Here is a 144,179-nt window from a genome sequence, read left to right as displayed (position 1 = left end):
CCTATGAAATACGACTATTACTTTAAGTCACATTTCTTCTTAACCAAAGGCTGCCACTACAGTGGGAAAAAATCCAGCACCTCTGCCAACTGAGTCTTACTACAACCAATGCCTTTCTGACTGTCAAAACTGGGAATTACTACAACTGAAACATCCTGAAGAAACAGCTCTTTATATTGCAGCTATATTAGCAGGTAATTAATCGAAGACAGAGAACCCAGGGCAGGGTGGAAGGGTGTAAGACATGGAGACAGGAGGAGGACTACGTCCATGAAATAGGGGCAAGTAAGCTCCTTCTAGCCAGGCTACTAGGTAACCCAGAGCTTCTGGAAGAGGACGTGTGGCCTCACAATTCATAGGCATGTTCTCAGCTTCTCTTCTGAGTCTTTCCATCACACTTTCCACCACACTTTCCACCCATCTGCTAAGACAGACAGGCAGCACTTGATCTTACAGATATCAGTTTGTTCCAAATGAGGAGGCACATAATCTTAACCCTTCAGTAGGTCTTCAGCTGATATGCCTTGATCTTTGTAATGTTTATTCTGCATTAAGAAAGAAATAAGACAAGAGCAGACCAATTACTCTCATATTATTCGTGTCTATATATAGGCTGAAGTGCAGGTTATGGTCAGAGGCATATTTGAGTCAATAAGCTATTTGCAAAACTTTGGATGGTGAGCTAAGTGGGAGGTTTGGGCTATATAAAGGCATGGTCTGCAAAGATGTTCCTATATTAATAGATAAAGTCAATCACATCACATACCAACTTTTTCTGCTCTTCTAGTAATTCTTTCATATCCAGAAGTTTCTAGTCTATCAAGATGCCCAGTTAAGTTTGATTTAGCATTCTAATTAAGTGGATTAAAATTAAATATTCTTTTATTTGACTGTATCTCCAAATTTATTCTTACTGGGTCTGTGTTTGGTAGGACCATATTTTTCCAAAAAGAAAGGAAAAGAAAAAATGCAGATTTTCAAAACAGACAAAATCTTCTTACAAGTTATTTCACAAAACCAGAAAACAAATCAGTATTTTTAGAGCAATTAGTAATCACGATACAGTGATTGTTGAGCTGTATTGTTGTTTCTCATGGACATGAAGTGACCTTGGTCAATTATATACTTCAGATGTTGCTTGTGAGTCTTCAAAAGCAGTGACATACACACACATTTAGCAGTACTATTTCTATTCAAAATTAGTCTTACTGGATTTCTAAAGAGAGGTGCCACTTTACCTCTATTTATGTAAGAACCCAAAGAGGTATCAAACCTTTTCAATTAAAAATAACAACAAAACCCACTATTTTTGTTATATACTGTAGTGTACTTCTAATAGTACACCCTGTCAGTGAATCCATAGCAAGGTCATTTTATACCAAAAATCTAATCTTAAAAATAATTCTTTGTTCTCATATAAGAAGCTGCTGGGGTATTAATATAAGTCCTTTAGCACATAAAGCATACTAACTATGAGATAAAAGGGTTAATTAAAATTACTTCTTTAAATACATCCAAGGTTAATTTCAATTTTGAGTTTGAATCTATATGCATGCACTTTACAACACATTCATTGTGACATACAAAAATCTTTTTCTCTATTAAATGCATTAGAAAGGTGTATTACATTATGAAACATTGTGCAAGCAGTTGCATAACGAAACAATTATCACTTTAAGAACTAAGTAATTAATTGTGGTTCCTAATTTTAATAGTATTCTGGCTCTTTAACTTTTATAACATATACTTCTTTTATTTATTTACTTAGAAATAAATATTGTGGATATTTAATGCATTAGTAGAACAATTTTTAAATGTTACTATCAATAGTGAAAAACTTTTAAACAAAAGATATAGTAACATATGTCACTAGCTTTAACCAAATAGACACGTTTTTTCAAAAGTCAGTCTTCAAAACCAGGAACTTATAAAGTCCTTGTCTTCGTTTTCATGTTTTTACCATACTGACACAAAAACATTACCTCTGTGACTGAAAGATTACTTTCTGTAATATCGCTGATGTGCAAGGAAGTCAGCAATAGAAGGACCTTTTGCTTTTGAATATCCCAGACTCACAAGGAAAATGGCAGTCCCACTGTCCACTCTAAGGATGGAAATAGCTTATAATTTAGGAATTACAATTAAAATTAAAAAGACTTCTAATTCTGAACAAGTGGGCAGCTTCCTATAGCTCACTAGGATGGCAGAAGTGTTGTAAATATCAATTTATAAACAAAGATATTTCTTTCACAAATAAGAATATAATAGGGGGTATCAGGAAGCCTGACAGATTATCAGGTATATTTTTATTTCTTAAAAAAACCTAATTTTTTGTAATCAGCAAATTGATTGTGTTAAGCGCATACAAAAACTTCACTTGCAAAATCCAATTCTATACACGCTGAGGGATTTGGCCACTGCAGAACCAGGGATTACACAGTCACATGGATATTAGTATCTTTCTTTTTTCACCTGTCTCTCTTATTATTTTTGCATTTGCTTGCTCTATCTTACTGCTGATAAGGCCTAGAACCCAACCTGAAACAACCCACACAAACAGACCTTAGCCTGCACACACTCCATTAAAATTGTGTGGTTCAAGGTAGCACCACCTGTGTGTGTGATACTACAGGACAATTACACTAGCTAGTACTCTCACAAGGAACTGAGTCTCCACATTCCTCTCCAAAGCATTTGACATAATGATACCCAAACCATGTTAGGACATTCTTCTGCTATCATCTGGCAAACAATAATAAAATGGAGTCATGATTGGCAATTTTTTTTTCTCTATTACTGCAAGACAAGATTATTTTATAGGACTAAAACATGTTAATTAAGAATATTAATAATAAATAAGTTTATTTTATTCGGTTAGATTTTCTTGGTCTTGAAACCTTTCTGCAAGATTTGAAATAATTCACAAACTACATCTTTCAAATGTAGCATCCACAGTAAAATCACACTGGATTGCATTAATCAGCCTATACTTAATTTTCTCCACATTTTCTAATTCATACACTTCAGAATTTTATTTTGCAATAATATATTAGGCTAGATTTGCTATCACTATGAAGCCATCTAGATAATAAAGACTAAATCACAATTACCAAATTATAGTAATACAACTTTTTGATTTCAGTATTCTTTCTTTCTGATATGAATCAACAATTTAACATATGTCTTCCAGTTATTATTATCAGTTAACAAAGCTTGCTACAGTACTCTCAAAGCACACAATATTGCTTATCTCCTCATCTAGGTTAAATCAGCCAAAACTCAATAGGATGCAAAAGATAATGCTTGTTCTCCCTACTCTTTCTTTACTCAGCTGGTTCATTCTTCATTAGTCTGAGTCAGTGGAGATAACCTAACACAATTTTTCCAACAGTATTTAAGTTTTCCTGTGCTGCTGAAATAATACCAGTTATTGTTATGTTACGTCTGAAATAATATCTATTATTCCTAATACCTGTTGAAGCATGGCAGACTCTTAAATAGTATTCTACAAAGGAAAGTCCGTCTTATCCACCATGATTCAGGGTGACAAGTACTTTGTTCAGTTTTAAAGAGTAATCAAAGGTGTGGGCTTAAATCCAATTAGTGTACTTCAAAGAAGATAATGTCAAAATGCTTCAAATGGTGATTTTCCTGTATAACACTGAAGTTCTTAACTTCTGTGAGCCTCAGATTTCTGAACTATAAAATGAAAACAAAAGCACCTTGTAAATCACACAGCACACTGATCTCCTGCAGTAAGAGATTATAAGCATAAGCTATTATTAACTAGGCTAATATTCTAAAGAGAAAATAAAATTAGAGGTCTTAGATTTGTGTATTCACATCCTAAGAAGTATCTAGATGTCATACTGATTGTTGCACTACAGATATTGGACAGATACTTTTAATTTAACTTGATTGTAATCACTCAGAATGTTGTTATTTTCATGCCTTCTAATTAGTTATCTTTCTTCTAGCATTCCCTCTTACTGACCTCTGGCCCGCTGAATAACAGAACATTTTCCCAATTGCCACATGACTATTAATTCACAGAAAGTTTCACAAGCTTATGATCTGACCCAAAGCCAACAGAAATCGTAGTTTTGCAGAAATTTTTCCACTGATTTCTGTCCTGGACCAGGCACTGAAGATTTGGCATCTGTCAACATAGATCCCCTGTGCTTGAGAAAAGATTTAAAGTGCACAGTTTAAGTTTTTGGTAAGAAATGTTTCTTGTCTAGAAGAACATGCAGACTGATCAAGGACAAATAATCACCAAAAATCAGGACAATCATTCCAGATCCCAGTTCCTTAAATAAAAAAAAAAAAAGAAAAGAAAAGAAAGAGAAAGAATTTTGGAAAGACGGATTTAAGAAAATCTTTCAAGGAAAAACAGTAGGGATATTTGCAGAGGAAATCACGGGAAAATGGGAAACCATGACTGAAATAAAAGGGACAAAAATGTTTACTGATGAAAATGCAAATGCAAATATGAGGGAAGGAAATAAATGGATCACTAAATCCAAAAGGATAAAGAAGAGCACACAGATGGGAATAATGAAAACCAAAACAGATGCTAATGGAAGGCCAATAACGTAGAGTCCTAGAGATCAGGATAACAAGGTTTAATTTGATATAGCATTCAATGTACAGGCTCAAGAAGTGGGGCTCAACACTCTTTCAACATGCAAAAGAAGATACTTCAGCAACAACATTTACAAAAATGCAGAGAGGAAAGAGAAATAACAGGCAGGATAACATTGTGGTAATCAAGTAAGAGGATGACAAGTGTTTGGGGTAAGTGAGAATGGATCAATCCTGAAGCTACTGAAACAGAAGAACCACAGGAAATACGTGCAGTAATAACCAAAAGTCAAGCTTCAACTTGCTATCATCTTTTGGTTTTCAGGTGAAAGCATAAATTAATTCTAACATTCCTGTTCCATTCCTTGTCTTAACTTTACATTTAGTAAGGAGTACATCTACAATGCATTTCAGAGGAATAAGTGCATCATCATGAGTCACTTTACCGAGCTCAGACACAAATTAGCTAGCTCTCGTATTCTGACAGCAATGTATCTGTAGCAGCAGAAAACTCAGAGTGAATTAACCATCTCAGCATTTAGCCAGTCTCAAGACATTTTGGGCTGTGCTAACATTGCTATGCAATCTAATTTGACTGTGCCTACAAGTGGCAGTCAGCTTAGTGCAGGTCTATGTGCATTTACATGATCATTAGAACATTGAAGATATCTCATCATACAACTTAACAGTAATATGAAAGATATATGTAGAACATTATATAAGTGAAATGTAATATAAGTAAATAAAAACTGCAAATAAGAAGAAAGACAAAAAAGGAAGACAAATGTCAAATAATTATTAGTCAATCATTTCAAAACTCACTGTGAACATAATTTCTAAAGCTGACCACCAAAATGCTGAAAGCAAATAAAAATCTAGATGTATTATTCCTTAGCTCTACATATTTTTATATTGCATTCATGAAAAAGGCTTAAAAGTTTTTCACATCAGAAATTTGACATTTATTTACAGTCTTAGAAAAGGCTACTAAAAATTAATTATTCATAATGTAGTACAGTAGCAACAATAAACATTCAAAAACTTTTTTTAAAAAAGATAATAAATCATACTTCTTACAAACAAAAAGTTATCTTAGAGTTTCAAATGAGAGAAAGAGAGATGTGATTCTACCAGAAATTGTTAGAATATAATAATAAGCCTTAATATATTATGGTAATTTACCTTCACATTATGTTATTGTAGTAGATCCTGGAATTCCAGTAGCTGTCTAAAGAACACACATTGATAATATATGGTTTGTTCCCAGTTAGTTTTCAGAAATACAAACAGTAAATCAAAATTAGCATGCTAAAGGCTGAACCTAGAAGGCAATTAGGTTACTAAACAGAATCAATAAATGCAAAATGAAGCTCTGCATGTATCCCAAATAATGTATGTTTCCCACTTACTACCTTGTATCCAAATTCCTGTTAGGCTGAGCAAAATATTCTAAAATATTTCCTCCTAAAATCAGTTCATATCAATCCAGGAATAAAAATATTTTTAGTTTATGCAGAAACACCTCTTCTGAAGTACATTTTTCAACCAGTATTTTTTCAAAAGCACAGACCATTATGTATTTCAGAGTGTTTTGTCTCCTCTTGCATTACAGTGGCAGCTCAAACAAGCAAAGATTTTAATCTGGCTTATTAACTTTGGAACAGCAGGCAGTTGAGAATTTTAAAACAATTTAGAGAACAAGAAGAACAGAATCTATCTGAAGTATAGTCTAATTTTGGGAGGGGGGGGAACCAACCAAGGTGGTAATCTTCTAAGTGTTTTCTAAGGGATCTCTGGAGATTGTCTAGTCCACCCGCCCTGCTCAGAGCAGGGTCAGCAAGAGGAGGTTGCTCTGTACTGCATCTGCTCAGGTTTTGATTACCTGCATGGATGGAGACTCCACAGCCTCTCTGCGCAGCCTGTTCCAGTGTTTTCAACTCATTTAAAAAAAAAAAAAAAAAAAAAAAAGTGATCATACAAAGGTATTCACTTATCTGAAGCTGAGAAGCAAGTAAAAGAAATATTGTTCTCCCAGTTACTGCTGCCTAAGCCATGTACGGAGCAAATGAGCAGCACCACATGTTGCATGTCACACAGTAACACAGAAACAGCAGCACCGCACTGCTGTGCACCACAGCCAATGTCCCTCACAACGTGAGTGCAGGACCCGATGCAAACGTTTCAAATGCATTTTCACTGCTTCAGTCCCTGTCCTTCTGTTCTCTTATTCTTTATAACATCACTACTTGATCAAATCTAGTAGACATAATACAAGATATGAAATTTCCTAAATTTCATTCATCATTTGGTTCATATGAAACTGATGCAAAGCACTTTTAACATTTCTTAGCCATTTTGCACTCATTTCACACAGCTGAAATTTAGTACAAAAGGCGCTAGGCAGTCAAGAACCATGTCTTTTGTGCTGCTGTCTTCAGCAAAACAGGGATAATATTAAAGGTTATTGAACTAACCGAACAAAATACCACTATTTAGTCTAGCAGAGTATTTCACCCTTCTCCCAGATGAAAATAAAGCCTTTCCAATACCTCTTAGCTCAAAAATATTTACTGTTCTGATGCCACTTTATCTTTTATTCTGAGTACAGCCATTCCTTCTGATAATCTATATAGCACCATCTGCATAAGCAGAGTAAAGAACACTTTTCAATTTCTTCTAGTTCTGAATGGCTCTGATTTAAAAAGACAGAGGTTAAGGATATAAACAGGACAGTGAAGGCAGAGAACTATTCTGGGGAAACAGCAAGGAGAAGCATCCCTAACAAAATAAACAACGCCAAAATTTTTCCACTGGCACTGCTCTTCACTGTATTTTACCTGGGTTTAAGAACCCAGCAAGATGAAATTCTGGAAGGGTGGTTGGCAGCTCTTTTTAAGGCTCAAAATCAGATAAAAATCTAAGGTAAAGTTAAGGTCTGCACAGCACCCATCAGAAGAGATTGACCTGGACCTACCAATCACTGAAAACTAACACAATTTTCTATTTTAAGAAGCAATTATTCAAAGCAATTATTTCCTTAGTCAGTAACTGAAGAATAGGTCACCTGTTACTCTATAGAGTAACTATAGATTTATTCAAATCCAAGGGTTTTATATGAGAAGAATTTTGCATCTCCTCATCAATGACTTCCAATGCTGTTATAAAAATGCTTAGGTAAAGCACAAACTCAGCTGGATTTTTTTTCTTCATACTTTCAACTGTCACAGGCCTCTATTGTGCCAGTATATATACATACCTCTATACATTCATGAGTGATTAACTGATGTCACATTCATGTTCATATTATCATGTGCAGTTTGAAATAAACACAGCTGCATTTATGTCAATGATTTTATATTCAAATATATCTGATTATGCTGAAATAAACACAGCTGCATTTAGTTCAGTGATTGTACATTCAGATAAGGATATTTGTTCAGTGTAATGTAATGTTCCTTCACACTGGCAGGGACATTGCTATTCTTTCTTGTATTTCCCTCTATCATTTTTCCAGATGGAAAATTCTGAACAGAGCCAGAAAAATGGAAACTGGAAAATTTATCTCACAACCTGGTATATATGAAAATCCATCTGCTTATTTGCAAAAATTACTTAAATATCTTTGTATAAAGTATCTTTGTTGTTCATTTTTTTTAATTCCTTCTCTGTCAAAGAGCAAGCTTAGAAAAATCCCACCAAAACCTGAAATTCTGATGGAAATGTAAGTACCAGGAATGTGTAATGCGAAATCTTAAGAACAGATCTGCATCGGGTGTGTTTCTGGACAACTGTTGTTAATGTTAGCACAGAATCTTCAATCAGTCTTCCCAAGAAAATTAGTTTGAATGGAAACAATAACTGTAAGATTTTCCTTCCTATTATCTGATCAAATTACAGTTTTCATGATGTTAATTTTGGCTTGTAACTATAACCTGTAATCTATTTTTAGAAAATAGTAAAAGATTATCATATGTCGTAAAAGTGATTAACCATTTAACCAGATGTACCTATCAGGTGAGATCAAGGTCTAGCCCAGTAACTGCCAGAAATGGATCGCTAGAGAAGAGCATGGGAACAAAGCAATCATCTGAAGATACCTCCCCAGAATAATTCCCCAATTCACAATGTACAGTTTATGAACCTTCTGAGCCAGAGTTGGTGCCAGTGTTTAGTAGCTCTCAACTGATTTTTCTTCCCGGGTCTTGTCAGTTAGTTTTTTTGCTTGAAAGCATGACACATGTAAACTTTTAGTGCCCACAACATCCTGCAGGAAGAAGTTCCACAGCTTAATTAAACAATATGTGAGGAATCATTCTCCTTTATTTTCTTTCAACACATTAACTGCTAGTTTAATTTGATAGCCCTTAGTTTTGTACAAAGAGAAAAGACAGGGAACCACCATTTTGTATTTATTGACATTTTGACTAAGAATCGTGATTTTACAGACCTGTAATATGTTCTTCGTCAGTTGTCTCTTTTCCAGGCTAAGGATTCCTACTTTATTTCATTGTTCTTCATACAGAGGCTGTTGAAAATCTGCTCTGAACTTACAATTATCCAATCTAAGATATTTCTGCTTCTGCATTTCAGTTGCTTATTCCGGTCCCTCTCAGGTCAGTCAAACAGTAAATCAACACGTGTGCTTGTATACTAGCTGAAGAGATGCAAACATGTGGTAAGAGGCAGGAGGGAAAGGCTAGGTCTTGAAGAAGGTAGCATGATAATCAGAAGATAAACTGACTGTGAACATTACAATCAGCACACCAACTACAATTAACATCCTAATTCTTTACTGATGCTATTATACTAATTCTTCTTGCATTGTCATTAGCTCCATAAGTCATTAATATCTATTTCCCACAAGTTAAGATACTTGACTAATGCTGTATTTGTTAGCTGGTATCACATCAACACTAAGCACTCCCCCATTCGTAAAAATGTCTTCCGTACTATATTCTGTTTAGATATTTAAAAGGTTAATATTTAGTTCCATTTGCAATGCTGACCTGGCAAGAAAGAAATTAATTTGGCATTACAGCAGTAACATCAATTTCCCATGTAACTTTAGTAATGCATTTACTGGAAAGAGATTAATATCAATTCCATAAATCATTCACATGCTTTTTCCGGAGTTTGAGACATCTGAGTAATGTCATATATGTTAACTGATATCACTTTGTGCATGCTACATCCATTAATCTATGCCTAGGGTCATCATTAAAAAACAAAAAAAAAAAATTAAAATCAATCTTTTGTTCTTAATTTTTTTGTGACTTCCAACTTGCAGTAGTCCAAAGGTATTCGATACTCTGATAGAATAACACTGCTCTGAACTGGGAACAGACATTTTCAGAAAAAGGAAACATTTGTTAAATTATCCCTACTGGTAGCAATAACCACTTAATATCTTTATGTGAAATATGGCATAAATTACTGTCAACAAATAAGGAAATAAATAAAATAAAGAGTTTCATTAATCAGACACACCTCGATGCCACAAAAGTAGGCTGAAAACAGACATCATTACTGAAATAATACATTGACTTTTATTCATTTTGTTTCTACATCGTGTATGAGCATTCTCATAGAAGTAATTACCTGACTTAGTAATTCTAGCTAAACATAACATATCATAATATAGGAAATTTGGAATAACAACTAGTTTTTGCTCCAAAACACAGTTTCATCTACTACTAGAAGTGTTTATACTGGAAGAAAGTAGCTTTAAACAGCTTTTGCACTTTTTATTTCTATTAATGTGCCATTATTACATTTGCCTGTATTGCTTTATTCCTATTCTATGATATCACAGTAGTGCCACTGAAATCAAAATGAAGAAGGGCATTTCTTCTGTTCACCTAAATGGAAACACACACAGGATCAGCTTGTTTAACAATTTTGGAAGCAAATTACAATTGTATATTAGATGGCCAAAATGCAACTATTTTTTAGGGTGGATTTCAGTTTTTCTTTGAACATAATGCTAACAGTATCGTCTTCTGTATCGTCTTAGTTTCCATTTTTAATCTTTTTACAAACAAAAATGTCCATTTCAGAAAATGTTTTGCAACTCAAATTTACGTAATTTTATTAATCACAAGTAAGATTAACCTCACCTAATTTTAGCTGTCTAAAGTTACATGTCAAGTCTTAGTAACTGGGACATAGGCACCCCCAAAGGGCAATTCATCCTATATTATCTTTGCTTTTGTTCAAAAGATATCTTTCATGGTAAAGCTCAATGGCCTATTTCACGCCTGTAAGTGGTTACAATGAGATCAGCGGAATTACAATCACTTACTGCAATTTTGAGTGTTGTGCGAAGTGTTTTATAAGTATATTATCCTATTTTTGAAATATAGAAAGATATTTAAAACCTTAACAAAAATGATACGAGGGTACTTCTCAGTCACATGAGATCTCTTAACACATTGTAGATCTTAACTTTTTCCAACTGATTAATATCATTTGCAATCCATCAGCACTGAATTTTTTCATCAGGTTTCTAATACAAAATATTTGATAAACCTGCTGTATGAAAAGACAAACTAATGTTTGCTAATCATTTTCACTGCAAAGGTGGTGGTGCATCAGTCAACATAATAATGAGGTTTACAGTAATTGAGATTGAATCTAAAATTTTACAAAACTTTAATTACAACCTTTTGAACATAAATCACAATACACAAATTACCCAATCATAACATTTTTTTCATAAAAAAATAAGAATTCATCCAAAGGATAGAAGATTTAATGACTCTTGGCGGAGTTCCACTTTTTGGTTGAAATGAGAATAAAAGCAGACGGCAGCTTCATTTCTAATTTCAAGAAACACAGTATTTTTTAACATTTAAACAGCATTATATTTGACTAACAAGCCAAAATATGTATTTTCAAAACCTTATAAAAAGCCCCTGTATTTAACAGTATGAATGCTGAGATTTACGAACCTCTGTGAGCCAACACTGTTCCTTCAGTCCTCAAAAATAATTATAAAACAAGCAATTTGAGACACAAGCAGCAGAAACTGTTGAGCTTGGGGTTTTAGGATTTTGTTTCCTGTTCCATATTCCATCACTATAACCATCCTCACAACACATGACAGTGTATCACCTAACTCCAGCTTCTTCCCATATTCCCTATGACATCCTACTAGCAAAGCCAGAAGGGCACCGTGGTTAATCCAGAAGTATGTACAGGCTAGAGTGACCAACCAATACCTCCATGGTGACTGGCAAGCCACATGATACCAAACAAAAAGAACAATATTTGAACTTCCCTTGCATTTTTCTTCAGTGAAGCCACAGCTGGCAGTGTCAACAGAAGTTCTTCATATGCCAGTTCTCTACCTCAAGAGCCTGGGGAGGCAAAAGCTATAACCATTTGGAGCCCACCTTGAAAGCACTCTGTGACAGAGCCGTGAAGGCAACTTGTGACTACACCCAGCAAACAGTCTTTGCACAATGAGAAAACAGGTGTGGATGCCTCTGTGGGCACAGGTATATTCTGAGCTCAGAGGAGCTTTGGTCCTGTCAAAGCACTGTGGGCACTGCAGCGAAGATGATTGCTGAATGGAAGGCATTTCTTACAGACTTCTTGAAGGTATACTTCTGTAGTGGTTGTAGAAATACAACCTGAATGCATGACAGTGTGAGCCATGCTTCATACCCTGCTAGAATAGGTGATGACAGACTCTAGACAGTCCAAGACAAGGTATTTTAAAGAACAAGTCATCCATATTGTCTGATGGCATCCTCTAGACTATCACAAGAATCCAGTATGTTTGAGGTTTCTCCTGTTTTATATGAGACGAGTGTGCAGGGAACCTGAACTCGAACTGCTTCAACACTCAGACATTCTAGTCAATCACCAGTGCTCTCACAGGACAGCATAAACTCAAATCTGTAGATTGCAATCTTTACACAAAAACAAAGAAAAATATCCATCCCCAAGAGCTTCTGATGTTTCATGGTCCATTTCAGAGCTATAGGATAGCTGCAGTTGTGTTTCTAATACAACTCATTGTGTTCTGGCCTATTTAGCCATGCCTTTGGGCTTAGAAGAAAAGTGATGTCACTGTCAGCTGTATTTCTTTTCTCTGAATCCTGGCATAAATGACATTCTTGCAGCCTGCATAAGCAATGGTCAAATCCTTGAAGTTCCCATGCTTTGGGGTTGTTGCCAAAATACATCCTCCCTTTTGCAGAGCCAAAAGATTAGACTGGCACTCTGCACAAAGAGATGAACTGGCACCAGGGCCATAAAAATATTGGTCTTTTTTTAAGGATTGAGACATTTGTTTTATGTTTTCTTTGTCTTTGCAAAATACATGTGAAAGGCTTCATCTGTATGATGTAAAATTAATAAATTAAATAATTGTTACCTCATGCAGAAGCAAAGCTACTGCAGTTATGTAAGTTCCCAGAAAAAAACCTGTTTTCCAGCACTGGAGGTATCATCTCCAAAAGCATCTGGTACAGGAAAAAATGACTAAGCAAATAAAAACAAATCTTAGTGACAACACAGAAGAGGCCACTGACTAAATTGATGCCATCAGAAATAACATGCACTAAGCCAACACAAGACAGTAGGGGCAGGTGGCTAAACTAAACTTTAAAGTCATTTACAACCACACAAAATAAAATGTCTGAAACACCAATTTGCCTTAAGTATAAGACGCCAGATTCCCTGAAGAACATTTTTACATCAAAATGTGGGCCTGACTCAATCAGGAGGGACTTCTTTGTATAGCAAGAGTGAATACATCCTTTTCCCCGAAGCACTATATTCTGCAAAATTCCCAACTTTGCCAGAACAGATAGGATGAGAGGTGAACATTTATACAGCACTGCATTGCTGCTAAACTGAAACTGTGTTCATAATTTAATGCATTAACAAATAATGGGAAAAAGAATTACAACTGACCAAATGTATACACTTCAAATGTGACATTTATTTCCTTTAAATTGGTTCTATGCGTAGATAACTATACTTCCATTTTTCCCTGAAACTAACTCATGTTAGTTATGTTGTGGTATTCAAGAAATCTGAATTTTCATCAGTTTCTTTTATCTTAATGATAAATTAATGTAAAAAGTTTCTTTTGGCTGTATCTATCCTTAAATATTAATAAAGGTAACAAGGATGATTCCCATTAGAACACTAGCCTGAACTATGGGAAACACAAATTCAAATTCCTGACATACTTGCAAGTTGATAATTCTCTCTCTCCTTCACTCCTCTGTCTGTTATTTATAAGGTAAAGGGTTCAACCACCATTCTTCATTTTCAGTAACTGTATTTATTTTACAGCAATGATTGTTTCACTAGTATTAGATTCATTAAGGGTAAGTTAAGTGCAAGCTACAAACTGGTTAGGGACAAACTCTTCTTCTGAAAAGGATCTGGACAGTATAAGGGACCATAAATTTTATAGAAGACAACAGTGCCATGCTATTGTGGCAAAGATTGGACTGTCACACAGCAGAAGTAAATAGATTGCAAGGCATGTCATGTAATAAACTCTGCGTAGTACTGGCACCAGCTTATCTGAGTATCACATTCACTTTGGACCGTTGCCTGTCAAGAAAGGCATGGAACAGCTGGAGAAAGACCAGAGGAAATAAAGAATGATAGAAAATTTGGAAAATGTGACCACTAAGGAACTATTGAAAAAAATAGCAGTTATTTAACCTGAGGAGGGAAAGGCCAAGGAAAGATATGATAGCAGCTTTCCATTAAGTCAAAGAAGAAAGTAATAATCTGCTTTCTGTGCCTATAGGACTGGACAAGAATTAATGCATTTTTGGTAAGAACATTTCTACGTAGAAAGAAAATGTTTCTTATATTGAGCAAATTGCAGTGTTAGAATGGATTGCTGCTTTCTCATTGAAACTCTCCTCACTGAAAGTCTGTGAAAAGGATAGATAAATATCTGTCAGGAATGGCAAAAATAGTGTATTTTGCCTCTCAACAAGAGAGTGGACTAAAAAGAAATCCCAATGCCCATTTCAATTCTATTTTTTATGATTTTTTGAAAGCAAGGCACTTCAAAACAGCAAACTGGACATTGGCTTTCAGACTACATAAAAACACACCTCTCTGCCTCAAACAAATTCATACTTGTGAACACTATTTAATACAATAATGATAGCCATTACAAAAACAAAAGCATATTAAATAGCATTTCTTCTGTGTGTGTTAATATTTTTCCTGCTTTCTACAAGTTTAATACTCTTCCTCTATTCTGAAAGGTATTTACTTCCATTTCTGCAATATAAAATCATAGTAATTGAAAAATAGCTCTAGAAGGGAACCTACAGTTCTATCAACCAGATCTTTCAAGCAAATACAGAATGCAGCCAAAGAGAGGAAAGCCACTTATGGAATCACATTTAACACAACTTCTATTTTGAAAGCAAATCATCAACAAATACTCCATGGGTACCACTGTCCAGCCAGTTTTGCTCCATCCTAACGTAGCTTCATTAAGACCGAGATATTTGCATTGAAAATGTTATATAAATCAATACCAAAAGTTCTACTAAAGCTACATTAGGTATAGGTTTATAATCACTGTACAGTATAACTATTGTGTGTTTATTTTTAAGGATTTAATAAATCCTTACAAAACTTTAACTGTAAAGAACCTTTAATACCTCTTAAGTATGAGGGATTTTAGATTTCAATGACATACTCATGTTTAGTAACAACATCATCATAACAGACAAAGCACAAGTCTTAGAAAAAATCTATACATTATATCCCAATAGCCTATTTCCTTCAGGTATATTGAGGTCTATAAGATAACACTAACTGGAATTATTATAAAATTAATGTGACCTGATTTGGGTAGGAAGGGACCTTTAAAGATCATTTAGTCCACCCCCCCTGCCACGGGCAAGGACATCTTTCCCTAGATCAGGTTGCTCAAAGCCCGGTCCAACTTGGCCTTGAACGCTTCCATTGATGGGGCATCCACAAGTCCTCTGGGCAACCTGTGTCAGTGTCTCACCACCCTCACTGTAAAAAATTTCTTCCTTATATCCAAGCTAAATCTACCCTCTTTCAGTTTAAAACCATTGCTCCTTGTCCTGTCCCTACAAACCTTGGTAAAAAGTCTTTCTCCATCCTTCTTATAAGCCCCCTTATACACTGAAAGGGCGCAGTAAGGTCTCCGCGGAACCTTCTCTTCTCCAGGCTGAACAACCCCAGTTCTCTCAGACTGTCTTTGTAGGAGACGTGTGCCAGCCCTCTGACCTTTTTTGTGGCCCTCCTCTGGACTCCTCTAGCAGGTCCATGTATTTCTTGTAGTGGGGACCCCAGAGCTGGATGCAGTACTCCAAGTGGGATCAGTTTTATAACCTGTTCTTTGAAAAAGGCAATTCCAATAGGCTATTACCATTTTAAGGTGGTACTCAAAGAGCATCAATACACTACTCTATAAATGTTGTATACAACTGTTTGGATAATAAGGAGGGGATAGATTTTAGCATTAATAACAATTTCATAAAATATCCAATAATCAGTTCATTTGCTTTGACCAGTTAAGGTACTCTAAGCAATTACTTGGCTGACATATAACAAAAGATAAAGTGAATTTACATATGAAGTGTACACAATATTATTATCATTCTTGCTAATACATCGTCATCATGAGAAAGTAAATGAAGGTATTAATTTTATTCATATTTGTATTTGGAAATGTCTGAATATGCAAAGCAACATCACAGCCTCATCATGCTACAATGTAAATAAACACAGTATTTCAAATAGCATCTGCCTCTATCACATGCTATTGTCAAAGTATATAAAGTATGAATGTTACCTTTGAACTGAATAAATGTTTTAATTTAAAAATATAATTAATTCTATTGTTCAAAAACTGGAATTAAACCATCATGCAATGATTCATATTACTTCACAAATAATTTGATGGCTGCTACTGATCCTTTTCATTGCAGAGCAGCTTAACACAATAAAGTAAATTTCTCAGCTTGGCCAGTTAATTAATTTTATAAGCCATTTTCTGATACAAAAATTCATAAAACCATAACCATTATGAAATAGCATCTGAATTATTTTTAAAAATATATAACTATTGTCTGAACCTTCAGAGACATACCTTAAAAATAAGATACTCTTTATTATTCACTGCATCATTTACACCTTTTACATAATGTAATCAAAGGATTTAAATAACTCAATTTAATATTTAACCAGGAACTGGCAGCCAGTCTTCTACCCTGAGGGATGTTACTCTTCATAAAAAGCTCATTTTACAAGACACTGTAGCAGTTTTGGCATTACCAGCACCTCTCACATAAACCATGCTGAAAACTGTAGTTTATCCTGCCAAATGCCTTTTGTACATATGGTGTTTAACAGTGCGCTGTAGGTCTGTAAGCCAATAATAGATTTAAGCTAAAAATCTGGAGACACTCATACATGTAACACAAAAATTTAAACGATGCTACATATTCATATATATGTATATTTACCTACACACCCCACATGCATATAAACATACATGATTAAAAATATTCTTTAAATTAATATGCTAACTATAACTCTTGTAAAAATAATTTTGTTTCCAATTCGCAGTAGCTTCCTAAAGTTTAATTCTCCTTCTATTGACATCAGAGGCAGAACTTCCATAAACCTCAGCAGTACAGAATTAGGCCACAAGAAACACAAAGAAATTTATTTAAAGACAGCACATACACGTTTGTAAAATCTTCTAGCTATGCAAGGATGGGCTTAGCACTTCACGAGGTTAACTTGCCCAGTAAACTTCCAAATGAAATCTTAAAATAACGTATTTTAAATACTGTATATAACAATAGAATAAAATCCAGTTATGTATCTACATGTGGGAAGAGATGAACCTGACGAAATGTACATTGTAGGTAATAACAAACTTCACAACCCTTTTTACACTTGCACAGTCTGATTTTATGTCAGACTGAAGTTCATACTCTGACTGAAGTGAGTCAGGGAGTTAAACAGTATTTAATGCAAGTCATCTTTAGAATTAAGACACTTTTTATAAAGATGAGGGACATAGTTAAAAGTGCTAATATATTGACAACCCCATAACATAAAATAATGCTGAAAATGCTTACCACTTTCAAAACAGGCATCAAATATAAGATGTCCTTTTTTAGGCTGTCCACAATAACCAGCTGGAAGAACAGTGTACTTGCTCACATTTCCTGCTATGATATCATCACTTCCTATGGCACTACCTGTTGCAGTAAAAGCAAAAAAACCCATGAGCATAAACCAAAAAACTATTGAAAACAGTACAAGGATATTCCCCATGTTTTTCTACATAACATGAAATTTGCACCATTTAACACATGCACCAGTAAATGAACTCTTTCTTTTCAAAGTTTATATGAGAATTTGGATATAATAACAGCATTATATGTTAAAGCTTCTCTAAGTAACAAACCACACAGCCTGGTTTCTTGCACATGCATGTCCTGTGGCTGAACACTCTCATATGCAACAGTCTGATATTCCACTGGATCCACTTCTTTTGACTGGAGCTCTCTAATACATATATTCTGCATGGATTCCCTAGAATTGAACTCCTTAGCAGCATCTTACTTTATCATAATCCTCAGCAGCATCTTCCTCACTATGGCCATTAATGGGATCTTTTTCCTCTATCCCAGTGCCTGTTTTCATGCATCTTAAATGAACTTAGAACCTTTGAGACTGTTAAGTCCCACTCATATTTGAAATTTGAAAATTATTAGAAGGGAGAGACATACACTCATGGAGGCACGCAATTATCTGAGCCTTGCTTGCTTAGGAAACAAAATTCAGAAAAAGAACTTAAAGAGAAATTTTAAAACATGCGGCATTTATTTCATAATAAAATATATGAGGACATAAATTTTCTACACAATGGCATGATTTTTGTCAAAATGTATCAGTAGGGTATACATTGAAAGCTTTGTCCTTCCAGTAAAATTACACTGTCTAACAAATTGCAGTATGCAAAAAATTTGTTTCCAAATAGAGATGGAAGAACACAGTGATTTTTTTCATTTGAGAAATGTAAAAGAAAGTAAGTTAATATTTATATATTATATTATACATTAATATTATAGTATAGTGAAAGAAATACACAATAATAACTAGCTGTTCATTCTTCTGACTGGCTCAGCATTTTCTTCACTGTTTGGACAACAAATATTTAACAATAGAAAAACTATCTTCTGTGTTACAGAAGACTAGAAGAAATGTGTATGTCTTCAAGTGCAGAAGGCTTGTGATGGAATAATGGGATGATAATATCTTATTTCACCCTGATAAATAGGGCTACTAAGGCTTCTAGAAATAGACTTTTGGTCTGTACTGATTTTTTGACATTTAAATGGGTTATAGGGGATGATGAATGTGACATAAAGCTCAATTTGTTTTATTTTTATATTGAAAACTATTTCACACAAATGTTACAAGCAATTCATATTGGCCCTGAATGATGAAAACAGCTTATTAATTAAAATGACCTTTCCATACATAAATGTATTTCACCTCTTGAGGCAAAACACCTTAGCTGAGGTAACAAATTATATCAACATATTAGTGACACCACAGTTAAAGGGTCTGTCAGGCTTTCTATTATATACCCATATTTTCAGAGGTATATAAATCCCAGATTAAAAAATATGTACATCCAGGTCAACACCCAGCATATAAATCCCCAGTCTTCCAAGGGAAGAAATTTGAAACTTACTCCCTTTGAGAAGTACTACAACAGCACAAGGAGAACTTAGACCTTTTCTTATTTTATCATATCAGAAAAGTTAGATATTAAATAATGCATGCTATTATTTTTTAGCAAAATTATTATTTGCAACCTCAAGGTTCTTTGTTTTAGACTGAATAACTACCCACAGAGAGCAATCTGTGGCATTTAAACTGTTTTCTTTAAATGCAAAATTGCTACTTAGGATATTTTTAGCTAGATGGTTTTTACCAGCATGCTGATACAATTTGCTTAAAGGCTGGTAACACCAGAGGCAAACTTAGACCTGGATGGGGCATCTGTGCATCTGTATGGCCATGATCGTGTCACCTGATACAATTCATCCCTCTGCATCATGCAACCTGTAATTCCGAACAGCAGCCACAGGAAAACCATTTCCTCAGTTTCAGTTCAGTGCCACTTCGATTAAGAGCCCCCATATACCTGTCGCAGTTAGTCAAGTTAATAGTTTCTAATCCAACACCTGGAATCAAGGATACAAACAAAAATTCAGGGAAAACCTGCAGATCTCCACCAAGCATGCATGAGCTGCCAGGGACCAAAGTGAAAGAATGGGAAATAGGGAGTCAGCTGAGCAGAGCAGTAAGCAGACTGAACTCCTCCTGGTAAATGCTCACTTCTAAGTTTCAGCTAAAAGCAATAGGCTTCTTGTAATTCTTAAAAGATAGCTGGGAAACACCACTTAGATAAAGATGAAGAAACTAGAAAAGATTACATTCAAAACACTGCCACCATAAGACAGTGTAGGAAAAGCAGGCAGAAGACAGATCTACATCTCCCTTACCACCTAACTGACAAATGAGAAAATCTGCCAATGGAGTCTTTACATGATGCAGAAGGAAGCTGTCAAGTAACCGGGTCCTAGCAAAAAGTCTCCATCTGCTCCTCCTGGCCTAATGTAGCCCTTCAGGACTGAGAATAAAATCACCAAATAGCCTGTAATTCATAGTCATTTAATAATATTGATCTCTCCTTGCATGTTCTTTATTACACAGTACTTTGAATATTCAGAATGTACTGTTGTTATTTTTTGAGTTATATTATCTTTAGTTAATCTCTAAACACGTAAAACTTCAGTCTTTGAACTTCACATTATTATACAGCACAACAGCATTATGTCCCTTCTGGCATGTTGTCCTTGGGTGACAAAGAAAAGGCCAGACTACTGGCCCAAAAAGGGCCCGCATTGCTGTATTATTAGATTATAAGACATGGCTTCACGCTTGTCTGTTCAGCAGATGCAGCAAGTGTTGCTGAGAATACATTACCATCTTCAGATCGAGAGAACTGTTATACTGTGCTGTAAGTCATCTGGCCAATAAAGAGATACTGTCCTCACAACTGCGGAGCCCTGAGTAGATTTTTCCTGACTGAAGGCAAAGATGTATGACACAACTTTGTAGGGAAGGGAAATAGTACTTCAATCTGAAACAAACTGAAAGGGAAAGAGGAGAATTAACTGAAGTACATGCTGCACATTACACTTAAGGAGACCAGATTCTTCATCGAAAAAGGGTTAGAGAAGACAGGCAAAGGCAAAAGTAACTTAGCAAAGAAATCTTCTCAGACTGTAGGTCTTATTTTGCCAATTATTTTTCTTATAGGTTGTAAGACACATAGCTATTTTAGTCTAATTCTTCATAGCTTAAACTCCTGGAATCTCCAGCAAATCCGTAGGATTTACTTTTACCACAGTATTAAACTTTAAAGGTAATTTTCTATCAGGTATAAAATCTGTAGGTGCCTGAAATCTCTGTAAGTATGTAAGCTTTTAAAATAAAACCTGGACAGAGTCCTGTGGTATTTGCATTCTTCACTATTGTCATCGTGGATATATTTCACATCAAACTAGTGAAAATGAATAGAATCAGTTACAGGGGACTGGGGTTCTTAGGAGGAAGAGTTTGGAAACTTCTAGAGCTTCTTGCTATTCTTCAGTTGAAAGGGTAAAACCACACATTTTTTTCATTTAGGCAAAGATGAAAACAGTATTTGCTACAATAAACATCATGCAAATTTAGGTATATTTTCTTTAAAAACTGCAGTTTCTAGAGGAAGGTACCTCTTCAGTAAGTAATAGTTACTCTTTGAATTGGGTAAACAAGTCCAGCTTCCAGCTGCGACAAACTTCAGAATCCATGGAATTCGCAGCCAGCGGCTACCCTCATGCTACATTAAGTAGGTGAGCACAGCTGCATTAAAGCAGACATAGAAAAATATAGAGTGAATTTGCCTGGAAAACCTGCATCATTCTTATAATCAGACTTACTGCCTAACAAGGATAGCCAATTAGAAATGTAAGGTAACGTGAAAAGATACGATAACTGCAAGTGAACATTGTAGAAGTCTTTCTTTAAATATTACAAATATTTAAAGACATCTCTCATTCTGCTACGAGATCCTTATTTTAGAACAAAATTAGGATACATTTTGCTACTGAAAAACTCTATGGTGTAAAGATCTAATAGCCAGATTCCCATCATCCAGGAGCCAAGAAAAGTTTCCAGGTATCCTAACAAAGAGCTTCATCAGCCTTGAGCAGTATTGTTACTGTAAACCCATACAAAAAAGTGAATCTGAACTCTCAGTGAAGTTTGCAACAAACAAAAATTCATTCAGATGACCAACAGCAACTCCTATTAGCTCCTAAATATAACAAGTCTCCAGATGAACATTGCTGAACTCACGTTTTGGACAAGTAACACTTATGGAGGATATGCCAATAACAGGGTCTTCTCCACAAATCAGAAAACTGCAAACAGTGTAATTTTAGCAAAATTGTTTTTTTATGATAGCATCTGTAGAAATCTGTAGTCTTAATAGCTGACTAGGCTCTCTTGTTTGATTTTTTTTTTTTTAAATAAAAGCTTTTATATCATTGCTCCTAGGCTTCAGCAGCACTGATATTCAGGAAAACTTGTGATTTCTGCTACCAGTTCTGAATGCTCTACAGCCATCCTAAAAATCCTACAGGCAGCAACAGGCAGGAAGTTGGAATTCCAGCTCCACTGGCTTAAAAAATGCTAAGAAAAAGAAGAAAACACAACTGTCATTTTGGTCTTCATAGCCATGTATTCTGCAGCAAGGATTGAGCATGACCCTGAGAAGCTAAACATACTGCAGAGAGTGTTGTCAATCTGCAAGGTACTTAATTCACAGTCACCATGATCTGAAAAGAAATGGAAGAAATTATGTTAACACTACAAATCCCAGGGTTTGGGAGAATACCCAGTGTGGTACCAACCACACCTGCTGCCTCACATTCAGGTACTGTGCCCATACTGTCACCACTACCTATTTCAAAGGTCAAGCAGAACAAGGAAAATGTTCCTGTTCAGCGGTCTCATACAGCTTGGTCTAGTTCTAAAACATAGTAATGTTGTGTTGTTATTTAGAAACCCAGTTTGAGATAAAGCATCTTTAAAGTAATTGTCTCTTCAATTAGTTTCCTCCTACAGTTTGACCAACAGACTGCTTGTCAAGAGTCTGTCTCCAAACTGTACAAGGATGCTCATATTCAAGAAAACATGCAGAATAAAAGACAAGCACTAGTTTAGCAGAGATTATCAGGTAAATTCTGAGCTTTGTGAAGTTTCTGAAAGTAGTCAGGAAAAATAAACTGCAAGCTTTCTGCCACGGACATGAAAAAGCTTGTGGTAGGTTGCATAAATAGGAAGGAAACATTGTAATTTATTGTTTGGGTTTTTTTTACTTTTACTGCACGAATTACTCTTTCTACAGAGGCTACCAGACAACATATCCTTTTAACCTTCCTAATGCAACTAATTTGCTAATGCACCATTAACTTTTTATTTGGAGTTAGAAGGCATAGGTACATCTAAATACCTCACACTTCTTTAGATATACATACCCAAATTGACTTATTCTAGCAGAAGGTATGGTATAGGTGTCTCAGTCAAAGCTGAGAGTGGAAAAAGTCTTGTTCTTATATGCAAATATGTCAAAGCAAAAATGACCACTAAAGATGTCACATGGGGTCCCTATAAAAGGCTTGGTGGTACCACAAAGGCAGTTTGCTTCAATGCTTATACTGAGCAGACAGCAGGCAGTCCAAAGATAAGTAGGAACAAAGAAGTACATAAGGTGCTTAGCCCAAAACAAAGCCATCAACTTACTGGCTGATCAAGTATGAAAAGATGAGAAGAAATGTCCATTGCCTGGTCCATCCAAGAAAACTAGATCCAGATATAAATACAATTATCAATCCAAGATCAATTATAGCTCCTTTCCAAAATCTAGTGAAGAACATTGAACTGAAGACAACATCTGGCCAACAAATACTGCTCTGAACAATGATTCCTCACTCCCAGTGGCTGGCATTGTCTTATGAGTTTACAAGAAAAGAAACTAAGTCATCTTGTATTCATTTTATATGTAGTATTTGTTTCCAACCTTTAACCTAAAAGCATAACTTCAAGCTTTACTTCAAGAATATTTATTTATTATCTCAATGTGGGCTATCTCCAAGGATATACCTTCTTGTCAGAAGCAAACGGCAATGGAAATTTTTGTATCACTTTAGTGAAACCCAAAATGTCCGAGAAGGTATGAACAGTTTTTCCTCATGAAAATAAAAAAAAGCAATTAAAGCTTTGAACTCAGTAAGCAAGAAAAAAATAATATCCATTACTCTTTCTACTGTACTTACAATCTCTAACCTATCCACTAAAACACTCACCAGAAATGAGAAAAAAAAAAAATACTGAAAAACCAGCAATGCCAAATATGTGAAATGAAAACATGTCTATTTAAAAACATTGTAAGAATCAGTGAATTTCATCTGATATACGGATTTATTCTTTAACAAGTATTTGGCATCTTGATAATATCAAAGATATCACGACGCAACAGTTGCTATAGTAGCAATACTTCTTTAAACAAAAACCAGATCAAACAAAATCATAAAACATATAAATTGTAAACAAAAATATGATGCATCACATACATCCCCAACTAGCAGAGAAAAGAGTAAATAATAGCTACCAAGCTCAGCTAGAAGCTCAGCTAGTCCTCAGAGTAGCATCCGCAAAAAGCAGTTGTATCAGCAAGTCCATCCTTCCTGGGAGATAGGAGATGGCTCAGAGAATTAGGTCTGCATATGAATAATAGGAGATCCTGAAACACCAGTTGAAGAGTGCATAGGAATTCAAGTTCTAGGTCAGCAAAAGATTTTTGGGGACGTGTTCTTACCAAGCAAGAGGAAATTCTGTGTCTAGGGATTCTGAGGCAGGAAAAGAGCTGAAGAGTTAAAGCAGATCCCTTGTGTGGTACTACAGAACTTCAATGGGCAAAATTTTCTTTCACAGTGTCCCATGTGTTTTTGAAATCTGTAAGCAACTATTTCCCAAAGACAAGGAGTGCACATGACCTGCAAAACATACCGAGTCAAAACAGGCAGCAATTGCAGGGTTTGGCATTGTGGTTAGTAGAAAATGCCAGGCAAGGGCAAAAGCTCATGACACTACCCAAAAAACTGGAAAAAGAGGTTGGTGGTTGAAGTCATTCACTAGTACTCACTGGTACTATCCTAAAATGCTGTAAATATTTTTCCATACCACCTAATCCTGAAACAAATCAGCTTTTATACACCTGGTTTTGTATTATATGTCGGGGAGGATGGAGAAAGTGGGAAGAAAGGAAGGGAAAGGTTCATGGATATATGCTATGTATAGATCCATATATACATATGTATGCTGGTTATACATCCATGTTTCAACAGCTGCCCCAGGTATGAAGCATTGATTTAACAAAAGCAGGATACCTAGCTTAAACTTTCAGGTATATTAATGAGACACATGTATATACTATGTATCTTCAAAAACCTTTCTTTGACAAGGTTTTTAAATGCAGAATGATTACCTGCAAAAGACTTACTAAAAGCTATTTCTGAACAACCTCAAGAAACAGCACCAGCCAAAGCATATTGATTCAGTTAGTTATAGCTGGTGCAGATCAAACTTTAATTTTCATCTACAATACTTCAGGTTTCATACAGAAGGTACGAAACAGATGGACTTAATCCATACTTACACTGATAAAGCAACAGAGATCTGACCTATAGACTACATTGACCATTTCCCTCCTATGCAGTAAAATCATATTTTATTGCAAAAACTGTTTTCAATATAAGAATATTACTTCCTCCATGGCTTTTTTTTTCTTTATCCGCACTGTATAGTTTAAATAGTTTTTTCTGATTTAAGAGCACAAGACACGTGATGAACCAACTGTCAAATTATGATACCCTAACCAGAAGTGAGCACTAAGCAAATCAGGTGGTCTTTATCCTACAAGAACAGTATAATTAAAATTGGTTTAATGACAGCGTAACTGAAAAAAAGTCATGACAAAATAAATATCTAAGTTAAAAATAACTCATGTTGAGACAAGCTAAATGCAGCTAAAACATCTGACACGTAGCAACCAATGCAATGACCCTGACCCATGACATGTAGCCTTCAGTGACTAATAAAGTTGAAATCTCTGTAAGTTAACAGCTTTTGTGTGTCTCTTTTCTTTAGGACCAACTGATTCTAAGCTGGGAAACTGGAAAGGACTTAATAAGTAATAATTACTCCTGACATAACAGAGAAGTAGGTTTATTTCAGCTTTCTTAAAAGGCCAAGGCTTTATTTATTTTAATTGTCCTAGGTTTCATACTCCTCAGCCCTGACTATCATTTTCAAAATGCTTGCCCACAAAAAGCAACTCCTAAAAGTACTAAGCATGAAGTACTATGGAAGTCTTTCCAGAATACTGGCAAGATCAGGAAATAAACATATAAACAGTGCTTTTTCTGTTTAGGAAAATTACCCCTTTCGTGTCAAATTCCTACCACTTTTAATATCTTCATATGCTTGCTGATTGAACAGGGGGCTTTCCAGACCTGTATTTAAAGAGATGTCTACGCCATATTTTGGAAGGCATGAGCTTATCTGCTGCGATCCCAGAAAGGCCAAAAGAAGCCAGCTATAGCTGTGATGCTGCACCTCAGCTAATAAGCTGTATCATGGACATTATTTTAGCTTCAGCACTGAGGTAATACAGCTGTGCCTTCTAATTTGGATCAAGCTTTTAGCTCATTCTCAGTTATTCTCCAAAAGCAATCAGCCTGGTAAGCCTCAACACAGGCCAGCTGTGGTACTACACCATACCCACTATTCAGAGGTATTTTGTTTTTTCGGTATCTAAAGTGTGACTACTGTAAATTTGTTTACCTGTCCAAAGAAAAAGATGTATTTGATTATCACTAAGTCTAGCATTCAGGAGACTTGAATTCAATTCCTGACTCAACCACTAACATCCCTATGCCAGTAATGAATCCTTATCTGTGGGAAACTAGGCTTTCCATCGAGGGCTCCACAGAGCACAAAATCCTGTGGAGAAACACAGCAGCAGTTTTGCATAGCACCATCTTTCTCTCCAAGACCCTGTACTTCACAAATGATTGGAAGAGAGGTAATTGCACACTGCTATAACTGCTTTGGCTATCGTTATGAGTGTGATAAGTGAAAACTGGGTGACATAAGTTCACTGACAATTTCCATCCTGTGTATTACACACCATAATTCATGCATCCTTCTTTGGGTTGAATTTCTATTTTTCCTTGGCTCTTGAATATGTGTAATTTAAAGATATGGGTTTACCCTTGCTTCCTATTTCCTTTTTTTTAGAGGTAGGCATGTCTTCTGTCAGTCAATTTAAGTCAACGGTAGTTTCAGACACTGTTAATTTCTTCACTTTGGAGTTACAATCTTCTTGACTACTACATATTTAAAATAATTTGGGGATTTTATACTGCTTCTGGAATTTGTTCCCTGAGGTTGCTGAAATCAATTACACTATTAATTACTGCCATAATTATAATTACTCATTGAAACAACTCCTTTAACTTCTTAGTTGAGAACAGCATCTTCCCCCCTACTTTCCAAAACAGTCCATTCCAAAAAGTAATATTTTAAGCCACTGAGAATTTCTTCCACCCAACCATTGCCCACTCACATTGCTGAATTTACTGTCTAGTTAAGAAATACTTTAACATGACCTAGTATTTCATGTCAAATAAGTAGATCATTGCAGTGTTTTATTTCATTCACAGAAGTACTGTATAGCAAAAGATTTAAATATTGTTTCAGAGTTTCTGTTTTCTAACAAAAATGTCAGCAAAGCAAACTCGATCTATTAACTCTCTTGCATTGGCAACGTAACAACAGGAATTTAACTACAGAGAACACAACTAACTAATACACCATATTCAGCAGTTTTTTAACTAAGCAAATATTAAGTTGATAAAATATTTATAGGAATATGAAACGCATACAAAGTATTTCAAATATGCAGAACACAAGCCAAACTTCTACCTACACGGCTTACATACAGAAAGCTCTGAGATCAAATTACTGATTATTTGTACTGCTTAGAAATAAAATAACCAGCAGATTTAGTCGTATTCTGTGTAGTTACAAAACATCTGTTATTCTGCAGTACTACAGACCTGAGGTGTGGGTAAGTAGTACAGAGGCAAGTTTATCTCGCAATCCTATTTTATATGGACAGTTCCCCTGAAATAATGCCGCTGCCTCTGGATTTGTATAGGTTATTTGAGGAATTTTTCATTAATCAAGTGCATCACACTATCTCATCTGCATTATATATGCATGAAAACATGATAGTCACTTGATAGGTGCTACCCAGCTCTAAAGTTTACTGTAATCGCACAGTAATTTTGCTGCTTATTGCAAATGAAAACACATCAGTAGACCTGTAATGAATCCAGCTGGGCTTTCTTTGGAATGGATTCCGGCTGCTCTGCTCTGGTGATTCACGGGAACTGACGTTCCACTTGCTTTTGTGGAGATTGAAATTCAACACATTTTTCAAGGTGGTTATGGAACAATATGTAAAAGCAAAATCTTGCCAGTTTTCACTCATAATTGTGAGATCCGCTGCTAAGTAATAGCTCTATAAATTAGCACATAAATGAAATAGTTAGATAGCTCATTTATTTAATAATAATAATTTAAGACAATTAGTTTCTTCTCCTGCTCCCTTTTCTACACTTGATTTTTGCTGGAATGAATCTACAAAATCAGCCAGTTAACCATACTGAGAGAACAGGGACACATGTATATTAGAAAACATATGTATCAGACTGTATACGTTCTAGTCTCTAACCTTAATACATTACTTATCCTAAAATAGAACCAATCATGAAAACACTTTATTATACATATATATATGTCAAACTCAATGCCAAATATTTACAGAATCAGGGCCCTAGATTTAGTACTACAGTCCACATCTCTGAGTTTGCGTAGCCTGTGACAAAAGGAAATTGAAGTCATTATTATTATTTTGGCAGAGCAGAATTTTCCAAACAATTCGGACATACAAGTAGTAAAATTACTTCCAAAAAACACATTTAAAAATCTAAGGTTAAAAAATATAGCATTTCTTAAATGAGAGGCTAGGTCTCTGTGGCAATGTCAAGAAAATGATGAGTTCTGGGGACAACGTGACAGGGAAGCTGGGATATGGGACACATAGGTAGGTACCCATAACCAACTCCCAATTACTTGTAAATTGGTTTACCTCTATTGTAGATTAATTGCAAACACAGCTTGAGCCTGGAAGAACTTATTATCTCAGGTACAATGCAATCTAAACATGGCAATTCTGTATCAAGGCTCTGCATGCCAACTACTTTTGGGGATTACCCGAGAAATCTGAGCTGGTTTCTACAGAATCACATAGTTCTGGAAAACGGCAGCACAATCAATCCTCCAGCAACAAGAGTGATGTAGTATGATGCATACACCTAGGTGGGTCTGCTGGAGCCAGTCTGCACCCAGCAGCACCACTGCTGAGCAGAGTCAGCACTGCTGGATCTGAGTGATACTAGCAGCAAATATCTGTACCAAACTCCTCTTCATGCCCTGTAGCACCTCATTTATTTAGGGGTTGGTGCTTTCTGTTATCAGGATATCCAAGCTCTTTCTTTAAAAAAAAAAAAAGATGACTATACAGTCATTGCTTTTGTCCCTAAACAGGTGTTGCTGGAGGAAAGGGGAACAGGAGGAAGGAAAACCTGAGTGTAGACAAGCTGTTCACTTCTTCTGTGAAAGATCATAGCTGTTGTTATTAGGTGTCCCATTTGGAAAGCAGGCTTGTGCTGCAGATCTAAGTTTCCCAGTCCTGTTAGTGGCCCCATGTGGAGATCAAGCCAGTTACATTTTAACACAGGAAGCTGACTTTAGAAACTATTTTAATGAGCATTATATCTATAAAGCTCAACTTCAAAAAATAAAAATGCTATGTAGGCCACATAAATGCACTCTGAGGTTGATCTCGTTTTTTGCATGAGACTTCTGCCTACTAAATACAGTGACAGCAACACTAAAGAAACTTGCAGAAACTTGTTTTACAAATTTCAGTATAAAACCTATTAAAATTCTCAATATGTCTCATTTTACTTTTTACAAATTCAAAAACCTCCTCTCACAAGCTCTAATAATTAATAGGCTGCTTTGAACTTCATTGAAAGAAAAAATGTTGGGAGGCTTGAGGTAAGTAACTTTCAAAAGCTTTGATTATTTGTCAAAGAAAAAACTGTTTGAAATATGGCTAGGAAATGGTAAACCATTAAGAAGTGGCAACTGGCATACCCAACACATCCCTGTTTCTTTCTTTTTCTGAAATTATATCTTCTGGCTGCATGAAGCCTTCATTAGTATTTCTCAGGTCTCCTTATATGGCAAATTATGTAATAGAAATATGATCAAAGCTCTAAGTACCAAAAATATATTAGCAGCTCTTCTTCAGTGAATTCTTCTAGTGGGGATTGTTTCCACTAGGTAACTGAAGAATTTGGAAATTAGTTGAACATCAGTCTACTGGCAACAGGGTACAATGATTATTATAATATTTTTCTGTAGTGAGTATAGTTAATTTCTATATAACATTTCAATGAACATTTCAACTTAAGCAGTAAAAAATGAAGTAGTTAATGGTCTTACAGAGTGCTTCAAATTCACTAACAAACCTTTCTCTAATATCCCCTGGACTTAGAACTGCTTAAGCTAAAATGCACCAGTGTCTGTTAAACAAACCACATTTTAGATTTGGTTACAAATACATCCTGCAGCATGTTATAAACAACTGTAAATAGCTCTTATGGTGTGTGTGAACATCTGCAAGTGTGGGCCCAGTACCCTTACAGTTTTCCACTGACTTTTGAAACCTCTTTGTGTTGACAGGAGGAGATAGTGGGCAGATCCCTTTCAGCATGATGACTGCAATGTCTCTTCCCAAACACTGGAATTCAGCTATGTTTACAGGCTAGTAGTGTATATTAGGAAATAAGCTATATTGTTTATATACACTTGAAAATTCAGAAATAATTTAAGAAAGGATAACTGAAGATATTAAATTTGCCTGGAAGACCAGAAGTACCACTGATGTATGGTGTTATTTTAAAGACCAAGATGATAATATTGTTAAAGTAATTAGCTGATTTCTCCAATTTTAAATTTCCTCATGATAAAGCTGGTGAATGAGAAGTTCCAGTTATCAAAAAGGTCTATATTTAAAGACAAATAAATTAGGTTGTCTTATTTAGTTCAGCTTTTTATTTAATAATTAAGGCCACCTAAAAGCAAGCAGTATGTTCCTGATACTAGAATGTGTTCACACCATATGTGATTAAATATTTTTAAAAGAATAACTATTCTTTTTTGAAAGAATAATAAAAAGCTATCTTTCAAAATAGTCCAGATCATCACTATCATATTAAAACAATTAGAAAACACTGCAGAATTTACACAGCTATTCTATTGGGCCCTCCATATGCAGATCTCTTGAAATAATGATCTCAACACTACGTATTTTAGAAATGTTAATTGCTACCCAAAGTTTGAGTTGGTGTTCAGCATTCAAAAGTCGTTTGCAGCTCTCCTCCCTGAAGCCAGGTCAGCCCGGCTGTGAATGCTTTTGAAAATTCTAACCATTCTTAATATGAAATGTGACTTAACATCACTCTGCAAGGTATCTATCATGACATGTAAATAAACATGAAAAACTACACATTCAGCTGGGAAATCTGTTTGTTCCGATAACAAGGATCTTTGGTCTAAAGACATACATTTATATCCTGTCCAGTACTGTGAGTAAATGCCTTTTTTTGCTTTCACTATGATTTCAGTGACGATGACTAAATGAAATATCAGAAATACTAATATCCACAAAATGACTAGCAACTGTGGAATAACACATATTAGAACTGTCAATCCAGGCTAATATTCAGTTGCCTCAGATAGAAAACTATTACAGAACTCAGAGATAACCTGCACCCTTTGATCATTCAGGCCTCTGGAAGCAAGTCTTCTGAAGGTAATATAGATGCCTCAAAGAATAAGAGTAATCTGGGGAGAATGAGATAACTAGTGAAATTTTAGCTGGATCCATGTCTGAAAAGTTAAATACTTTCATCTGGTTCATGGGTCAAAAAATTAGCAAATACAGGCACTCTGTACTCACTTCGACCTACTCCTAAACCTTCCTTAGAGAAGTTAATAAGGTCCTCTTTCCTACAGAATTGGAAAAATAACATTGATCTGTTTTTGAAGAAACTTAACTAAACTGGCCGTCTTGCCAGTCCTGTATCTTCCAAAGGTTTGAGACATCAAGGTCAGCTGAGCGGAACAACTGGAAGTCAAACCAAGAACCTCCTGAAAGTAACTAACTAGTCTTAATCGCTTTCATTCTCCTGTAGACTTCATTTGTGAAGATTTAAGTTGCTTTTAATTTGGATTCCCAGCTTGAGACAGCCTGGAAACCCAAACAGGGAAGCATAGAAACTTATGGTTTATTGCAGAAAGCTGATTTGAGCAGTTCCAAGAAACCAGCTAGGACTAAGAAGCTAATTGCAATGGGAAAATGATTGATTAATCCAGGGTAAAGCGAGTTGATTTGCAGCACTCTAACCAAACATCAGAACACAGAAACTATTTTAATGGATTAGACCAGATGTCTGCCTAGTCCAGAGAGGATAGCACCGGAATATGAACTCCGTAGTAGACAGATGTGAGATAATCTACCTTCCATATTAACTCTCAATCTCATTTGAAACACACAGATTGGCTTAAACCATGATATAGAAAATAATGCTGAGCTTAACAGTATAATAAAAGCTGATGGTAGTCCCTCTTCTGAAGTACTTTGTACAATTCTGTGTGTCCTAATCCCCCTCCCCAATAAAAAAAAAGCTTAGAATTTTGCAAAAACTACTACAGAAACAAAAATCTTCTACATGAAAAAGGAATGGAAATATGAAAAGATTTGTATATATGGAAACAATAAGTATAACTACCAGTGTAAGAAAGATTAACAGATTTACTTTCCTGTAACAGCAGAATAAGGAGATACTCATAAAACTGAGATGAAAAAATCTTACATTATAAAAAGGTATGTTTTCCATAAAGTATAATTAATATACAAAACCTCTTGACACAGTATATTTTCAAAGCTAAGAGTTTAGAGGGGTTGTAAGCATCTTAGACGTATATAATTCAGTATCAGGTGATATTTAGGAAGAAACTTAATTTTTAGTATCACCTTTCTCTAAGTGCACATTATACTTTTTCTGACATCCTTCCCTGACACTGACTCTTGTCAAACACAGGTGACTGAATTAAACCAGTAAAGAATGGTCCATAACAGTAATCTGTGTTGCTATAAAGCATGGATAAGTTACCTTTAATTTCTCAGTAATTGTTTTCTCATTTGAAAATTACAAATAACAATCAATATTTCAAGATGGGAAGATAAAACTTAGTTATTACTTGTGTTTTCTGATCCAGGAATAAAACATGATGTCGCTGTAAAAACAAGACAGCAAGTATAATACAGTCATACTGGCTAAATCAATTTATATGGTTTGAACAACGTTCAGTCCTTCTGTAATGGCTTTATTCTCCTTGCATCCATACATAAATATTTAAATTTGTGCAAAATGCTGGTTCCAAAGCTGGATTCCTGTATCTCCTAAAGACCGGTCCAGATCTGACATAATCACGAAGACATACTAAGCGGTCAGGATGCACCAAGAACAAGAACGTTCCCCAGCTATGTTATGTGCACATCACCAGTGTCAGTGTCACCCGGCACTAAGGGGACAAACAGGTTCTTCTGGGAATCTGCCAAAGATCTCTGAAAGAACCTGTCTGTCCCCTTAGCGTCAGGCGACAATCAGAAACCAAAGTTTAGGGGGGAAAAGGAAAAAAAAACCCAAACCACCCCACCTTTTTTTTCCACGGCCTACTTTCCATGTCCTTTCTTAAAAATGGGCTAAGATCACAAGTTTGCTTCCCAAGCCCTACTGATCTCTGAAAGTTTTGGGTCCTTTTCCTATCTTTGTGGTTCTTTGCTTTTTTAATTCCTCATCTGGTTTCTCAAAAAAAGAAGTACCCACAAATTAAGACTTGCAAAATGGCCAGACAGGCATTGCAAAACTTCAGTGGACACATATCAGGAACGTGCAACAAAACACGATTTCAGCACAAGCTGAAACGCAACATTTATGAGAAAATCACTGATTAGTTAGCTGCAATGGTTAGATGTGGAAAAAGTTCTGGACAAGGTTAAAAATCCAAAGCAAATACTGTCAGCCTGCAGATTTAAATAATATATCAGAGAACACAACAGAAGACTAAGTCTACACGCTAATCTGGAAATAGTAGGAAAGTCACATCATATGTTAAAGAAGGTTACTGACAACAGCACAGGCATAGGCAGATGAAGTAGGTAGGAAAGCTGACAAAGTCAGACAGACACTGGAGATTTGTTTCCTGCTTCACAGCGCAGTCAGAGCTGATCAGCTGTGTCTAGCAGTGTTGCACAACACAGTGGATGGAAACAATCACCTGCCTCATGGACAAGTTTAATGTGCACTGAACTTTACCGTGTGGTTTCAAGGGTTCATAAACAGCACGGCTGAACACAGGCCATTCAAGAACCTTATGGCAAATCCATTTAGATGTAGCCTTTGTAGTATTGTTTCCCAGAGCACAACAGCATTTCACATATTTATCACGTTTTTTGACCTTAAGTGGCACAAAAATCCAAAATCAGTTCTACAGATAATGCATCTTCATTTGAAGCCACTTCTGAAGCTGAAAAGCACATGCACAGCAGCTAACACAGCAGGCTAGGAAAATGAACTTTTGGTCTAGGAACCCAGATAATTTATGTATGATGCTGTGGGATATTACATATTCATAAAAACTGTCATTATCTTTGTTGCATCCTCCAAATGTTAATACCTTCAATTTTCATAACTTATTTGGGGGGCTTTTGTTTTCACGTGGGTTGGAAAAGACCTTAACTGTGTTTTGTTACAATAGGAAAGACCCCTGTACCTAGAGGATCCTTGTCATTCACGAGGAAACACAAAACTTTAGTTTCACCACAAACTTAGCTTCACATACACCGTTAGAGCCATTGTTAATACATCCTGAATAGGAAGAACAACATTTGGCACCTTCCGTAAAGAGACCCTCACAGACTCACGTATGAGATGTAAGGCGTACAGCACGCTGCCCCTCTGCAGCCTCCGCGTATTTTACACCTCCCGGGACAGGTGAAGCAGCACCTGCAGGTCAACCCCCAACCTATCAGCCTTGTGGTGCAGTTTCAATTCCAACCCTGTGTCTTCACATATTATTTTTCCGTTCTAAATAAAGCAGGCCATGGTTTCTCGTGTGAGAGGAACTCCCGTGCACCACCGTTTTGCCTTGCCCTGCTCTTCAGCACCGCCACCTTTGCCCCCTGCGCGGGGAGGACGGTGCACAGTGCAGGCTACCCCACCATCAGCTTCTTCCTCTGCACGGCCGGGGCTCTCCCCCCCGGTTTATCTGCTGGGTGAGCGGGGCTCTCGCCCTCTCACCTTCCTCCCCACAACGGGGCAATCCCCCCTCAGACAGGGCTGGAGTGTCTGGGGGCTCTTCCCCCTCTCCCTGCCTGAAGGGGCACTCCCCACGACCACCTCTCCCCCGGGAAGACGCTCCTCATCGCCCAAGGGAAGGTGCCTTGCCCTCCTCCACGGCTCCCTGGCCAGGGGCCTCTGCCCCGGCCCCTTCTCCACCTCGGTGCCCTCGGCCAGGAGGCGCTTCCCTCCCTCTCCCCCGGGAGAAGGGCTCCGTCACCCGCACTCCGCTGCGAGGCAGGCCCCCTCTACTGCCAGAAGCCCCTGGAGAAGGGGGGCTCTTCCCCCCTCCCCCCGCCCAGGCGACTGCGGCTGGCACTGACCCGTCTCTGCCGTCCTGCTCCTCTCCGCCATATTTGTTGTCATCCCCCCACCCCCCCCACGGAGCGAGACGCTGCCTGGGCGTCGCCATGGCAACACACGTCACCGCCAGGGGAGTCCCGCGCCCCCCCTTCCCGCCCGCAGCCCGCCATGGCGGCGCGGAGCCGGGGGGGCGGCGGGGCCGCCGCGCTGCCGGACGGCGCCCGGGAAAAGCCTTCCCCGCGCCCCGCGGAGCCTGCCCGGGCCCGGGGCGGGGCGGGGGGCGCAGGGCGGCTGCTCCCGCCGTCGCCCAGGCCGGCGGTCGCGCCGGTGGTCGCGGGTGGGGCGGCCGTGCGTGAAGGGAGCCGGCGCTGCGTGAGGGGCGGGAACGGCCGTGCGTGAGGAGAGCCCCGGCGGGCGCCTGCCCCTGGGTGCATCGCGCTGCTGGTGTTTACCGGCCCTGCTCGCCCAGGGAAGGAAGGGCTTGTTATCTTCTCCCTGGTGACTGTCTCCACCTCGGCAATTACAGTCACGGCCCCCGGAGGAGGGGGGCAGCAACCGGGTAGCCGAGCCCCCAGCCGGGCCTCGCTCCCCGCCGGCGGGGCGTCGGGCCCTGTGGCAGTCACCGGGCTCCGAGGAGGAGAGGCTCGTTATGCAGGTGCACGTCCCCCGCCACCCAGAGCAGGGAGCAATTACAGCCTTGCAACCCGGAGGGGAGCGGGGGCAGAGGGGCCTGAGGGCCCGTTTGGGTTAGGGGTCTCTGTCGCCCCAGGGGGGAGGGAGTCCATCCCTCCTGCTCTGGTTTCCAGCCTCATGCACCGAGGTGGAGCACAGGCATTACGGGGAGGCACCCTTTGGGCAGAGATGGCAAATTCATGTGTGTGTGACTGCCCCAAAACTCAGGTGGTGAGTCTGATCATGTGGCAGTTGTGTCAACCTTTTTTTTTTTTTTAACTTCATAAGGCAGCGCAGTGGGGAGCTTCATTATGTGTGTGAGTGTTGCCTGTCTCCTTCTCCCAGACCTAGCAGGTGAACCTGGCCATATGGCAAATACAGTGATGCTTCCTGGGGATGGGAGGGTTTCTGTGTGCGTGTGTTCGCAGGCCCACTGGGTGACACTCACCATGTGGCAAATGCAGCAATGAAGTCCTTGGTGCAAAGGGTCTAATTATGTGTTTCCCAAGAGACCCAGCAGGTTGGGTCTGATCATGCGTGTCTCACCAATGCAAGACTGAGACGGAAGCGTCACTGTGCATCCTCAACACAGACGAACCCCAAGCTCTCAGAAGCGAGGCTAGCCATGGGACAAGCACAGTGTGACAAGCACAAGCATCGAGGCCTAGAATCATGTATATTTGCATACACGGGCAGACGTGGGGTTGGATGCACCCCAAACTGCGTGGCTGTTAAAACTGTAAAACAGGGAGTATGCATGCAATGCTAAGCAATGGAAATGGGCAGGACTGTGGTTATGGCTATGTACACAGCTGTTTGCTTCATTACAGCTAGTAAATTAATGTAACCACTTCCTAGTGGCCAATGACTAGTCAGTGAAACACTCCAAGCTTAAAAATCAAGGCAGGTAAAATTGTATCTTTCTCCGTCCAAAGTTCTGGTTTTTAATCATCACTTTACCTCTTTGTCTTCCTGTTATGTGCCTTTTCTGTTCCAGTTCAACTCGTCTTAACAAGACTCACATGGATAATACCTGCAGGTTCTACCCGCTTAGATTTTTTCTGTAGGGTCAGTTGCTTCCCTTCTCCCTGGCTTTTGCAGCCTTCTTCATTCTTCTTTCAGTTCATAGTTCTCTGGCTATTTTTGCAGCATCTATTTTTGTGGCTTCTCTTCCTTTGCTGTTTCCCTTCTTTTTCAGTGGCACGTAGGCCTCTTTCCTTCATCTACTTCTCTTCACTCTCAGTATCTTACCTTAGTATTATATAAGCTAATTTAATATTTCTTTAGCCATATTGCTGGGCCAGTGACTCGGTGAAATACCTGTCTACAGTGGTGTACCAGGGCGGCCTTGTGATGGGGTTAGAAGACACACCCTTGCACAGAAGAATATTGGAGTTTGGATACTGTTCTTTGCTCAGCAAGGGCCATCTAGATCCAAACTCTGGAAAATATTTTCTAGACATTTCCCTCTGCAGTCTTCACAAACTATAGGTGGTCACTAGCATACTACAAAGGCTGATTTGGCTCGCTGCTGACAGTGAACTACAGTAAGTACACCCCTCCCCCCCGCCACCCCCATCCTCTCCCTTGTACCCTTTCTCCAGGCTAGCAGATCACCCAGGCCCCATGCTCTTCCTTGTTTGTTGCTGGGCAAATGATCCTGGGACATCCCTCTTCAGAATATGCCGCATGCACACTGATCTTTTTCTTCTATCCATTGAGATCTCACAGCTGAGTGTTTATATTAAATGTTGTTGCACATCCATTGAGAAACATCATCAGCACCGATTCAGGCTTAACATAGACAAAAACATTCTCTCCTGGAATCTCCCCATGTATGTGCATTACAGTACCTCCTACCTGTCTGTCTGTCACAAAAAAACCTAACCTGATTGTTCCTTTTCCTCTTTACTTGTCTAGTCTGTTACCAAGTCTGGCTTTCTCTCTCTCTATGAAAAGGTGACCATATCTGTATCAGTAGCTAGGACACTTTTTTGCTTCTGGTCATCCTTTATCCTGCTACAACCCCTTTCTTTTAGGTTCACTGACAGCCATGTCCCATCCCAGCCCTCCTTCAAATAATTTCTCATATTACTTACTTCCTTATTCCTTTATCCAAACTTTCCTTTTTTTTTTTTTTAGGTCTTAGGCAGTTCTGTCCAAGTTTGCAGCTCTAGTCTGGTTTCTTATCATGTCCCCACATCCCCTTATTCCTTTTGTTCTACTTGCTATTCCAGCTTTAGTGTACCCTCATCCATATTTCATTCCTATCTATTAATACTCATATAGCATTTTTCATCTGTAAATTTCTAAGAATTAAGTGCCTGTGGAGAAACCGTCCATATCAGTTCTTCAGATGACCTCTTTATTCACATTTCTCCAAGAGACTCACTTCTATGGTGACCACAAATACTAATCTAAAGGCCTTTTGCATCTAACTGTCATTCTATTAACTCAAATACCTGCAAGAAGGTCTACTGAAATCCAAGACATCTGGGGGAAAGCACTTTTTCCAGTCAAATTAGCTCTTCTGAGTTAACACACTTGAAGAACCTAGAAATGCCACACTCATTTTTTTAGTCTGAGTTTAATGCTATGCTATAGTCACCTCACCAAGCTGAAATGGTGTTAAATATAGATGATATGCAGTCTTTCCAAAAACAGTAAGATAATTTGACAAGAGAGACAGAAAATTCTTTTGAAAATAGATAACTGAATGGTGTAACTTGAAGAATACGAGGTGAAGAATGAGGGAAATAGTATTCAGGAGAAGCAGTTGCTCATTTTTATTTATGCATTTTTAGAGCACCTGAAAATACATTAGGGTGCTCGTTAGTACAAAGGCATCTCTGGTCCCTGCCCTTCCAAAGCTAAGTTTGGACATTACAAAACAACAACAAATAACAGGACACCGTTGCAAAACACTGCTGTACCCTGGTTATCCTCATAATCATTGTTTCAGCCATATTGCATATTTCAGTGTATCCCCCCCTCCTTCAGCATCTTTGCAAGCAAAAGCTGCTTCACTTTTGTGGCTCTTTACAGCTTATTCCCACCCTATCATCTTTTAATATCCTATAGAGAAATGAACGTCTTCCCCCCACACATTTCATTCAGTAATAACTCTCTACTTGTTACATTTCCAAACCAGCACCTTCATGCTTTCCCTCACTGCTGCTTCTCACTCCCACTCACCTAATTTTCCTCCTTCAAATCCCTCCCTAAAAATCTCCTATGCTGTGATGTCTACTGAAGGAATGATAATGAACAGTCAGCTGTGTGCCAAGATTACTGTCTATCATGGTGACTAGTGTCGTCTTACTCTGATCTGTCTCTTGCATCCACTTCTTGTGTTGGACTGTAAGTGACTTGAAGCAGGCCCCCTCTTTTTGCTGTTAGTTATGGGTTCTGGAGTGGACTCTTAAAATCCATTATATAAACAAATAAAAATAAATTGAGGCAATGGAAATAAAAATGTAAATGCTGGCCAAAACCAGGACGACTAGGCAATAATTCAGTTATGATTCATCAGCTTAGGTAAATTTACATAAAAATTAATGTGACTGACAACTCCATTACAAATATTGAGAAAGAAATTATTTTTCTAAATATGGATTTGTGCCATTTTTCTATTTATTTATAATCTATAAGGACTTGAGGAGTATGTTTTACTTTGTTATCTATGCTTGTATTTGAAACATTAGAGATTCCATTTTTTGTTTGTTTATCTTTTGGCTGCAGCCCGCAAGACTGCATGGTGACTAAAGAACATGAGAAAGCATAATACCACAAGAGCAAAGAGTGAAAGGAAAAAATATTTCTGATCTTTTGTTTTTAACATGAGTATAATTCAAAAATGTTGAAGATAGAATGATTTGCATTACCCATTCAATACTTTCGATTCCACTAGAGGTGGCTGCTGTCAATATGTATCTGTCGAAACTCCAAAGATCTTCCAAAAAAATCAATAAAAATCCAATTTTACAATCCTGATATTTTCAGTGTTTAAAAAATTGGCAAAAACCACCCTTTTTTATACATTACAAAAAAGCCAGTGAGATGCATTATTGATTTTTCACGAATCATTTTTAAGTGACTGTTAAGGTTGGATAAGAATGAGAAGATAGAGTATTAACACGAGTTTTGCATGCGTTTCACACAGCACATATATGGTATGGTGTATGGTACAGTTCTTCAAAGCGGGGATTTAAAAATCCAGGTGTAATTGTGTAGAAATTACATCATTACTTTTTTTGTATCACTTGCCCTGTGTAAAATAAAGTAGTGCATGCATTCAAGTGTATGTTCTATCAGTACGTCAGCTTTGACTACGTCAGAGAAAAGGCTGTGACAATGTTTCTACTACAAACAGGCCATCGATGTTGGCTGTGCAAGCAGAGTAGGTACAATCCAAATTAAAAATTAAAGAAAAAGAAGTCTGGTCAGAGTTTTTAGCCAGGATGTTGTGGTCTGGTGGATTCAGACAGAAAATTAAATCTGATAAAAAAAGAGAGCCAAAATGAAAAACCACAGCCTAGACTGAGGTAGCAAAATTGAAGTGAATTTTAAAACATGCATACATAGTGGAGAAATCCTATAATCTGATTATTGTAACCTTGATCCACTCTTTCTCTTCTTCCAGCATTTATTGCTCTCATTAGTTATGTAATATGTAAAAACATTGTAAATTTCTTGTGACAGGACAGTACCTTTAATGTATTCTGAACATGCCTAGTATAACTTTACACATTCTATACAAAAATAATATTACCTCTTGGGTTTTTCTGTATTATTTCTAAGCATAGGAAAAATTAAAATGCAGCAAGTCTGGAAAGGTCAAACTGTGTCTCCCCTCATTCTGTGCATGACTTTAGAAATAATCAAAAAGTTACGCTGAAATAACCAATATGAAACCTGAGACACTGTGATCACAAAACTTGGATCAATTTGTGCCCATGCAGGCGAAGCATCATCTCATTTCACTCCTGAAAATATTTTTTTTTTTAATTTTACATTTTATGGATATTTTGAACTGTTTGTTCCTAACGATTGTCCTCATGGATGTGCATCAATATAGTGTAATTACACAGAGAAGCTGTCAGCCTGAAGGAACCCAACCTGTAAATTACAACCATACCGATTACGGAAGGTGAGCAATTTGTGACTCCAGGATTTTGAACGCTACCTTGCTTTTCCACTCTTCCACAAGCACTTTTGAGCTTGTAAAAGCAGGGGACCTCCAGCATGCAGCACTTTCTCAGACACACTTCTTTCCTCTTTCACTATTCCTCTAAGCAGGGCAGAGCTCCAATGAGGGCTTGGTTGCCAGCACGCACTTAGGCAAGGAAAGAAAGGTCAGCACCTGCCACCTGGGTGCAGAATGGAAAAAGAAACATTACCCAAGGACAGGAGCAAATGCTTACTATTACAAACCTGACATTTTAAAATTATTTTCAGGAAATAAAAGAACCTTCATTTTTAAGTTCCCATCAGAAAGGCATACCCATGTATACAATAAAAGTGCACTTTGTCTGGGAAAGATGAAGGGCTAAGTCAGTTCTCCTGGGATTTAAACATGTGGATCAAGACAGTTTAGGAATTTCAAACCTGAAGTGTAATGCTAAGTGAGAATAACTATTCTGTGCTATTCAGAGGCAGGTAGAAGGGGCGCAAGAATGCTTCTACGCTGGAACCCTGCAATTCCCTGGAAGCTCTCAGTAGTGAAAGCACTTCCAAGTAGTTTCTAATTGTGTACTGCTAAATAAGCTATTACTTTGTGGATGTTTCCAAGGGATCTACATGATCCTGATACAGTCCTGGTGGCGGTGATTACTACACTTATGCTTAGAAATTAAAATATATGCTTGTGTGATGTTTTCATATATTTATTGAAAATTATTTAATATCTAAGTATTAGTTTTTCATTAATATTTCTGTATTATTATGGACATTTTCCAGACTCTGTCCTATATTTATATATACAGACACATTATATGCATTGCATTTTAATATTCTATAAACTCTGCAATTCTCCTCTACCTTTTAATACGTTTTAGCATCTACTCTGTTAAAATTCTTTTAATGTAGATAGTGAACATCTGGAAAGATGAAAGAGGCAGAACCAGAACTTAATTTGGGATGAACTGAACAATTGTTTGCTGTCTTGAAACTGATTATTTGGCCCCCAACTGAAATTTAATTCTTTAGAGGAGAGTTCATAATGGATTTAGGAACCATGTTAAGTTCCATACTTTTTAAATAAATTCATTATTTGTTTTTAGTTACAAATTCTCAAGCTTCCAGTGGCACAGAAAAAGGAGCAGCAAATCACTGAGAGACAATCGCTACATGTAGCAGCTGGGAGAGAGGAGGTAAACTGAAATTGCAGGAATTTACTTTAGACTGCAATAAGCTTATGTTAGCTAACACATGGCAACTAATACACGATAAAATCCCAGTGCAGAAAGGCCATTTTTAGTTTTCACATTTGTTAGCAGATCATGGTAAACAGTTGGCTCACCCTAATACGCACTTGTCTTCCCTAGGATTTTTTTCACATGCTAAGTGGCAAGGAACCATCTTGTTCTCCTATCATATACAAGGCCTACAAGTACTCAGACAGGAATGAAATAGATCTATGCCAATGTAAGCCACGTGGACTAACAATGATTTTTTTTTTTTTTTTTTTTTTTCCTTTTAAAAGAATCCAAGGAATTAATTCAAAGGCTGCAGGTAGATTGCCTTTGGTAGTTAAGTTTGTGTGTGGGCTTGAGTTCAATGCGCTAGATGGCTTGAGACTGTCAGCCATCAAGGTCCTAGTTCACCTTACGCCTCTTGTTTTTGCACTGTACTTGTGCGGGAACACTGTTGGCTTGCCAGTTATTCCGTAAGCCATGCAGTGCCACCAAAAGAAGTCCTTGTAGTGCAAAATATTATCAACACCGGCCTTTACTAATAGTACACTAGGAAAACTCAAGCCCATAGCAGCACTCCAAACAGTTTAGAAAAGCAGTAATAGCAAGTCAGAGCCATTCTCTGTGGAATCCAGAGTATAGAGTAAACCAAAAGATAGGGCCTACCAAGGCCAACCACCTTCCCCCAAGAGTACAGGAAATAGTGTTGTTTTGTGAATCTAGTCCTAAATACTACCTGCTATGGCAAAATAATGTGAACTCAAGTGAAAAAGGCCATTACACCTCTAAGGGCAATGTTGCAACTGATGATGGTTAGCAAGATGATCAGGGATTAGTGCTGCCCATGCAAACTCTGGCCTGACCATCTTGAGATAGGCAGAGATCTGGCTTTAGCATCATTAGAGAATCGTTACAGCAAGGCGACATTCATAATAACATTTAGAAATCACTATTTTATGTGACTGAAGACATAAAACACACAGCATCTTTTTTTTAATTTCTCTGTATGACCAAGTAATATCAAATTCTAGGTATTCCTGAAGACTGTGATTACCAAAGTTGTTTACCTTGTTATAACTAGCAATGCTAAGAAGCAGATAGTCAGTAAGACATAAGCACACCCAATTATTTGTCCCCAACCTTGAATATAGAATCTGAAGAAAAAAATTACATGACCTTTTTAAAGTTTGCATCCATAACATGTTTTCCACATTCTAAAGCTTCACGGACCTTCACAGCATGCAACCTTTCTACACCTCCCTGCAAAAGTTAGTGGTCCTAGAGAAAAAAAAAGCCTTTAAATTAAGAGCTTAAGGAAATGAACAGGTATATATGTATTTGAACACAAACTGCATTTAATGTAATTACTACCTAATCCATCTTGAAATCAAGGACAATTTCAAAATTAAGACATTAATATGAAATTGGAATGACTTGAAGTTTGGATGAAGGAAGTACACAGTAAAAAATGTAGTTACATACCATGTTTATCTTCTAAATGAAGATCTTTGGTGAAGCACAGATGGGCTACTGTATTTCTTAATCCTCTGACCCATAAGGATTGGCAGTGAGACAGTGTTCCCATTAATACATCTCTCACTCCTCCTACTTTTTTACATGGCATCAAAATATTACATTTGGGAACTCATTGACTCACTTAGGATTGCGGCTGCCATACCAGAGAAAGGAAGCTCATTTCCTTTTCATATTTTGAGCACACACAAAAGTGGTGGCAACTTAGGAACCAGCTCTTAGAAATAGCACCTGGAATATAAAAGCTATTAAAATTTTACCTGCCAGAAAGTAATGTTCCATTATACAGGAGAACTGAAGTTCAAGTATACTAAGGGTCTGATTAAGGAGTGGGCACAGCACTGTTTAGCACAGCTAACCTTGACCATTCCTGAAACTGTGCCAAAATTAGAACGCGTGGCAGAGTTGCTCACAAACCAGACGCAGTATATGTAACTTGACCATGTCTGTAGAGGAGGGCTTTCAAGTAAATTCCACCTTTGCTTAAAATTCTGTACTGGAAACTGCAGGATTGGACACCAGAGTGGTAACCCCATCAGCCACCTTAAGTTACACCATCCTGATGGGGTCATACATGCCTAAGCATCACTTGAGAAGCCCACTGTAGAGCGAGGAACTGATTTGGTTTCCCAAGTCTCAAGCTCAGCCATCAGGACCTTCCTCCCATACAGTAAGCAAGAACTTTTAAAGGGAGCAGCTGCAACCAGCCAGTGAACCAGAAAGTGACAGAAATGTTGTTAAAGTGTCCGAGTATAGCAGTGCACTCCTACAGAGATTTACACAATAGGCAGGATTTAAAACAAACACAAGAATAAATGCTATTTAATTAGGACCTTCACAGAAAAACATCTGGTATAATTGGTTAAGGGGAAGTCTTTACTCAAGCAACATTTATTGGGATATAAACAATGTCCAATTGTAAAAGCTAATTAAACAGCAGGGCTAAGGTAACAGAGAGTTTTGCCTGCATGACTAGGATATAAGGTTTATAATCCATGCTGTTATGGGACAACAGCAAGAACAAATAATTGTGTATCCAAAAAGTCAATTATGCCCTTCTTTTAGTAATAACATGCTCCAGAGGTCAGAGAATACTTTTTCTTTAAGTAACATAGCCAGTTTTCTATAAAGATTGAAGCTTGATCAGTGTTTGTTAGGAAACTGAAAGCAGCAAAACCAGCCTGATGGATATTTCACCCTATTTGGTGGCACATTATTAACCCATGACTGTGAAGCTCTAGGCACCCTCGTGCCCTTTGCTTTCACAGAGCACATTCTCTGATTTTGAGCCATCTGGCCTATAGCAGTTTCCAAGGAACCCATACCTTTGACCATATATTATTTCAAAGTGTCCTTTTAAAGAAAGTTCATTTACAAGTAGTAGGGATATTTTTATATATACACATATGTAGTTGAACTAATGGAAATTAAAGGGCAGGTACACACACATCCCTGTAGCTACAAATTCAGTGACAAATGCATCTTTTAGAGCTCCTTCAGACATTTTGCAATGGATGGCAGCCTGGGTTTACCTAACCCCCCTCAGATCGCCTCCAGGTTAATCACAGGAAAGCCTCAAGCTTCTGCAGCATCTCCGGCATTGTCTCTACTTGGCAGCACCATACCTGTGATTACAATCCATTCAAATACAGTTTCTGTAACGAAGAAAATTCTGCTTTATTAACTTTCTTCTTGCTTTTCATCTTTGTACGGGTGGAATGACATACCTCTACAAATTGTAGGGAAAATAAGAGGTTTAGAGGCCAGGCATATACTACCTGTTCAGTGAAGAGAGTGCGGTATTTTCCCTTGAATTTTGCTCTATGCACTGGTATAATGCATGGGGATCGAGAAGGAGCATTTGTCATATAATGTGAACAACTAATGCTAAAGAATCTCCCAAGAAGTCCTCTTTCAAACCAATGATGTTCACGAGAGCTTTACTGTCTTTCATGTGAACACTATTAAGACAACTTTTTTTTTTTTTTTAAATAGTCATCTTGGCCCAGTATAGGCTAAAGTGCATTTGCTGTACTTTCCAACTATGGCCATCAAACAACTTGAATTCTGTGAGAAGGCTGCACACCAAGCAGTGGTACACAAATGCACTGAAATCTTAAGCTAGTTAATAGCCTTTTAAAGTGCACGCAATTTTCTCACAAACCAAGTATCTGCAGCAATCCAAGTGGAGAAACTAACTTTAAAAACTTAACGTTTTTTTAAATTCATAGCCTCTAGCAATATATTATAATGAACAGTAGGTATAAAACTATACTCAAAACCTTAAATGTTTTCACAATAATTTTTACTTTTAATAATTCAATTTACTGCATTTTAGATTCGAAAGTAGCAAGGACAATTTCAAACGAAAACTTCAAAAACAAGAAACAACCAAAGACTTTTTCAGGATGAAAGAACACATCTAAGGAGGATCAAGACCCTACAGTGAGATCAGCTATTAGCTAATTAAATATGTGACTAAAATTCATCATTTTAAATAGCAGCCGTATTGATGGTGAGCAATCTGGTAAGCAAACAAATGATAGTGGATTTTTTTTTCATATCTTCAGAGAGAAACATTTATCTTAATAAGACTCACTATGCCATAATACACGTGGAATAAGTCAATGTCTACTAATTAAAGGACACTGTCAGCCCGATTTTCTAAACAGCTAATTAAAATACGTAGCATCTAATACAGCACTTTTTGCAAAGTATGCTCTGTTTAAAAAATACATCCCTGTAAAAGTTACTTGTTTTTCTATTCCCTTGTGTTTGCTTTTTTAATTGGTTTTTCAACAAAGGAGGATCTGCTGAACTAAGGTTCTATTTCTGTATCAAGTTCCATTAATGCACACCCCTGTACTTACGCAGAAGCCCAATGATTTGTAGGTCTAAAAGGCTATATGAGAAGACAATGGCACTAATCCTAAGGGTTTGCTGTTGTTGCTTTTTCAAGGATGACAAGATTTTCTCTCTCTGTTTTGGGAGGATTTTAGATAATCTAGGTGTTACTTGAAACTGTAAAATTTTCAGAAAGAAATGTGATTTTCATATTGATGAGGAATCTTTAACCTTCCATTTTATAGATTTAGTTTCTCAGAATAAGCAGGCTTCTCTGTTTCTTATTCTGATTCTGCATGTAGCTTTTTCAAGAGAAAGAAGTTGTTGTAGATCTGTCAGCAAGGCTCTGGGAGTAGGAGGATGTTTGGATTTCCGGCATATTGCAACGCAGTTCTTGGCCACCAGCAAAGCTATGTGTGTGAATCTCATTTTATATCCGTTGTTTGCAATACCACATATTTTAAGAGACATTTGAAATAGTCTCAGTACTCCTAATTCTAGATAAGTAATCACAAATCATTCCCTAAAAGAAGCTGAGAAGGCAAAACACATACCTATATGTAACTCACATATCTTGACGTATCATGAACAATTTAAGTCTGTATTCAAGGTTCTTAGCTCAAATCAGCCTATTGTTTGCTATGTTTGTTTTTTTCTTTCCAGATTCAGATATAACAATATTTTCTATGACATACTTTTTGTATTAAAACATTATTAGCCACCTCATCTTATTAGTCAATTTTTAAATCTTTTTTAAAATGTGTATTTTTGTAGTGCAGAAATCTGATACAGTAAATTATGAACTCTGTGACTGCTAATTAGTTTTACACCTGGAAGTATATGGAGCTTATCTTCAAATCATATTTGCATTATATTTTTCTCTAAAGATCACCCAAGTCACCGCCCCCACCATTTCCCCTTCTTTTCTATCCTCGTCCAATGATACATAGAAAACATCATTTTTCCAGCCAAAGCATATGCAACATCCTTCAGAATGCATCACAGCAGATCATTCATCAGCTGGAGAAGTCATTGTGTTAACCATATGAGGTCCTTCCTGCCTCGGGCAGCACAAAACAAGCTTGGGATTTCCAAACATTTTGTCTTCTGCAGCAAAGAGGTAATGTTATCATGTGTTAACTAACACATTATAAACACACCCTTTCCTTTCACGTACCCATGCCCTTTCATAGGCAAGCACCCAGCTCCTCCCAAATTATAATGAAAGTTCAGTGGCTGACCAGAGGCTTTGACAACCTCTACACAGGACAATGACTTGAAACCAATCCTCTCCATTGTAAATAATTCCAGAATAAAAAAAATAACTGACAGTTGCCTTGACAATTACTTGGGAGGGCAAAACACTTTTTACTCTTCTATAACTGTCTGCATTCTGCAATGTTAACAGGAGTTAAAACTTGGTTTAGTCATTAAAGTAATCAGATACGGCTCAAAAAAACCATCAGGAGATGGTGTTGTTGAGAAAGCAGATACTATTTTCACATAAACAAGCATTTTTCTCATCCTAACTTCATCTTAATGGGTATATATCTTTAATAAACAAAACCATTATTTTGAATTGTATCAAGAAATTTCCATCTTTAATATTGCTCAAACAAAAAATACTAAAATGCTAAAAGCATTTTGTTTTTTTATACACACTTCTAGCATGTTCATTGCCATAATACAATATTGTAAATGCCAAAAAAGTGAAGCAGTGATCTATAATTTTAAAATGCCAGTGATTTCCAAGCTGCCACTGATCTTGGAAAATTTCCCCAGTAGCATGTGGAGATCAATAACTGTTTACAGACTTTTTAGTCCCAGTTTATAGGAAGGGTATAACTATGGAGTATGTCAAATCTCTTAACTGTGAAGTGGAAGACTGGTTTCACACTTAAATCTACCCAAAAGCCCATAATGCTAAAGAAAGGCAAGAAGGATGATCCAAGGAACTACAGGCCAGTCAGCGTCTGCTTGTTCTCTGGGACAATAATGGTGCAAGTCCGTGGGAGCCATTTCTGAAGAAAAGAGAAAGGTGATTAGAAACATGATTAGAAACAGCATGGTTTTACCAAGGTTTGCCATGCTTGACCAAGCCTAATAACCTGTGATGAAATGACAAGATGTGCAAAGGGAGAGCAACAGATGTTGTCTACCTTGATTCAGCAAGGCTTTCTGCACACTCTCCCACAGCACACCTGTATCCAAGTTGGAACATTACAGCGTGGATGGGTAGACTGCTAGATGGGTGAAAATCTAGCTTGACAGGCACAATGGGCTAACGATTCATACTCCACCTGACAGCTGGTTACAAGTGGCGTTCCTTGGGAGGTTACCCTTAGACCTACGCCACTGAAGATCTTTATCAGCAGCCTGCAGAACACAGAGCACAACTTTGTCAGGCTTGCAGAAGGCATCGAACTAGGGGATGCCATCAGCACTCTCAAGATCAGAATTGTCATTTAGAGGGACATACCCAGCCGCCCTGACAGGAACCTCATGAAACTCAACAAGGACACGTGAAAAGTCTTGCACCTGGGACAGACTAACCCCTTACAATGGTACAGGATGGGACTGACTGGCTGAAGAGCAGCTCGGCTGAAAAGGACATGGGGTCCTGGGGATGTTGTACACCAAGCACAAGCCAGAAGTGTGCTCTGGCAGCAATGAAGGCTAACAACATACTGTGCTATATCAACAGGGGCATAGACAGGAAATTGAGAGATGTAATTATTCCCTTTCACTCTGTATTCTTTAGGCTATTTTAGTATCTGGAATATTATGTGCAGTTTTGGGGCCCCCTGTACAAGAACAATGCTGATAAACTTGAGCAGACAAGCACCGAGTTGTTCAGGGGGCTGAAGCACTTGCTCTTTGAGGAAAGCCTGAGAGACAAGGGCTTGTTTAGTCTGGAGAAGAGACAGCTTCCAAAATACCTAAAAACAACCTGCCCCTACTTAAGAAGAGGCTACCAAAAAGATGGAGCAAGGCTCATTACTGAGGTACAACTGGATATAAGGAAAAAGATAATTAAATACAAGGATATTTAAGCACTGGAACAGGTTGTCCAGACAGACTGGGGAATATCCATCCTTGCAGGTTTTCAAAACTTCACTGCACCAAGTCCTAAACAAACCAATGTGATTTCAGTGCTGACCATGATCTGAGCAGGAGTTTGCACCAGCAGGCTTCCTGAGGTCCCTCCAACTGAATGATTCTATGATTCTGAGCACATGGAAGAGTCTTTTCAAAGTTAGACTTTGCCATCCATCCTGTCACAGAATCATAGAATCGTTTAGGTTGGAAAAGACCTTTAAGATCATCCAGTCCAACCATTAACCTAACACTACCAAGTCCACCACTAAACCAATTAAGGGTATCCTTAGGGTTGTCACTTTACATGTGTAGTTCTGGGCTGATGTCAAAAGAAAGTAAATTAACATGTCCTCCTCATCCTTGTATCTCAGAAGCAGGTTTAAGATCAACGTCCTGTGCATACTGACCCTAAATTCCACTGTAATGTTAATGTATCCCATTATCAGAAAATGCCTTTTACTCACTATTTTTCCTTCTTTGTACATGTACCCATGTGAAAGTGGATAAAGAATTTCATTGTATCATGGAACCTTCCTCTTCTGGGAATCCAGATGGTTTTCTATTTGATATTTTACAGAAAAGGTATTGAAAAATAATGTTATCTTTGATTATGTCTCTTTACAGCTTATTCATCAATGTTTTTAGTTATGACAGATCAATTCTTTTCTATGCTCATCCATTTCTCAGTCTTCTGTTTCAGCTAAATTTCCATCTGCCGAATCTCTTCCTTGCATAACTGAAATATAAGCTATGGTTTCACACACATTGCTGTGTCCACAGGTCCACAGTTCCTGAATATTAATTGGATAAGAAACTGTGATGCAAATTGGTAACAAAGCATGCTACATCCCAACACTGTAAAGAAATGTGAATTTTGAACTGTTCTCATGAAAAGCAAAATTTAATTACATTACTCCATTTAATGAAGTCAGACATACTGGAACTAGTGTCATCTCACAACCTTAGGTTCCATCTCTTTACAGTTACATTCATACTGTAAACCCTGGTTAGCAAGTAAGACATTGCAGGCAATCCTCAAAATGAACAATACTACTGCAGTATAGTCACTTGTTACATGAGTGCACATTCTAAATGTGACAGTATTTAGCAAATAGTAGAAATGCATACTGGAAATGAACCATATATTTTCCTCCTAATTGCGTTAGTAAGAGTATGTAAACATGTTAAATTGTGCGGTTTCATATCCGAGGTCTTATTTCCAAGACTATGAAAGACTGCCTTTAAGTATTTAAACCTTCTTTGTGTTGTATCGTCATTAAGGAAAAACCCAAGCTGTAAGGAAAACTTACAAACATACAAAATTAAAGTGGCCACTGGAATTCTCTAACTTTTGTGTAATTAAAGTGGCATAAAATTGGATTTCTAAGATATGATAAATATACAAAATTAAGCATGAAAATAGCTAGGAGCCTATTTGGGGGCAACTATAGCATACATCGGTGGCTTTGCCACAAACTAAAGCCAAAGACCAACTTCTTTTAATCACATGAGAACTCCAATACTCTTCCTGAGGTACAGTACCATTTATATCAACAGAGGAAGCAGTTTAAGCCTATTTGAACAAGAAAAAAATCTTGAAAGTCCAGAAAGGTAATAAACAATGTATCCTTGTTCTTTTTCCACTTCTGGCTGTGCAAATCAGAAAGAGTAGAAAGTTGGGGTAGCAGTGGAAGACTCACCAAAATACATTTCAAAAAGAAGGAAAGATATTTAAATTGGTATAATAAAATCAATAATGTTATACTGACTGTTGAAGGCAGAGTGAATACGAAGTCATGTGGCTCTGAGGCCTTATCTTCTAAACTGCTCCTAATTAAATGCAGCTTTGCTCCTACTGGATGCTAAGACCTTTCCAGGTTACTGCCCGTATTAAATGAAAATTAGATACTTATCTGTATAAATGTTGCAAAGTTGATTGAAAAAAGATAACATGTGAAAGGTGTTTCAAAAAAGAACATTGCTGATTCATTCCAATGTGCTCAGCCATTCCTGAACTCTGATGGCTCATCAGTACCTCACAGTATAGGTTATAATCCTTAGCAGATAAATGCTTAATCCAAGATAAATCGTAATAAATCCAAATAAGATTAGACCTTCACTGGAATATTCAGTGACTGGTGAAAAAACATGTTTGAGTGACTGTGATACATCAGTGGGAGTCACTGACTAAATTATGTCCAGTGCTTCAGAGAAGGTGCAATAACAGTTAAAAGAAAAGCAGAAATTAACTATTAAGTGCCACTTGGGGGGCTGGTGTTGAGTGTTTTTCACCAGCCTCACTTCTTAACAATATTCTTCTGATCTGTGAGTCTTCATGGTATAAATCAGTGGTCTGTCAAAGTCACCTACTTTCTGAAACAAATGTTTTATTTATCTCCTTCTCCCCACTCCTACTATTCTGAATCTGAATAAAACCTGCAGGAGCCTTAAGGCTAAATCATTCAGTGGGATCCACTGGCATTTTCATCCCCTCTGTATTTGGTAGCTTATGATATCTGGATGACTTGTTAAGTATTTATAGTAAAGCACATCTTTGCATAGTATTTTAAAAAATCAAGAAGCCATATCAACTAAAATTAATAGTGCTATGATTGACTCAATGCATTACGGTTAGAGCTGGACAAAAAGATAAGAAAAACTGCTTGCTGCTAAAATCTGAGATTACTAAAAAAGTCTAGAATCTTTACCTGAATCTTCACCCAGAATCTTTACCTTTACCAAAATTTCAGCTGTCTTTACTTGTGACACAAGTATAACCTCTTAACCTGCCAACTGTAAATGAAAAGCTGCTGTCTTGAAGCAGAAGCATTTCAGCTACATTTTAAAAAGTTTTTTATTCTGTAATAATAAAACCTCCAAGAAATCATATCCTACAAAACTGTGTTGCCTTACATTCAGCAATTAAAAAAAAAATCACTACAAGAAATCACTACTTAATAAACTGTAAGATGAATTAAATTAAAATTCTGAATGAAGCTGCCCAGGTAAGTCTGAGTTCCATTAGTATTACTGAGCTTACTCGGAGTTGTGATCCTGGGACACCGGCTTCATGGGAGTTTTGACTGTGTGAAGAATTAAGGTTCCTATCTGATGTCCTCAAAGCCTTTGATGTGTTTATATCTTTTATAGGTCAGTTGCAAAGATAAGCTTTGTAATGGCTTTCTATGCTTACTCTGAAAGGCACTTATACTCTCTTCCCATTGCTTAAAATACATAAATATTTACTTCTGACAACATCCGCTATTTATTCTAAAAACAGTGGTATGCATTAACAATATATTGATTCAGAATGGTATATTCTGAATAGGCAATTTCATCATTATGCTCTAATAGCACAGTGAAGCTATCAGATTTTGTCACCATCTGACTTTAGCTAGTCCTGCTGTTTCATCATTAAGTAATACAAGCAAAATTCTACATTAGGTGTTACTATTTTAACAGCAAACTAGGTAAGCCACTTGTCATTAGCAAATCATGCCCCCTCCATTCAGTCCAGGTTTCTAAACTTCTGTAGAACCTATTGTTGGTTGCTCAGATTAGACAAAGAAACGGGGCGGATTGTGGGAGGAGTAAGGTGAATTAGATGCTCAGGTAGAGACAGATGCACATAGACAAAGCAACACAGGTGCTTTTCTAATTCACGTGTAGAATGAGCGCTCACGTCCTTTGAGTGGAGACTTCACATCATTTTCATTGCCTACAACATACAACCCATTTTTCTGAAGGAGAAACGTAAGTTCTTATTTTAGAAGGCATTTTGGTTGTTGGTTTTGTCCTGTAACTAAGATATGAAGCAACATGAAAATGAACTAAATCTTTTACTTTGCATAGTATATATCTAAATCATGCATTAGCAGTATTCGGTTGTAAGAGATATTCACATTTCTTCATATTTGAGCAGATTTACCTAGAATTCTCTTTTCAGAATAACAGTACCAGGCTTTACACTCCTCAAGAGTACCGAAGTCTGTACTATGACTATTTTCTGTTATATTTTTAAACGGTAGTTAGGAATATTGTCTGAATCCAAACTTGTATCATCAAACAAATGACACATAATGATCATTAGTTGTGCAACAATGTAGACCTTTTGCTACGCCAGTGGAGAAACATTTGCACTGTAACCAGATCCAGTAAGAACTATAAAACGGTAGATACAAGTTTTTGGAGTATTAAGTAGAATTTTTGAATCTTTTTTTTTTTTTCCAGAGACCTAAAAAATCTAGGCAAATAACTGAAATACTGAATAGTGCAGACTCAGTACACTGCAAATAAAAAATCTGTGCCAGAGATGTCGTTTTCTTTAGGTATACAGGGCTTCAAAGTGAACCGTTTTTAGAAAAGCTGTTGTCTAATGGGGTGATACCTTATCATTTAATGGATTGATGCCCTTTTCTTGACTGTTGTTTGGAGCTAGACTTCTCAATTTTGAAGAATATCAATACCTCTTCAAAAGAAAGTTGTAGAGGCTGTAAGTCAGGAAGGATTTCCATAATGCTGTCAAAATACACAGAAAGAAAAGATACAGTGCACTTACAAGTACAGCAACGCTACTTTGGTTCAGAGAGAAGTATTTTGATATCAGTACACTGTTTACTGGTAGATGATTTTTAAGACAAGATAGAGTGCACCAAGAAAGACAAACTTGTTTCCAGGGAAAAAAAAAAAATCTTAGTTTAGCTTTGTCTCGATTCTGACAATCACATTTCCTATCTCCACTTTTTAGAATAATTTATGTATTTTAGGGGGTGCCTGCAGAGAGTATATCAGAGGCGCTTTCTGTATGTGCTGGTGTGTCTCTGAAACGAGGATTTTGACCAAACTAATAGACAGAGGAAGCCAAACAAACAAATTGCTGCTATGCTAATTTCTGAAACAGATGGCTCTGATCCAGTATTTGCTAGCAAATGTAATTCATTGTCAATCTAACACAGAAGCATGTATGTCTTTCTGTCATTCTGTATGTATAGCATGTAGGGAGAAATCTGGCTCAGGATACTCCACCCACAGCTAAATTTATACACAAAGAAGTGAAAATCAAAGTGCATAAACAAGTACAAATTCTGCCGTCCTTACTGGAAGCGGAGATTAGACCACTGTTTTGAAGTTTCAGGTACAGATCTTCAAAAGGCCTGAGATGTTAGGGCTATAGTCTTTCTTCACTTTGTGGTAGAAATACCCTTGAAATTAATGCAAGTTGTATACATGGCTTGCAGCACTAGAGTATACAAGGCAAGCAATCATATAAACTTTTCATTTTCTAGACGCAAGATATTTTATTTAAATGGCTGAGATTTTGTTACCTTTAACCAAGCTCCCTGAAAAAAAGTCAAGAAAATGTGAATAGTTTCCCATCCAGCCTCCTGGCCAAGCCATGCAGTTGAGACTATGGGTCTAATTCAGCTTTCTGAGACAGTCTGCCTTTGCTGTTGGTGTATCTTCAGCTAAATCTAGCCTAATGTTAAGAATGACCTACACAGCAATGAAATAAAGTGTTTGAAAAAATATAGGACAAAGCTTATGTTTAAGGGAAAGCTTCCCACAATGTTCTATTTGTGGCACACGATCATACATTTGTGTCACATCATCTTATCCTTTCTGTGAGCATTGATTGAAAAAGAGGCTTTTTAACCTACTCAAAATTCTTCTTCGTACATCTTTATCGGCGAGGGTCACAGACCCGGTCAAAACCAGGGGAAGCACCCCCAAGCAGGAGATCGGAACAACTCCCATCCCGCCTGCTGCACTTTTGTTTTCATTTCCAAATCGTGAAGCACCTGGCTGCTTCGCGGCCCTGGCAGGGAGCAGAGCTGTGCAGACCCGCTGGGTACGTTACCCCGGCTCCGGTGCTTACCTTCACGCACCCATCCAGGGGGGCCGCCCCTCCGCGGGGCTCACCGACCCACACGGGTGCCCCCTCACCCACCCCAGCTGCCCTGCTGGGGGAGCAGCTGCCGCTCATCTCGCAACGCGCCGTGTGAGATAAAAAGCCCTTCCCCTACCCCCTACCCGCCTCCACCCGGGCGCTGCCGCTGCCAAGATGGCGGCGCCGCCTCACGCCGCTCCGTAGTGCCGCGCCCCGCCCCGCCCGGCTGCGCGGGAGACCCCGTGGCCGCCACCGCCACGTGCTGCCGTCGCGCGCCGCCTGGCCGCGCGCGTCTCGTGCTTCCCCCGAGGCAGAAGATGCGCGTGCAAGGCGCGGTGAGGAAACACCCCCTCCCCACCCCCGCCGCTTGCCCCGCCAAGTGCTACCGGGGGGCACAGGGGAGCGAGGTCCCCGCCGCGCCGGCAGCCGCGGAAGCGAGGGGGGAAAGGTGATTTTCTGGGATCGCGGCGGGGAGGGGGCGCCGGTGCCTTTGCCCCCCCCCCCCCCCCCCCCCGGTCTGGGCTCCCGGCGCGCGGAGGGAAGGGCGGCCGCGGGGCGGGGGGCGCCCCGCTGACCCGTTCGGGCGGCGGGCCCGCGGCGGAGGCGGGCGCCCTCCCCCGGGGCGTCGAGTGGCGCCGTCCCCGGCGGCCGGGTGCGGTGGCGGGCGGTGGCTGCCGGGGCCCAGGCCACGCTTCGGGCCGGCCCGCGTGGGGCGTGTGGGTGGCGCTGCGCTCGGGGGGGGCCGGGCCGCCCGCCCCGCACCAACCCCAGCGCACGTCTTCCGCTTCTAAAGAAATGTTTGGGTTTTTTTTTTTAACAAAAGAGGTAATTTTGCCTGGTGTTCCCTCAGCTAGCGTTTTTGGAAGGGAAAGCTGTTCGCCGGGGTGGTCTTGTGCGCCCACCCCCCGCGGCCGGGGGCTCGGGGCTCTGCGCTGGCTGCTTGGGTGCCGCGGGGGCGCCGGGGGCAGCCAGCGGCTGTAATGGCCCGGTAGGCGTAGGGGCTTCGCTGCAGCAAACGTGGGAGAGCCAGAAAGAAAAGGTTAAATTCACCGGTGTCAGGACGCGGTGCAGAACGCTTTTTCTCTTTATTTCAGTACGCATCTACGTGGTGGCGAATTTAAGAGTTTCAGGCTCAATCTAGTTGACTGTGATTAGCATAGTTAAGGTGTTTTTAATTAAAATTTCTACCCATGACAGTATAGTTTTAATTGCATAATACTTGCTATGGAAGTTAGCACGGTTTTGTGCCGATAGCATTTTTTTCCTGCAGTGGACTGATAATATTAAGTATTTCAAGCTACTAAACAAAAAAAAGCTACTTTGCTATATTTAAAACTTCTGGTTGCTTGTTATTGCATATAATATAAAAAATTATATTGCTGAGTAAGAGTTATCAACGAACACGTGTGTTAAAAGATGTAGTTCTCTAATTATTTTCTTTGGGTGCTTTTTAAGTGTGATGGCACATCTTGAATAAGAGGTATAAGCTTGTATTGACTGTGGAGACTTGGAAGTAGGGCTGTCTGTGGCGATAAATCATCTTTTAAATTTCGCCAAAGGAAGAATGGGATAATTCATGTTGCATTACTGTAGTGGGTTGAGTCTGGCTGGATGGCAGGTGTCCACCAAAGCCTGTCTATCATTCCCCCTCCTCAACTGGACAGGGGAGAGAAAATACAACAAAAAGCTCACAGAGATCACTTGTCAATTACTGTCACAGGCAAAACAGACTCGACTTGGGGAAAATCAGTTTAACTTATTACCAGTCAAATCGGAGTGGGGTAATGAGAAATAAAAACTAAATCTTAAAATTATTTTCCCCCACCCCTCCCTTCTTCCTGGGCTCAACTTCACTCCCAATTTCTCTACCTCCTCCCCCAGAGCAGCGCAGGGGGATGGGGGTTGTGGTCAGTTCATCGCAGGTCTGTGCTGCTGCTTCCTCCTCAGGGGAGGACTCCTCACACTCTTCCCCTGGTCCAGCATGGGGTCCCTCCCACAGGAGACAGTCCTCCATGAACCTCTACAATGTGAGTTCTTCACGAGCTGCTCCAGCGTGGGCCCCCCATGGGGTCGCAAGTCCTGCCAGCAAACCTGCTCCACCGTGGGCTCCTCTCTCCACAGCTCCTGCCAGGAGCCTGCTCCAGCACAGGCTTCCCAGGGGGTCACAGCCTCCTTGGGGCACGTCCACCTGCTCCGGCGTGGGGTCCTCCCTGGGCTGCATTGGATCTCTGCTCCCCCGTGGGCCTCCATGGCTGCAGGGCACAGCTGGCTCCCCATGGGCTGCACCACGGGCTGCAGGGGAATCTCTGCTCCAGTGCCTGGAACACCTCCTGCCCTCCTTCTGCACTGACCTTGGGGTCTGCAGAGTCGTTCCTGTCATGTTCTCACTTCTCTTTCTGGCTGCAGTTGCGCAGCGTGGGTTTTTTTCCCCTTCTTAAATACATTACCCCAGAGGCGCGACCCGTGTTGCTGATGGGCTCGGCCTTGGCCAGCAGCGGGTCCATCTCAGACCCAGCTGGCATTGGCTCTGTGGGACATGGGGGAAGAAGCTTTTAGCAGCTTGTCACGGAAGCTACCCCTGTAGCCCCCCCACTACCAAAAATTTGTCATACAATTACATGTTCAATTTGTTTATCAGTTCTTAAGCAGGTCTCCCACTGCCTTGTTGGAAGGTCGTCGTACACAATGGCACCCTCAGCAGCATTAAAGGCTTCTGCTGTCTCTTTGTATTAGTAGAAGGCCACATAATACTATTTAACAGATACATTGGAGGTTTAGTTTTGTGCCAGCACTTGGCCTTTTCTTGTAAAAAGGGCCAGGGAGAGCAGTTGAGAATTTTTTTAATAAAATTAAAGCAGTTCCTTTTTTTTTTATTTAAAAGCTCCAGAACAATATTGGAAACCTTAAACAAGAATGCTGTTGTAGTGGTTGAGAAGCAGAACCTGCAACATATTCAAAGCAAAATTGAAATTGATAGTCTAATTTTACTATCCACACTGAGTGACATACAAAATAGTAAGGAAGCCTAAATGATGAAAAGTAAATTAGATTTTTAAATTAGGTAATGTTTGAAGATGTTAGAGTAGTATTACATTTATTTCGTTGTTAATATTCTGAGATGTTTTAGGAAAAAGTAAGGAAAGATAAATCATACCAAAATAATTTAAATGACATTTTAAAAAAATCAATTACAATGTGAGGCTTATTGCTATGCAGAGGAAGAAGCCTTTGCACAGAAACAAGCCTTTTATGTTACTCTACCTATTTGACAGAAGAATGTAGACTTGGAAAGTGCATGTCTAGCTTTGGCAGTAGAGAAGCCTGGGAATGGTCTAAGGAGATGGAGATTCCTGCACCGTTCCAGTTCAGCATTGCTAGTGAGATACATGGCATGGGCCATGTATGGTTTTTCCAAATTTTGAAGCTGTTTTGAAACAGTTAACTTTTTCAGCTGTTTACAGGAAGGACTTGTTATATATTTTTGTCCCGGTACAAAGAAGTACCTCAAATTTAGAAGTTTAAAATGAATGACTTTTAAGTCAGATGTGTGCGATGGCATTAGTTAAGACTGCTTTACAGAGTTCAGGATACCCTGGTTTTGCAGAGGAAAAAAGGTGACACCCTGCAGCCATAATAGTCTGAAAGCTACAGGCATGACAGCAATCCAGTGGTGGCCCTGCAGCCTCTAACTTTAAAAATGGGCATGGGAAAAACATTGCTGCAGGCAGTGAACTCTTCCTGGGTAGTTTAAGGGTTAGGTTGGGCTAATGCACAGTGATATACCAGAACAAAATTTTTTTAAAAGCCTGTCAATTTCTATTAAATGTAAGAGCATATTTTTTAAAGTAAGAGTTTTGGTTCCACATAGCTGCAGAAATAATCTTCTGAAAGATGGTTCCTGGTAAGATTTTGCTAAACAGAACTGGTTGACATGAATCTCAATGGATTGTTTGGTTTCATGCCCACTGTGTTGGGGAGAGGCAGAAGTTCTTCACAGCAAATAATTTTGCTGTTTGCATTCTGGGATTGTGGGTGGGAATTCCTTTTTTACCTATTTTTATTTTGCCTAGGTATACCTGGGGTTATTACACCTGGGAGTCAGCAGCTTTTTATTAATTTTCTAGAAATAGATATGTAGCAGATAAGTTCTTAAATAACTCCAGGTTGTGTCAGCATTTTTCTTTGCTTGTTTCTATCAGCATTAACTAACTGTTACTGTTCAAATCAGCCCAGTAACTATTTTGAAGAATGGCAAAAGTAATGAGAATGGATGTATTTTCATGGAATGGTAGTATGTAAGAGGAAAGAAGTAAAACCTTAATATTGGCAGTTAGATTCTTATTATCTGTAACTGCTTTTTGGCCTTAAGGGAAGTTCATACCTAACAGTAAAATCTCTGTGAAATTGCATCATATTTTTATATTGGTCTAGCTGCCTGCATAAAAGAAAAACGTGTGGAGTATAGCATTATTGATGTGGCAATGTATAAGGATCCATTTGTAGTAACTGTGGATTTGTTGAGGATGAATGAGGGGAGTGTATAATAGTTATAATTCTGGCCCTGTAAGAATAATACTGTCCTAGGCAGAAAAGAGACAAAATGACAAAAACTAATGACAAAATATGCCTGTCATACAAAGTTAAATCTGTGGTATTTTCTTCACTTTTGCTCAGTTTTTGGGTGGAAGAATCTTGCATTCAAACAACAAAGGAGTGCAAACAAGATGTAGGATTAAAGAGCAAGCTGAAAAATCATGACTACTCAGTAACAGTGACAAAATAATTGTGGTCACTTCCAATTAGCCTGTTTACTGCACAGTACCAATTTTTCTTCAGATTTTTCTAAGAAAGTATATACGCTGGTGTTTTTTTAATTAGCTCTCCTTGATTTTTCTTACATATCTTAATTAAAAGTTTGGTTGTAGTTGTTAATTATGATGTACTTGTTTAGCCTTTTGTTTAGTCTTTGTTCTGTTTATGAATGCTGTGTTCGAACAGCATTGCTCTTACTCAAACATCTTGCATGATAGTTTTCCTTGGGGGTTACGGAAATGATAATCAGCCTTATGCTTGCTCTGTTTCCAGGTGCCAGTAAGAGAGACTCTTTGGAATCAAAAGCTCAACAAACAGACATTTCATGTTCTACCGTAACCTAGTCCAGTTTCTCAAAGATTGAATTTTAAAGCATTAAATTGCTTATCGCTAGCCCAAACTGCTGGTGGAATTTTCATGTTTCTCCTTTGGTTGGACTTCAGAGTTCTGGTTTCAGTGGGGTTTTTGATGTGGAAAGAGGGTTACGGTGGAGGATCTAAATGTGTGTTGTACTTCTTGCAGCCTTTTATATTTTGTCAGTTTGTTTTTCTCCCCAAACTGTTCGCAGCACAGAAAACTCTTAACCTCTTGCGAAAAGAAATAACATGTCAAATATTACAGTATATTACTGGATTCAAAAAGCAATTGACTTGTGAACCAGGCTTGGTGAACCATTTTATTCACAATGTCTTTTCATTACTTATTCAGATAATTGATGCAGTGTTTGAAGTCCCTGAAGTGCACAGAAGCATCTGCAATTTCATTGACATAGTAAACTAGTTTTAAAAAAAGTAACATGCTTCTGTATCCTCACAATAGAAAATATGCAGCCTTTGTTTCCGTAATGATTTAAAGTTAATGCATGGGAGACTGGATTTGGGATGTCCATAAATTAAGGATTTTTCCCACCTTTCAACAGTTGGGTTCTAGTACTGAAAAACAAGTGTAGTTTCTGTGTGGGTTTTGTATGACTTCAGTAAAATTAAGTATTGTGGTGCTTCCCCCCGATTTATAAAAAGTGATAATAATAAATGGTATTATTTCTAAAACTGCTGTTACTTCTCCAGTTTAAGAATACATTGAACAGATGCCTCCTATTGCCATCCACTTCAGTATGTTTACTGGTGCTTCATACAGCCTAGGTCATATTCTTGTTTTCGTGTTTCTAAGTGCTCCTATAGCCTCTTCCTTCTGAATGCAGTCAGCTGCTCCCTGATTTGGTTTACATGCTCTTAGTGTCTCCCTCGGGTTCTCTCCATTCACCAGTCTTTCACAACAGTCTCTGCAGCTTTGTTAATCAGCTCATCCATTTGCATTAGAAGGTTTTTTCCCAGTGCAAGAAAAATTGTTCACACCCCTTACTGCTTGCTGTCATTCTTTAGTTTGGAGCAAATCTGTCCCTGCTTCCTAGTTTATTATCAAATTTATTACTTGCTGTACTTCTAGATAAAGCTACACTTTTCTGTGGGGTTTTTTGCATGTGTGTCCATCTATGTTATCTGGCCCCTTGCCTGCCTTTACAAAAAAAAAGCTTACTTTTTCTTCTTGATTGATTTCTTCCACTTGGCTCCTTCCATTTTCTTCACTGACTAGTAGTTTTGTCACTTCTGGGATTTCATGCACTATTTCCAACACAGTTGACTTTATTTGAACCATTGTCCTCCGTGCTTCCATGCAATGTATAGCTAAAGAGTCTTTGCATCTTGTTGTTCAAGTTTGTCTGCCCTTGGTTTTTTAGATCTTTTTCAGTTAGGCACACTGGCTTGCTGTAAAATAAGTATCTACATGCTGATGCTTTCTTATGGGTAATCCATAAACAGTGGATTTCCTGACCTCCCAACAAGCATGTTCACTGTATATCCTTTTGTGTTTTCTTTGCATAATCCCAAATTGCTTTTAGTAAGTGTTTTTACACCTCAATTCATGCATTTTGACATCCTTGCCAGTTTCTTGAGTTGCAGTAACCTGTGTGAAGCTACCTTCGGCGAAGCTGTTGCTCATTGCTTATGCAGAACCCCAAATTATCTAAGGTATATAAAATGGTTATTGTTTAATAGAAATACTTCTATTGGAGGAGCTTTTGAGGTCAAAAGAGAAGGTCTGGCACCCTTGGGGCAAAGAAAACTTGCCCACCTCCTGTGTGCATTGCTCACTAAAATTTCAAAACCACATCTTCTGGAAGGATTTTCCTACCAGATACAAGATGCTAAAGCCCTTCTCTGCTGTAGACCTAGCTGTAAATTACAGATTTACCTCACTTCCTTGTGCATGCCAATTTATGGGTGTAATAATACCCCAGCTAATCTGCTTCAGCTTAAGGGATATGACGAGTTACCCAGTGGCTGGCTGTGTGCAATTTCCTGTGGGTTTGCAGATGGGCAGCTGCTATGCTGTTTAGGGGGATGTACAAACAGGGCTTGGTTGCTCCAGTTCAGGTTGTGCTGTAGAACTGTATTGAGCACCCGTGGCTTTGCTAGAGAGGTTATTACTGTTTCTAGATCTGAGGTTAGCAAGCTTCATTTACAGAAGTTTTGATACAAAGCTGGTCTGAGACTCCTGTTTCCAGGTCTGTCACTTGCCAACAGTTTTTAATTGTTGCTCCTCATTCAAGTAGCTGTGTTTTTTTAATAGCTTTTGGGGTTTATTCCTAGTTTTCTAAGAAAAGTCCTTATCCTATCCTGCTTGTCTGGTCATGTATTTCCTGCTTAATAGCTTTCTAACCCACTGGCAAGTCTTGAATGGATGACAGAAAGGTGGAAGTTTTAAAAATGCTAAACTACTACAAGCTTTGCAAAATCAAAAATCCAAGCAAAGACTTAATTTGAGCTTGTCCCTTAGACAGAAGGGAATTAATTGCACAGCAGCAAAACTGAACTCTAGAACTTTAGAGAAGCATTGTTTCCACGGGACAAGGTTCCTGCTAGCAGCCTTGATATGTGGGATATTATTTCTCCCATGCTACAATGAGAAGAGATAAAGCACTTTATATACACTTATTGACATCCTAGGTAGTATCTCATAATCCAGGCAATATACTTTTTGGTTGAATCGAGATGCCTGTTGTCTGGTGTTTGCAGTACTAGCCTTTCTGTTAATGTTCTCATTGCTGAATTTAACTGCTTTAAGGAAAACATCAGCTTTAATTATGTCTTGGAAGAGTCATTCAAATCCCTCTCCTTGTGAGTTTCCTCTCGCTTAGTGCTCTGCCCTGTGGTTTGTACTCAGCTCACTGGAGCTCTTCTCAGGCTGTCATCTAAGCAGAGAGCTCGTGGCAGCACTGGGACTGCTCTCTGCCTTTATACTTTGACATGGTGGCAGCCAGATGAAATTATTAAATACAATAGATGAAAGTGGCCAAGGAATTAAAGATGGAAAGGGATTGGTAGAGGAGGAAAAAACGGCATTTCCTGAAGTTAGTAGCACATTGAGCAGATTGGTTTGGGTGGTTTGTTCTGCTTTTTTCCATTCTCAGGAGGGACTGTGATATTTCTGGACCAGAAAAGCAGATTCTAGAAGAATGGTGTGCCTAGGAAATGAGATGACTAAACCTCAACTTGCAGAAAGATGTCTTGGACATGATTGCATGTTTCACTCAGTGCTGGGATGTATCCTTACTGTCTTGTAGTCCCTCGGACCTGCATAAATCTGCTGTGTAGGTTGTTCCTGCAGTAGTCAGCTAGGGGATCCAAGTCTTTAGTAGGACCTATGTGTAGGCAGGAAGAACCTGCAGGAATGTCCACCAGGCAGTGTACAGTAGTTTGTCTTAGCAGATGTGTGATACAGAGGAAGGAGCAAGAAGATAAAAAGCAACAAATACTGTATATTTGCAATGCAATTCCATGTCATGCTGGGCACTTTCCAGTCAATCAAGTAACTTACACTGGCCGTGAATAATGTCAGGAGGTTTTATTCTTTCACATGATTTGTGAAGCCTCTCTTCTTCCCAGTAAGTCAGAGTCCTGTGATATCTTAACACTAACAGGACAGCTAAATTTCCCACTTCACCAGTGGGACCTTAGGAGGAAGAGAAGTTGCCACTCCACATTTCCCACAGCTGGCAATGTCACTGGAGGGGTGAGAAACTTGCTTTCCAGCCCAGATATTTTCCTGTGGCAGCAGAAAGAAACTGATGCCAGACTTCTCTTGTCCTCTGCTGGTATGTGGGGGAAGATACTAAGGTCAGCCCCAGGCTCTGTGTGCTGTGGCGGTGTAAGTTGTTCCCTTTACACAGATGGTCTAGCTAATGAGAGTACACTGCTGATCAGAGTTCTGAATTAGTTAGTTTTGGGTGTTGATAACACTACGCTTTGTGGAACCACATAGTTAAAATAAATCATCTGTAATACTAGGATGCTGCATGTAGTACAGACACAGTTTTTGGGTCCATGTGCATGTCGGTGCATCTCACCAGTCTTACCCTACAAATGTTTGACTGCCAAAAATCCCAACCACGTACTTGAGAGATGTATTATTGGAGATTACAGCTGGAGGTATGCAGCCTGTTTGTTTTTCCATCCACTTTCTCAAGGGTAAAGTGGTCTCCTTACAAAAGTGAAAGTGTGGGGGGTTTCCCCCTCTATGTGCCAGCCCTGAGCTTAAATGGAGCACCTGGGCCAAGGGTGGTGGTGGAGGCTGCAGGTGGGACTGATCAGGGCACTCAAGACCTAGGAGCACATCTGGCAGTGGCATGGCCCCAGGTCTTCCTCCTTGCTTGACTCCCTGAATCTCATGCTGCTCTGCAGATCATTCTACTGGAAACCTGTTTGAAATTTTGCCAGGTTATGTTGCTTATGTAGCATTGAACAATGCATTTGGGATCCTCCTGTGGTATGGGACTGTCATCGGCTGATGTGCTTTTTTCCTCCTTTCTGTTAACCTGTCAGCTCTGCTGCTCAGCAGTCATGCTTTAACAGAATGGTTAGGCTGAGCTTGTGGACAGGATAGGAAAATGCTGATGAGCAAATTGGGTACACCAGAGCATCTGGCCTGTCCATCTTAATCTGAACCTTACAAGCAGTCTCTTGTGTAGAAGTTGTGATGTTTTTTTCTGGTTTCTTAAGTAGTGGAATAAAGTAAAGCCTTCATTAAGCTTGATTGCAGTGTTTTTAAAATTACTTATATCAGGATCTTGTGGAAGCATTTGGAGCAAGATATTGCTGTGGGCACTTAAAATGTTGTTTTTTCCCCAACATTCATTTTTAGTATCTAGTCTTATTTTGGTTTGTGTAGTTGATGTGACTGTATGTGCAAGATGGGTTTTTTCCTTCATTCATTACTTAAAAGCTTATGAAACATGTGCAATAGCATCTAGTTTTGACAGATTTTTTTAATAAATTACTGTTACGATCTTATGATACAGAAGGAAAGGTTGGCCCTGCTTTCCACATGGAACAGCAAGTGATGAGATTCAGGGAGTTCATTACTTGAGGAAATTTTGCATCTGTCAGCAACATGTGCAGAGCTGCAGTCCTTATCATGGAAGCTTTCATAGTCTGTGGTGTTGTGGGCACAGGCCGTGTGTATGGAGGCTCTTGATGATGAAGGCTGAAGTCTTGAACTGATTAAGTCTTGACTGATGCCAGTGGAAAGAGCAAAAGAAAACATTTGGTGTGCATTCTGTGCTAGTAGGAGTTTCCTAAGCATTGAAGTCTTCGTGCCCTGGCATATGGCAGCTGAGAAGTGACAACAGCAGGAATAGGTAAAGCCATATCATCATCCACCAGCCTGGGCTGTAGGGCCTGGCTTCCTGACCAGATGATAGCACCTAAATAATTGGCCTCATTCTCAATGTTGACCATCTTCTGGTTACCAGTGAGGTCAGTGGGAGTAAGTGGTTAATAGTTTCGTTGTGTCTTAAATTTAAATAGTGCCATTAACCTAAAAGGTCATGAGCTGAAATTTCCACTACCAAACCTCATCATTTTGTGGTGTGCACCTATACTATCTGATATTTTGACCGAATGTGAAAGATCACCCAGAGAAGAGAAACTGAAGGAAATAATCTGGGAAAGAGACAATACAGATATGCTGTAGGGATTTTGCCAGTTGTTGCCAGCAGTTGAAATTTTCTTGTAAAATGTTTCACAGCATCACTGATCTCTAGTTTTCCTTTATCCACAGAAGTAGGACCTCTACCACAGCAGAATAAAATCTTAAATCTTATTTTACACCACTTTAAAAAGTATGTATGTTCTTTGCTCCCTAGGTGTGTGTTGGTTACCTGTGCTCTCTTGAAATGTTTTTTTAATTTTTTTCCTTGATACATGCTCCTGTAAGCATTGGGGCTATGGAAAATGTTAAAAATAGAGGCCTGTTTCATTTATTAGGTGGGTTTAAAGTTCCTTCATTGTTCGATGTCAGAAGAACAATTAAGTTTTATCTGAGCAGAGCAGGGTGTCCCTAGATGCAGGTTACAACGCATCCAGTGATACTATTAAAAGAAAGATCGTTTGTTGTTGCATTGGGGAATCCTTATAAAACATCAGGAAAACTGCCTGGAAGAATATAAATGTGTTCAAGCAATGAGGTGAAATACTCTTAAACTGCAGGGTGATGGCCTGTAGCTGGATGGGTTTTCAGAGTAGCTGTTTTGATGTGATTGTTGCTTTTCCCAACAGTCATAAATTGGGTGTACTGGAACCATGTTTTTTTCTTGAGGCTTCTGCTGTTTGAAGTTATGGTCCAGAATCAAAGCTTCTGTTATTGAGAGAGCATCAAGACTAGAGTTCATGAAATAAACCTTGGTGGGTTTTTTCTTTTGATAAGATGCTTACGTGCTTCTAGAGATGTTAGGCTTTTCCCATGTACAGACCAAGGTAGTCTTGCAAGATTTGCTTTGTGTAACTGTTGGGGGTGCATTTAGTGTTGGCATTGTGTCTCAGTCTGTGCGCTGGTTCCCTTGACTGTCTGAAGCTTGCCTTCCTTGAATCACTGACTCATACTTAAGAACAGCTGTGCTGAGTTACACCAGAGATTGCACTGTAGTGGCAAGGGCCCCCAGTGTGGCCAAAGTTCAGGTAAACTTGCATCTAGGTGAGCATCAACTGGAGACCATCTGCCTTGGTCGCCTGGTCAACCCATGGTGGGATTGGTCTGACCAAAGATGGACTTTCTACCCGGACTAGGCTCCCTTGGTGGTCACTGGAGATCTGCTTAAACACATAGCCAGCAAAGTCAAGAGCATGGTTTATCTTGCTCTGAAAGAGACTTCTAGAGCAGGACAAATGACTTGTGCCTTGGAAGTGACCATTTGTCATAACTGCCTGTACAAGGGAGACTAGCTCCCCTGCAGATGTGTAACTTTAGGTGAGGTAAATTCACCCATGCTACCCCAGGACTGGTAGAGCTCATCCTGTCCTGTACAGTTTTTGTCCACAGACTGGAAAAAACAAAAGCAGCCTGGCTACTACTTCACCTCTTTTACCTGCCTATTGAGTTAAAAGTCAGTCTGAAGTAGTGAAGAAAATGTATCACCTGTGGCTGAGGTAGTTCAGAGCAGAAGTAAACTTGCTCTTGGGTGGTAGCCTGGCAGCTTCTCCAGCTCAGCTGTACAGATCCCTTGAAACCCAAGCACCAAATATGTATTGTTCAGTAACTGTAACCAAAGTCATTTATTAGGAAGTTTAGCCTTCAAATGTTTTTTATAACTACTAACATATTTTGAACAGGTTTCTTTTTTAAAAAAAGCTCTAAAAATATCCACTGTTCTTGATCTGCCCTACTTTAAAGGAAGCTAAAGATCATCTGCAAGATATGTCTGACATTTTGCAAAGAGGAGTTTAAAGAAAACCATAAATGCACATGGAAATCTGTGAGAACTGCGTAGGAAAACCTTAGGGCTTCCTGACCAGGGTCATCCAAATCTGAAGACATGAACTGTAGAGAGCAAGAAGAGGAGCTGCAGATTACTTTAGTTGCCTTTCTTCAGCTCTGTCCTGCTTGTCTATCAGCACGGAGGGTTCAGAGTTAGCATTGGTCCTTTCTTAAATATTGCATCTGCTCTGTTTTTTCTACCTTTTGCCCTCTCTGTATTTTACCTTCTTTGTTCTCCTTATTGTTATAAAATTGTCATTTCTGTGATCTAAATTATATGCTAAAGAGTTGTGTGACCCATGTTCATGAGGGAGCTGTTTGTCCCTGAGCTTTGGGGTACCTTATTGGGGCAGCTTTTTTAACCCTTATTCTCAAGGAGTAGAATAAAATAGATGTACACAGGAAGCTTCTTATGAGTCCTGGGACTTGCAAATACAAGCGTAAACTTTGGAGCATGATGCAAGCTTGATTTGTTTAGTTAAGCCACTTTAAACTTTCTTTTCTTCTTTTAAGCACCCTGGGTTTGGGGATAGGTTGCATGATAGGGTTGACCCAGATGCGATTGTGAAATTTTTTTATATATGAAATTGTAATACTTATTTACATCTGCCTACTGTTACTAAAATACTCTGTGTAAGTGCCAGCTGTTCTAATGAGAAGTAATTTGGACAATTAATAGTTCTTGACACTTTTTATTGTCTTTATTCTCTTTTGTATCTTCCCTGGTTCTGCATCCTTCCTGTGTAATTGCAAGTTGCAGGAGACATAACCCTCCTGCACGCTGCTTGTAGGTCTCCTTTCATTCCTGCTGTACTTCTTTTCTGATCCAGCCACCTCACACTCTTCCCCAGATATTTTTCTGATCACTGTCTCAAAGCTTGGAAACATCAGCACATTAATCCCCCTTTCAGGTTTTCATCTTTGTTCTTGTTATTGATATTATTTGGCCTGAGTGCAAGGTGTATGGCATACTGTATTACAGATTGGTTTAAAGTATATCCATCAACTTTTCTAAAAATTAGGCAATGCTGGTTGAAAGACCCTGTTCACATTTTTTACAAGGGTTTATGTGCTCATACATAGGCACGTTAAAAATGGCTGAACTCACGTAAATCTCCCTGGTAAGTCTAGACTTCTTCAGTGTCTAGGTCCTTTCATTATTTACAAGTAAATACATTTTAAAAATGCAGTCATAAATCTTTGAAAACATCTTCATTTGTGCTCAGCTGAAACTTTGCTAACTGTATTATACAAAATTGACAGCAATGTAGGAATGTTTTAACTCTCTCTGTAGGTAGGGCTGAATCTGCTTGTAGTGATAGGGAAGCAAGCTGTGGAGTTTAGGATGTCTGATGCTAAATACAAGTTTTAATATCTCTACATTTAAAAGGAAGAAAACAATCAGGGGACTGAAAGCCTTGAAATGTATGTTCCTGAGTCAAAAGTAAAAGAACTGGGAACGGGGAAAAGAATTGCTGGTATCTCTTATTGCTGTATTAACATGTTTACCTAGCATATATGCTGCCTTTTGCTTTTCAGTCTTGCAGCACTGACTGTGGGTTCTTTAAAATATATTGAAAATTGGCCAGGCAAGATGTACTCTGTGACCGAGAGGCTGCTGTGTTTTGCAAATCATTAGTTAGGAGCCGGGAGAGGAGCATGGAGCCAAGATGCCAAGGACATTACTGGCCTTCAGATGTGCTGGGAAGGTGCTGAATCATCCTCTCCAAACCCTTCTTGCATTGTAGCAGAGATGCTGGCCCACCTCCCCCATTTGGCCTGTACCCTGACATTAACGGGAAACCTTTGCTGAGGTTATTCACCAACATACATGCATGCCTAAATCTGTGTGGATGCCCAGCTTTCAGTTTTGAAAATAAGGATGTGGTTCCTATCACTAAGACTTGTCTTGCAATCAGAGCTATTTACATCTATTCATTTTGTTACCTCTGTGCTCTGGTGTGCCCTGGAGAGTTTTGTTCCAGTCTCCTAGCGTTCGAACGTAAGTATCCACAGTGGGATTTGCAAATACACATGTCTTCGGAAAATTGGTGTGTGATACTTAGAGCAGCTATGCAGCATCCAAATTACACATCTCGTAAGGCATGAAAAAGAAAGTGGGCAAGCAACATTAAATAGCATATTTGTGCAAAGGCAGCTGAAGTGTGATTTATGTGGGAACTGTGACTACTTGCCTAAGCTTCATGTATCTAAATTCCTCATTTAGGTTTGTAAGTATATAGGAGGGGGTTCTGTCTGGCTTTGCATCTTGTGTCTTTTCATTCCAGACCTCTTTAAGGAGCTAGATCTCGAAACTAGTCTTGTTTGATTCCCCCACCCCTTTCTGGGCAGAGATCAAAAAGGTGATAATTTTTCCAGGTAGCTCCATGGCATGTTTAATCTTCCCAGCATCAAGAGGATTCTCAGTGCACCAGATAGTACATTGCATCAGCAGCAGAGCTTATACAGCTTGTCAGTGGGGTCCACAGCAGGGGCAGAAGAGGTAGGGACAGGTTCCTGTGTTCCCAAGAGGATCATCAAATAAAAGTAACTAATAAAAGCTCCAAATGATGTCAGTCATCTTTTTCCACCTACTATTTCTTCAAAATTGTATGGTATTTCAGCCTTTTCTTTTTGTGGGTGGTGTTCGACTGTCATGACTGTTACGTATTTTGTAGTGAAACCTTAAAAGTTTGACTCTTCTTTTCCTCAAATATATGAATTTGCTAACCTTAAAGAGCAGCTACGTGAACAACATTTTCAGTGTCATTCAATGTTAACAGTCTTGATCACCCACTCTTGCTTCTTCCACAGGGCAGTTGGTAGGGTGTTTCATTTTGCTGGTTGTTTTTTAAACTATTCAGTAGCTAAACAAATGACACTGTTATTTGTATATACATACTTGATTGTATGCTGTTCAAACAACAGTGGAAAAAACCTCACTGTATAGGTAAATAACCTGTTTAGCCATTGTTTTTCCCTCTACCCCCCAGTCCATCCTATCTCCTGCAAACAGAGAAGGGCAGCCTGCTTAATTGGACTGATTATTTTTTGTTTCTGTTCTCTTTCGTAAAGTCTGGCTTTGGGTTAGGTGTCATGAACAATTTGGTCCTAGCTTTTCCACCTGAGTTCATGACTTTCAGCATCACTGAATTGCATGTTTAGCTTTTCACATTCTCCTGTCGCTTCATGGATGGTTTTAAAATAGTTCATTTCTTCTCTCTGTATACATTCATAAGGGGTTTGCACCCCTTCATGTTTCCTTCTTTGTCTGTTGCTTTTTTTTAGTTAGTCATGCAATGAATTTGCCAAGGGTATAGGTGGTGGAGGATATTTTAAATTATTATGAGATCTCCTGATGAAAAGGCTATCTGTGAGCTCAGTGTTGTTAAAGATAGCGTTGATGTGATACCTTGAACTGGAGACTGATTCCGCAGAGGTTCTTGAATTACTGCATAGGGCAAACCCTAGCTCTTGCATTGTGTAATGTCCTTTCCCAGCCTATTGTCTTCTATTAAATCATTTTGTAGTTCAAATCCATCTCTTGCTCTCGCATGTATCTCCTTTTGTTCCTCATCCACCTGCACCCTCCCATCTGTCAACAAAATACTTTGATCAGAATTAAATATTAACTTTGATAGGAATGTCTTGGAAAAGAATAACGCAGTTCTAGGTGTAAATGTTTAGTCCTCTGGAAGTGTGGAAAATGAGGTGGATGGAAAATGCCAGGTTGTAGTTTGCAGGCAGCAGCATTTAAATGGCTTGCTATAATCATATTAGGATAGAATTAAACAGAGTTCTTTATTTTTGTGCTGCAGTGAAATAGGGCTGTTACTGATCATTTTCTCCTCCCTCTTGCTTTGATTAGTGCGAAAACTCCAGCAGCAAAAATTACAGGAGTTCTGCAGCAGTGCATGGAGAAACTGGTGTGAGAGAGTCTGAGTTGGAGTTTTGTGTCCTTGCACGTGAGAGCTCTGGTGCTTCCCTAATAGACTGAAAATGAGACCACTGCTGCTTTATAAGAGGTCTGTTCCAGCCACATTGCTGTACAGCTTGGCAGATGGTGGCATGTGAATGGTTTCATATTGATTGGATGGATTTGCCTCAGGGTAAGAGGAGTGTGGGTCCTTAAAGATGCACTTCTAGATTTTTTTCTTTTTATTTGGGGGGGGGGGAACCCCACACCTATATTTACAAAACACTTCTTTTTAAATCAGAGGAGTGTGTGGTAATCAAAGCACTGAAGTTACCTGGAAATAAAAAGTCCTTAAATAGATCATCACAAAGACCAAAAAGCCAAGAATACTTATTTACTAAATGATTATGTTTTTACATTAGAAGAAAGTGACACTTTTAATTAGTGTTCAAGGCATATGGTGAATGAGAAAATAAGCTTATTTCATGCAAACAGAAATCAATGCAAATAACCTTTCTCCTCATATAAAAAGGGATGACTTGAAACTCAATACATATTCAAGAAGGTTAAGTCATTACTGCATCACTTTAATATTAGTTAAAGGCCAACAAAGAAAATCACTACTCTGCATATACTTACTCAGCAAGGATTGCTATAAATGAAAGAATTAGGTGATGGTACTTTGTAGGTGATAAATCTGAAGAAGCCCTTGTCCATATAATGCACTTATTCTTTAATCTCAGTAAATAACCTTTTGGGTGCTGCCTTCGCACAGCTAGTTGCCACAGATGCCTTAATTCTCTAGCGATTCGTCCCAGCTGGTGAAGACATTTTGTGATGCTCTTCTTTTATTGTTCTTTCTCACACCTCTGTTTTGTGCTTCCGTCTTGTAAATGTTGTTTGTAAATCCTTTGGTATGAAATGACTTTTCAGATGTGTTTGTACAGCACCTAACACAAAGATCCCAATCTCATTCAAGCCTCTGGGTGTTGCTGTAGAGCATTGAGTGAATTCATTTTTTTTTATAGTAATGGAGGTATTCCTTGAGGTATTTGACCTTAAATAAAGCACAAAAAATACTTAAATAGCTTGCGGACATGTAGTAGTTTGATAACTTGGGAGACTTGGATGCTTTTGAGAACTGGATCCTTTCTGTGTATTTCGGTATTGTGCTCTGATGCATGCAACGGTTGTTTCATAAATGAATTTAAGCCAAAATACGTCATAGCAGTATCTTATCAAGTTGTCTTCAAATATGCTTGAAGGTATAGTTCATATTTTCTAACACTCTACCCACGTGTGAATTATTTACGTGCTGAATTTTGTGTTTCCATGAAAGAACACTGTCGTGCTGAACTTAATGCTAATTTTGTTTCTTCTGCAGTACAGACCATTTCTATGGATGTGCTTTCTCTTTTAATTACACTTTGTTCTCAGAACTGATTGGATTTTATCATTTAGTTAATTTTTGCTGAATGAAATGCTCCTGTGTAAATTTCGAGGTCCCTTTTAAAAAAAAAAAAGGTAAAAGTTAAGTGATTTTTAGGGTTTTTGTGTGGGGGCTTGCTTCTGGGGAGGAAAGGGCATAAAACAGTACAATTTTTTTTTTCCCCTCTTGCTTGATAAGTGTAGGGGGGGATTTATGCTGTATATCACAACCAGCTGCTATTCCAAGAAAAATCTTTAAGATGGTTACTTGAATCTGTGTACACTGCCCACCTGGTGGTTACGGAGTGAACTGTTACTTTAAAGAATAGTTTAAACAACAGCCATGTTTGGGGCAGGCTAATCTTGCAAAGAGAGCAGTACATATAACAGGAGTCTACAGTGTGATAAGGGGAAAATTCAGCTCACTGACTAGATGTTTTAATGTGCGAACTCTAGGGAAATAACATATTGACTATTCTGTTGTGCGCAAGAAAATTGAAGAACCCTTTGCAGACAGAGGGCTTGCAAAGGATTCTTTCTGTTTCTCTTAACCAAAATCTGTGGCAAGATGTTTGAAATCAGCAGGACGCTTAATGCTGCTTTGTTAAATAATGAGGTAATATTTTGTCACTTTTTGTGGGCAGCATCTGTTTTTTCTCCTTTTTCATATGTTTGTGAAGGATTCAGTTTAATCTTATGAAAGTAAGAGATTTGGAAAAAAAAATCATTCTTCAATTTATTATTTTTTCCTTTTGATGCTTTTGGAGAATTGGGTTGTCTTTTATTTGCGGTTTCAATCGGCTGCTGTTGCCTAGGACATTATGCCACGTAAGGCTTCTAAACTGCACAGAGTAGGTAGTTATTAACGCTGAATTGGCTTCTGGTATAGTCCATCTGGGCTCTGTATGAGAGAGCTTGCTAGCGGCTACTGATGCTAAGATACCCGCAACCTTTGGGATGTATGCGTGGTGGAGAGGGGCTCAGTGATATGAGATCACTTCTTTTAAGGGAAACTGTCATTAATGAGTCAAGAAACTGCTCATTTATGGTAAGGAGAGGGAGGGGGGGGGGCTGGGAAACAACCCTGTGATTTCATTTTGATATTGGATTAGCTGTTTAAGACAAGTTTCTTTTTGTGGGGATGGAAGATTGCATTAAAAATGTGCTTTGCTCAGGGGCTTGCTGGCTGATGCTGGAGAGACTGTATTGAGAATCTGATGCTTTACAAATGTCACAACCGTGATGCGGTGGTCAGTCCCTTACCCTGAAAGATAATGGTACTATTGGAAGCACGAGAATAAGGTTGACTTTTTCAACAATAGGATTCTGCCTTTGTCTTTACGGAGAGAGGCCTCTGAGGACGTTTGAGCATTTGTTTTAGTGTTCCTCGGAAAGACTGCATGTGCGGGGTGCTTTTTGGGAAAGTGGTCAGTGTGCAGAGTACCTGGATTTATAGACAGATAAGATAGCTAATTTTTTCAGAGGAGCAGCGTGCAATTATTGTTTCAGAAAAATGGCTGAATCTTTTGATATGCATAACGAATTTATAGTAACAAAGTAGGCTGAAGTTGAAAAGACTTAAAAATAATTTCTGGATGCCTTCTTCGGTGTTATTAACCCCTGAAGAGACCTTACGTAAAAATCTGCATTACAAATATAACTTTAATATTCGATGTATATTTGCACAAGAATGTATGGTAATATACTAGCTCTGTAGCATTTTGATGCCTGTGTGTTCAGTCTAATAGGTCACTTAAATATTTGAGTTAGGAAATCTGTCTTACGAGCTAGTTTAATCTTTACTAGTTTTTACCAAGCTAGAAATGTGCTCAAAAAGATGCATGGTGAGAGAAATCCTCTGCAGCCTTTTACATTGTTCCTATTTTAATTGAATTCGGTGCTCATTCCACAAATAGATTGTATGATGTCTTTTAAATGCAATTTTTCTTCTTGCTTGGTCTGTTTGTAGCTAGATTTTTTTAAGCTTACTATATTTCATATGTTTTATTGGTGTATTTAGTCTCTGTGTGTGTTTAAGCGTGGCTAAGGTTTAAAGAAATTTAAAATGTATAGAATGACAGTTCAGAGCTTAGCAGTTCGAAGGGCATATTTGTACTTTAAAAAAAAAATCAACTTCTAGAACAATTATTATCTGATAACATATTTGAAAAAGGTTTTGGTGGTTTGTAGCCAGATTTTTCTCCAGGAAAGAGCTAAATGAGTTTATAACATGGCCCATCCTAGCTTTCTCCGTTTTTAGCTCATATGTTTGAAAATGCTTGCAATGATACTGAATTTTTAACAAACATATTTGGCTGTTGAAATGAATATGTGAACGGTAAAATTAAATTATTGCTATGTATGTTAATAGAGTAATGCTCAGTCGCTTTAGTTGAGATGAACGTAAATTCAGGGTTAGTTGCAATGACAGGATGCCATGCCTTGTTACTTTGGCCAAAACATGCTTTAGGAAAATAACTCCAAGAAAGAGAAGGAAACGAATGCTTCCCAACTTGTGAGAAATTTTAATAAACTTGCCATGGTTGGGAGAGGGTAAAATACTGCTGTTTGGAAGTGAAGTTTTGTTAGTTTGTCAGTGGCAGCAAGCGGAGGATTAATGAGTGTGCATTGTTAAGTTAAGCACGTTCCCGTCTAAGGCTGGGGGCGGGGGGGGGGGGGGGGGAATTTCTTTTAAATGCCCAAAGTTCACCGTCATTTTATTTCCTGTAGAGCTGAAGAATAATGAAGTGAGGTGGCGAAATAATTCTGAAATACTACCGTTGTTCGAGGGGAGCGCTCTGATAAATAGGTGTGTGCTGTGCCTTAGACAGCGTCAAGTGGCAGCAATATCAAATCCACTTCTAAAAATATGTATTTTTAAAAACCTCACAGGGCCGAAGGAGGGAGAGATGGGTTGATTACTAAAATCAATAGTACCTGAAAATAAACGCAGCTTTAAATGCACGTCGAAGTGCTTTTGTTGTGCCTTTAAGCCTAGAGGCAGATCATTAAATATGCATTTCTCCGGAAAGCAACTGTCGAAAAAGATAAGGTAGTTAAAATACGCCGGACCTGGGAGCTGGGTGCGCAGGAGGTAAGGAGACGTAGGCACTGAAGCATGGCCGAGGTATGACATCGCTGCGGCCGAGGGCCCCTGCGCCGGTGGGGTGGGAAGAGGTAAAAAAAAAAAAGTAATAAAAAATAGAGGGATGCGTGTTGTTTCTTCAACCGGGCCTTAATTACTAGATACAAGCAGCAGTTCAGAAATCTGGTCTCTGTTGTTGTAGAGGTCACCAAATCATTAACATTGTCAATCTGGCGGCGGCTAATTTCAATAGCACCTGATGTCGCAACGCCTCCCCGCGCGGCGGCGGCCAATCAGCGCCCGCCCGGCGCTGACAGATGGTGCCATAAATGGGTGTAGCGGGGGGACGCCGCCAGCCAGTGCCAGCAGGGCCCCGCGCCGCGCCGCCCGCCGCCGCCCGCCGCCGCCGCTCCCGCGCCTCCCGCTCGGGGACAGCGGGACCCGACTCTCCAAAAACAGAGCAAAAATAGACGATTTACTCTCTTATTATTATTATTTATTATTATTAATATTCTCGCTGCACAAACGTCTAGCACTGTGCTTTGTGGATCTCTAAAAAAATAATAATAAAAATAACTCCCTGAAACCTTAGCAAATCTGTAGAAGAGTTGAAGCCTTTCAAGACCCAATATTTGCCATTAAGAATGGTTATGGTAGGTATTAGTAGATTTAAAATCTGATCGTAGCGGGTTTATATATAGAGGTAGATATAGAAGCTAACATACAGATTTTCCCCGAATCTGCATCATTCTCAGTCTGTGTTTTCACATGAATTTAGTTTTCTGCTACTGATTTGTTTGTACATGATCTCTCCCTTCCCCCCTTCTCTCTCCCCCTCTCTCTCGCTCTCTCTCTTTCATATTTAATGTGTGCGTATCCTTTAATAAAGGATGTACTTTGTCATTTTAAGGTAATTGCGATTTCTCTCAGAATAAAGAAAAAAGCTCATTTCTAATGCAAGGCTGGTATGTGGCTAACTGAAATGCAAAAGGAAGAAGAGGCTTTTTTTTTTTAAAGTGGTGGAAGGGGGGGAGTTAATTTCCACATTGACATTTTGGAGATACAAATGCAGAGCAAAATCCTGGGGGGGGGGGGGGGGGGGTGGTGGGGAAAAAAAAAAGCCTCGAGATTGGTAATTTTCTTTTGGTGGACTGCGCAATAGGTATGGTAATTTTAAAAGAGGGTGATTTATATGAGCTTCAGTAAATGCTGCATATTGTATTTCAAAGAGTTTCCTGTCATGACCTCATAAAAAGAGGAGGAGGCTTGTATGTGTTGCAGCGCCTAGTATATGTCGATTTTGTTGCATCGTTGGGCAGCAGCGCTGTAAGAAGGAATGTCAGCTTTTACATAACGCTCTTTTTGCTTTTGACTCTGTGAGGGGCTGTAAGGGTCCATCTTTGTGATCACAGATGGAGTGGAATGGCTTGAAAATGGTAAGTGAACGGGGAGAGCCTGCTCGTGGGGTTTTGTCTTGCTTCTCGTGTGCCTCGCAAATTTCTTTTGTTTGGGGTGGTGGATTGTGAGTCATAAAATAAAATTAGAGAGCCTTGTTTATTTTTTTGTGGGATATGTCTGCCTCTGTGTGTGTGTGTATATATATCTATTTAACGTATCTAACTGTGATGGCACTTCACGGCGTTTCCATTGAACGTTGCATTTCAGTCGAGCGAGGATGGTCTCTGCTGACAGTCACGGTGTCATTGTACCGCGTGTGCCTGGCGGATCAGGCAGCCGATGATGCCTTTTAATCTCCGTTTGTATTACACCAGCCTTAAATACAAACCTATTAATCGCCTCTAAAATTCAGGTATTGCGTTTCCTATGGAGCCGGTGCTGTAGAGGATGGATGGATGGGTGGATGGAAGGGTGTGTTTTTTTGTGTCGGGGTGGGGGCTGGGGGGAGAGCGGTGTTGTTTTGTGCTTTTTTAAATGCCGGGAGAAGTCAAAGCCATTTATGTGAAAAATAGTATTTCTATTTTTAGACTATATTCTCCTGGCAGAGGAGCCCGGACGTGCTTGTCTCGTCCCCTCTTTTGTGCCTTCCTTACAGATTGTGCAAAATGGCATGATCAAATACAACTGCCGGGGACTTTGGGCTGTGCCGAGCGGGGCGACCCGGGGTGGGGGCTGGGACCAGACCCGCACAATACCCATCCCTCCTGCCAGCCCCACGGGATGCTGGGGGGTGTGGGGGTGTGGGTGCCCCCCCTTTTCCCTTAATTTAACGTTTTGCAGACTTTTGCTGCGGATATTTATTATAACCGGGGAAACAAAGCGACGGTCTTTTCCCATTCTTACAGGATTGTCTTTGTCTAGCTGCTTGTTTTGATGGGTGTAAAACAAATAAGATTAGACTGAGCAGCCGAACTGAAAGCGATAGCTGGGAGGAAAAGCCAATGAAAGGTTGCCGGGGAAACGAGCATAGGGGAAGCTGAGTGGGGGAGCAGGTGGCAATCATGTGGGAATACTGCAAACAGTGTAAAAAAAAAAAAAATCTAAAAAAAAAAATCAGGGGCTATCTCGATTATCTCTGCTGTTCTTTGTGGCAGTCACAACTTTAATTATTCTTTATAAATAGGTGTTAATTACATTTCTGGCTCAGGCTTACAGTGATTTCTAGAAATCTGGTTTTAAGCATCTGTTCTTTCTCTCCTGCAAAAGAAGGTTATCTTTCTTTTTTTTTTCCCTCCTTCCCCCTCCCTGCTGTGAAATTGTACGTGCAAAAAATTGCAAGGAATCCTGTGAGGCAGTATAAAAAAAAAAATGTAAATTATATTGAATGAAGTTGACAGAGGTATAATAGTGAACTCCCACAGCTGATAGCTTCTGCAAATCATTTCTTAGAATTTTCCAGCAAATGTCCCTATGAGAACAGTAGGTAGAATGAATTTACCCTAAGCAGTGATTTTGTGTTAAGTGATATTGGTATTTTTACAAAATCAGATGGTTATATGGCAGAATAATCAGTTCAGGGGAGTTCACCATATCCTAGGGTTTATGCACTGAGCAGAATTTACGAAAATAATGAGATTATTCTTCTCTTCGTCTCCAGCCCCACCTTTAGCCACAGTGTATTATATATCTGCTGGAGCAGTATCCGCTTCCAATGTCAGGCTCCTTGTGGCAACTTTACTTTTTAAACTGCAGCTGAATATTTTGCTAATTGTGATGGTCTGTTATTGCAGTGGCAAATAATAATGGGAAATAGCAGAAGTACATCTTTAAACAAGGCTATTGGTGCTAGAAATGTTTAAAAAAGCGTAGTAGACTGGTAAGTGATAGACGGTAGCGTAAAAGATATAAAAATGTGGTTGCCCAGAAAATGCTCATCTATCACACATCAGGAGGCACAAGAGAAGCAAAGCAAGAATATAGAACACGCCTTTCTTTCTGTCTTCAGATTTTCAGATATTTTTACTTTCTTCCTTTCTCTGATGCAGGATTACTTTGAATGCAAATTCAAGCAGGAATGGTAGTGCTTAGTTTAAATATGAATAAAAAGAAATTAAATCCCCCTTTTAATTTGCTTTGTTTTAAGTATTGCTTCTGCTGCAATCCTTTCTGAGAACTAATTGAATGGCCCTCTGAAAACTGCACTGCTCTACAATGTAGGGGGGAATCATGAGGGTGTGCGTGTGTAAAATTCTGTATTTTACAGTCTGTGCATGTGCAGAGATGTATTCTGACATGCATTGTAGTTGTATGTGAGAGTAAAATAATTTTTCTTCTGTCCAAAACAGAGATACTGTGTTCTAAATCTGTTAACTTAGTCATGACAATAAATAAGGGTGCCTTTTATTATACACAGCTGCATTGTTTGTTTTAAGAGTCATCAGCTAGTAGTTACATTTTCATTTTCTCTTCAATTTGGTGTTTCTACAAAGATTTTAAAATAATGTAATCCTTGTTTTATGGCGCACGTGTTCCTGCCCTGATCTTCCTCTTTTCTTTGTTTTAAGATTATATTAATGAATACAGCCTGCATGTACATAGTGACATTTTCTTTTTGCATGTAAAAGATTGCATTGTAGATCCTCATGTAGAAAAATAGCTATTAAGTTAGTGAAATTTAATTCAGACTGCTACAGATAATAAAGAAAGATTAAAATGTTAAAACCTCTTTCTGTTTGGACAGAAGGATGGAGAAAATGTAGTTGTCTTCAGACATGACAGTTTTTTAAAAAAATTGTTGTCTTGGCGAACTACTAGTCGGAAAGGATGAAATTTTACAATTGGGTATTGATGCAAGGTGAACACCAGCCACCAGTTTAAAATCCTATTCCCATGTATTCTACTAATCAAGTTCCCATGTTAGATACAGGGATGCCTCTCCACTGTTGACTGGCTTGGTTGCTTCCTTTGCTTTCTTCCTCTTTCTTAATTTTACCTTTTTGAGCGCTCTCAAAGTGAGCCCGAGCTGTTGTGACAAAGGATGGTTGCAATGAGCTAGAAGGGGTATACTTAAAAATCCCATTTGAATGGGTTTGGAATAGTCTTCATCATCTTTATTTGGTCCTGTTAAATATTGTGACTCTATTGAAAGAAAATCCAGTTGCGTTAATCTTACATATATTTAATGTATTAATTTTTTGGAAATAATATCTTCTAGGTTACAGTGAATTTTCTTCCTCAACCTTCCTACTTGGTATGCTGGGAGTGTACTAATTAAATGCAGGTTATTTTCTGTGTGTAATTGTCATACTGCTGGTATATAACCTAGAGCCACTCCACACCCCGAGGTTTTTTCAAAAGAAATAAAGTATGATTGCATCCCATATTCTGGCAGGGGAATTTGTTGTTTTCTTTGGGAACTTGCACTTTCAAAATAATTTCAGCAAACACCCCAGGCAAGAAATGGGCAGTGGCAGAGAATGTTATAGTGAGAGGGAGAGTGATACAGATAACTTGACAAATCCACTTGTCTGTTTTGGCAATCTGTGTCCACTAGACAACTCATTTACATGCCTGGACACATTAAAATGTACATTTGTTTGTCTGTGGGACAGCTGACTGGATACAGTCCGATGCACTGGCAAATACTGCAATGCAGTATTTTTTTTCAATGTCATTGGGGTTTTGGGGGAGAAGTGGGCGCAAACAGTCTTTTTGCAAGTGAGGCGATGTTAAAAAGCATGGTACCTCTGTAAAGGATAGGCCAGATTTTGCACAATTTGCTCATCTGATGGAAAGTCACCCCTCCCCCATTGCGCTCCTCTCCCGCTCTTTCTGTTTCAGAGTAGGATGGAGGAAGAGATGGGTGCGCTGTATTTTTATGTATGTGTTCATGCATGTGTGTCTTCCCTTCTCATTTGAATGGATACAAGGAAAATGCTGGGATTTGTAGGAGAAGGGAAAGGGCGTTTGCGTAATGTAATACTTTGCAATTGTTTGTGTAAATGTCCAGTTACCAGTAGCGTAGGACTTCCAAGTAACTTTAAAAGCAAGGCACATTTTTCATTTTCTGAAGAATTTTGCAAAGAGAGGGTAACATTTCAATTCATCAAGTACGGTAGACTTAACCCTAATAAAAATAGTGTTTAATGGGGACCTGTACCTCACCTCAGCCTTTGCATTTGAGTGCATTTAACCATTTGAGATAATGTAAAGTGAAGATGTTAGAGAAACAGATATTCAAAGACTGTTTGCTTGCTTGCTTTTTCCCCTCAAATGATCAATCTTTACTTTCTAAAATACTGGAATATTTTAGGTGCTCAGGGCTTTTGTAGGTCACTAGCTTTACAGTAAGAAGAAGAAAGGGGGGGAGAAAAGGTCTCAATGTGTCAGAAGCGGTAATTGTCTAAAATTAGCCATCTAGAAAAGGCAGGAAAGGCTTGGAGGAAAGAGAAGGAGGCACAAATATGTGAAACAGCACTGTGCTAGTCGGGGAGATAATGAGTGATAAATTTGAACTGGTGCAGTGGTGTGATGCCCATTAATTTCTCAGAACCTTGACTTTGCAGGTTTGTTACTCTGTTGTTCACACCTTTAATTATAACCAGTTTTGGATGATAGCTTGGGGCACTGAAGATGAGACCTTTTGTTTGCTGTTTACTTATTTAAGTATTCAGAGTTTGCAATAGCATTGGAACATCAGTGTTAGAAATGAAATACTTTCAGATGAGATTATAATAAGAATGCGATTAATTTTTGCAACTACCTAATATTGTCTTATTTGTAGCATTTACACTGCTTGCATAAATTCATTAAGAATTAGCTCGATAGAACTGATGTTAGGTTGATCTTTATTTTCTGTCACTAATCTGTTTCCCTAACTGTTTTGGAGCTCTTGAGGCATTATCACTTTAGGGCCCCAGAAAGTAGGGAGGAAGCTGAGAGTCTGTCTTACCTATTGTTCTACCTTTGACTGTGTCTTACATGAGGACTTTCACCCCAATCAAGAAGAAAATCTGTAAAAGTCAGGAAATGCTGCGAACTACTTAGGAATCGTTAATTAAATGGGATGGAAAGACAGAATATTAAGAAAAAAATTAATTACAAAAAAAGACAGTTAAACCTTTGTGTCCTCTCTGGAAATGGTTTAGTTGCACAGTGAAATGCAAGCCTGGCTTTGACAATATTTAGAGTCACGATGTATATAAAATTCTGTAGTACGCCTTTGTTGCTAAGGCACACGCAATTGCGTCAGCGGTGCTGTTGTGATGGGAAATTATATGTCCTTGAATTCTGGAAAAAAAATACTTAGTTTCATTTATTTCATTCTTTTAATATTAAATTTTTTATTGCTGAAAAAGCTCTTATACATTATGGTCGGTATTTTTCCCAGTCTGGAGCCGTGCACCAGTATTTTTCAGAATTGGGGTGATAGTGTATTTGATGGCTTTTGAGCATTCGGAACTCTTGGAGGTAAAGGCGATATGATAATGTATGTTTGTTTCAAAACAGACACAAATGACTATGGGAGATGGTTCTGTCATTCGCAGTGCTTCGAGAAGGTTCCGCACGTAATGTGTCTCTGTCCACGTAAGTGATTTTTTGGTGTTGGCAGAGGGCAGTGATGCTACTGGAGCCTTTCCAGTAGTGCAAGTCCTTCAGATCCAGCCGCTCCGCTGCGTGCCTGGGTGCGTTCACCGAGCCGTGGAAGGAAAACTAAACAGCTTCCTCTGGTTTTTGCTTTGAGGGATGTTTGGTGAGAACGTCCCATCTGACCTTCCCTGTACAGACCAAAAGATTGCTGCTGGAGCAGGTAACTGCACCGCACTTGGGCCCTGTGCATTGGCCTGTAATGGCATGCGTGCTGGTTTGGAGTAGCTGATCGTTTTTCCAGGCACTGGGAAGTAGGTACTCCCAGGTTGAGTGCGGTTGATAAACTTTTGTAGGAACATGAGGGATGAAGGAAGCTTGTCCTTCTTATTTTTCCTCCTGTTACTAATTTTTCATTATCACATACTGGAAAACTAGCAAAGACGACAATACCCGCAATTCATTTAAGGTAGATCTGACTCCTCTTGTAATGTTATGTCTTAATTGGCCAGCGAGGATGTGGAATTCCATGAACTGACTCTGTCCCCTTGTCTCTCCCGATACAGATCAGGACAGGTGCCATAAGTCCGTGTTTCTCTACTGCTATTAAAAGCAAAACTGATGTTTGTGACTTGGAGAATTATTATTGTTACACTAAATGTCCTCAGAAGATTTCACATTGGGGATTTTTGTTTAATATCTGGATTAATTTAAACTCTTGATCTCTGTGATGGGCTTAAGGTGTGTGGAAGTCAACCTGTTTATAGTAGTTCTGGTTTGAGACTGCTACAGTAAACCACACAGGCAAAATACTACCAAACCTTTTTACTGAGTTGCATGCTAATCTGGTGAGGAGGCCATGTCTTTTCTCAATCCTTCTAAGCTGACATGTAGACTCCCATAGCCATCAGCAAGTTGATGTTAGATAATATAAAATTCATGACTCAACAGCATGAAACAACCAGGTTTTAAGTTCACTGTGGTGAAGTGTTAATGCGTTCTGCATTTGGATCAGAGATACTTGGGTTTTTTACTTGATTGAAGCGTTTATAAATGTGACTAACGGCTGTACTTGCATTCATCTTGTACTGGTCATCCTTGATCTTTGAATGGTGGTCAATGACTTTTTGCTTTATGATGTACAGAAGAACTTGTGGGCAAAGACTCATCCTGTTATTTCTGTAGAGCAGAAGGCATAGTCACGACACTGTAGAAGCAATAATGCGTGTAAACAAATGCTTCTTAAATAAAAATAGTTCTAATACCATTCCCTGTATATCTTTGTTCCAAATGAAGTTACTGGCAGTAGATGAGTAGGGGGAAGTTGATTTTTAGCAGAAAGCGTGTGCCAGCTATACTGTGGCAATGTTGCTGTCGATTCCCTTCCTGTGAGAGCAGCTGTTCAGGCAATTAATCTCTTTGCTTGATGCAGAGGGTCCTGAAAAATTCAGTGTGCAACTATGGTGGTTCCTGTGGCCGTTTTTAGTGTGACCGTTGATGGGAATTAATTCCCTGATCTAGCACAGTAGCATATTGTTCTTGAGACTGACTGGGCCAGGACAAAATTATCATGCTGTATTTTGTGTGTTCTGTGAGAGATTCCGGAGTGCACTTCAGAATTTGACACTATGTTTGATAATTTATGGAGCATGGTTTATATTTAACTGTAGACACACTAATCCAGGGAAAAAGAGTAGTATATTTTTAGAATCTTTTTTTTATTGTCTGTGCTTATTACCCAACTACGGAAGGAAGTGTTCACAAATGCAGATGCTCACTGGGGTAGGAATTCTTGAGTTTAATTCCCATCATTAGGCTTTGCTATATGCAAAAATGAACATTATTCGTGTGATGTCTTTGTGGTTATCAAGAAGTTTGCAGCCATACATAGCTTGTGGCTGCTGCAGGAGCCATGTTCTCCTTCAGCATTTTGACACCAGTCTGGACCAGGACACCTGGGCTGAATGTCCCAGTGGTCAAGGATGCTTGGATGATATATTAGTTTTAATAATGACACAATGTCACTTCTGTCACCGAGTTCTCCTTTGAGGTGAAACATGTGGATGGAGTGGATCCAGCTCTAAGTTTAAACAGTCTACCTGTGACTGGTGAGTATTGTAAATGAAAGCTGGCCAATAGAAAGGACAGTAACTTGGTTATTTTGACTTTTTAAATATTTGAGTAAGCTGTTCTTATGTGTTCAGGCTGTTAGGACGTTTCTGCCTAGTAATCCCTAATGCTGCCATTTTTCCAGTTGCCTCTTGACACCTAAGCAAAATGTAATGTATGGATTTTGAGTCAGGACAGCCAGGATGGCCTGGGTCCCACCCATCCACAGGCATCTGTATCTGAGCAGGGGCCGAGGTCAGCAGGGCTCCTCTTGGATGCACTAGCAGAATTGTATTTTAACCAGGAGTTATCCGTGAGCTCGGCTCTTTTTTTTTTTTTTGAGGAGTTTTGAAAGATTTTTGATTTCTTGGTGTTCAGGGTATGTTGATTTGAATGAGAATTTGGTGAATTTGAATGATTTCATTTGGAAATTTTAGGAGGCATCTTAGTAATTGGAATAAGGATGGTGTTTGATTTGGCCTGTGGCATGTTTCCCTTCCTTAGTACAGAGATTAGTAGAGTTTATGTCCATGATAAACCATTAGGATCTGTTAGCGTGACCTTTGACAGATACATGCATATATACTTGGTATTTTGTGCTTTATTGATGAAGAATATATTATTAATCTATGGTAGTGCGTCTTTGAGCTTAGCATAGATGCTTTTATGCATGAGATCATTTGAATTTAAGTATTACTGAGATATTTACAGTACATTAGCACATATGCTCACTTAAGTCATTGTGTAGATATTTCTTTTGTGAGACCATCAGAGTAAACGGCTACCTCTGCATACTAGCAGGTCATTTCTGATCATTTTTCCACCAGCAATTTCTCAAGTCTTCAACTTTCATTTTCTGTTCATGACCTTTAAGATGGTGACAGCCATATTACTTTGGAGTAATTCATTGTAACTTTGTCTACCATAGGTATGTTACAGAAGGAGGAATGCCTATATTTCATGAAAAGGTTGTTTCCCTAAGCAATATTAGTGTGGTACAGGGCTGTAGGCTTATAGGTGAATTGTAGAGAAGCTGTAAACTACTTTATTACTAATCCAGTTCAGTTTTAAGAGAAATATACTGTTACTTTGCAGCAAGCTAACATTTCTAATGATGGAGATAGAAATTACGATGTTCAGCTAAGTCCTATTTTGGGGTCTAGCTCTTAGAGCTGCAAGCAGCAGTATCCATAGAGATGATGTTGCCAGCAGTCGAGATGTACACATGTTGATTAGTATTTCCTAATTGCATTTACCAGTGTGTCTTCATTAAGGTCCTGTTGAGGACAGAGCCTTAAAATATCTTGGCTGTGGCGTGCGTTTTGCTAAGCCATCCGTTCCTGCCTATTATAAGCCTGTCTTTCCATGAAAAATGTATGGGCAACATTTTCAGAAGAACAACTTACGGCTTAGGAGCTGAAATCCTATTGCAGTGACCATTAATGAATCTTAAATTGCTTAAGGGCTTCTGAAAATTGTAGCTTTTGTTTCTAGAACTTCAGTAGAAAGAACAGCGGTGGGGGGTTGGATGTTCCTAGGCTTCACGGAGAGCCTGCTCTGTTCTTGCTTTGCCTTCTGGTAAGTAGACTTTTTTAGGTTTCGGTATGGCTTGTAATACAGCTTTCACTGTCTAAACTCTTGGGTTGCAAATGATTCTAGATTATTTTCTTAAAGGGAAAAACATAAAGTAGAATTGTGACAGGTCTGCAGCAGCTGAAGACTTGCAGCTGTCTGCTTCTTACATGACCATGTACCTACTCGTGGGAACCTGTGTGTCAGTACACAGTGCAACATACATATTCCCAAGTCAGTAATATAATTCAGTTACAGATTAATAATATATAAGTCAGTAATATAGTTGGTAAACTAAACAAGTAGGTAGTGATTAGGAAGCAAAACTGTGAGCTAAAAATAAAATTCAGAAAGTAACCAAAAATATAAAACGACTTTCTCAATTTCCCTTGCTTTCATTTCAGTGTATTTTTAGGCTGTATGTCCTTTAGGCTGAGGATCTGTCTTAGATGTTGGTCTCTACCATGCTCTTGTATTATTATTATCTAGTATCCAGGCTTTTGAGAAACCCTCTCCAATTTTTCAGGGTTTGCCTCATATACTTAATGTTTTTAGTGGTGTTTCTTTTTTTATCACCATGCTAGCACAGATTTTAAATATGGTTTTTGTTAGTCACCATCTCTTTTTCAAGAGAGACAAGGCAGTCACTGGGAGACCTCTTGCCTTTATGGTATCTGCCTAATAAAATGCAGTCCATGGAGAAAGAGGATGTTTTCATCAAATTTTGGCTTGGAGCATCAATCAAAGAAAGATCTTATTGTTGAGATTGACTGTTTTTTCAGACTCCTTTAGCCTTCATATGCTTCTTGAAAGAACAAGTAGTAGATCCAGATGAAAAGCCAGGAGGGAATATGGAGCAATCCAGAATGATGAAATAAATAAAATAAAGCTCTTGTAAAATTTTAGGTATAGAGTTGCCTGGTATGGGTTTGGTGGAAGTAGAAGAGTGATTGAAGAGGAAATAGATGTTCCTTCAGAAGGCAGAGCCCAACTGTGTTGCCTTTGTTTGGGTTTAAAAACTGTATAGACCTTTGAATGGAGGCAGCTGGTGACCCCTGGGGACGCGGGTGGGCAGAAGCCATTGATGGCCGTGTGCCAGCGCAGAAGTAGGACACCTCCCTGCCACCAGCCTTTTAAGGTCAATGGTGTTTGGGACACAGGGGTTGTAAGGGTTTTTAACCTGACCTAATTGTGTAACTCATCTAATAGACTAGGCATGCATCCATTTTCCTCTGCAGGTGTTTTCAATGACGGCTTTCTCCAAAGCTGTATTCCAGAGTGGTGTTTGAATGCTGTGAAATCGAGGTTGCTTTCTCCCATATCTTCACACATAAATTATGTTTAATGGCAGAAATGATTACAAGCAAATTCTGGTGAAACCAGTCTAAGTAAAGAAGGGGATAGCTGGCTGGCTTCCTAGAAGTCATTTTGTCTTAGTGAAACGGATGACCCTGATAATAAGGATAGCAGGAAACTTCTGTGACCGTCACCTGTTATACTAGTTTTCCTCACTTAACCATTTCGTTAGTGCTGTTGAGCACATTTGCTGTAGACTTTCATAAGATGTTTGGAGAACACTGAAGAATAGAGCCAAACACCTCTGAGATTTCAAACATGCATAGTTTCTCTGTAGTCTTTGCAAGAGGTGAAGAAGCTGGAAACAGCGATTGAAAATGAAGCCCTGTAGAAGTTCATAAAGAACATCAAATACTGTGAGTTGAGGTAATACATATGATAGAGCTATAACTATATTCTGCTTCTGGTAGAATGTTTTTGTCCTTACAAATGTGCAGCGCAGCACTTGCGTCATGCTTCCCAGAAATTGCTGTGCATGGAGCGCTTGTCCATGCATCTACTTCCTAGTCCTGTGTGTTTCCTCTGGGCTTTGGGGAGTGCTGAGCTGTATGTATGCTAATTGTAGTTCTCCTCCTCCAATTTCTTATCCCCAGAGTACCTGCAGGAAGAATAAGAGACTATATGAAGTGTGTGATAATCTGATGCCTTTGTTCCTATCTTGTGTGTGGTTATTGGACATGTAGTTCTGAGAGTGGTTTCCTCTACTGATACCTTAGTAGTTACTGACGTTGAAATGGTTGTGACTTGTTTTGGTGTCTCCTCCCCACACGCACACACTTATTCCCTTCTGTCCTTGAAATCAAATGGAAAACTGGAGTCCCTACTTCATGGGAACAGAAGACATTGATCTGAAATTGCCTCTTTTTTTTCCCCTAAAGTTTGGTGCATCATTATGTTGGTTTGCTTTTTGAAAACGTTGTTAGGAGTGGTGACCTTATCACTGGACCAGGTCTGAGGATATGGTGGTGTGTTACAGAGCTGTCGCAGCTTACTGTGTAACTTCAGCAGTTTGCCTAGATTCTTTCCTCTGGTTTGATTTTTTTTCCCTTCTGCAAACCTCGAAATAAAAATAACAGGTTTTGCCTTTCTATTTTTTGTCATTGCGTTGGTACAGCAGCAGTCCCTGCCCTTAGTACCCATTTGTACAGCATCTAGCAGAACTTGGTGCTGGTATCAGTTATATCCTTCAGGCACTGCTGTGATAACAAGTAATATTGCCAATAAACTTTGCATTCATTTCACTGCAGATTGAGGACAGAATATTCTGTTTTAGCATATTCATGCAAAAGCTTATAATGGACTAGATCAGGATAAATTTAGCTATTAAAGAAAATAATTTTCTTCTTTATTTGAATTGAAGCTTGCCTCTTAAAATTAATGCATTTGTTGTCTTCTCCATTTGGATCATCTGTGTGCTCTGTACAGTTATAGTGGCACCCAAAAATGTGAAATTCCTGAAAATGTTTGAATGCCATTTCAACCTGAGTGCAGTGCACTTTGAAACCAAGATTTTGTAAGCAGACTGTATTCCCTGCCATGAGAGCCAGAGACTGCTAGTTTTCTGAGCTGTGACTTTCAGCTCTATATTTAAAATATTACACATGACTTTTACTCGAAGGAAAGTAAAGATGGAACATGTAAAAGTGCATATGAGTAGGGAGCAGGTCAAAATATGGAGGGTTAGATAATGATTTGTTTCTGGGATATTGGATTTGCCTCCAGGCAGATTTACTCAAAAGCTTCATTTTCCTCCTTTATTTCATGTTCATGATGTATTTATTAGGTAAATAATAGCAAAGTCTAGTTGTGCAGTACATAAGCTTTAATAAAAATGTAATTGACAGTGAAATTTGACAGTTGTGTTACAGAGAAGAAAATCTGTGCTGGAGCTGCACACAGAGCATAGTTTGCCTCTCTAAGGTCACTTTAGGAAGAAGCCTGTGTAATGTGTACGTGAGGTTCACATGCACCTACTTCTTGCTCTGGCTGGAGTTGTGGTTTTGAACCGATGAATACTTAAACGCTTTTTTTTAGACTCTTATGGAAAGGAGACATGATCTGTCCTCAAGATTTTTATGATCCAGTGCCTCATTCTGAAAAAATGTAGAGATGTGCTTAATTCCGCTGAAGCGAGTAGCAGTGGCTGCATCTGGAAGTGGAGTGGGGGCATACAGCTGCTCATCCGGGGCTGGGGGACCTGGTCTTGGGTGAACTTGTATGTTCCATTCCATACCTGTGGACTGTCATCCTGGCTTTGGCAGGGCTGTTCACATACCGGTCAGCAGATAGGAGGGCTGTGGGTGGATCAGTCAAGCAGCTCCTGTAGATCGGGTTTTTCTCACCTGCAGAAAAGTTCTTGTGGGACAGACCTGTGCTGTGCTGACTTCCATTCAAAAGAGAAGATATGCTGGGAGTTAAAGCCTGTTCTCATTATAGAAGGAAAACTCCTGTGAATCTACACTTACTTTCCAAGATGTTTTGTTTGTTTCTCCTTTTGTCATAATTTTTCAAGATATGGCTATGGGACCTCTGCCATGGTACCATTTGTTTTCACTTGTAAAAGCAAACAGCTTGCAATGCTAATTAAAGAGCTTTTTTAGGTAAAGAAAGAGCTTTGCATTATTTATCTAAATTCTTTTTTAGGGGAGAATGTTCTGAGTTTGTTCATTAGTGAACACTTAGAAATAATATAAAATTAGACCTCATGAATTCTTCATGAGGTATAGTTTACCATGGCCATTTTTCTTGGCATTTAGGTGCTGTGAACAGTTCATTATTTGTAGATAACTTTTTTTGACTTCCAAGTCCTCCAAGTGGATATGTCTGCATGAATTCTCCAGTTAGAATTGTTTTCAGATTTTGATTTTAGGAAGTGATTGCTTGTGGTATGTTTAAAAACACTTCTCTTTCATGCCTGTAAATAACACTTATTCTTAAGATTCTTAATTGTTACTGTTTTTTCTGTACATATAACATTAATTTCTGATTATTGTGCAATATGGGCAGTGGAGTATATGTAATTATGTGCATACAAGCTCTTTGCGGTGTATGTATGTGACAGTCTTTCAGTTCAACATGCAGACTGTCTTTTAGACTGCTGAGAACAAATTTTGTAAATATAAAGCATGTATATTTACATTTATCGAGCCATTGGCTATTGCTTATGCATGCAATAGGGAGATAAGACTGTCTTAATCGGTCTGTGGGTAGTTTTCTAAATGATTCATTAACTGTGCTTTGTAATGGTAGATGGATGTCACATATTTACTGTAATAACTGAAGATTAATGTCAGTTACTCTAGCTTGTTTAAGCATTGTAATAGTTGTGTTTATACATACAGGTATTCTTTGCATTATTATTGGAGCTAATATTTCACCAGGAGTAAATTGAAATTAATTGAATTAATTGTAATAAAAAAAGAGAAGTATTTCTGAAACATTATCTGTAATGTAGGAGCTGCTATAATGGAAATTTGTTGCTGATACTTTGTAAGACGGGTTATACCAAGCCTTTTGGTAAGCAGTGTTTTGCAAAACACCAGCAAAGCTCATGCTGCCTTCCCGAGCAGCAAAGCATTTCTTCGTGAAATCTGTCAAACTAAAATACCTTGTACGTTGCTGATACGTTACCAGACTGAGAAAAGCAGTACACCAAGAAGTCATTTTTAAAAGCAGCAGTCTGATGAAATACATCCAGAATTTGAAATATGGGTTGCCTTTAACTTAGAAAATTGCAGTCTTTTAAATTCTGTCACAGATAGTAGTTTTTCAATGTTACAAAGATAGAATATTCAAATTATTGGTGGCTAAATTATCAATGTCTATCAACAGTAACTGCAATTTACTCTTCTTCAAAGATACTGTTATCCTGTATATAGAACATGATATTGCAGTATTGGGAGTCTGGCAAGTTTTTGCCAAAAAAGCAAAACCAAAATGCCTCTTTATACTAGTAGCATGTGAATGTCATCACACATGACGTTTGCACTGTAAAATTTCAAGACCAGTAGTAGCTGCCTAAATTGGGTCAGAGAAGGTCTACAAAAGCATAGAGATGTTGCTAATTTTAAATGTCATGTATAAAGGTGTAATACTAATCTTCAAGTGATAAGAGTATATTTTGTTTTAAAAAAAAAAATTAATGCTGGGGTTCAGTTGTTGGATTTTCCACATTTATTTTGCCCGTACCCAAATAAGCCCTTGATGAGTTAGACTTAGTGTCCTTTATTTTTGTAGAATTGAATTACAGCCCAATACTTTCTGGCGTTTAAAAAAGTTATTACCAGTAATTAAAACATAATGAAAGTTAATTGTGTGCCCAGGAAACTAGAGTATCTGTTTCAAAAATGTTCATATTGTGATAAAGGTACTGAATTAAAAATCTAAATTTTTGTGTTGTGGGTAAAAAAAAAAAAGGCATGCTGAAATCTATTCTTTGAATAAATAATGTTACTCTTATGTAATGTGCTGACTGATGTGGGAGCAACAACTACTTCATATTAAAAACAGTCATTGATGATAAATATCCCAGTGCATGCACACTGAACTCTTAACAGCGGATTTGAGTTTCAGACATGTAGGGGAGAGGACAGAATGTTTGGGAAGGAGAGCTAGGACTTACCTTTTTGTTACCATTAATAATTTAAGTCTTTACTAATAATGTGAATCACTATGTACATCTAAAATAAGTAGTATTCTGTTGTGCCCATGAGAACTTTGAATGCGAGCTCTGGTACATAACTGTCTTTGCATAGAAATCACTCGGTACATGGAGACTCAAAATTATGCAGTAAAAAAATTATATCTAAATACTTTATCAGAAACACTTTCAATAATTCTTCAGCATTTCTCTCTATCCGTTATCTCATTTTTTTAATATAGCAAATAGATTTTCAGTAACCTACAACTTTGCAATAATTTGAAGGACAAATATGTGCCTTGATTTTCCTTTCTACTGTTGAAAAATCAGGAAGACCTAATTGGGGTTGAGTGAGTAAGAAAACCTGGCACCTGGTGCAACACTAGTTTATGCCAAGATATTTTGATGAAGTATTATATGAGGAAATCTAGTTGTTCAAGAAGAAATTTTTACGGAGCAGCTTACTGTTAATGTGCTGAATGTGTTAAATATCTGAGTTGAATTCTGTTTATTTGCTTGGTGTGGAGGGTAAGCACACTGAAAATGTAACTAAAAAGAGTTTGCAAAATGCATAAGTAGGACACCAGCCAGTTTTGAATTTTGTTTTCTTGTGCAGATTTTAAAAGATCCAGGGTTATTGTTTATCGTGGGGAACTATAGATAGCTTTTGTGTCTTGCTAATAATAGATGATATACCTTCTTAATGCATTGTGCTGAAGTCCTGCTGCTGCTGTAACTGAAACCAGTAGTGTGGTATTCCTGTTGGCTTTACGAGGGCAGGATCAGTCCCTGAAATTAGTTTACCTTGTGGGTTTTATGTTGGAAAGGTATGGTCAGATGATTTAAATGCACACAAAAAGCTGCAATTAACCATATTGGCTGCTTCACTCATCTTCTGACTATATCTTACTGTCAGAACTGGAATCTTTCCACCCAATTTTAATCAAGCTGATGCAGATACAGCATATATGAGCACACTGTGCTCAGCTGAAGTGCGTTATCCTTGGGGTGCAAAACCCTGACTGCACAGGAGGCTTTTAGTAAAGCTTTGAGTTGGCATCTGTGTCTGCTGTAGGGTCATGGAGGTGCAGAGATCAAAGGATGATCTTCCAGCTGGAATCCCGAGCTAAACAGATTTAGCAGCATCTGAAGCATTTAGTAGTATGTGTGAGTAAATACATGTACAAAATCAGATTGAAAAAAGGAAGTATGGCTGATACCGGGTAAAAGGGAAAGTCTTGAAGGAAGAGCGTATGGGGCTGGTACAGCTTGACAGAGGATGTCAGCAGCAGTGCTTGGTGCCACATGGCTGGTAAAATTGGCAGGGGGATGCTGGTTTTGGATGTGCCGATTTCTTTCAAGAAGTTACTATTTTTGTGGAGTTTATTTCCAAAATGATTCTGCTGTGTGGTTTAAGGCCTTTCTGTTAAGCACGATGTGGCAAGGCTCCTTTTTATTTAAAAATTGTTAAATCAAGTAGTTGTTCCTGGGCTTGATAATAAAAAAATAATAGTAATTCAGAACTTATTTCCACTGATAAAAAAGAGGGTTGTTTCCTAAATGAGGCATTAAACCAATGCTGAAGCATTTCAAATAAAGAAAAAAAACCAACTCTGGTCAATTTTATTTTTATAAGCTATTTAGAGTCTGAGCCACTCTCATGCAGTTAATTTTAGAATAGACACCCCTTTTTTGGTGTCCCCCCATCCTCCTGAATTACAGGCCTAATTTGTCACAACGTGTACCTCCCCGGATTTAAAAAAGCAAGCAAATTAAGTCTTGAGTAATTATAATAATTACAGGATTGGATGAACACAAGGTTCAGAGCGTGTGCTGTCTTAGCCCTCAGTTCTCCCGGCGTTTGTCCCTGTCCCTGGGCAGTGGATTGTCTTGCCTGGGGCAGCAGTTTCCATCGTTGACTCTGAGTCTTAGATGAAGGGAGACTGAGCCCGTCGGAGGGATGCTCTTTGAGAGATACCGGTGAAGCTGCGTGTTGCAAACGTCACAATAGACAGCAAAAGCCACCATTTGCATTGCTTTAATTTATCCAGATTTGAGACTAAGATGTCCTTCCCTTGTCAGCACTGGTGACAGTGAAGACGGGCTGGAAGCTGTAGTGGAGGCAAATACCTATACAGAAAAGTATTGAAGTACCCAGGTTTTTCTGCTTCTTTTGTCTGTCTGTGCAGTTTTCGGATGAAAACTTGCATTCTTCAGTCCTCAGCCTGCAGATGAACATGCAGGCAGCTTTACTCATGTGACCGGTGGCACTGACGACAATGGTGCTACTGTCCTGCACACACTTTGCTAGGCTGGATTCTTATTTGTCATTTTTTGGAAAGGTCACTTTGAGTTTCTTCTGTGAAAATCAGAGTTTCACATTTCGAGATAGAAGCACTTGTTAAAATTCTAGCCTGCACCTGTGCCTGATAAGCCTTTCTCTGATTAAACCTTTTTGATTCCAGTAAATAACTGAAGACCTTTGTATCGCTGAAGATTGCAAATCCAGGGCTTTATTATTTAAAGAGGTGTCAGTTAGTGAAAAATATAACTGGAGAATATAGGTCATCACTGGAACCAGTAAATGGTATGTCTTGGGACACTGAGTTTATTAATTGAAGGCAATCCAAATGACAACACTTTGCAGATTGACTGTGCCTGGTTAATGTTGTTGTCATTGCACTCTGTGATACAGTTATTAAATAGGTAAAATATTTTACCTTTTCATATAGAGCCATACACTTACTTCATCTGATTTAATGGAACTATAATTTTAATTATGATTATTACCTTAAATTATAATTAAATTTATGTGGTTTAAATTTACATTTGTGAAAATGGCTGCGTGATGAAAGCAGAAATCAGCTTTGCATTAACAAAAAGAAGGTTTTTTTAACTGCGTCTTAGTATATGCTCACAGCCAAAGACTAGCATGACCTACTTTGCAACAATAACAGAGGAATCAAGCTGGGTTTTTTGTTGAAGTATCTAAATTGGCCATGAATGCTACCTACTCATTCGTTTGTAAGTATCTTTAAAAATAGCTATTGTATCTATGAAACTTAAGGGTTTTTTTTTTCTTCTCTTATTTTGATGTAGATAATTAGCACCATGGAGCCTCAGGTGTCGAATGGCCCTACTTCCAATACAACCAATGGACCCTCCAGCAACAGTAGAAACTGCCCTTCCCCCATGCAGACAGGGGCTGCTACAGATGACAGCAAAACCAACCTCATAGTCAACTATTTACCCCAGAACATGACCCAGGAGGAGTTCAGGAGTCTCTTTGGGAGCATTGGTGAAATCGAATCTTGCAAGCTCGTGAGAGACAAAATTACAGGTAAGCACTTCATGTTGCTGACTTCATGTGCATCAGGGTCAGTTTACATTTGGGGTCAGCAAAACCTTGGTGCTTGCATTGCAAGTGCTTAGCACAGGTAATACTGCAAATACGTGGTAAACTTCTTCAGATGGTAAACCTTTAGTTTTCCATGATGCATACTGGGTCTAGAACAACTGTAGGAGAAGCCCCTCGTCTTTCAGCCTCTGTACAGATCTGAGCGGAAGTATGAATGCTGCCAGTCTGCTTGTGTAACACTGTACAGCTTCTTGCAGCGGAGCTTGGTTGCTGGTGTTACTTTCTTGATCGTTCTGGTTTTTATTTAACATTGACTTAAGTTGTAGGAGGGTAGTCTGAATGGCTTAAGCCAACTGACTGTTCCTAATTCTGACTATTTCTTTTGAACCTCAGCATACCTTCATCAAATTTTTGCCTATTAACAACCCTTTACTGTGAAGATGGTTCTCCATGCCCATCACAGCTTATTTACTGTGGCGTTCTGCAGCAGCAGTGGTCCGTAGTTGGGAGCCACTGCTCTGGGTTTCATTCGGACATTTGTGGATACTGGTTAATGAACTCTGTTCCCTGAAAATGCTTTAATTTGCCATGATCCTTTTCTGCATGAAGCAAGACCCGTTGGTAGGTGCCAGAGTAAGAAAAGCCTCCCGTTACAGATACTCTCTCAAAGAGGAGAGAGGTGTCTACGCTATTGCTAGAGGAGGCATGGATGGGTGCAGACGCACCAAGCTACTCTGCCCTTGCTGCCGCAGCCCGGCATTGACTAGTGCACAAGACAATGGTGGGATGAACAATCAGCTTTTATAGCTTGCTTTATAGGTTAGTTTTATAGGTTGTGTGTCTACTCGCACTGTAGGTGGGAAACAGCTGAAATTTCACTGCTGTTCAGTGCATCACCAGTGCTGTTATGTTTAGCACAGAGCAGCAGCCTTGGGAAGGAAAGGGTTCCAGAAAAGGAGCTGTCTCCTCTCAGATGTGCTCCTGGCAACTTGGGTGTGCACTCTGTAGAAAGAGGCACTGTGTAAAGATGAGGAATTTAAAATACGAATCTTTGTACCTACTTCCATAGCAGCCTGGCAGCCGTTGTATTGGCAGCATTACGATGATCTGCTTAGTGCTTTTAAACATGCAATGCTTCTTTTTTATTTACTTCCTGACATATAGCAATGTTCTGGTTGAACACAAGGCACATAACAAATGGCAGTAGCTGCAGGGCAGCTCAAGTCCTCATGCAAATAACTGAAGTCCTCTTTATAAGCATAGCTGGCCCAGTACCCCAGTGTGACATACCACCCTTGATACCTGCCGCCAGACCAGTTTAGCTCCACACCGTTGTCTGTCTTTTAGTCTGAAAATAATCTGAGAGATTAAATTGGGGGTCACTTGTTATTCCAGACAGAAGTGAATGCCTAACCCTCATCTGCAGGAGTCTAGTGTGCCTAGCTTGAATTTCAATCATGGCAGGCCCTGTGTTTATGAGCTTGTTTTGCTTCCCATATCCCTCAAATTCATGGTGATTTCCTTGCATTATAATTTCAAGACTTTAGACATTCAGTGTTGTTTTCATAGAGAATTGGCTGTCTTTGGACGGAGAGCCATTACTTCATCAGCTAGGAACAGTATTCTTTTTGTTTCATTCCATTTCCAGGCTTTTGTCTCTGAAGATGCAAGAAATTTGCTATATGATCTTCTGACATTCTTGGATAGTTTTTGCCTATGCTTTTTCTTTGCATAAAAAGTACATAAATCTTTATGATCAGTAAATTATTTCAAAGGAACAATTCTTTAAAAAAAAAAACCTTACACAGGTGCTTTGAGGACATCACCCCTAAGTGATTGAGGGGCCTACATGTTGTTCTAAAAAGTGATGCAAGTACAAAAAACCCAAACTTGGGGGGAAAAAAAAAATTGTCTTCCAAAGTCTCTGTGCCATTTTTTTAAAACAGAATTTAATCTGCCAAGGTTTTCAGGCCTGTTATCAAGGCATTGTGCAGCATTACTCAATTTTGGGATGCGTGTTCATTCCTCACATTGAATTCAGAGTTAGTAAATCGAATGCAGTCCTCTGCCAGAAGCAGTCCATGTTTTTAAAGGCTCTTAGAACATTGAGAGTAACAAAATGGAAATGCACTGAGGTCATACCCAGCTCATCTTTCCGGATCATCATGTAAGTGTGTTCTTCATTAGGCTTTCTGGGTTTTTATGTTTTTGAGGAGGGGAGAGGTGAAAGTATGCCAGTAGGCTGCTACAGGAATGACTGGCTTTTCAGGGGTTTTCTGCGCTTTTCTTATTAAAAATCAATGTAGAATTTTTGACAGTGAAAGCTGTATTGCTGAAGAAACAGTAAATTAAGCTATTCTTGTTGAACTGGTGAAGTTCTGAAACAATTTAGGTTTTGTCTGCTTTTGGATTTTTTCATTGTTTCTGTTCAAAATTTTTTGGTTTTAATAAATCTCGTGTAAGCAAGTGCTGTTGTAGTATGCCTCTAAACAAATGGTGGAGCTCTTTCTGTTAAAAATATGGGCTGTCTTCATAGATCATAAGTTTGTCTCCTTGCTAAGGTAAAATATCAGGTAGATCAAGGAAAGCCAGAATAAAAGTTAGCTGCAGAGAGGTTGCTTCAAGAAAAACAGAAAAGGTCACAAACCAAATCATCATCATTAAATAGTTACCCTGGCAAAACCATATTAGGAAATCTCGAATGTATTTCTGATGCTAGACAGGATTGAATTGGTTCATGTAAAAGATTTGATTTCCCCTGTCCTGTTAAGGAATTGCACAGATTTTGTGAAATAATGTTTAGGCTCCCCAAATACTTTTTTTCAAGGAGTTCAAAGCTAAACAAAGTCTCTTAAACATACAGGATCCCTTTGAGAAAATGTATGATCTGAACTCTTTTATTAATTTAAAAATTGATTAAGCAATATATGCCCGGAATAATCATCTGCTCCAATTTTTTTGCAGTCTTAACCAGTAGTAGGGCTTAAGAAAATTGATTCGTGATGTTACCCCTCGCTTTGGAAAGACACATGTTTAAACAAGCATATTCCTCTACTAAAAAAAATATGCTAATTTGGTAGTACACTGTACTGAGTTGAATAGGAATGACAGCTTCTAAGACAGCCTTTAATTTGGTATTCAAAACCAAAATTGTAAACTTCGGTTTTGTTTGGTAGCTTCTCAGAACAGGCAGGATATACAGTAGCATTTTTAAAAGATGCTAATGACTTGAAAGAGGAGATGGCAGTCAGGCATACATTTTAATTATGGGGGAGGGGTTGCAAGAGAAAAATTGTTTTTTCACTGCAGAGATTTTTTAAGGGAATAAGACAAGGAAAAACAGACTGAAGATAGTTGCCTTCATTTGGCAGGGGTGTTTAATAAAAGCAGAACTTGTGGTTGTAAAGTGTGCTTATTAAATTCTTCATTTACACTACCTAATTAATTCTAGCATTTTAAATTAACAGTGAAACTGGTCCCTGCTGTACCATTTCATAGCTACAGCATATTTCGTCCAACAACCCAGTTGTTCAGGTTTAATCAGCTGCTCTCAAAAAATGAGAAGGAACTCGAGTTTAAAAAAAAAACTAAATGGCATAAATGTTTTAGAGCAGTGTTAGATGAAGGGAGGTGACTTCACGGAGGAAGACTACAGCTTCAGATGGATGTAAGCACTAAGCCTCACAAGTGATGCTAAGCTATATAGTGTTGCAGATGCTCTTTATTTCTTATTTTGTCCAAAGAAAGCCAATGATAAATATCTTCCTGACTTGGGGAAGGAGAGGGCTTGAGTTCATCAGAAAATTTTGAGAGAAGAAATGCTGAACTTTTGTCCTGTGTTTGAAAACAAAAGATCCAGTCAGTGTAGTGTCTGTCAGAAACACTGTAATTGCTGCTGACCGAGTGAGTTGTCCTTGTTGACATAGTTTGTGTGGGGGAGAAGGGGATGTTTGTTATTAATTTTTTTGATTTGGTGGCCTTAGCTGAGGTCTTAAGAATTATATTTTCGTTTCTCTAACTTACACAGGAATTTGTATCTCCAAATCTGCAAATGATAGGTATCTAAAATCTTTAGATCTCAAATAATCTTTCATATCTTACAACTATCCCAGTGTGCTGTAAAGCAGACTATTTATTGATACAGGATTGCTGTTTATTGCTTAACTTATGACAGAGTTTGCATATTCCTGCTGTGTGGTACAATTTGATGTTCTTTGCATGCATAATCAGGAACTTCATTGCTCCTCTGCCCAAATGCAACTCTCTTTAAATCATTCCTTTAAGATTATGCACAGAGATTTACATCTTGTGTTTTAATTTCAGGTATTTATAATAGGACTGATGCAGACTTAGATTAAAACTGCAGTTCAGAAATAATCGTGGCATTGTAAGTGTAATACATTGATGATCCCAGTGAAAATCCAGGACAGGCAATCTATTGACTCAAAGCTGTAGCATCTGTGTGTTGTCACATGTTAGGAGAGAAAGAAATATTGACTGTTTTACCTATAGTCCTCTCTAGAAGTTATGGATTGTCCATTCCTCATTCTTTGGATGTTCAACCACATGATCCAAGAACCAAAAGCTAAGAAAATGGCAGAGTCAGAAATAATGCAGCATTGAGAGAGTACAGTGTTCAATGCTCGTTTCTCCGTAGAAACCAGTAAATTCCTAACCTGGGGAGGATGCTCTGCCTGTGCTCTTAAGCCACCATGAACCCTTTCTGGTCCAGAAGTAAGTCCATGCTACATCTAAGTTGGTATCATCTACCCTCTATAAAAATTATTTTTTCCTATCTCCATGTATAACAAGCAGCTTACCAACACATACAGAAAAGGTGCTGCTGTAAAAAGAAAAGACCCAGATTTTATTTAACTAAACGTGTTCAGTGAAAGATGGCACTGAACTGGTGTTTCTATCTGGAATGTGCTGTTCAGAGATTGCAAGCTTGGAGTTTCCTGAAATTTGAGGCCTAATTAAGCAGCCTTAATTTCAGCATCTGGAATCAGTAACTGTTTTGAAAGCAGTGGCTGGAGAAGGTCTGTATCCTCAGGAGCAGAAGCCATTAATTGCACACTGTGGCAGTGACCCTAGGGGGCAGGAGGGAAGGAAGCCAGGTATGATCATGTTCCACAACAGCACGGCTCTCCAGGAGGCAAGCTCTTGAATCTGATGGCAAGTGTGCAGTAGCAGGAAAACACTACTTAAGCTTTCCTTGGTAAACAGATGTCTTCTAGTATTGGCCTGGTGTTTGCAGTGGGCAACAGCTAAGCTGTATGTATTTTAATGGGAGGTTTTGATGCCTGATAGAGTAGGTGAGCAAGAGGTCACGGCGTCCATCTTGGGATTGAAGGGGGACTCTGAAAAGTCATCGTAATGGAAAGACACAAAGCAAAACCAGAATTAATGGTTAAATTTAATTATAGGAGAGAGGCCTTTTGTGATACAGGTCATGACAATAGGTAACTGTTGCATGGTTAAGTCTGCATGTGAAAGACTCAAGCTGGAAATTGCAAAAAGATAAGTAAAATTATGCTGCTTTGTCATGGGGGGAAAGTATTTATTTTTATTCAAGGGAAATAGTTCAGCTGATTACATTTAGAAGCTGCAGATAGAATGTGTATTCACTGAAAACTTCACATACAAAGACTACCAGTGTTTTGTATATGTTTTCTCTAGGAATTTTGTAAAAGGGCATAAGTTTTTCCTATTGGAAGAAAAAAATTACCCATATGCAGATAAATATAATGCTGGGTTTCACAGTAAGCTATATTACCTGATCCTAAATGACTGAAAGCCTAATCTGAGCGTAAACTACTTTTATATTTGGTGTCCAATTCACCAATTGTGCTTTGAAAGTGCCTTCCATTTTGTGATATTACTGGTTCCAGCAGTTTTCCCCACTTAAAATACATTAAACAGCTAGGATTATGGAATGTAGGGATTATGTTAGATAAGATTTATAAACTGTTCAGGAAGTATGTAAACACTCATGCTTCAAGGCATAAGCCCACCTAATAACAGGGTTTAGGAGAAAAATACCTTGTAGAGGAAGTTTATTCCCTTGTTGACTTGGAAGGGTTTTTTAGTAATTCTCCGTAAAGCAGTGGTAACTAGTCACTGATCTCTGATCATTTATTTGGTACAGATCTTGTTAGACTGGGCTGAGTGTTAGCAGTAGTTGCTTTGCTCCAGTAGTAGGTGAGAATTAACACGATCCATCAGAAGAGGAAAAAAAACCCCAAACTTACATACTGTGGTGTTCACCATTTACAAAGTGAACATAATTCTGGCACTTGGTTTGATTTCATTTAAAGGACACGTTTAGTAGTGCCCCTCAAATTGTCTGTATAGGGAATCTCTGTAAGTAGTATATTTTTCTGCTGTTGAATTCCTTGAAAGCGAAACACTTAGTATTTGCTAAAATAGAAAAAATATTATTTATGCAGCAGAGTATTCTGCTAGAGTTCTTTTGTCTGAGAAATAATACCAATTAAGTGAATTACCTTAGTTTTTTCAGGAAGGGACTTGTAGATTGGCCTCACCATATTTTAGTAGGTGCAGATTTGTATGGCAGGGGTTTTTTTTGTGTTGAGTTCATGTTCAAAATGCAGTGAGGAAAGAGTGGTCAGGTAGAGTAGCATAATTGCAGCTGCAAGTCAAGTGCCCAGAAAAACAGAAGTCTAAAATAATGTCTTTCAGAGATTTCAGGGAAAAAAACCCCAAAATTCTTTCTGTGAATCAGATGGAATACAGAGCATCCTTCAATTTTTGGTTGTAATATTTTTTTTTCCTCTGCATGCAGCTGAAGGTACCAAAGATTAAGCCATGAAAAACAGACATGTTTCAGAGTCTTTTAAAAAATATTTCTAGACCTTAGGTTTAAAAGACTAGATATATGGCTCTGAATGTCATTATAGACCTTTGATAAGTTGATCTTTATTTGGTGGCCTAGTTATTTTATTTTTATAGCCTCTTATTTCCTGAAGTGTATTCTGTTCTTGAGCAGAGATAAACCTAATTTCAGTGTTGCATATCCTGTTCTAAGGGCTGCAGATTCAAGACAATCCCCAAATATTGATTATCTAAATGAACATTTGCATTAAGTATCTGAACTAAATTCATTAGCACTGTGGGGGAGGGAACACAGAAATAGTAGTGAGTGTGTTAGTGCTAGATTTCTAAAATGTGTTTGGTATGGTTTGATGTCTATTCTAAATGCTGAGGAAAATGGTCAAATTTGCATCCGTCATTTTCTTTATCGCCTTTCTGCAGTCGTCTGGTGCATACTCTGCACCAGCGAACAAAAGAATTTTGATTTCTTGGTTATTGGAAAAAAGCTATTGAAATGAGTGCTGGGGCAAATAGGCAGAAAGCAAGTAGGCATGACCCTTGTGCTGTGAAAGGGCTTTCTAATTAACTTCAGTAGTTTCACTCCTGAGCTTGTTCTGAAGTGTATTAAATGCCTTTAATGCATGCTTAGTTTATTCTTCAGTGTTAACTGCTTGTTTTGAGTAAAGAACATCACCTTCCCATCAAGTCTAGTGAGGAAGGATTAGCAGTATGGTTTTCCTCAACAGCGCAAGCATACCTTCACCTCTGAAGTTGTGACTTACAGGTGTAAGGTTATTTATGAGGCTTTTCAGTATGTCTGCTGACCTTCTAGTCTGAGACTTTCTTTCAATCCTTCATGTCATCTGTGGTAAAGATAACTTGCTACCTGGAACTCTCTATATGATGACAGTCCACCCTTACCTACAGTGTTGTCTGTCCTTTCTTCCTCATTCTGCCCTTCCCTCTAGAAGCACAGATGCCATGCGTCAGCACTCAAGCACAGCTGCTTCTCTCCCTAACCCTTTTTCTTTCCTTTTAGCCCAAGGAGGACAAGGAGAAAGGGGAGGAAAGGAATGAGAGTTCCAGGAAGGCTCTGGGAGGTTGGCAGTAGTGTCCACTAACAATGCGCTGTCTTCTAGCTGTGGCAGGGTCTTCTGGGGCAGTAGTAGACAGCATGCCAAGAGGTACCTGTCAGCGCTCTGAGGTTGACTTTCCCAGCATTCGTCTGTTCCCTGCTACTCAAGACCCTCTGCCCTTCAGCCGTACCAATGAGCAGCATGGCTGTGCTGCGGCTCTTGCCCCTGCCTGTCTCCCCAGTGCTCCTGCTAGACGACTTGTCTAAGAACAAGTGTGACCTGTGCAAAACCAGCCTGAAAGGCTTTGAAATTGTCTTAGCTCCTGCTCTCCCTTTTCACAAGGCTTTGCTTTTTACCAGCACTGCATTAAGAATTTCTTCTTGGCTTTAAGATGGTGTTTAATAAATTTGTGACCAGGATTATTTGAGCTGCCTGCAGTAGCTGTTTCTCAGACTCTGAGCCAGGAAGTTCTTGCCTCTGCTCTGTTGCAGAGCTGATCCATCATCACTTGACTTCCTAGCATGCAGGTGCTTTTCTCTAGAGCCAGAGGAGCCCTGCAAGATCTTCACCTTGACTTCTGGGAATGGTCAACCTGAGACCTTCAGATCAGTATTGGGATCTGCTGCATATGGGAGTGTACTTCCTCAGCACTCCTATCTCCTTCCTCTGTTTTCTGCTAGCTCAGTTTATGTTCAGTCCCTATACTGTTGAAGCAAAATATGTCTTCGGATTCCATCCATTTGGACCCCATCCTTCAGATCTTTGCTTTTGGAATTATTGTAACAGTAACTTGAGCAAGGAGCCATTTACACGATCAAGCCAACCTGGTTTGTATCTGTCAAGGGAGAAGCCATCTGTAGAGGGCAAAGTTTGTTTTGGGGTATCTAATACATGGAGGGTATTGCCTGGTGTTAAATCCTTTCCTTCTCCTTTGTTTCCAGAAAAGTTCAGAGGTTCAGTCCCAATGCTTTGAAACTTAGGGTATCATCTTAATTTGACTTACGGTTAAGAGGAGTTAATGTCTAGTTATGTTATGTTGCTATGCACAAGAATATATGGAGAGGGGGATTTACCACTGGGTTCTACACCTGCACATCCTTAATGCTGCTCACCATCTATTCTTCTCTCCTGCTGAAAAGAATAATTTCTCTTACTGACTGAATTGGGAGTTTACCAGCCTTGGTATGCAGCTCACTGACAATGATGTGGTTGTAGTCAGCACTGATAACCTTCTCATAATGTCTGCTATTGGAAGTTGTTCCGATGCTCAGCCTTTACCAACAGACAAGCATACATCTTTGGACTTCAGCAGCATCCTACTTCATGTCCTATACTTCATTCCTGGAGTTGTGATTGATATGGTATTACAGCTTCTGACTTTTTACACCATTTGTGGTATGGCCTGAGTCTTATCCAGGCCATTCTGCATCTCCGCCTGCCTGTTCAGACAGGTTTGGCCCAGGTGCTGTTTCACATTTCTGTGGTGCCACAATCTTGTGGTCCCTCTCATCCCATCGTGAGATTTTGATTCTAAAAAGTACAGGGAAAGAGGAGAAGAAAGCAGCATGTCATAGAAGTCCAAGTCTATTTCTTTGACTTAGCTCACTGGCCCTGCTCTGGCTTATACGCTGCTGGGGTTTGTTGGAAATAGCTGCTGTTCTCCATTTTCCTTGAGCAGGATCCCACTGACTTTGCAGATGTTCCTACTTGTCCCTACTAGGAATTTCAGCACAAGTTACTGACTTGCAGGTGCTGTTGGAGACAGGATATTGGACTAGGCAGACCTCTGCTCTGACCTAGTACTGCTGTTTTTATGATTCTCAGTGTTTAATCAGTGGAATATATCAGCTTGAGGAGAAAAAAACTGAACATTTTTATGAACAGTCCAGACTGTGGGGTTTTTTCCACTTAGATGGTTTTCAAGGGGTGTTGCAAAAGCAGATGGACAAAAAGCTGTGTCATACTCACCTGCAAGCAAACAAATGGCAACATGGCCAGTATGATTAATTGTTGCTGTACTAGAGGGGCTGCTGTTTCCCTGGTAGAAGGTCTGATGTGCCTGCTGCCCTAGACAGTTAATTCTGTGTGCTCACATGCGTTTTAAAACACCTTAAATTAGGTATCAACAGGCTTCCTCTTGCTACAGTGTTCTAGGACCCACAAAGTGAGGCCACCTTCCCCTTCCTTCTGATGCTGTTGGTTAGATGTAGGGGTTGTTTTGACTTCCTCTGTTCTGAGGGTGGTAGGTAGGGCATAAGATAGGACATGTAGCAAGGAAGAAGTATTCTGTAGCAGTTCCTTTTTTAGACTCCTCTGTTCTCCTCTGTGCTCTATCTGTGTCATTTCTATTTACCAATGCATCTCTTTCTCCCATTTCTCTACTTTTTCTTTAAATATTTTCCTGCTGTAGAAGCCACTTTGTCTTAAACAAAAAAGCCAACCCCAAACATGAACAGCTTGGGAGCTTGACTGATAAATTTTTTTTTCCTTTGTTTTTTACTGTGTTGGAATAGCTGCTATGTTACTTTGATTTTGTTGATGGTAGGATTGTGGTACTTGCTCCAGGTTAGGTATGTTTAGGTACTTTACGAAACTGGAGACAAAAGAAGGAAAAATAGATATATTCTCCTTCTCCTCTGTTTACCAACTATATGTTTAATATTGTGAAAAGCCTTTTTATAAGAGTAGTGTATCATAAAACCTGCACTGTTTTCTGTGGTGGTCAGCCAGCAAGAACAGGTTGTAGTCGCAACATCCACACATGGTATATCCAGTGCTGTACATGTGGATATTGTTATAGGAAAAGGTGTTGGCTGATAACAGATGAAATACACCACCTTTAAAAAGAAAGATTTGCTTTTCAGTCTGGAGAAAATTTCGAGGAGCATATTCATGCTAATATTCTTTTCAACAAAATTATGAAGAAATTTAAGTGATAGAACTAAGTAGTATATGCACACAACAAAGTCATAATATTTTCTCCTTTAAGCAGTTTTCCTTTTCATTACTTCTATTACCTGCAGGTACCTAAAAGGAACATTATAAACATTTGAAGTACCTTTTAAAAATACCTGCTCTTGTTTTAAAGTTCTTGAAAGCTCTGTCTTAAAACTGAAGCAAATGTAAGTAGGCTTGCTGCAGTCTTAAGTATTGATGGGTAGCAAAATTTTTATAGGTAGCACATTTTGGAATACAATAAAGTGGCTTTTCTTTCTCAGCATCTCTCCAGATGCTGTGTAAAGTAATCTACGTAAATCTAACTATTACAGATTAACCTTCTTAGCTGTCAGGTTGCAGCTTTTATTTATGTTTTTGCTGATCAGATTAAAAATGCTGCAGACACAGGTTGTGTTGTTAATATTAAATTTTGTATTCCGGTCTGCAATAAATGACTTTCCTCTGTGCATTGGAAAAAACAGTTAGCAGCACTCAAAGAGAGTTTAATTAGTAGGCTGTTTGAGACAGAATAGGTATTCTGAGTCATTGTTCAGAATTACTGTAAAATTTCTTCGTGTTGTGGTGGCTTTTGTTTTTTGTTGTTTGACAGAGGCTGAGGTACAAAACCCTAAATGTTGCTGAATTAAATCATTTAATGACAAAATTACCAGGGCTTTTTGAATTTCCAGTCAACCAGGTTTCAGATATTGCTGCTGCAGTATATTATGTCCCACTTAATATTCTTGTTTTGCAAAACAAAGTCTTGTTTTTCTCCAGTTTTATGTGCCTCTGTGACTTCCTTTAGACTGGAAGTGTTACTGCCACTATTTTTCACATAAAATGTTTCCAAGTTTGAGGATGGACTGGATTTTCATATCTTGGCTGTGTTTCTCCTTTCCTGATTCCACTGCATAGTTCCTCTTGGTGAGAGAGCATGTTCTTGGCCTTTTAACAAAAATCTCTCCTGTAAACCAAGTTGCATGTTACTTTAAGCCATAACTGACTTTTCACTCTGCCCATGCAGTTCTCTCACCCATTGTGAAAGTGGGAACCTTGGTCAGTGCACAGGCTCTACTGTGGTTCTGTCTTTGCCTTTCTTCTTCCCATTGCTCCACCACTCAGAACCATCATCTTCTAGAATAGTGGGTTTTCTCATAAACTTTGGCTCTGGGTGCCTGGCATCACTTTTTTGTGCAAAAACTTGGTACATTTGCACCAAAATTGTGCACATGGGATCAGTGTGATCTGAACTTACTGTCCCTTTGAAGCCTGACTAGTGAAAAATCATGCCGTTTCTTTGGGTTTGCTTTCAGTTTTTGCTTCATTGTTCAGTACTAATTTTTTTAGTTGCCTTCCACTTTCATCTAAATTTCAGAAATACCAGCATTTGGGATGGGATGCAGGAAGGGAAGACAAGTCTGCTGTAATGAAGCGTGTGCCCCCTTCATGACCTGCTGGTTTGCACTGTTGGGGCACCTTTTCTCTTTGGTTTCAGACCATACAATTTTTTTACCCTCTATTAATTTCATCTTCTGAGGAACAATGTTAAGTAGCACACTTTCAATATTTCATCTCCAGTCAATAGTCTTACACATTTGAAGTATTGATAGGCTTTTGCATCTCATTTTAGTCACAATGTAACCAAGGGATAGCATATTTCAATGTTTTAACACTAGACACTTCTAATCTTGCATCTTAAGTTGCTCTTAGTCCTTAAGTCATTCCTGATTTAAAAACCAGGTGGTTGCTGAAATTTGCCTTCAGTTTGTTGCTCTCCTTATATATTATTTGTTATATATAGTATATATATTATTTTTTTATATATATAGTATATATATTATTTTTATATATATTATTTGTTACAGTTGAGTGCAGTGTTTGATATTCTTTATGTACTGTTGGTCCAGCAATACTGTATCCCCTCTTGCAATGTGACATCGCCTATTTGGGATGCAAAATGCTTCCTAATACATTGTGTGCTGTATGTAATGCAGTGACTTCTTTAATTCCTGTTGCAGATTTCTTCCCATACTGCTGCTTACCATTTTTTATGTCCTGGTATGTTTTTCATTTTTTCTCGGATCTATTTGTTTTCATTTTTTCATACTGAATATTGTTTTAACCTAGCCTGTTTGTTTCTGATGTCTGCATTCTTGTGTCTAATTTGTCTCTTCAGCATTGAATTTACTGTTAGGGATAGACAAGTCATGGCTGTTTCTTGTCCATTCATGCCTGTCCCCAGAACACTAGATTTTTATAGTACAGTCCCTGTTCTGTTCTGGGACAAAGCGGGGAGGAGTGTAGCCTTGCTCTTCTCAGAACAGCTGCTAATTCAGAGGCGGTGTGCTCCTTCAAGGAAGGGGGAGGAGAAGATGAAAAGAAGGGAAGCAAGAGAAGTCAACCCCGGGAGGGGGTGGGGGGGGCAGGAATCCAAATATTTGTTCAGAAATGGAACTTAGTTGTCTTACGTATGTCAGGAGCAGTAGCTTCTTAAAACATACTTAATCATTTGCTTGCAGTAGTATGAATGCACCCATGCTTAAAATCTCGTTTTCCATTTAAAGAAACTTGTTAGATGCAGGAAAAGAAAAAAGGAGTATACTATGTTCTGCAGCATGAAATGTGGGTGTTGTTTACAAGATATTTACAGCCCAGCACAACTCAAATGGTCCAGTAAGGTTACTGTCTTAGGATGAGGGAGATGCAGTTTAGATGCCTGTTCTGGTGACTCTCTTACTCTGTCCAAGTTCACCCTGGAAATCTTGATGCCTTTCAGTTTCTCTTCTCCAAAATAGAAATAAAAGTGCTTTCCGCAGTGGTGTTTGAGGAAAGGTGCGTTACAGAGATAAAATGCTTCTGTGCTACAGTAATGGGAACCGCAGAAGACTCCAGCCAAGTCAGCAGCATCTGTCTCAAACTGCCACTTAAGCTTTGCATGCAGATTAGTCCATGTCCTCAAGTACAGTAATTACACAGCTGACACTGTTAAAACTCTGTGTAGTATGCAGGTAAGAGCAAAGTCTTGTTTCAGGTGAGATGCAGAACATCTGAAATGCCAGAAGCGTTTGAGAGACTGTAAGGTGCTATTTGCAAGAGTAGGCATGTTTTATATTGCTGGTATGGTCAGTTTAAAATGGAGTAATTGCATGCTTTTGAAAGTCCTCTTGAAACTTCTGTGGGAATAGGATTTTTAGAAGGATCTAGTGGTGCTGGGCAGCGGTAGGCTCTGTCAAAGTATGCCTCATCTTGTTCTGTTTTCTGGATGAATGTGTGGGGCTACTCCAGAATGAGAAGCATTACTGTGTCTAATTTTGAGGGATAGCAACTACTGTCAATTGGTATGTAATTTACATGAGAACAGCTACTGCTTCAGCATCTCTGAAAATCAAGACATTAAATTACAGTCTTGCATTAAGGCATTTGTCAAAACTAGAGGAGGACAAAACTCATGTAATCTCCTCTGGCACTGCCTGGTGAAGTGAAGCTTTCTAACTTGGCAGGGTACTGGTTGAATGACCTTGCTTTCTGTTGTGGGGAGCTTGCAGTTGGTTTTGGGGGATCTTGCTTTGGTTTTGAGGTCACTGTGTTCAGGTCCTGGTGGTTCTCTTCCAAACAGAGATGTGGAGGTCCAGGGGTCACAGTTACCTCACTAGCACTAATCATTTGACTGCTTTAGCTACATTTATAGGATTTGTTTCACATTTTGGGCAACACTTCTTATTCCCCTATTATTTTTCTAGGCTTGTTGTCATGGTATCTGGTACTTCCTGTTCAGATATTAAAATTGAGTGAGTGGTGTCTGTATGTCTGGTTCATTTTCCGTCTCTTATCCTCTTCCCGAGGGAGAGTTTTACGTGGGATGTAGCATGTCGTTTGCAAGGGCTTCCTTTGGGGGATTTTTTTAATCACGTAGCGGAGTCTGTTAGAGAAGGCTGGGTGCAAAGAAGCCCCTTCCACTTGGACTGGGGTATATTAAATCCTGCATGCATAGAGCTCCCATGGGAGCTCATCATGCAACTTGTGACTCCCCCCAAAAAGGCCTGTCTCCTGCATGAATGAGCTTTTATCTGAGTCTCTCTGACATTGCCAGGATTAAGGCAATGATAGGAATTTTTTTCCCTGCAGACTTCCTATGGGGAGGGCTCAGCCTTTGCTATTTGGGGATCACAGCTCTGGTGCCTTAGGGGGAAGAGTTTGCTGAGGGATCTTGTCCCATCTGAGCAGGTTTGTGTCAGCATGTATGCCTTTACAGGTACTCTACCTAGAGCTAAGCTTCAGCCTGTGGAATACAGAGGTATTTTCCCTGAGGTTGGGTTTAGATTTATTTATTCATTATGAAACTACAAACATGTTTTTTTAGGAGGGGATCTGTTAAAAGGGTATCCCAGTGGATAAGTGGGATAAGAAGGAGGATCTTCTACTGACACTCAGACTTTGCTGATGGCTGTATTTAATCACAGATAAGTCAGGCTCCTTAATTGTAGGTGCACTGTAGCATCAAAGTGTATCTGGGGCGGGCTCTAGATTGGATTCCATTTAAATACAGCTGACTTTCCCTAATCTAGAAGGGGAATCTTCTTGAAAGAACAAGGGCACCCAAAATACAGTAATTTGACGGAAGGTTCCCAAACAAAACTTGTATGCAGTCACCTTCCTGTAAAAGGCAAAACCAAGCAATGTACTTACCATCCTTCTCTTGGTTTTGCTTTGAGAAAGACTAAGCATTTTTCCCTAAATGCTTGCAAAAGTGATAGTTACATTGTAATAGGAGAAGGATGCTTTCTTGCTATGCATGGACAACATGTATTAAATCCTAGCCTGTACAAATATAAGGAGTCTTTATTCTAAATAAGCTGTAGACTAAATGGATGCTGTGATGAACTGCACCAAGCACAGAACAAGTTACCTTCATAGTTGGATTACAGTGAATTGTGACAGTGACAGCCTTAGTTTACTTGTTTGGTCCTAGGAGCACTGTGTGCAGATGCCGCTTCCCTCCTGGTTTGCTTCTCCTGTGACTGCAGTGTGCATTGCTGGGGTGGCAGCAGGTGCTTCTCCTTGATGAAGGGATGGAGGATGAATGAGACTGACATTACTGATATAAAAAAGCATCTGACAGGAGCAGGGTTTGAACTGGTCTCATGATCAGATCTCGTTTTCCCTTGATCTGAATCTTCTCTGCATAGCTTACCTCCTTTTTTAGGTAAATAGCTGTATTTATTGGTAACTGTCATAGAGGAAAAAAAAATGAAGCAGGCAATTCACTTGACCCTCTTTGTACATTTTGAATGTGTCTTCTCAAGGGTATTTATGTAACCTTCTCTGAAAGCCCCTACTACATACAGCTCTTCACATGAGTTGCAGTCATTCTTTGTCCTTCCAGGAATGTGTTTAAAACACTTCTGCAGTGGTTTGGAGGCTCACAGGGTTGTGCTCTGAAATGGGACTACCAGCTGGAGCAGGGCTTACCTTGAATGTCAGTAAGTCTCTTCTGTTACTGTTATATAGAAGATGGAAAGTGTGATGAATCTTTCTCTTGCCCATCTCTCTTGCTTGCTGCTTTCCTTGCCAGCCGTCCATAGGTGGTATTTATTAGGAATGTCCCCAATTATGAGAATATTTGGGGAGGGTTGAAGAGCATGTGCAGGTCTGCTTGGAAGAGTCACAGGTGGACAGCAGGTTGAGCTCAGCTGCTTTGATAGAGAACCTCACCCTTGCACCAGTTTCTTCCCTAAATGTTTGCTGAGGTTGGAACAGGCAAAAATAGGAGCCAGGAGGCTCATAGAATTAATGGCAAGCATTATTTTATCTTTTGGTCCCAAACCCAGAGTGACTGAAGGTTGTTACTGTCTGATGGCTTCTGCCTGGCTAATATGAGATGAGCTGTCGGATGTGGCCTACTTCTGAAGGAAGAGATTGTGTCAAAGAAAAGCATCGGTGCTCAGTGGTGGCTGTGTTACGGCTGCCAGCCAGGCAGCTTTAATTAGGTTTTACATTTGGGTAGGGGACAACAAAAACACAATTCAAGGCAGCTTGCATTGTTGCTGTCCCATTCTGCCCTTGTTTTCATGAGTGAGTGTTTAGGAGGGGACCATAGTCCTTTAATGTAACTTTGCATTCCAAAGTAACTTACTTTCAAGAAAAAAGGATGGTTTTAAAACTTTTTTAGCTTATCTGGACCCAGGTGAGCAACTCAAAGTTGTACTCTTCTATATGTTGCTTTTAGAATAGTTTGCAGCAATAGGAAGACTTCAAACTTGTCTGAGAAAGTAGTTTACTTTGACTTTCCTTGTGGGAATGATTGCAGTAGGAGCTGTATGGAGAGCAACCAGCAGGAACAGCGTGTTTGTAGAGCTTCAGAGTAGAAGAGATTGAGCACTTAACACATCTTGCCAAAACCTTCCCTGGACTAATTCTTCCTTGAGCTAGAGCATAGCTTTCAGGAAAAAAAAATCTGAACTTTCAGAACTTCCAGTGGCAGAAGAGCTGACAAAATGTCAAAAACGGAACAAATGCCTTCCCCAGGAAAACAGCATTTGCTTTGTTGTTTCTAGTCTGGTTTCTCTTGTTTCAACTGCCAAGTGATGGGACTTGAGATACAAAACTCCATGTTTTATGTGCTGGACAGACATTAAAAAAACCATCTGTACTTCAGATGAGTACTAATGTAGTACTGTTAAGGTTCAACTTAACCTTTTTTATTGGGTAGGCTGACCCCCATCTTTCAGTTGAAAGCGTTTTTTTCAATTCTGTAGTCTGTTCTCATGGCACCATTGCCAAAGCATCAGTATCTTTCTTGAAGCACATACACCAGGACTGGGCACAGTGCTTCAGCAGCAAAGCATGCAGCCACGTGAGAGGCAGTGATTTTTCTTTCCCTTTTTGACTGTGTGGCTTTTATGCCACAAAGAATCATTTTAACCCTTTTGGCAGTATTGCAAGCCTGAGATGCAGTTGATTATCCATCACCCTGTGTGAAAGTCCTTAATTTCCCATTTGGAAAGTATGGCATGGTTCTTGGTTTGTTGGGATGTAATCTTGGGTTTGCACTATGTAAATTTAATGTATTTGTAGTTCACTGAGGAGCTTGAATTGCTTTGCATCTTCACTCTGTCCTCTTTGTTCTTATCCTCTCATCCCATCTTTCTGTAGTTGATGATCTTCAGGAGCAAGGAGTTGGTTTTTTCCACTCATTGATGAAATAAACAGTTTAGGGCTGAGATCTGTTTCCTGAGAGACCTGTAGGAAAACATCTTTCTGGTGATTTCCTATTCACAATTCCCAGTTAGAGATCTGTTGGCTGATTATTTTTTAATCCATTTAATGTGTACCATGTTAATTTTGTTTTAGTCAATTAAGTAAGCAGTACCAAATCAAGTGCTTTATAGAAGACCAAGTATATCAATGCTATTAAATCGACATTCTTATAAATTTATAAGTCAAACTTGTAATCTCATCAAGCAGGATGTCAGTTTAGTTTGACAGACTCTATTTTCCATAGACCTAATTTGATTGACATTGATTTAATTACCCCTCTCTAATTCTTTATTATTAGAGTCCAGTATCGAATATTCTGTAATTTTGCCTTGCTCAGCATTAGACTGATGGACCTGTAATTACTTGGGTCATCCAGTCCTCCCTTTCTGAATTTCAGTGCAAAATTGCCTTTTCTCTAGGCTCCTGGAATTTCAGTGCTGTAAGAATTAGTGAAAATCACAAGAGAGCCATTTGTCCCTTTTTTGAAGTCTATTCTGTGCAAGTAATCCAGATAATTTCATTTAAACATGTATAATTTTAGGAGGTCCTGTGTAACATCCGCCTGGGTTGCTAGTTAGTACTTCATATAGCTTCTTCAGGTGTACATAACACATTTTCTCTGTACTGTTACTATCTGCTGGTGAGTCAGCACGAGCGTTAAGGGATCTTTTTCCGTAATCTAAGATGACTTTTGGTTTTCTGACCTTTACTAGGTTTTGAGTAGTAACCTTGACAGAGGTTTTTTCTGGGTTTTTTCATTTGTTTCCTATGATTTTTCTGTTCTAACTTACATTGGTTTCTATCCGTTTTCCCTTTATCTCTTAATTTAAATATGGAATTTGCCTAAGCAGACTGGTTTGCAAAGGAAGTAAAGGCAGGTACAGGTCTTTAACTATCACTGCCTTTTTAGTAGCTGCAGGTTTTTGGGTGTATGGACAAATGTTATAAACAGGGTATATTGATTTTTCCATATTCTTTCTCATGGTTTGTTTTAATCTTGGTGATTTTTCAGCTCTGAAATGGAGTCTTCTAAAACATGAAATACATACATTACCAGCTTGGGCTTGGCTTTGCATGTGTTTGGTTTTTTTTTTTTTTGGAGACTGTCAAGTCCTTGATCATTTTTAACCCTGTTATCGCTCACTTTTAGACCTATTCTTTACCAGATTGTAGCAGGTCTGCTATGCATTTTCTGCAAGCTAGTTAAAACATTCAGAAAGAGCAATGTTAATAGTGATATAACAAGGTGTTGTTTTAGGATCATCTAGAAATATCTCTTGCCTGCCCTACTGAATCGCAGCATGCAATGAACTATTGGATTCCAAATCACAGAAAATATTTACTATTTACAGTGCTGTTCCTGGGAAGTGTAGCATGGGAATGAACTTCAGTGTCTGTGTGGGTTCCCACTGAGAGGTCCAGCTGCTTGCTTCGTGCTGCCAGATTGTGTCCAAAGAAATGTTACCCTTTTTGAGCACGTGCAATAAGAGTACCTGATGGAAAAAAAAGAAAAACCTGAAAGTTCATACTGCTTCACTGTATTCTGGAACAAATCCTTCTCTTCTTTCTCTACCAGTAACAATTTTTAGTTTTTTCATATCTGGAGTCTGTTTTGTCTGACATAAGGTGTATCGCTCTTGAGAGCAATTTGAAAATAATATTTTTAGCTGGCTATATAATTTTTTTGTTTCTTGGCTGTAAATGTTTAGCACACTAACTTCATGATGTCTGCCAGCAGTCATAAAGCTTTTCACAAATTACTTTTTTCTGGGTTTATTTTGTTTTCAGTTTTTTGAGATCGGGGTGGTGGTGGGGTGTCTGTTTTGATTAAATGATGGTGTTTAGGGGAGATGCTTGAAAATACAAAATAAACCAAACAAAGTATACCCCTGAAGTGGCAAGCTCTTAAAGATTTTCTTCCTTCAGCTTCACTGGTACAAAGTGAAGTGTATGGCAGAAAGCAGCGACAGGAATTAGCTAATTGAAAGAACTGCACCAAGATTTCAGTAAGCTGCAAAGGGTGTGGGATTTTAGGAGTTTTTTTAAAGTAAGAGGGTTTTTTTTGAATTAACAAAGTCAGTGCTCAGAATGCTGAGTAGACCCACCCTAACTTTTTTGTGAGAATATATTCCAGCCAATATAGCAATTAAATATACTTGCTATGAAATCACAACCAATAGCTTATGGGTAACAGGCCTTAAATTCTGTTACATGTTTTGTATATTTCATGATGTTCAGGAGTATGTACTAACAAAAGGAAATCATGTTTCCATGTACCTATTATTCTAAGCAAAATTCTATGATAATGTAATTGTTTTATTTAAGCTGGTTTCTGTAGGCATGCATGCAGACAGCTTTGTTCTTGTTGGTACTCCTTATCCTTCACCTTGGAAAAAAATACTTGTTTCCAGTTGATAGTGAGAATCAGAGATGATGATACCTAAATAACTTGAATAATGTTACTGGAGAACTCCAAGGAAAGGAATGAATGGTCTATGAAATGTTTGTATCATTTTTTTTCTTGTATTGCCATTATTTCCCTTCCCCATAGCTTGTGTTCTCTATGGGTTTGTTATCTGTGGTCTCTTCCTTGCAGAAGTATTTACAGAAGTGAGAATGTTCCTATGAGAGATTATTAAAAAGCATTGTATGTATTGTAGAGGTTGGTCAGTCCATGTGCCTCGAGAATAACAGTGGCTGGACATGGAAGCCCGTGTTCAGACAGACTGACATAAATCCTAGGGCCTTGTGTCAGCTACTGCTGTTATCTGTGTACCGTTGAAGGTTGATAGATGGTTAATGAAAAGAGTAGGGACATGTACTCAGGTTATTCAAGCCCTGATCCTTGTGTGTCTCTTCCTCAAAAAAGAGGTTCGTTTCCTAGAGAATGGCTTCCTCCTGCCTAGGACTGTTTAGCATTAAATGTATTAATGATACGATGTGTTCAGAGGCACGGGGATTGGGGCTGTATAAAATATCTCAGGTAGACAAGAGGAGGAAGGCATGGAAAGTATCTTCACAGTATTTCTGCTCCAGGCTTCTTGCTCAGTCAGACTTCAGCTTGCTCTTGGTTAATGTCGTGTAACTTGGGTAAGAATATTTTTGTTGAGATTAATTCAGCTTTCCAGGAGGACTGGGTATGTTTTTATACTTTTTTTTTCTGAAGTTTAAATTGATCGGATGCAATTGCTCCCTGGATATCCTATAGTTAAAACAGCCATTTCTTATCCTTAAGCCTGTATGTGGGCATTTTAGGCATGAACTGCAGTGTTTCCATGGATTTTTAAGGTCTTCTATAGCATAGTTGGCAGCTTCTAGTGCTTTGATCTGGTTTCGTAAGACAGAAGTGCTCCCTGTATGTGTTACAGCAAATGCTGTATTTTTGGTGGTGTCTGACTTTGAGAAACACATAGATGCTTTTTTGTAGTCCATGAGACAAAGAAACAAAGCTTTGTGCTTGGGAGGCAGGATCCGTGCCTCCAGGGTACATCAAGGCACTTGGTGTGCAGCTGCTTTCCCAACCTCCGCTTTCTCCTGGCGAGCCGGAGCTGGGTTGCTGTTTGCTGCTCCCGTGGGTAGAATTCTTCCAGAAGTGCTGTCCTTCTTGGGAGGGATTTTCACATGTTTCCTTTCCCACTGCCTGTGATCAGGAGCGCTTAGATCCCCTCCACATCAGTGCCCAGAGGCAGGTCATCTTTTGGCTTGCTGTTCTCCAGATACACTGAAGGATGTATGAGAAGGAGTGTGGCTGAAATGCAGGACTGCATGCCTGCCTGCTTCGGCTAGCTTATTGAAATTTGATTATCTGTGTATGTTTTTAAGTGGATGTGCCTTAAAAAAAAAAAAAAAAATTGCTGTGTGTTCCAAATGTGCAAAGTAACTTCAGTAGGAGGCTCGAGGAGGAAGGGATCTGGAAGCGGCTGTCTGTCACGTTGCATTAATAGAATTAATGCTGCAAATCTGGTACTTGGGAATCAGGAAGAGGTACTGCTCTGGTACGGGTTCTCACAGCCCGTCACAGACCCACAGCTCTGTCCCTGTGCGGTGTGAATGAGTATCTGTAGTGCTAACAGCACGGCCTCTCCAGCTCTGTGTTACTTTCCCAGCTATTAACCAGGTCGCATCTTTCTACTGCAAATGCAAACACAGATCTTGCTAGTAGAACAGAAGCTGTTGAAATTATTTTGGCTGCTAAAGTGGGCTTGTGCCATCCTGTGTGCAGCAGCAGTTGTTGTACTGTTTTGGTTTTGATGTCATGTCTAATACACAGAGGAAAGCTTTAACATGGTGTGTTATCCTACTCCAATTTGATCTGTCCTTTTTCTTCGTATTTACTGGCTGCTCACTGAGCAATAAAATGAGATGTAAAGGTGGTTGTCTGTTTCTCATTCAGCTGCTTCAAGGTTAATGTTAAAACACTGCTTCCTAATTTTTGCATTTTAAACACTTACAAATTTATTTATAAACAGTAGCAAAACTATGTATGGGTTTTATCATTCTTAAGGGGTGGCCTTGTTCCTGCTCTGGCAGGTCAGCCAGTTACATTTATTAGGAACTCAGCACAAAACTATTACACAATTCTGGTGCTGTCAAGCCTCATACGTGCTTTTCAGTAAACTTGTGGGGAAGGCAGGGTGGGGGGTGTCATCTTTTTGGTTTTGAACTAGGATCTTCAGAGCAGCAATTTAAAACTTCTATGTTGCCTTCCACTGTATTAAGGAGATAATGAAGTGGTGAAGAACGGCATAGAAACCATAGGGAAAAGCAGGGATGAAATGAATGGTGTAAGAAAATTATAATCTCACTCTTGGAAGTTGTTTCTGTGCTTAAAAAAATACTGAGTCCTTTTTTCTTTGTTTCTTGTGTTTCAACAGGGCAAAGTTTAGGGTATGGATTTGTTAACTATATTGATCCAAAGGATGCAGAGAAAGCCATTAACACTTTAAATGGACTCAGACTCCAGACCAAAACCATAAAGGTAAGACAATATAAACCACCTTTTGCTCAGTTCAGGAAGTGGAGGAAGTAGTTGAAATGGTTTCTGGCAATTTCATCACTACTTTAATCTCCATTGTAAGGGGCACTCAGCTAACAAGCTCCTCCTTGGAATAATGGGAGGACATGCAGAAGATGAAATCTTTCTTCTCTGAAATTGCTGCTGTTGTTATGGAAGCTCCTTAAAGTATTGCAGTGAGGCTTAAATGTAGAATAAAACAGCTGTAGTGATACAGTTATCCGTAAACAAAGGCGAAATATGTGATGGTGTATTCATAAATTACACATTTTCTTGTGCTTTAATGGGAAATACCTTGACATGGAGCTCTTTTAGTGACACTCATGTCATTATCAGTTGTTGAAGGTATATTTCTCTCAAGTTAGAATATGTCATTCTCAAAAAAAAAAACCACCCACAACATTCTTTCTCAATTTCCCCATCCTTAGTTTGATTTATTCTTTTAAAAGCTGGAGGGATTAGAGATCCCACTGAAGTCTCTCATTTCATTGTTGTAATAGACCATTAGTTATTCAACGACCTTCTTTAGTGGTCTCACAAGAAAAGCAAGTTTCTAAACTGTCACATTTTTTGCTGCATGGCTGATAAAGCTTTTTTGGAAACAGCTTACAGAAGACTTCCACATCTTGAATTCTGACAAATACAGCTTAAGGAAAGTGAATCAAAAAAATTGAAGGGGAACAAACAGCAGATCTGATTCAAATTATCTGAAACTGCTCTGATCATATTTAAATGCTGGCTTTTGATTTGTACCATTTCCTTAATTTTTCTTCTGTACTTAATTTGTATTTCAAAGCCAAAAATGTTAGAGAGTATAAAAATAGAATTTTACTTTTGAAAATATTGGTACAAACAATGTCCGTGACTTCATATCTTGCAAAAAAGGTACCGTATGGTCAATACTTTAGTTGTACTTACCCTTTCTCACTAAACGTTTTGGCCTGGGCACAGTAGTATTCCCTAAAGCAAAAATATCTGTTGGATTCCTGTGCATCTTTAAGGATTGTTTCAAGCAAGTTTTTCCCTGGTCTGTCTGATTAGTGAAGAGCAGAAGTCCTGAGCTGAGGGTTATGAAAGTTGTGGAGTAGCTGCGTGGATTACATAGAGGAAACCTACTTCCAAACCTCCCTTAGACCAGCCAGGTTCCATCCCATACATATGTATGTGGGCCACATATCAAAACGCTCACAGCATGGTTTTGTGGAGTTAAATGGAAAAACTTACAGGAGTACGTAAGGCAAAGCAGCAAAATCTACCGTCTTATCTACTGCTGCAGGTGGAAATATGTGCTCGGACTCAGCAGTTTCTGCTTACAGTGAAAAGTTGAGCAGCAAGTTGCTCTCCAAATTGCTTTTAAAGGCACATTATCAGGAAAAATATAATATTTTGAAAGTACTAACCTATTTTCTAAACACTTTATTAAAAAACTCAGTAGAACTTGAAAAATCTAAATCAGTTTTTAATGCAGCGCTTTTGTATTTTGAACAGTATTCAGCATTAGCAAAGGTGCCACATTTCTTGTCTTAAGTACCTATGTTGCTTTGCCTCTGTTTTTTTGAGCCAGAGCAATGCTATTGTATTCATAATATTCCAAGGTTACAGGAAACATATAAGCTACAAAAAGGGCTCCAAAAACTCCAACCCACCCCAGTTATTATTTTTTCTCTCACATGCAAAATTAAACCATTATGCCTTCCTTTATCATGTGTAGTAAGATTTTTTTTTCTTATCCAGGAACTTCCCATGCTAAAACATCTTTATGGAACGTTTTTTCTTTATATTTTTTCAATTCAGTATAAATTTTACAAATACAAGCAGTTTATTAGGCTTGGGTTTTGCATGCTTATTAATAGCTAGTAGACTTTTATAGAATACATGACATTTTGTTGGGCTCTTGAAAGCTGTTAAAATTTAATAATAAGCAAAGAGATTGACCTAACCTACATGCACAGGAGCTGCATAATTTTTTCAGTGATTGGGAAGATGTGTAGGCTTTGTTTTTAAATAAAATTGTTTTCAAGTGTTTATGCAGTTGCCTAAAACCAACCAAAGGGAGCCTTCTAGTCAAATAGCCAAGCTTTGGACACATGGACATCTAATTGGCAGTTTCCAACCCAATTTTTTAATTGCAGAATAGCATGCGATTACCTCACCTTTACCCCCTTGGGGTTTTTTTTTGTATTTTTAATTATGTTTTGTTCTTAGAAATCTTAAATTAGGTCTGCTTCCCTGGTACTGTGTGATGGGGGTGGAGGTTTCCCAATGTTCATGCTAGCCGAGTGGTGAATCACATGTTTTTACCATTTACGGCAGTGCCCGTGTCACCGGAGATGTCCCTCATTTCCAAATGGTTGCAAAGTGGTGAGAAACCATACTCAGTGCCGCTGAAGTCTCTTAGCTTGCCTATTGCCCCACATGCCCCTTTCTGTGATTCATTATGAGGTTGAAGTATTTTCATTCGTGGAATTACTATATTTAATTATCGGAGCCGGTTACTTCAGTCTAGCTAGATGCCCTTTACAGTTATTAAAAATGCACTTTCAGTGCATTAAAAAAGCCTGTCTCAAAAGAACGTATAGAAAGGGATTTGGTGGCATACAGTTTCGTAGGCTAAAAAATATTTAATTAAATACTAGAATAACACTGAGCTGGAAAAGTACTGAGCATTACTTTATTCTGTTTTCTTTGTGTGGTTGGTTTTTATGCCCCAGAATGAATGTGTAATGTCCTGTTGATGGATAGCCTGAACCTTGGCCTCTGCCCATGTACGCTGGGTAGCTGCAGCCCTGCAGGTAGAATTTCTCTGGCTACCTTTTATTTGGAAGCTGTTTTGATGGAAAGTTGAAAATGAATAATCTGTGAAAAGCCCTTTTACAGGGGCACATTACTTCTGCTTTCCAAGGTCACCTTGGTCCTGCTGGCTGTGTCCATCTCCCTGCTCAAACAGTTGTGGGCTCTGCTGTTCCTTGCACCTAGACTGAATGTGAGCTGGCTCGGGGGGGGGGGGGGTCATATTTGCACTCAATTCTTTGACCCTACAAGGCTTAATTCCTGTTTACAAAAAATAGATATTTTCTGAATGTGTTCCCAAATCCTGTTCTTTTCACTTCTGTAACATTTTTGTGGAGGCTTAATGTTCTCCCTCTCTTCTGATGCCTTGCAAAACAGCCATGCAGTCACAGGAGGAACTGATTTTATAGCAGGATCAGCAAAACAGCTAGGCACAGTCTGCTCTCAGATGTGCGGACTAAAATAACTACAGAAATGTTCTTTTTATTATTTCATTGTTACAATAAATAATCCCTTTTCACTGTAGCAGCTAAAATATTTATGTGCATTTTATTTAAGTCAATGATGTCCTTTCAAGTCAAAGTCGAGAGGTGACTATTTACAGAATATCTGTTTGGGGAAAGCATTGAAGGAAGTGTTATGCATTTGGTAATAGGTTATACCTGTTATGTTCTTCCTCAGCTGATCATAGTGCATATTTTATTTACACCATTTTGTAGCATCATCATCGTCTTGTGAGGGAGAAGGGCTTCACTTTATTTTTACAGCTAAAGCTTGACATAATTCTACAAAACAGCTTAGAATGAAGGAAGATACAGTGTGTGTTGAAATAAATATATATTCCAGAAATTGAATCTGTTTTTAGAAATTAAATTTGCCCATCCATAAAAGCATATGAAAGGTCACTGCTGCTGTTGAAGATTGCCTGGCAATTCGGTTGCATCAAATATCAGAAAGAAAATAAGATGTGTGATGCATGGGGTACAGATTGTTTAAACTGAGCTGCTTTGCCCTGAAAAAGACAGCATCTGAAAGGATGCGAAGAAAGTGTTTTACAATTTACATGGGGATTCAGATGACCTGGCTTCGTGTTAGGGGATGCTGGAACAGAGTTTTGAAAGGAAGTTTGAAATCTAAAGAGCCAATGACCCCCAAAGTGTGGTCTTGTGTCCTCCTCTCCTTCCTTGTCTCTGTTGCCTGACAAGTAGGTTGGTTTCTTTCTTCCCAGGCAGGTAGCACGCTGTGACACTGCTGGAGCAAAGGGAGAAGTCTGCAGTGAGGGGAGAAGGGATCTGGGCTTTCTGAGCCCTTGATGCCTTCCAGTTTTTAAATTCATCAAATCTATCAGATGATAAAATACCAAATAGATAGGATCATTCCTCTGTGGTCGGAGGCTTTCTCTAATTATTTTGATTTTCAGTTAAATGAATAAGTAACATGGAATATAGCTGCTGTTATTTTGACACTTCCTATTGTTACTTCAAAATGTTTATTTCTGCTTTACTCTCCTGTTTTTACTGGATGGTCCTAGTTTAAAATAGAGTGAATAGGGCTGTGGGAGAAAGTACTCCTATGTTTTCTGGAAACAAAGTCATAACATTACTGCTCAAAGATCTTGCTATTTATCTTGGTTTCTCTGGCATTTCAAAAAATGCCAGATATTTCTACAAAGTTCAGGCTCTAAATCTGTCCATGTTAATTCTTGTAATTGTCTGCAAAACTACAAACCATGCTGTCACTGTAGGGTAACCAAATAACAGCAACCTCAGACTTCTCTGTCCTACAAAGTCATTTGTCAAAAAGATTGCCTTCGAGTTGTGCTCAGCGGGTGAAGGAGGCACAGGAAGCACAAGGCAGGGGAGGAGGAAGGCTGCGGCAGTGAGCGATGGGGAAGAGAGCTGCATCCTCTGCAGCCTGTCCCAAACTGCTTGGGAGGTATGGGGGGGACTTAAACCCAACAATCTGAGTTGCAGCCAGAAAGTGCTGGCTTGCTGATAGTTATGGTAGCAGGGCTCTGGTGTTGAGTGCCCTTGGTGCAATACTCGGCTGAAAACCCTGCGTTTTCCACTCATGTTCTCCCTTAGCTGCCCCGGAGGCTACCTGCCACGAAGCTGGATGGCCACTGCCTGCAGCTGCTTCTCCCAGTGAAGAAATGGGATGTTGTGCATGGGAGGGTGTATGGAGAGATCTGGGGATACTCTGATTTGTGGTGGAGCTGGGGAAAATTAAATATAGTGAGGAAGGCACAGAGGACTGAGGTGTTTTGTGAGGGAGAGGAGATGGAGAGTCGGGGGGGGGGGGGGGGTGGAAGGAACTGGGAGGATCTGAGCATGTTGGACTGTGGTGCAGAGGGGTTTGCATTTTTAAGCTTCCCATATATGCAGTTGTATCGGGCTCCCCATGTGCACGGGGATGCAGCTCTGTCAGCTCACCAGCTGTGTTCAGGCGTGCTCGGCTGCATTTCCCCCCGAGCTCCAGCAAAGCTTCGTAGAGGGTAGAGGTGTAAAAGAGCATGCATTCCTTTCCTTCCCTGAAAATTCAGATTACAGGTATTTGCAGACTGGACATGTGGGATGTAATTGTTCTATATTTCCTTTTAAAATTAAGGTAACTGCTTGTTCTGTTTTGTGGTAGCTCAGAGTTAGTCATAAGAGGGGTCTGTCTGCTGTGACTGCTGCACCCCAGGACAAAGCCTTGGACAAGAAACTTTAAAGATGCCACAGACCTGGAAAGCTTCAACTAAGTTTACTTCAGCTTTGCTCTCTAGGAGCCTCTGTCTGCATAACCATTTGGACTTTATAGTGCTTATTAACAAATACTCCTCTGCCCTTTGTGCCCATAGTGATGCTGCGGCTCGAAGGACCTTTCAGTGCTGTGTTTGAAGGTTCAGATTTGGCTCTGCTGCTTTCAGCAGGCACCAGAGAGTCTTTATGTGTTAGTTTTGTGCATCTTCTTTTAATTGAGATTTCTCTTTTAACTGCTTCAGTTTTCCCAGTGAATCCTTTTCATTCCACAGAGCTGGAGCAATTATTTCTTAGCTCTGCTCTTGATACAGCTGGAGTGCTTCTGGGTTATTATCTATGGATGTCTTTCCTGAAATGATGGGATAGACCATTATATCTTACCTGCAATCATAATTAATCCCAGCAAAATGGCATTGAATTGCTCAATGGTAAAGTGCATCATCACTCCCCTCCATCCTCCAGCCCAGGGCTTAGAGAAGAGAGAGGACAAAGCAGTGCAAGCGGTGGATGTGAAAATATTCCAGATTTTAGTCTTCAGCCTCTGGACCAGAGGGGGTTTGTGTGTGATTGTTCTGACAAAGCATATAGCTTTCGCAGGAGGGTTTCTTAAATCTGTGCGTTTGCACAAAATTAGGGCATGGACGCAGGCCTGGAAGTGGCTGTGGGGAAATGTCTCTTCTGGTCATAGCCTGTCCTCTGGTGTTAAGCAAATTCTACTTCTGGTTTTGTGTGCGTGTGAAACAAGTGAGACTGCTTATTTACACGTGAAGCTCTTTGAGCAGTTGCGTTAAAGCACTTGCAGTGTGTACCAGTGGAGTAAAAAGCAGCAAGTGAAGGAAGGGTTGTCCCCATTTTATGTGTTTGGACCTCAGGCAGGGAAAAAAAGCAAAGTGACTCACTCCAAAAGTCATGCAAGAAATCCTACATCTCGGTGTGTCACGCAAAGAGACAAAGCAAAGCCTTTCAAAATTATGAAGGTCGCCAAGAAGTTTAGTATTTTTGAATGTTACACAGACTTTTTTGAAAGCTGCCCGGGGAGTCACTTAACACTGACTGCATCTTACCTTCTCGTGGCTGGAGAGGTGTTGCAGGGATTGCGGGTACCATTGGTGGGTGGTTCGGTGGCCTGTGGATGCCTGTGCTGCCATGCAGTACTCTGATTAAAGGCTCCTAACTAGTCTCACGTTCCCCAGGTGAGTAACATTAGATGCAGAGCAAGACTTACCTCTCCTCAGAGACGTTTTGTTTTTGAAAGACATGAGCTGTTAGGTTGCTTTTCAGCAGATGTTTTGACCAGGGCAGGGTGGCTCTGCTGGCAGAGCACGTAGTTTCAGGGAAGGACGATGCCGCTCCACTTTGGAGCAGATGGGAGTTGAGAGGTTATTCTGACTTGCTCCACAAAAAAATTAATTTTGAGAGGAGGCTTCTAGAAATGGACTTAATGTTTGAGAAGTTCAGGATTAGCATATGAGCTGAAGGCATCTCTTAGGATAAGCAGCAGCAAAGTGGTTAAGTGTCAGTGTTTAAATGGTTGCTGTAACATGTCCAGTGCCTTGCCTCTGTAAGACAAATGGGATGCGTTCATGCCTCTGGGTGCCTTTGCTGTGGGCTCTGACTTGGAAAGACCAGACCACTTCAATTTATGTTCTGAAGAGTCTTGAGGTTAGAAATTTTTCAGAAAGTTTTCTACATGGGAAAATGGGTAGGAAATCAATAGGGAAGATAATTACTTTAACTTGGTGATATTTTCTGTGCTCCTGAACAAAAATGTGCATTGCCATGGAAGATATGAAATGCTGGACCTTATGACTCTGCAATAGTGTTTGGAGACAGTGGTGCGGACTCTTAAGAGATGGCAGTTCATACTAAAGAGAAGCCCTTATAAAGGCTAATGTTCAATGTCAGATGAGAAATATCCTAGTAAATGTATTTCATAGTTAGTATATATATTTATAGAAATGAACATTATTGGCCAGCAAGCCATAAAATGAATTGTACAATATTTTATCTTCCTTGGAAACTTGACCAGAGAACTCCTAAGTGATCTTGTACAGTGAAATACACCACCATTGCTCAACCTCCAACTGCCATACAAATGGACAAACATTTTAATGCTGAGAAATGCCTGGGTCAAACAGTAGCTTGCCATACTCCAGTTGATTTATTTGAGTTTCTTGTGGTGGCTAGGATTTCCATATTCTTCTCTTTCTCAGCCCACTATTTCATTACAGGGCGCTAACACTGCCAGGGTTTGGCTGGGGAGAAAAATCATTAAGTGTGAATATAAAGAATTAACGCAGCATCTTCACCTAGTGCTTTGCAGTTTTCAGTGATAAAATGGGAGCTGGTTTTGGCTCCCATTTTAACTTTCACAGCACAAGGAGCTTCTGGTCTGGTGGAGGGTCAGGGTGGGAGCTTTCTTCCTTTGATAGCTAATGCATGGGAAGACATCCCATCCTCAGTGCTAACCGAATAATAGCTTGAAAGCACGATGGTATGGTCTAACCGATCAATTTGTCATTGGCTGACCTGAGAGGGAAGATGAAAAAGATTCAAAAGCAGATAAAAAATTGACATTACTAGCCTTGAGTCTATTCGGCTCACAACCTTTTCTTCCTGATATTAAAGATGGCTGAGTTGCTTTTGGCAGCTTCTTTCTTTGGCTCAGGCTCCCCTGCAACCTGAATGTTTGATTGCAGGAGGAAATAAAAAATAGACCTGAGCAGCGATAGGTGTTTACATGTGCTGTAAGTAGATGGATTTGTGAGTGTGTGCAGTCTCTCCTTCCACGTTGTGTCTGCATGGCCCACAAGAGCAGAGCATTTTCTGTATGTCAAAGTGTATATATATAAAATGTCAGGCACTCAGTGCTCCGGGAAGTAGTGGTTTTTTGCATATCCCAATACTTTTCATCTTCCCTGTAATGTGGCATTTGGTTAATGAATGTGCCAGAGTGAGAAAACCCAAAGGAAACCCCTGGCTGTTTTCCCAGGAACTTTATTAATTTTGCAGCTCTCAGTTTTGAGGAATAGGTAAGGTCCCTACCCCCACTCCAGAGAGGCTCTTAAGTGTTTTTTAAACTGTTATTCCTAAAGTAGGTTAAACTGTAGGTGTCTGAACCCTTACAGGACCCTCTCAAGGTGAGGCATTTGCAGAGCGTAGAGAGAGAGTCTGCTTTTCCAAATGCCCCCAGCACGGGGTATAAATGAGAAGCTACTGATACGAGACTGCCAAACCAAGCATGGTCAGAAACAGTGATTTTCAGCATAGTATCTGTAGGTGAAAGCACTGTGTAGTTATCCCTGTTTTCCCCAAGCACCTGGCTTGATCTTAGTTACATAAAAGCCAAGCGGTGCCATGTGTGTGTTCTGGTCCTGGAGCATCAGAGGGGTGTTTGGGACCAGCGATTAAGTGACTTAAATGCCACATCTCATCAGGAGCTCATGGGCTGTGAGGTCCTAAATCGCTGAGGCACAAAATAGTTTCCACCCCAATATACTTTTCCTGTTCAGTGCTGATCTGGGCACCTGAAGGTTTCTCTGCTCGTTATGTCTGCTTGTGACTTCATGCTGTGCCTGAGCTTGCCTCAGTTGATGCAAATGTTTTATCTAACTTCTTTTTCACATTTCTTTCCCTAAATTTTGCCACCTCCTCTCTCTAGCCTTCTCTGTAAATGTTAGATTTAAAAGGTTATGTACAAACATGTAAGTTATAAAGAAGTTGCCAAAAACCTTAAAATCTAGAATCTTTAGAGCTTGTCTGCTATTATGCAGAGAAGATTGTGGAAGCAAATATTAGTCATTCACATCATTTTCTGTGTTGAGTCAACATCTATTTTTAGGTGCGGAGCACATAGACAACTCTTTGACACATAAAACACATAAAGACATCCATTTGACATCATTTGTGTTTGGGCTAAGGCTCAGGAAGAGAGGAAGACAATTGCTGTGAAAGCATTGTATTCATGATGGGACCCCCCATTTCCTTCCAAGACACATTTTAAGACATGATGTAGGAATGTACTGATCTGTTTATATTTAAATAAATCAAGATGAAGTGCAAAATATTCAGGTTTGGATCCAGTGCTATTTCAGATGTGCTGGAACGTAATTCTTCATGATCTGTGCTGAATACTTGCCATTAGGCTTTATCCAGGAAGTATTTTTATGTTAAATGTGTGTATTCTAAATGTATACATTATTTTTAAAGTGCAGAAGGCTTTTTATGCATATATTGTAATTACAAATCTGATTCAGAGGTAGAAGAGCAGTTGAGAGACTTGATTTAATAATTTTCCAACAGCATACATGCAGCTAGATTTTCTTGTTCGCTTGGTCATAATATTTTATGGTCTGGTTCTGGGCTTATAGTGCAAGGGAACTTCTCGTGATAAATTGCAGATATGACAATGAGTGTCAGTATACAGTTCCCCAAGCAGATGTTCATTTAGTCTAATTTCACCAGTACTTTACTGTTCATCCAGAACAGATCTTGCTAGCTCAGGATGAAAACAGCAAAGAGAGACAGCACAAAAGATCACTCTGCAAATAACCTGATCTGTTTCAGGCACTTGGAGGGGGGAAAGAATAAAACATACTGGAATTTCAGAGTGCTATGTCTGTGCTAAGGTTGTTACATGTTGGATACAGTACATCATCCATACACCCACAGCCCATAGGGGTAAATTTACAAAGCCGTGCGTAGGAAGTTGCACACTGATCTACCTCTGAACAATAGTTATTTTATGTCTGCACTTAACCCTTGCATTTGTTTTTAAGGTCTCTCTAGCTTTTCCTTTGTTCTACCAGCCTTTCCTGGCTTTGTTGGTTGTGCAGAACAGGTAGTGTCTGAACTTGAGGGTTATTGCTTGTGAAAGAACAGAAAGTAATTTGTCTGTTTAAAATGCAAAGGGTGGCTCTAGCTTACTAATACACCTTTCCTTTTCTTTAATCCATAGGTGTCGTATGCCCGTCCAAGTTCAGCATCGATCAGAGATGCGAACTTGTATGTCAGCGGCCTTCCAAAAACAATGACCCAGAAAGAATTAGAGCAGTTATTCTCACAATATGGGCGCATCATCACCTCACGGATTCTGGTTGATCAAGTTACAGGTTAAAAGAAAACTTTTCTTGATACATGCATGTTTTTCTGGAAATGGCAAAATTGTAGATGCTTGCTGGGAGTTGAGTTTTAAGACAATATGACTTTCAGTGTAAATGCAGTACCTGGTTCTCTATAAGCGTAACTGTTTGGAGGCGTAACTGCTGCCTCTTCAATGACAGGTCTTAAAATGCAGAATGGTGTTTACTTAAAATAGTTATATTAAATATGGTGGGGGCTGATTTTGGGGAACACAGCTGGGGAAGGTCATTTTTCTTTATAGGACTTCCTTTAATTTGCAAGCTGTGTATTCTGTGAAGTCAAAACCAACATTTAGTTTGTTTGTTTCATAGATGAGGCTGTTGCTACAAATATTCATCTGATCGCATGTTTTTACTTCCCAGGGGTTTCTCGAGGTGTGGGATTTATCCGTTTTGATAAGAGAATAGAGGCAGAAGAAGCCATAAAGGGACTAAATGGCCAGAAGCCTAGTGGTGCTACAGAACCAATTACTGTGAAGTTTGCCAATAACCCCAGCCAGAAGACAAGCCAGGCACTCCTTTCACAGCTGTATCAGTCTCCCAACAGACGCTACCCTGGACCACTTCACCACCAGGCTCAGAGATTCAGGTAATTACCTGGAAAAGAACCGAAGTTCCACCAGTGATGACAATGTGGGGCAGGTGCTGCGCAGGAAAATATGCTTTAGTTGCGTAGGCTGACCTGATTTTCTTTGTAAAATTAAATATTCTTTCCTGGAGAATGAGGAGGAAAATCTGCTGACAGCAGTAGTCATGTTGTATTTACTAAAACAGCTGAAGTACTGTACAATCAGATCTCATGAAGTCTCATAGAAAAAGGGAGGACAGAATAGAGTTACACTGATAATCAAATGAGCAGTGACTATCCTGTTCTTTCTCATTTTTTTTAGTAATGCTTTTATTTTCTGCTGTATTATTACAGTTTTGATGCAGCTTAGACTTTGATGTTAATGACAGTGGATTGGTAGCAGGAAGAAAGCTGAGTCTGTTCCAGTCAGCAGCAGTATCATTAAATTTATTAGCCCGAGATATCTGCTCTCAGTATAAAGAGACCTTGTATTAGTCTTTAGTGTGAGTCTTCAGATATTTTCCGGGATGTTTTATGCTTTGTGTTCTGCATATACTGTTTCCATCTGTTATGTAAGCCAGAGTTAGCAATACATGATGTTCACATTACTTTTATATTTGATAATAGTTTTCTAGGCAACCTAGTATTCAAATAAAAAGCCTGTCTTCAAAAAAAGAGAACTTGGACATACTTGCATAACTGAGTTGCATATTGGCTTTATAGAATTATTCAAAAGTAATTTTAGTCTTTCAGTGATGAAAAGTGCAAATGAATTAAAGATCATTAAAAAAAGTCAGTCATCAGATACATTAGATTTACACTTGGTTTTGTGTCTTTGGCACGCAGCTGTGTCCATTGAGGTTATCGCTGAATCATTCCATGGATAGAAGGACTTTAGTGTGCTCCCATGGAAAGCAGATGATTATGTTTTGCAAAATTTGGTGGTCATTTAGATTGACGTATCATGACTAAATATATGTAACATACAGAGAATGTGTTATGTTAAAGCAGTTAGAATCAAGAATTTTTCCAGTTCCAGCAATTTTGAACTGTAACATTTTATTTCAAAGTTAACTGTGTAAGGTGAACAGTTGAATTATTTGCAAAAATTTCATACTGTCTAAAAAAGACAAATCAGAAATGGATTTTTTTAAAAAAACCAAACCCTGGAAATGAAGGTTTTCTCTAAGACTGTAGACAAGTTAAAAATTACTTTAAATGCTGTGGTGGAAATTTAAGCACAACCTCAGACTTAACAAAGCAGGCTGGGAGTTGTTAGGCTCCTTAGATGTGTGGGAAACTTGTTGAACGTTTCTTCTTTGAAAATGGAACACTATTAATAATAGTTCCATTGAGCGATCTTGCCATCTGTGAGACATTAACCCAAAGACCCTCCTTCTCTTTTCAGGCTGGACAATTTGCTTAATATGGCCTATGGCGTAAAGAGGTAATTAGAATTCCACAGATTGCCAGATGTCCGTGTTGGCACAGATTGGTGCTACAATTTATTTTTTTTAATTCACTAACTTTATTTTTTTAATTCCTTCTTTTCTTCCACCAGCATGTCAAATTCTTTTTAAGTTTGGACTTCAGTTGGTTTTGTTACTTTAAAGGCCACACACGCAAATTCTGTGGGTTTTTTCAACCCTTTTTTTTTTTATTTACAGGTGGGCTTCTGAAATGGTTTAGGTGCAACAGCTACAAGCATTCAAACTGCAGTTGTCCTGCTAAATGACACTTTTTCCAGAATCAGAACTCTTAAGTTTTTAACTAATCTCCAATCTGATAATGGAAAATTTAAGTCAAAAATAGAATTACACTGCTGTTGTCTAAATCTCACAGTTAAGACCTTTCTACTCATCTGGCTTCACAAGTTTGACTTGAAAATATAGCTGCGTGCACCTTAATCAGCCCTAAGTTTCTTTTGTTACAGGTTTAATACTTTGAAATTTTCTCAGTGCTTGAGATTTTTTTTTTTGTTTAAAATATCTCTGTTTGTTCGTGTGTATGTGCACGCATGTGTGGAAGTTCGGCTGATTTGTAAACATTTATGCTGTTTCATGAGTATGTTCAATGTTTGATCTGATAGCTGAAATGAGTTGACGTGTTGTTAGTGTTTCTTCTAATGGCACACATCAACGCCAAGTGAACCTTACAGCAAAATAAAGGTGTAGTCTTATTCCTGATGTTACCATAAGATGTACAGCCATCCCCCACAACTAAGATGAGAAAATACTTCTTAATCTTCTGAAATGGTCTACTCGCCACATTTGAAAATTATTTGAGCTTTTTTTAAAGCTCACCCTGTAAAATGGTATGGTAAGTATATCTTTACACTAGCTAGTAGTGGACAGTAACATGGGTTTTAATTGCTTCCACAGTAGCTATCATACAAATCACAAATCTTAAGACTGCCTCTGGTTTTACTATTATGTTTGTAAGTAGTGTATCTTCCCAGAAACACTACTTCTGGTGTTGATTAGTACATTTGTTACATTCGTGATGTCAGAACTTACCACCTGATTTTATCACACACCACTTCTCCTATGTTCTACTGTCTCATTTGTTTTTTGATAAATTGCCAAAAACATGGCAAAACTCTCAGCCTCAAGTATCTGTCAGGTACAAGTCAGTGTCAGAAGGATGGGTTTGTTCTGGGAATTTTCCCTGGGTTTGCTGCTGCTTTCCCTGGAATTGGACTGGTGTGTGGTGCAGGACAAACAGGGCTTAGTCCAAATTAGTGAGGGTTTGAATTCTGATTTCCTATGACCTACAGAGGGGAAAAAGAGAACTTATCTTTTTAGGTTATGCATATGTTTTCTTGCTATTCAGAGTCTGCAATGTTAGTCTTAAATTACAACGGGTTTTTTTAAGTTGTTTTGTAGGCATCTTACATTAGTTGTCTCTTTCTAGCAAATCTTGAAAACTTGTACTTGCACTAGCCAACCCTGTACTTACAGGCGTAGGGTCACCAAAAAAAATACTGTATTGATAAAAATTTCTGAAACCGCCTCTGAAGCGTCCATAGTGTAGTGTTCTTGGGTTTAGGGGTCAGTTCGTTCTTTCCCCATGTTAATTGTGGTGCTGATGGAAAACAAGACATGCTGATGTGGAAAACAGGTTTTATTGACACTAATTTCAGATCACTTCCTAGTAGCAGAGCTACTTACGTAATAGGTTATCTTGTATTTGTGTCAATACATTTGCACTAGTTTCTTGGATTTACAGCAGCTCCTGTGCTCATGGTACATAAATAGTTGAAAGCTGCATAGTTCCTAAAGGTTTTCAGGGAGAAGCTGCTCTCCAGTGAACTGTATGAAACTTTAACCCTTTACATCATGCAGCATTCCCTAAATGCAAAACTTTATAACATAGTGTGTGACATGCACAGCTTTGCATTGTACAGATTTTGCAATAACATCACTTGCAGGGTAGCGTATACATTAACTTCATGTTAAATTTAAACATTGCAGAAAAGGAGTGTTTGCAGGCTTACATATGTTACTAGCAGAGTTGTCACTTGTCAGCCATGAGCTTAAAGTCCCATCTTCCAAATTTCAAAAGAAGTTGAAGGTGTTGGCTTGTACAAGCTCTCTGTCCTGGCTGCCTTATTTACAATTCCACATATGGTGGAAGGAGCAGTATAAATTGGCCTTGTCCAGCCATCTTTGTTTTCAGCAGCTGGGGAAATACCATGGATTAGAGCCATGCTGAACCCTTATGATAATGTTACTAGTTTCAGTATGCAGGAGAGACACTAAAAGATGCTGAGAGCGGGATTTGCAAAAGTGAAGTTCAGTCAGAAAATTGCCAGGTATTTCTAATAAACTGTCTGCAAAACCTGTATGTATGTTTGACGATCCCATGCTGTGAGGATTTGTGAACTGCTCATTTATAGCATAGCTACACCCCAGTGATGTTTATCAGCTTAAGATGTATATTCCAAGTGTCTTTTTTTTTTGCTTGAATATGCATATAAAGTGCCATCAAGAGTCAACAGAATGGTGAGCAGCCATCAAGTGTGTAGTTTCTTTTATGGTTATTTAATATACAGTGCATAATATTGTGCAGATTGCTAAATGTGTGTGGAAATATTACCAGTGTAAAAGGAGAAGTTTTGGAGAGCACAAGAGCTCACTCAGCAGCACTGAGTCCCCCCCTCCATTCCCTCAGTCATCACTCAGAAAATCCTGAGGAATTATTATTCAGTTCTGGTATTAAATCTCATCATATTGAAGGTACATGTGAAACCGGATTTTTATTAAGAAGTTTCCTCTGTGCAGTTGTTATTTTAAAACATATCCCAAAGTGTAGCTTCAGAAAGCATGTCACTTTTTTCAAACTGATGAAAGGAAAATTATGTTGATCCTGAGGGCTGATACTGCTTAACATCTTCATTAATAACGTGAGTCACGGGCTGCGATGCGTCCTCCTTGCGTTCATGGGTGACACTAAATTGGTGAGGGAGCAGGGGCAGGCACTGTGCTGTTGGCCACAGCTGCCACTGGGGAGATGCTGACAAGCTGGAGGAATGTGGTGAAATTCAGAAAAGGCGAATGTAGAGTTTAGCCCCGACTGCTGTCTTCAGCTATCTACAAGCGGCATTAGAAGGAAGATGAAGCTGAGCTCTTCTCATGGGTCAACTGCAAAAGGACAAGAGTCAACAGTAACAGGTTGCAGCAGGGGAAATTCAGCTGAGTATAAGGGAAGATCATTACAGTGAGGGTGGTGGAGCCCTGGAGCCAGGGGCTTTAGCAGTGGAGTTCCCATCCTTGGAGACTTTCAAAACTTTCCTCTGTAAGGCCATGAGCAGCAGATCTAATCGGAGAAGTTAGCCTTGCTTCAAGCTGGAGATTGATCAGATGGCCTCCATAGATCCTGTCCAGCCTGTATTATTCTACAGTAGTTCTGTGTTCGTAATCGCACTACCTGGCTTTAGCTTCCATGTTTAAGTTCGGAAGTTAAAATTCAGATGTTTAAGTTAGGAAAACAGGTCCCAAAAGACAATGTGGGGGAAGTTAGGGTGCTATATTAGATTTCTAGGAGCTTGTCTCTCCATGTTGACTGTCTGAAGAACCTAAGAGCCTGTCATGGACACGAAGTCTCACAGTATGAAGGTATTAGTTGACATGCTCATTAATTATATTTATGCACTGTTTTACTTACTCTACAGTCGCTGCATAAATCTTCTTTAATATGTGGCCAGCATTGGGACTTTTTTTATTAACTGGATTTTTTCCCAGTGTATGTCAGTTAAGGACTATGTTAGGAGGAGAATTAAAATCTACCACTTAGATGTCTCTGAATGAATAGTATTTTTAGCTGAAGAGGCTACTTTTACAGCTGAATCCTGACAATAGCATTTCATATTAATCCCTTAAAATAAGTCTTGAAGTTTGGGGTTTGGTTTCTCCTTTTTTTTTCAGTGGCAACTAGTAAAAAGTAAAGCATTAGATCTCCATTGCCCTGAAACTGCATTATTTTAGTGATGGGAATGAGTGGCAAATTCCTACAGGCCTCTTTAAATGAACTCTAATTGATAGCAGCATGTGCAGGCCCTTTTTGACTTAGATTGTCCTTAACTGTTTCTTTTATTAGATCTTCGTATACATGTAAGTAGGGCTTATCCTTGAAGGGAGATGCATTTATGCCCAGATTGGTCTGGGTTTTTTGGTACAGCTTCCTTCCACTTAGGTAGCAATTAGACACCAAGGGTGGCTGTGTAGTCATCTTCCAGGGATAGGATCAAGAACTTCATTAACATTGGCTTATTGTAAAGTCTTGGTTCCATGTAGTTTGTGCCAAGAGATATATTTAGAATAGACCCCTCTTTTTACTTGGTAGGTTTTCTCCGATCACAATTGATGGTATGACGAGCCTTGTCGGAATGAATATCCCTGGTCACACTGGGACTGGATGGTGCATCTTCGTCTACAACTTGTCTCCTGACTCGGATGAGAGCGTGCTGTGGCAGTTGTTTGGTCCCTTTGGAGCAGTCAATAATGTCAAGGTGATCCGTGATTTCAACACCAACAAGTGCAAGGGATTTGGCTTTGTCACCATGACCAACTACGACGAAGCTGCCATGGCGATTGCCAGCCTTAATGGATACCGTTTAGGAGACAGAGTATTGCAAGTTTCCTTTAAAACCAATAAAACCCACAAATCCTGAATTTCATATCCTTACTTACTAAAATATATATATATAAATATATATACGAACAAAACAAAACAAAAAAAAAACTCTTCAAGGCTTATATTCAACCATGGACTTTATAAGCCAGTGTTGCCTAAGTATTAAAACATTGGATATCCTGTGAGGAACAGGAAAGGATTTTATAATGCTTAGAGAAAAAAAAAAACTTTGATGCATTGAATGTTCTTTCATAGCTGTCGTTGTTGAATATAATATACATAGATAACAATGTGCAGGGATTTTTACCCGGCCAGCTAGTTTTACTACCTTCCTTGAAGGTGGGTCTTTTTAAGATGACCATTCACTCATTTGAAAAAATAATAAAACAAAAACAATTTTTACAAACTAATGGGATTAAAAGCGAGAAAAAAGGTTTTTGTTTTCTTTTCTTTTTTTCAAAACATTGATTGAATCAGATTGGTAAACCCCCCACAAAAATTAAAGAGGAACAATAAAAATTGCAAAAAGAACAACATAATTTTGCAACTTTTTTTATTTTTCCTTTTTTCTTTTGTATCATGTGAACTAAACAGTCTTCTGTTAGGGAATGGGGTAAAGGGGGATACCTGATGACATAACAATTTAAATAACATTAACAATGTTGCCAAAGAGGTGGTCTCTTTGCTGAAAATGGGTTTCAAGAAAAATCTATTTTTATAAAATATAAAGAATTTTTACAAGAGAATCTGGATTTGAGAAAAAAATATTTTGACTGGCTAATTTAGGGGAAATTGACAACTTTGTCATGTTCATACTGCACTGGTAACTTTTTAGAGATCAAGATGTGTGTTTTAAACTGGATTAGTAGATTGTTTTTTGAAGGATGGGCTACAAACAGATGATCTTCGTATCTTTTCATAGCATGTAATAAAAATATTAAATACAGTACGGGAGAGTGTTCTTCCCAGGCACGCAGTTACCCACAGTCAAAACCCAAAAGCAAGGAGATGAGTTGCAAGACGGTTTTTCTTTAAGTCATCAGTATGGGATATCAGCAGAACAAAAGTTAAAAAAAATTAATTTTTTGATCAAAAACTTCCTTGGTTTGAGCAGTAGGTGCTACAAAATTATTTACATATCTTAGTATCATAGTTAAATGTAATGTGTTTAGAAAAAATACATTTGCTTTAAATTTGTTAAGAATTTTCAAATTCACTTTATAGCCCAAGCTAATATAATTGGGCTGTGTTGGCACATTTGGAACACTGTTTATGTTGCTTGAAACACTTATTTATTTAATTGCCGATGTGATGCATATGGCCAAAATCAAATATAGCTAGTTTGGCTAGTCTACTTATTTGTTTACTTAAACTATGGGAAGAAGCATATTATTGTGTCATTTTGTTGTGTGTGTATGTGTATATATAATATAAATATATATATATATAAAGTTATTTTTTCTTTTGGTTAATTTATTATAAGTTGTAACACTTTGCTAGTTTTGTTTGTATATGTCTTAAAATGTTTTCTTATGATACTTAAGTGACAGAGGTATCAAGGTAACTTGTGTAGAAATATTGTTTGATATATTGTCATGTTTGTTGTGAATATTTTTTCTTACTGCACAGTAGAAAAGAAAACAACTGGGTCTTTATTTTAATGTAATTCAGATTGGGGAAAACAGAGCTAAGGGAACAAAATGACTGAGGGGGTGCTCTCCCATGTCCAGTGCACTGATCATTTTAGTATGTTTGTGCTTTGTACGGTTATATATTTAAAACAAAAAAGGGTCATGCTCTTCCCTGAGTACTAGAAACAGTTACTCGCTATGCATAATCTAGTTGATAGTTAAATTTGCTATTGCTTTTCTTGTCTTGTTATATAAAATCTTTTCAATACAAGTTTAGTCTTAATGGTAATAAAACGTTATGGTTATTTATAACTTGTGCTTATTTTGTGCATTTTTTCCATGCTATACCCACTAACTGCATGTAGACTAAGTATTGTTTTTTCACACTGAAGAGGCAAACTTTTGTAGTAGACAAATAACTAAAGCAAAGGCTGCATCATAATTTTATCAGTTTTTTACTTTAACAATGTTAGATTTTAGTTTAAAGGAACACTCATTCAATGTTCAGGGAAACCTTTATACATCATCTGCTATGAATGAGCGCAGTTTGCTGGGAAAGTTTTGATGCATTTGCTAAGCATTAGTGGGGAAGGCATGTCAGAATCTTTTCTCTACGATGTGTTTTACTATCTGAATAATAATAATAATTTAAAAAAATCTTTCTTAGGACCAGGCAGTTGTATACTTTAGTTATAATGAATGACTTCATGTTAACCTTGCTAGTTTAGATCATTTCTGAGGGAAAGTATTGTAAATGTTTTTTTCATAACCTTGTTGTGTTTGAATTATTTGTACTTTAATTGTCCAGACAATAAATGAAAGTGTGTAGAATGGCTATGGACTTTCCACCTTTTTAACTGTGTTCAGATGTTTTAGTAACCCCAGCCGCACCTCAAATGAGGTAGATGTTAGAGTCTGATTTCAGAAGCAAGGTCTTCAGGAGAGAAACGGACTAGTCAAACCAGGTTGAGCATATTCATTATTTCTTTTTCCTTCTGAAGGTTAGCAAGAATTGGCCATTTAATTTAAAATGTTGAACACCAAATACCAAACTGTAACTGTATTTATTTGAATGTGGAAGATACTGAAGGATTTCTACTATATACAGTATTTTTACACAATGAAAATACTAACTCAGTCAATATCAACACTTAACAAAAGTAGCAAGCAAGTTTTGGCGTTAATACAGTTTTTAAGCCATCATTTAGTTGGACTTTTCTATGAATATGCTATGAATGTCATGCAATATGAAACAGTGTACATATTATCTGCTGTACAACAGTATATATGATCACATTCCAAATTTGATTCTTTTCACCATGTGTTATAACTTAGAGTTGCTACTTCTTTCAGTTGACTTGTTTGAATCCCATTAATACAAATATTCACTTCATGTTTATGTTCTGTAACATTCACTAATTGAAAATATGTACCTTGTAAAACTGCAGCATTGAATTTCGTAACTGAGATTAGGAGAACTATATCAGAGGGCTGGATGGACTGTGTGGTTCTTCAGCTCCTTCACTTACTAATAAACTCGTGTTTTTGTGAGATTAAGTTACCCTGTTGGTCATAATAATTAATTTCAGGCCACAGAATGAGTTTGTTCTTAAATTTACAGCTTGCTTAATTTGTCCTTAAATCAACCGTACCATTCCATAGTAAAGTACAGAAGTTAATTTTGCTCTGAAAAACATCATCCTTCCATCTACCTATATATATGTATATACACACACTTCTGATGATATACATATATACATACACTTCACAACATAGTGTAACGCGCATCAGCCCATTTTTAAAAAAAACTGCACTTTCCATTTAAGAAAGAACGGTACTAAATAGTGTTTGTTAGAACACTATCTACATTATAGCATTTGTTAGGTTCATTGCCTAATTTTTTTCTGTCCTTTCTTCTGTGTACCTTAGACTGTCAGAAAAGTAGTCAGATGAAAATCTCCGTACAGTCTAGATGCTCTTAAGACAGAAATGTGACTGTACACACTGGCATTTTGCTGTCAACTTCAGAGAGGCCAGATTTGATCCTGGTTATTTCCTGACTTCCACTTAAAGGTTGGCTACTGATCTTCTACATCCCATTCATGTAAGGTACCTACTTCTCTATTCCATACAGCTTGTATTGGTGAGCTGTGTGGAAGCTCACATACACACGTAACGTAAGAGAAAAGACTCTGCCAGTTTTAAGGATCTGGTATGTAAAGTTCAGTCCCCCATTTGAGAGTATCACAAATGTACTTTTATCCAGCATAGGCACAGGTGGGCCCTTGGTTCACTACACTGCCCTATGCAAGTGTTTTTTACAAAGTCTTACTGAAACACAAATTTCTGCCCAGCTGGGATCAGAACCAAATTCCACTAACACTCATTCAAAGTAATCAAGTTTTATATTTTTTTTCCTGAAAGGGTAATCACTCTTTTGGCAATTAGTAAGTCTGCTGCATAAATGGAAAATCACCTGGGGGAGGGCATTTCAAGTGCATTCACTTTATATTCCACTTCAGCCTGCCTTGGGCACAGTAATGGGCTTTGAATGAACAGAGAAGGGAGTGTATATTGAAAATGATGGCTGGCATATTCAAGACAGCAGTGAGCTACTCCTAAATTTTTGCTGAGGGAAGTCAGCCTACCTAGTGACACTGAATTTGTAGCAACCAAATGCAGACAGATACTCTAGTGCTATTAATGGTTTCCATTGGGATGGTTGGGGAGTGGGGGCTGGATGCACCACACCTCGTGGAGGCTGCTGCCTGGGTACTTGAATCAGCCTCAGGGATAATAATGGGGAGAGGTACACATCCAGAAGGTGCCCTGGGGAACCCCTTTCTCCATCACCTGTAGCAGGAGCCAGGCAGGGCTGTTAACTTGCACATCTTGCTTAACATGACCACAGATAGATGAAGTAAAGCCAGGTCAGCATGGGATGACAGAAAAGATTTGCTCCATGCCCTGGAGATCTTACAGGCTGAGCTCACTGCACAGAAGTAATTCATTGTACATAAAGAGCAAAATGAAAGATCAAATCCAGCATAACTTTACAAAAGCTCTGACATCTCAGACTAATCCGGTATATCTCTCCTAAAAATAACTGCCTCCTTAAACCCAGAAGCTGTGATGGAACCAATCCAGCTGAGCTTCAGTAACTCATAAGGGGGCAGTCACTTGGGGGCAAACAGGAACTTCTGCAGGAAGGAAACAAAAAGCAGCAACCACACACAAAGACGCATACGTGCCCCGTGGGGTGCTGCTTCTGGGCATTGCTGCAGTGTAGCCTCCTGGCCCCATGCTAAGGAAATCGCTTTCATCCCAGGTACATCGGGGTGGCACCTTCAACAACCAGAACGGGCAATTCCCAGAAATGCTGTATGCCACTCTGGTGTGCTCGAGAAATTCAAACAGGACTGTGTGTGGTAAGGCTACCGGGATGATCAGGAGAATGGAAGCTTACTCCACAAAGAGTCACTGAACTTAAATTGTTTTTGTTCCCACAAACCCCAAACCTACCTTTCAAAAAACCTGTTCCCTGTAAATCTACCAGGGATAAGCATTAGAAAGGGCTGTAGGAAGGCAAGTGACCAAAAGGATGGGTTGTACAAAGGCAAACTAGTTTGACTCGCCCACAATTGAAGACAAGAAATCAGACTGGTTCTTGCTGTCTATCAGATTAGCAATTTTCTGAAATACTCTCAGTAGAAATAACTGGGAAGATGGGAACACGGATACACATACAAAAATACTAAACAGCTGCTTTTCAGACAAGGTTTGAAGTTTTGTCTACTACACGCCTAAGGTACCGCTGATAAACACCAGTCCAGCGTATTTTAAAGGACTTGAAATATTTCATCTTGAATTTCATTCAGATTTTAAATGTTATGGGGCTGCAAAGTATTTTTTGTGCAGTAGCAAAAAAAAAAAAAAAAAAAAATCCTCAGACCTCTGTCCTATCCATTCCACAATAAACCTCCAGTCTTACCTCAAATCAGTGGGGTTTGGAGCTGCCAGCAGTCGCAACCCAACTACCCCACTTACTCATAGGCAAACACAACCCAAGGCTGATGCGTGTTTCCTCCACCCCAGATGCAAAGCAAACCGATATGATAAGGGAGCATTGGTACGCTGTCAAGTCTGGAAGCCCCTAACACTGCACATTGCTTTGGGGTGGATGTGAGGGCTTTGTCACCAAAACAAGCCTCTTGTCACTTCGGCCACCAGCTGAAGGTCCTTCGTGCTCCCATGCGTCCCCGCCGCAGGTGGCAGCCCACACACGCAGCATCTCTCGTCTGGCACAACACCCTTGCTGTAGCAGCTACACAGACAGCTCCTGCCCAGGCCCGGGTGCGGTGGGGTGCTCCTGCGCACCCAGCCTTGCTCCAGTCTCCAAAGGACAAAGGGGACAGTTTTTATTTACTTGTTTGTTAATACACCCAGTGGCACAGGGGCGGCACGCTGGGGACCCTCCATCCGGGCCACTGTCTTACCTGGCCTGTGTGGTGCACAGCACCCCACTGCATCGATCCTTTACTTAAAGAAAGGAACCAAATTTCCTAAATTTCATTTCTGATTAACCAGTCCTTCTCACAGCAGCCCAATAGCCATAACTTGGGCAGGAGGAGCAGGCAAATCACCATCTTTGGCCTTATTTTATCCATCCTGACCACCTGCTTAACACCACAACCATTAGGGCCCTGGGTTCCCCCACTTCCAAGGACACCAATGCGGACCCCATCCTAGATGAAGCCCCTTTTTCTGTGCCACATGAGGCTGCCAGAGCAGTCAGTGACGTGGGGCTGGCAAGTCTGGAAGTGCCTGACTTCCGCTGAAATGCTCTGCTCAGTGTCACATT

The 144,179-nt window shown here is 39.1% G+C and overlaps 2 protein-coding genes across 3 annotated transcripts in view; one reads left to right on the top strand and one right to left on the bottom strand.

The window, feature by feature from the left end:
• Positions 1-35,723, bottom strand: part of AGBL4 (AGBL carboxypeptidase 4) — a 970,183-nt gene extending 934,460 nt beyond the window's left edge. Inside the window, exons 1-3 of the mRNA XM_075711223.1 lie at positions 35,693-35,723; positions 22,488-22,538; positions 17,709-17,831 (exon numbers count right to left, since the gene is read on the bottom strand). Coding sequence (XP_075567338.1) covers positions 17,709-17,831; positions 22,488-22,538; positions 35,693-35,723 — 205 coding nt within the window. The remainder of the gene's footprint in view (positions 1-17,708; positions 17,832-22,487; positions 22,539-35,692) is intronic.
• Positions 35,724-75,019: 39,296 nt separating this feature from the next.
• Positions 75,020-137,724, top strand: ELAVL4 (ELAV like RNA binding protein 4). 2 transcript variants are annotated; one of them, XM_075710209.1, is made up of 7 exons: positions 75,020-75,136; positions 96,933-97,173; positions 120,170-120,273; positions 130,801-130,954; positions 131,348-131,573; positions 132,961-132,999; positions 137,397-137,724. In XM_075710209.1, exons 1-7 carry the CDS (start codon positions 75,020-75,022, stop codon positions 137,722-137,724), a joined length of 1,209 nt encoding a protein of 402 aa, XP_075566324.1. The 2 variants fall into 2 exon arrangements, with proteins under 2 accessions (XP_075566324.1, XP_075566323.1); XM_075710208.1 differs by having other exon boundaries at positions 137,376-137,724.
• Positions 137,725-144,179: the final 6,455 nt, after the last annotated feature.

This window comes from Pelecanus crispus, chromosome 5 (assembly GCF_030463565.1).
Source record: "Pelecanus crispus isolate bPelCri1 chromosome 5, bPelCri1.pri, whole genome shotgun sequence".
NCBI classification, from domain to species: Eukaryota; Metazoa; Chordata; class Aves; order Pelecaniformes; family Pelecanidae; genus Pelecanus; species Pelecanus crispus.
Note: the sequence above shows the minus strand (reverse complement) of the source record. Positions and strands in the feature narration are given on the sequence as shown.

Coding starts and splice junctions, on each gene's coding strand:
- ELAVL4 (XM_075710208.1), top strand. CDS start 75,020: ATGCTAAGATACCCGCAACCTTTGGGATGTATGCGTGGTGGAGAGGGG. Junction 75,137..96,932: donor CAAGAAACTGCTCATTTATG/GTAAGGAGAGGG, acceptor ATTTTGATGTAG/ATAATTAGCACCATGGAGCC. Junction 130,955..131,347: donor TCTGGTTGATCAAGTTACAG/GTTAAAAGAAAA, acceptor TTTACTTCCCAG/GGGTTTCTCGAGGTGTGGGA.